At 36.9% G+C, this 117,005-nt stretch overlaps 3 protein-coding genes across 3 annotated transcripts; 1 reads left to right on the top strand and 2 right to left on the bottom strand.

Moving 5' to 3' along the window:
* Window positions 1–21,702: 21,702 nt before the first annotated feature.
* Window positions 21,703–29,829, bottom strand: Polr1A (RNA polymerase I subunit RpI1). The gene is made up of 20 exons (XM_090177045.1): window positions 29,601–29,829; window positions 29,407–29,534; window positions 28,584–29,333; window positions 28,241–28,519; window positions 27,962–28,182; window positions 26,943–27,159; window positions 26,622–26,875; window positions 26,455–26,563; window positions 25,551–25,634; window positions 25,324–25,494; window positions 24,352–25,263; window positions 24,102–24,292; window positions 23,476–24,039; window positions 23,024–23,415; window positions 22,786–22,961; window positions 22,645–22,725; window positions 22,420–22,587; window positions 22,246–22,356; window positions 21,984–22,176; window positions 21,703–21,919 (listed from the first exon to the last, which is right to left on the bottom strand). Exons 1-20 carry the CDS (start codon window positions 29,767–29,769, stop codon window positions 21,789–21,791), a joined length of 5,301 nt encoding a protein of 1,766 aa, XP_090033171.1. The 5' UTR covers window positions 29,770–29,829; the 3' UTR covers window positions 21,703–21,788.
* A 6,159-nt stretch (window positions 29,830–35,988) lies between these two features.
* Window positions 35,989–116,718, bottom strand: LOC149941138 (PDZ domain-containing protein 2-like). Its single transcript, XM_090177337.1, has 10 exons — window positions 116,537–116,718; window positions 56,222–56,432; window positions 53,843–53,949; window positions 53,629–53,712; window positions 41,788–41,920; window positions 41,628–41,706; window positions 39,832–39,862; window positions 39,642–39,761; window positions 39,407–39,573; window positions 35,989–38,373 (listed from the first exon to the last, which is right to left on the bottom strand). The coding sequence occupies exons 2-10, from the start codon at window positions 56,361–56,363 to the stop codon at window positions 38,049–38,051; spliced, it is 1,188 nt and encodes a 395-aa protein (XP_090033463.1). The 5' UTR covers window positions 56,364–56,432; window positions 116,537–116,718; the 3' UTR covers window positions 35,989–38,048.
* On the top strand, window positions 41,923–44,602 carry LOC149941139 (uncharacterized). Its single transcript, XM_090177338.1, has 5 exons — window positions 41,923–42,536; window positions 42,712–42,870; window positions 42,931–43,093; window positions 43,800–43,983; window positions 44,043–44,602. The coding sequence occupies exons 1-5, from the start codon at window positions 42,419–42,421 to the stop codon at window positions 44,520–44,522; spliced, it is 1,104 nt and encodes a 367-aa protein (XP_090033464.1). The 5' UTR covers window positions 41,923–42,418; the 3' UTR covers window positions 44,523–44,602.
* Window positions 116,719–117,005: the final 287 nt, after the last annotated feature.

Genomic DNA, 117,005 nt, shown 5'->3' with positions numbered 1-117,005 from the left:
AAAAATGGCCCGCGCTCCCACGTGGAATTTTCTTTCCGACATTGGGAGCCTAGCGGAGAGCCAATCTCTCCTTTCACTTTCTTTATCCAAAAAAATATCAAAGTCGAGTTCGCATTGGACGATCGAACGTTATTCGATTCGCGAATATTTCCGAGGTAGATTAGGATCCTCGATTCAACGCCGAACTAACATTCCTTCCCACCGCGTTGAGTACCATTAATCACGTCGAAGCTATAATGGATAGCTACGTAAAGGCTTCGACAATTAAGGCGACGACCGCTGTACCAACGTCCAATTTAATTTGCCCAACTTACACGTTTGGTCATCCGTTAAGACGGCTTTCCTGATATCAGGAAATCCGGTTTCGTAATGGAACTGTTAACGTACACGCGAATACCCCGCGTTTATTGACGAGATTTTAGAAGAAATCGCGTACGAAATTTGGAAAAGTTACGAAGGCTCAGATATACTTTCATTCGGGAAAGTTAAAGTTGGGAAAGAATATTCGAATTAGCCAAATGAATAAACTAAATGAAACCGAACTCTACCTTCGGAAAAGGGGTCGACGTGGACGCGACGAGATTAGGTAAGAGTCAGATTTCTTAAAAGTCACGGATTATTGTGTGCGAACTAGCTATAATTCGTCGCGCCTTGTAAACGTTATTGGTATTCTCTCGAATTTCGCCGTCGCCAGCTTTCACCAGCAGAGGGCGGAAAGGGGACACCCGAGTGTAGCCCCCGTCGCGCGCCAGTCGCGGAATACCAATGAGACGGCGATTATGGCCATAACCGAGCAACCGCGGTTCGTCCCATCCACGCGCTATCAAGCGTCCGTTCGCTAACTGCAATCCCGATGGATACGCCGAATAAGAAACTTTTCAAGCTGGCTAAAAGTAAAAAGATGATTTCAACGTGATCTTCTGCCACTATAATAAATCCCTTCGAGAGCTTGTAAACAACGCTTTCCCCATGACGGAAATGTATCACAAATTTAGACAAATTTGTCACTTGTTGGCGAGTCTGCCCTGTGATAAAGTTATCTAATTTTTGCGTTTTGTTACTAATATCAAAAGTAACATAATAAACATAAGTATGACACTTCCTATTCACCTGACACAAATTTTTTAATGAAAGACTGTTTCGCCTATGACAAAGTAAACCATTACGTACCGACGGACTGACAACTGCTCCTAGTATTTGGACGATCCCTTTTTCGCCAAAGCCTATTGAAAATTGAAATGCTTCAAAAGTATAAATAACGCTTACTTTTGAAAAATAATGAGGAATTGTTGAATCGGAAGATAAAAATAACTATTTTTAGTTAGTTATTTTCGAATTTCAAACTTCAACGCGTGTACGCTTTTCTCACCATCTGACTAACCAACTATTTGGCCAACGGAAATAGTAGGAAGGGACGAGTTTCCTGTTTGTAAACTTCCAATTTCGCAATCACTCCACGACAGACTATCATTAGTCGAATTATTTCTGTGCCATACTTATGTTTATTATGTTACTTATGTTTATATGAAAATCAAACGAAGCTTTTTCGAACTATAAATACTAATTAATCGAATAATATCAATCGTCCACCGTCAATATAGAGAAGAAAATAACAAAAATTTAGAAAAATATTTCGTTTAAAAGTAAAACGCATTTTAAATCAAGCCAAATATAAATAGAAAATTCCTTATATACGCAACATCATAGGCTATTTATATGCAGTTCCTTATTTATATCAGGACATTGAGTACAAAGCGGGCCGTGGAATATTTAAAAGTTTCTCGGGAAAATTGCTCCCTCTTTCGTTGTCGGAGAATCTCCGGCAAATAGAATGTAAAAATTCAAATTCAACCGGCGTAGTTTAGTCGGCCAGAAGGACAAGGTTAAAGAGAGCTCCGAGTTTTAACGCGGCTATTCTCCCCGTGGCTCCCTCTTTCGGAATAAAATTTCAGCCTATTCCCCCAACTCGTTGTCATTCGGTTAAATGTCGTAAACGCTCGCTTTCAAAATTGTACAGTTATAACAAAAATAAGGGACTCATTCTCCAAGGACTCGCCTGGCTCTTTGAAACTTTTCGTTTATAATTCAAAGTAGCCTTTTATACAACCAATGAACTTAAACAAATATTAAAATTTGAATTAGAATAATAAATATTGGAATGAAAAGTATCTAAGATGATGTGTGGTCTAGAATAATATACTATTTAAATTTAAATAAAAAATTTAATAAAATGTTTTATTTTTAAACACATGCGTATATATGGAAGACCATTGGTTAGACGTGATTTATTTATTACGTTTAAATTAATTGATTTGTTAATTAAATTTTTTAATAATACTTTTAATTTATAACGTTGAAATTAATTAACGTTTAGATTAATTAATTAACGATTATATTAATTTGATTTTTTTCGTTTAGATTAATTAATTAACGTTTATATTAATTCGATTTTTTTCGTTTAGATTAATTAATTAACGTTTATATTAATTTGATTTTTTTCGTTTAGATTAAATATTTACCGTTTATATTAATTAATTAACGTTTATATTAATTAATTAACGTTTATATTAATTAATTAACGTTTATATTAATTAATTAACGTTTATATTAATTAATTAACGTTTATATTAATTAATTAACGTTTAGATTAATAAATTAACGTTTATATTAATTAATTAACGTTTAGATTAATAAATTAACGTTTATATTAATTAATTAACGTTTTGATTAATTGATTTGTTAATTAACGTTTAGATTAATTGATTTGTTAATTAAAGTTTAGATTAATTGAGTTGTTAATTAACGTTTCGATTAATTAATTAACGATTATATTAATTTGATTTTTTTCGTTTAGATTAATTAATTAACGTTTATATTAATTCGATTTTTTTCGTTTAGATTAATTAATTAACGTTTATATTAATTTGATTTTTTTCGTTTAGATTAATTATTTACCGTTTATATTAATTAATTAACGTTTATATTAATTAATTAACGTTTATATTAATTAATTAACGTTTATATTAATTAATTAACGTTTATATTAATTAATTAACGTTTATATTAATTAATTAACGTTTAGATTAATAAATTAACGTTTATATTAATTAATTAACGTTTAGATTAATAAATTAACGTTTATATTAATTAATTAACGTTTTGATTAATTGATTTGTTAATTAACGTTTAGATTAATTGATTTGTTAATTAAAGTTTAGATTAATTGAGTTGTTAATTAACGTTTCGATTAATTAATTAACGATTATATTAATTTGATTTTTTTCGTTTAGATTAATTAATTAACGTTTATATTAATTCGATTTTTTTCGTTTAGATTAATTAATTAACGTTTATATTAATTTGATTTTTTTCGTTTAGATTAATTATTTACCGTTTATATTAATTAATTAACGTTTATATTAATTAATTAACGTTTATATTAATTAATTAACGTTTATATTAATTAATTAACGTTTAGATTAATAAATTAACGTTTATATTAATTAATTAACGTTTATATTAATTAATTAACGTTTTGATTAATTGATTTGTTAATTAACGTTTAGATTAATTGATTTGTTAATTAAAGTTTAGATTAATTGAGTTGTTAATTAACGTTTAGATTAATTGATTTGTTAATTAACGTTTAGATTAATTGATTTGTTAATTAACGTTTAGATTAATTGATTTGTTAATTAACGTTTAGTTTAATTGATTTGTTAATTAGCGTTTAGATTAATTGATTTGTTAATTAACGTTTAGATTAATTGATTTGTTAATTACCGTTTAGATTAATTGATTTGTTAACTAACGTTTAGATTAATTGATTTGTTAATTAACGTTTTGATTTATTTATCCATCGTGTGGGCTATCGAACGAAGACCCCTTTCAATTGGTCGGACAAGTATCGCCATCTAGTTTTCATAAAGTAAAGGCGATTTCTAAATTCAAAATAATAAAATCCTACGTACAAAAATAACAAATATTGTTTTCGAGTGTGGGCGTCTGAGTTCGCGGATCGAAATGGGGAAAAAAATAAAGTTTGTTTACAGTCTCGCTCGGAAAAACATTTGCATCGACAAACTGAAAAATAAAAGAACGCGATTATGGTCGTAAGCAAAACCCGCCGCGTTATACCGAAGAAATATCAAAAATTCGTACAAGGAGAGAGACTGATTTTGCGGAATAAATCGGAATAAAATTCAAGAGAAACAGCGGAAAACGTCCGTATAAAAAAGGCGCGAGAAGAAAGCGAATGGATCCATGGATAATTCTTCTTCGACGTTAAACTCTATCGGAAGGAAAGAGCGTATAAGAATCACATTGAATATCTTCCCTTTTTATTTGCATAAAGCTGTTTACTCTTTCTCCAAACCATCCCTTCTTTCGGCGAAAAAAAAACGAGTTAAGGATGTAAAGAAAGAGAGAAAAAAAAGCATTCTTGGAGAGATCGTTTCTTACATTTTACGCCCAAATGATACCGAAACTCATCCTCTGGATCTTTCTTTTCGAATTCGCGAATAATTCCACCCCTTCTTTAAAACCCGGGGAAAATCCCTGTTGACAGTACGTCGCGAAACCGTACCGAAGTCGTCTTAAAGATGGCCAGTATAAAATGGGAAATGGCTTCTTCGCTCGCTGCCAACGGCGAAGACCGGTATATATAGGTGACTAGGGCTTAGTACTATTCGATCGTGGATAGATCAAGACCAACTGTACCGTCGTCGTACAGTCGATATAAACGGCAACGTGGGTCTCGCTTATAGTATATCACGTTTTATGGCTAAAGGGAAAAGGCGGGAAAATATTCCGAGGAGTGTAAGAAGGGAAGAAGAGGAAAGATGGAGGCGAAATGAAAAATGGCGGCGAATCGGCAATGGCGCGTGAAACGTGCCTAGTGACGTGTACCGCATTCACACGTCATTAGCTACCGAGAATTCGGCGCTGGCTTTCGTAGTCGGCGCTTAGCAACGGAACACCCACAGTCGGACGGTGCGCGAACGCTCCTGGATGGCGAGCTCTGACGTCGCTGCGCGCTCGAAACGAGTTAACCCCTTCCGCCCCCAACGCGTAGATAGGCAGTTAAGCATAATCGAATGCTTTATATTTTAAGCTAGAAAGTCCGACCTATAGGCTGGGCAATATTGCGCGAAGCTTTATCGTCTAGGAAGAGACGTCACTGAATTATAAGCCCCCCTACACCGACGCTTCAGGTTATCTCGCGGATGTCAATGTCGAATATAACCATGAATTTATAGGTCCAGTCTAGGGTCATTGTCTCTCTCGTTCCTATTCTTTTTTTATCACGACGTTGTTATCCATTTTTTCTCCCACAAAGCTAGTTTCGCAGCGAGCGAGACGCGAGTAGGGGAATTTTTAAAAATAGCGTCGTTAAGTTATATCGAAAAACGGAAAACGCGTGAAATAGGAGCCTGTTTATGTTTCCAGTAAATTTCCTTAGGTATTATCCCGTGGGAATTATAAGCCTCGGTCACAATAACTTCGCGGGACTAAATGGCCCGTTTCGGAAATACATACTCGTCAACGAGCGTTAATTTTAATCACGCGTAAAGACGCTTCGTTAAGTTACAACTTAAGGCTGGTTCACACGGGCAGTGTTTTCCTGATTGTCTCTATTTTCTCGTTTTACCACCTTTTCCCGTTGTTCTGGCGCACGGGAAAACGACTGTACACACGGAAAATATTTAACGGATTTTTCCGCCGTCAACGCTGCCGGTAAACGAGAAAACGGAGTAAAAAATGTTGAAATATCTCTACTTTATTTTCCCGGTTTTTGAAGCTCTTTCAGTTCGACTAATCAGCGAGCGTTTCGCTGTCACGTGATATAAGGAGCGATTTTGAAAGAATTTTTGCGTCTACCACGTGACGACATAAGGCTGGCTGACTGGTCGAGCCCAACGCCCCTCAAAAAAAGGTTATCCGTTTTCTCGTTCCCCGGCAGCGCTCGCTGTGTTAAAATCCGTCAAATTTTGTCCGTGTGTACAGTCGTGTACCTGCGCGCCAGAACCACGGGAAAAGGTGGTAAAACTAGAAAATATAGAAAACCAGGAAAACACTTCCCGTGCGAACCAGGCTTTAGCCCATGAAGGAATAGTAAGGAGGGGAAATTATTGGTCTGAACTGGCTAGGCAGTGTAATTCCTCTTACCTGTGGGCGCCGTTAAAATAAAGAGGGATATCGTGGTAGACTTTTAACACGTGACACGGAAAACTGAATTCATTGTAGCCATCTATCGGACGGTGTTTATTCTGATTCTGAAAACAAGAAAAACGCGGGAGAGCCAGGAGAAAATTAAGACAAGACTTATGTATAAATATTAAATACAAGAAAACGTGAAAAGTTTACAAAGTATAAATAATTTTTTCTAGAAATATGTAAATTGTTATAGCGCCTTAACAAGTGGTTTTTTAATTACAAAAATCTGAAATGGGACGGTACCTTTATCTTTCTTTTTCAGTTGGGTCTTAGTTATTTTCTTATCTTTTGTTTTACAATAAGTGTGATCCATTATCATGAAAGATTCAAACTTACCACGTGATTTCCAACAGTTTTAAATGTATATTCTTATTAATAGAGGACGCGATCTACCAATCGAGTGTAAAAAAGTCTACCACGACCATCCCCCTCATCTTCGATGCCCCCCCCCTCTCGGCAGCGGCGAGTTGTCACTACGGTGTTGGATTGGAATTCCGCTCCCTACTATTCCTTCATGCTTAGCCTTAACGAATTACACCGGATAGGTCTAATTTTGGTCTACTAGCGCCTGTAGAAGTGTTCCAGCCGCGGTACTTCGGCGTATTACGAGTATGAAGAAACCAACTACCAGGGGTTACGATACGTGGGGGGGAAACTTACGCAAACAGTAAAATACAAGAACCCAAATTATCCAGACCATCGCGAACCGCTTTGGTGGCAATAACCGCTAAATCCTAAGTCTCTAATAACTCATCGAGGATACGGGGAGGATAATTAGCTTCCATGGGAATGAAAAAAAACAGAAAAGAGGAAACGGGGAAAGGGAAAGTTAGTTAATAACGTACTAACAGAAGCCGAGGCCCTAATCAACATCTTTCAACGGAAAAACAGGCAAAAACACGAGCTAATCGTTCCGGGATACCGATTAAAAAAGTGTCCTATAAAAAACACGAGAAGGGGAGATATTATTAAAAACTTTTTGCCTTTCGTTTCTGAGACTTAACACGTGGCGTCACCACCTCTGTCAGTTTTAAAGGGCGGGATGAAATTCAGCCTCCCTCGGCTCTCTTCTTTCTTAATACGAGGGCAAGTTAGAAAAGGCCCCCCGCAACACGGAGTCTAATTAAGAATCGCGTCAAACGACCCGGCTCTCCCTCTGCCAGTTAGGCGCGGGCGGGGTGAGGGGTGAGGGGTGGCGGGAGGGTGGCTTTTCATTCCTCTCTTCTTACGAAACGGGGCTGGACCTGCTAAGCGTCAAGCAAAAATGACTAATTAAGGCTCGGGTTCGCTAAGCCTATCCTCCACTATTATAAAAGAACTATACAATCTAAGGAATGGAAGGAGGGATGATTTTACAGGAGGTTGGATGAGATGTTATTAGTCGATTTGTTCGTATACGCGAGCCAAATTAACGTTGACGGAAGCTGATTGCTGGAGTTGTTGTTCAAAGATTCGGATATTAAAATGTCATCCCTATTCTTAAATACGAGATAGTGGCGCCATCTAACGCCCTTTTTATGGGACCATATTTTATTTACACGGTAAAATTTTTTTAAGGAAACATTATGGCGTAGGGACGTGATCCTAAAAGTTGGTTATCATTGGGGTCAAAATGCCACGACGGCAAGTGTCGACGCAAAAATTCCCCTATCCGCTTTTTTAGCTTGGTTTCCACCAGCGCGCGTCATAATGTATTTTTCTTTACGCGCGTCCCAAAGTTCGGTAACGCGCGCTAGTGGAAACCAAGGCTTAAAAATTGGTTTCCACTAGAGCGTGTCATAATGCAAAGAAATTTGGTATTAGGACAAACGTGTATTTTGGGCGTCGACGCAAAAATATTATACTAGGCATAAGCCTAAAACGCGCGCAAAAAAGCGCGTCACTCAACTTTGAGTGATGCACTAGTGGAAACCAAGGCTTCGGCATAATACAAAAATTTAGCGTTTTGGCGATAGTGAAAACAAACCTTAAAGAACGCGTTTTCAAAATAATTTACGACGACTGCGGATTCTATTAAAATTTGGTCAATAATCCCAAAACTGAAGAGCGCCTTTAATTAAAGCGCAAAGTACGTTAATTAGTCCAAACCCACGCACCCTCGATTCAATTTTCTCCAAGTCTGCCATGACATCCTCTCCAACAACGGCAGTCAAGTTAATTAAAATTTACCCGCTGGTTATATACAGTCATGGCAAGTAAAATATGACAATTTATCCTTCCGAAGGTACCTCGTAATTTTAATGAGCTTTTAAGACTGGAAGCTCCAAAGTTTAGTTCACTTACAAACTAACCTAATTTCTCAGGGAAAAAATAATATTAAATTATATTTCTTCATAGCGTATAAACACCCGATCAACGTTAACTTTTCCAGTCAGATAGACTGGCGTTAAAAATATAGGGTGAGCTTTATGCCAGCTAATTAGACTTTTCCGCTCACTCCCGAGTGTGGAGCCTTGGGGATTTTTCGGTCTCAGTTTCCAGACTAAGCGCGGTTGAGACCAGGCTTACGGTTGACAGAGAGACGAGACGCTAAGTCTAGTACTCAAAGTTTACCCGATTCCTACCGTCGACTAAGCAGTCAGGTTACCTCGAAATAGGAAATGGAGGGAAAAAAGCTCCAAGTTGAAATGAGCCAACAGGGGACGAGCGAGAGTGTTTGTGAGAGGTGAAAGAGACGGAGGTGCGTAAAGAGTCGTAAGCCTCGGCCTTCTTTCGTACAAAAGGGAAAATTCAACTCTCCCGAGTTTTATTTGGGAGGAACGAAGCTGACACTCGGCAGCCGCCATCATTATGGAAACGGGGAAGCATTTCGGATTAAACGTAACAAGAACACCTTTCGCCTTTGTTTACCAGTAAATGGGGTGCAGCCATTTCGTGTTTTACCTCCACTTTCTTCCTAATTCGACAAATTGAAAGTACTGGATAATTTCTTCCACTTCCGATTACGAAAGTTTTTAAACTGAATTAGGGAATACAACACTGTACGAATGTATGTCGAAACTAAAGGTTATTCGGACAGGGTTACGTACACGATCTGGAAAAGTTAGGCAATCCAAAACAAAGCCCAAAACGTCATAGAAAGGTCAGGGAATTTGAAAATGGTCAAAGAAATCAGGCAAATAGATTTTGGAAAGACGAAGATGCGCTCGTGGATTATCTTAAGCCTTTTCTTGATGTCGTAACAAACAAATCGCGTAGGCTGGTAGTTCGTCTTCCGTGGTCGTAAGCTCGGGTTAAAGATTATTTCATCTATACGTAACGGAAACGGAGTCAATATACTCTTTGGTTTTCCTCCCGTATAACATAAGTCTATAATATCGTTTCATAAGTTTGTCACTTTGGTGAATATTTTACTGAGAGCTAGTAACGGAGTTACATCATCACAAGAAGAAAATCTCCCCCTAGCGAGGCGCTGTCAAAGGCTACGCGTTAGCAAGCGGACGCAAAACGCCGACGAAGCCCGTAATGCAGTCTGTCTTGTGAATAGCTCTCAGTAAAACTTTTGCATGTGAAGAATAGGAAGTTTCACCCTTATGTTTATGGTATTAAAGATATATATTAAATATTTGTCAAGATCTTACCTCAAACCTTTCATTTATTGTACAAAAATGGTTAGGGAAAAACTGCAAAAGTCAGAGAAATTCATTCCGAGAATTAGTGTAGTATTATTGAAGGTTCACAGAAACGTTTGAAAAATTCTGACCGCTTTTCTTCTTAGTTCCTCCCCTTCCGTCAAGTGACACGGATATATCTTCCCTCTGCGCGCAGCAATTTCAAGTGATTCGGTAGCCCACCCACAAAATTAAAATAATTCTGTGTCCTATGAAAAATATAAATTTTAGATACACTTCCAGCCCATTTCACGTTGACTTAATTCAGATAGACATTTCAAGAATCAAGATTCTGATTATTTATACTTAGGGAACGTCATTGTCCAGTTTTCCCTTATTTTACACGTCCGAAGACGTAAGATTTAGAAAACCAATGAGATAGCGAACCGATTTGATTGACGTTCTAGGGTAGAGGGTAGAAGCCTGTTGGAAACATGGCCGTCCACAGGGGGGGGGGGGGCAAACGGGGCCAACCCCCCCCCCCCTTTTATGAGCTATAAATGCATTAATAAAGGTATGAAGTTCCTTCCCCCTTTAGACTAACAAGGAGAGTACCAGAGGTGTTTATTGTCGACTTTGTTCAAAGTCAGGCGTAATTTAAATCTACATGAGATATGAAATTTCCCAAAAGGAGACTTTGCACAACCCATATAATTTGCCATGGCAATCGAAAATGGTTTTGATCACTTAAAACAAAAATAAGTTGTTTTTTTTCCTTATTTTTACCCAAAAATTTTCCAATTTACCCTAACTTGCTGAAATTTACCTAAATGTGGTTCAAATTACGCATTCCATGATTTTCAAATTTAAAAAAAAAAGTGAAAATCCCATGCATTTTCAAATGGAGATTTGTTGTTTGAAGTGGTCAAAAACATTTTCGGTTGCCATGGCAAATCGAATGGGTAGTGCAACGTCTCCTTTTGGAAAATTTCATATCTCGTATTGGTCTACATTACGCCGGACTTTGAACAAAATCGGCAATAAACACCTCGGGTACTCTCCTTGTAAGTATGAAGATTACCTCCCCTTTGAAAACTTTCTGCGGGCGCCCCTGGTTGGAAAACCGTGTTGGTTGTCGAAAGAAATGCAAAAAATCTTTTCAACATATACACTTCTCTAAGCCAGGTTCACACTTACCCCTAAAATCGTTTCGTTTTAGATAACTATTTTTCAAAACCAACGTGAGAAATCGCTTCGTGTTGGTTCGGGAAGGAACTCGTCCAAGTCGGTTCGCTTAGAATCGCTTTCAAAACGACAAGGCGGGGAAGTCAAATTGATCGTATTTTCAAAAATAATGGGAATAAAATTCGAAATAATGTCCAATATTAATACTGTATGCATAGTAAACATGATTAACTAATTATTTTGAACCTACATCTTATTATTATCAAAATTCTGGTCATAATTTGAAATGACGTTAAGCCTTGGCTATACGCGAACCGGAGTGAAGCGATTCCCACGTGTGAACCAAGAACTATTGTCGGCGGTCAAAACTGGCATTCAAACTGACCTAAACTGGGTTTTAAGCTCTAGTGTGACCGAGGCTTAAGCGCCAATAAATCCATTCTTGGACATATAGAATATTAATATTTTTAAACGGCTATGGTGAAACGTTCGATAAAAAGCGATTAAGGAAAAGGTTAAAATTCCCTTTCGCGACCTCCCCGCCCTCCCCAAAACAAACGATTTCTCTCGGTAAAGATTAGCATTTTCATTAAATCCTCCGCAGTCTTAAAGCTCGTAAAAATTTATTCTAATCCTTTTTCCTTCGTAGCAAAAGAGAACACGTTTTCAAATTAGCCGGCCGTGTTGACTAATTTCTCTAAACCCCTTTTTTTGTTCCCACTTTTATTTCAAGTTAGCGGAGCAGTAAGCCTAGCAATAATCCCGAGCTACTTGGCCAAAATGAGCCGCAAGGCGAAGGTTGTAACATTACGCGACAAAAAAAGTTCCGTCAAAAGACGCGAGGGGAAAAGGGAACCAAGGAGCCGTAAAAAGGGAGAAAACTTTATCATTAAAAATAAGCCTCGGTCATAAGCCATATCCCCCGTTAAAAATTGGGTAGCGGTTCTCGGAGCGAGCCTCTCGTTGTAATCTACGCTTTCCATCGTTAATTTTAGGGCCCGCGCCCGGCTGGAGAGCCGCGGCCTAAGAATCGCCGCGATGAAGAAGCGGAAAAAGAAAAAGACGACTATTTGCCGGGCCTAAAGCGATTTCGAATAATCTCTTTTGTCAGTGGGAAACCAAGCGCCGTTACAGCCTTGGCGATTGTCTCGATTAAGGCCTTCGTTCCGGCCCTTTTACCTACTGTAAAACGACGTCGTCTTTCATAAAGACTCAACGAGGTGAAGCTCTAATCGATGTACTCCGGGACATCATCTTGAGAGAATTACCAATATTAGGTCGATTCTCGAAGGCGAAACTTGACCAACAACGCGCGCTGGAAACTATCTTAGGATTTTATCGCTTTATTTTATTGGGTTTCTTCCTGTTACTGTATGTAAAGGTTGATAAAACTGCCATGAAATCTATATAAAAATATAGATTCATTTTAGCCGACTAATATAAGTGCGAGGAAAGAGAGCGGATAGATTAATTATCTGGAATTTCGGCAGGTCCAGATCGAGAATTACGGGACTATTTCCTCGCGCGGATGGAGGCTGAAGCCATCGTAGTCTCACCGTGTGTATAACCTTTAATTTGGGGTCTTTCGAATGGTTCGAAATAGACAATCTCATCAATCCAGCAACGGTTATTTGATGGGAAATAAAAAAATCCCAATAATTGAAGCATGAATGTATTCATTTCAACCATAAATATCGAACTGCATTAGGTAATTTGGCTTTCAGTGGCGTAGCCAGAAATTTGTCAAGGGGCGGGGGAGGGGGGGTGTCGAAGTATGTTAATGATAAGAGGGGGTCGAGCAGGGCGTGGAAATTTAGTACAGTCAACTATAGCTAGTTTTCACCTTGGATTAATAATTACGTTTTTGCGTGCTACACTACCTTTACATCATGAGGTATAGCAGGCTTATTTACCTGTTTTTAAACCCTAACATGGCGGCGTATTTTCACGCGCAAAATGAATTTTAAGATCCACCAATTATTAATTCAAGCTTTCAGTGCCAAGGCTTAGAAATAAATTTAGTTTCTAAAATTTTGATTGAACAAAAATAGGTAAGAACACTAATAATAATTTCCTTTATTTATGAGAATCAAGTAATTTTGTTAGAGTACAGGTATTTTTCTAAGAATCTTGATACATTTCCTTCGTCGGTTAAATCGCGCAATCCTGGAAACATTTTGTGGATCGAGTCAACGACAAACGCCTGTCTCCTGATTGGCTTAAGTGATTACGTAAAACTTTAAAAGGCACCGCCTATCTTAGCCCCAGACACGGCCAACTCGCGCAATTGAAGTTTCTATGTTAACCTACGAACCAGTGGCGTAGCTGATGGTCCGCAGGGCCCGCGGAGCGAGTGAAGGGGGCGCAAACCATAAAAAAATTAAATAGGGGGGCCCCTCAGATATTTTTGCGCGGGGGGGGGGGGGGGGGGGCTCAGAGTTCTTAGCTACGAACAAAAATTTCTCTCGACCTCGAGCGCCCCTAGCGGAAAATTATTTTTTGAATAGTTTTTGCATTGAAGCCAATATAAAAACGAGCGTGGCGCTGTACGCCGATAGTTTATCAGTAGCGTCGCTAAGGGTGGGCTGAAGTGGGCTTTCGCCCCCCTGCATTTCTGAGAGGGGCCACATATTTATATTAAAAGGGCCACATGTTTATAATTAAGAGGCCACATATTTATAATTAAGAGGCCACATATTTTAATTTAAGAATTTTCTTTATCTCTAGAAATTTGTTTTATTGCCAAGAAACGTTTTTCTGGAAAAAAATCTTTCAAAATCAATTCGTTTACTCAAAAAGATAGTAGGGAGCGGAAATTGAGAGAAAGTTGAAAAGAAAAGGGCTTAAGGGAATTTAAGGAAATATCCCGGGCATGCACGTGTCCCCTCCAGGTCGGATACAAGGTCAGTAGGGGGTCCAGAAAACGCGATGAGAGCCGCAACAATAAAACGACCTTGCTCTTCTCGCTTCCTGGAAAATCTGGGGTTTTTTCGATTTCACCATTTTTGCGAAATATGGTCAATCCAAGGTTACTGGTAAGGGCCACAAAATTCTTAGGGGCCACAATTTCCACAAAATAATTAGCCCACCTGTGAAAAAACCTTAGCGCCGCTACTGTAGTTTATAGCGGGAAAATCCTTGTTCATAGAATTTTGGCGAATGGGTTGGCCGTGTGTTGTCGTCGGATACGATTTTGAAAATTTGTAACGTCACAGCTGTAGTGTTAATAGTGGCCGCCATGACAGTTACCGTTTTTTATCAATAGGCAAATTACAACGGTGACGTCGCAGGTTTTCAGACGACAACACTCTATTGCGCGATAGCCGAAAGGGTAATGATACAGTTCAATATTCATGGTTGAAATGAATACATTCATGATATCAGTTAAAGTTTTGAAAAGATAAGACATCATTTGGGTATGCTAAATTTAGCCAGCTTATAATGTAAGCTTTTAAGTTAATTCCGTAGATTTATTGTCGCGTGCGCTACGCGATCGAAAATATGGCCCCGACCGAGACTCAGCTACTGGAATCCGTACATATGATGACATCTTCGATATAATTCCCCCCGTGACTTCTGGTTGAGACGTAGGGCTAAAGTATATATCCTAAGAAGAGGCGAAGAAACGCCGTTAGCGCTTGGGTGCGCGTTCGGTCGCTCAATTTGTCATCACGATATATAGATTTACGGCAGCTCCCGCAACTTTTCCGGGTCTATTAGTTGCACGTGTTTTCCCCCCATTTGCGAGACGTTCCTGAAGCGGACGTCGCTTAGTGGTCCAAGGAGGCGCTGCCAAAGGGGTCCCGAGGAAGTCCGGACTCCCCGGGACCGACGAAACAGCTGCCTTTTCCCATACTAGCGGATACCCTTAATCTAAGTTTTTGTCTCGCCATCATCAAAAACCAATCAGAAAAGCCGGCAATTAGGAAAACGCGGGAAAAGCCTCTCCTGACGCGGGTCCCGTCGCCGCATCACGTCGCGCGATAAGAAGCGAGTTAACGGCGGGGAAAAAACTAAAATCGCCCCCTCCTCCACCAATCCGACGTCAGACAGAATGTCCCTCGTAATTCTGTAATCCCCCTTTCTGTTCTAGCTAGGATAAGCCTAAAACTCCTTCTTAGATGATGAAATAATTTATAGGAAATAAGATGTCCCGCGAGCAAAAGTTAACATGATCCCTGTTTTAGAAATATCTTACTTATAAAGTTTAAAACGTGAGATTACACTGACCACAATAGTAGCATCGTCCCACTTAATTACCCATAATTACTCACAAGGAGACATCCCGAAGTGTAACCCACCGATTTTGTTCAAACTCGGGGGATTGGTAGACCTTCATGAATCATGAAAAATTCTAAAGGGAATTTATTCAATGGGCCACCGTTTTGCCATGGCAACGAAAAATGTTTATCACAACACAAAATATTAAATTTTCCCATTGAAAATAACATGGGATTTTGACCTCAAATTAATCAACAGTTGATCAATTTTGATGTTTTTTTTTTGTCAATTTTTATCTATTTTTTCTATTTTTGGCATTTTCGAAATTTTGAAATTTGTTCAAATTTTTCACAGGGGGGGGGGGGGTCCTAGAAATCGGTCAGAACGTCTACCAATCCCCCGAGTTTGAACAAAATCGGTGGCCGGTTACACTTCGGGATGTCTCCTTGTCAGTCAGTTAATTTTCATGCGCAGTACTTCTGGAGCCCTGAGACTCTTAAAGGGAAACAGTATCGTTTGAATTTCACTAATTTCCGGCGCTAGCTTCCAGAATTTGATTGGTCAGATCTGCTATCAGGAGTTGAAGTTGCCTTTGTAAGAATAGAGGTAGCTTAAACCTAAAGAAATTTGATCGATTGTCAAAATAAAGAAATGGATTAAAGTGACTCAGAAAAACATTGGATAGAGTATTCAAAGTTAGTAAATCGAGTGCTCTCGATCATAAATCGACGTTTCAAAATATTCACCACTTCTGTCTATAAATAAATCTAATAAATCTACCAAATATTCGACTCCAAGTCAGTCAGAAATGAGTACAAGTTAAAAGGAACCGCCTATGGACTGCATTGCAAATGATGATAAAATTCGCGAATAAGTAGATAGTCCATTATGAAAAGGGATAAAAAAGTTAAACCCTAAATAAATTTAAAGAAATTTAAAAACTTACAAATAGCTCGTACCCATAGGTTTTCGAGCAAACAAAAAGATGCAAAACTCGGACCAAATAGATATAGTGAAAAACTAAATTAAATTAAATTAAATAAAATAGCCAGAAATTCCAACGGTAGACCGGTTTCGTCCTATTTGGGGCTCGTCAGTACCGTGCCAGATTTTCTGTTTAAATTTACTTATTTAAAAACCAATTTTTAGTGACGTAATGAATTTATTTCCCACGTCTTGTAAGTGAATATCATTAGAATAGGTATGTACTTTTCTGTAAGATATATATTATGTATTTCTGATATCAGCTATTTTTGTGTAAACTGAAAAAAAATTACTAAAAGTATATTTGTAAGAATTTTATTGTAATATGTACGTTGGGCATATGAATTTTTAAATACACCGTCTCAAATGTTTTTACAATTCCTTACATACCTGTTCTATTTCATTCTTTGTTTCATCGATTTTACTCTGCAATTCTACCTTCTGAGCCTCTAAATAGGCTCTTTCCATCCCTTCAATGGAATCTACTTTCGCGCGTTGGTCAAGCTGTTGCATTTCTTTAAACATTTTCTTTAGTTCATCATTTTTCTTTGAGCAGAATGTTTTTATCTGTGAATCAGAATTTATGATGCTGTCCTCCTCAATATCCGCAACAGAAGTCATTCCAAGAATCGGACTAGAAATTTCATTATCAGCAATGGAGTCAAAATCTTTGTCATCCGCATCGGTGTCAAAATCTTTGTCATCAGCAGTGGTGTCAAAATCTTGGTCATCATCCGCGTTGTCAAAATCTTTGTCATCAGCAGTGGTGTCAAAATCTTGGTCATCATCCGCGTTGTCAAAATCTTGGTCATCAGCAGCGGTGTCAAAATCTTGAACGGTTCTGGCCGAATCTCTTGACCTTTCAAGGCCTTCAGATGAGAAATCAACGCTGTCCATGCTGAGCTTTGAATCTGAAGCTGTTTTAAGTTGTGCAGTGCGGAACTTGGACTTTTCTGTCTCGGAATTAAGGTTGTCTTCCGAGCCGATTACAGGCAGTTCTACGCTTGTCATTTTGTTCAAAACAACCGCGATTGTAGTGTAGTTATTTTCAATGGCATAGTCATGGGCTGTTTTACCATGATTGTCTTGAAGCGATCGATCAGCTTTTCCAAGCAGTAAAGTGTAAATAACCGCTAAAGCCCCCTTTTGGGCCGCTATCATTAAAGGAGTCATCATGTGGTCATCTTGAGAATCCACAAGAGCTCCTTGTTTAATCATAATATTGGCAACTTTTCGGTTGTTTACCAGAGCTGCAATGTATAATGGAGTACGACCTTCACTATCAGAAATCTCCATGTTTGCCTTTAAGTGTAGCAGTTGTAAAGCCAATGGAGTTTGACCACGAATAATGGCTAAATACAAAGGTGAGCGGCCTTCTTTATCTTCGGTGTTTACGTTATAGCCTTTGAAAGCCAATGGAACAATCATATCGAAATGCCCATCTTTGATAGCTTGAATAATTGGCGAATTTTGATTCTTTTCCGCTTGCTTGACAATTTTCCCAATTCTTTTGCCAGTTTTGTAAATATTTTGAGTAGATACTTGAAGGACTTCCTTTTTAAACTCGTCTTGATCGTGTTCGATGATTTCTATGACATCTTCATTAGCTGGCACTGGTAAATGAACAGTTCTAAGTTTCCGAGGTGGCTTCTCCGGTGGTACCTGGACATGTTGGTCTTCCTTCTTATTTTCGGATGAATTTTCATTTATATCTTTCTTCTTGGAATTTTCATCTACTTCATTATCTGATAGAGATAAAGAAACATTCTTTCTTCTGGGATCGGATTCATCCGTATTGTCCTTGGTAATGGCAGTCTCCATCTTCGAAATTTCGCCATAAATAAAATTTTAAAAATCACGAGCTTTTTGGCGCGTGAATTTCAAACGTTCTAAAACGAGGCACGGCAAACTTAGATGGGTTCAGCAACTCGCGTTTGCGAACGGATGTAAGTTGGCACCCGTTCCCGAATATTTGCTTCGGGCGATTGTTAAATGTGCGCTCTGGCGGTATAGTTAAGAACTAACGGAAAACTAGGGTCAAACGGGAAGGAGGAAAATGGGGGGGGGGTGAACAAGTCATAAACCTAGTCAATGTGACTACCATGTTGTGGCGCGTACAGTTTCGTTTTTCGGATTTAAATTAGCTGGAATTGCCCTTCTTAATTTGAACTAAATAGAAAATGAATTTTTCTTCATTAACTTATGAAACGATGTTCATTTATCCACCTAAAAAAAGGGACAAAGATAATTGGATGTCAATTTTATTTCTACTAAGTGTTTACCAAGGCTTAATAAACAGCCTTTTTATCGCTATCAATTTCCGAATTTATTTATTGTAATATTGGTTTTATTTCGTAGATCATGATGATTTAGGGTTTAGGGAATGGTATAAAACATACTCCACTCATATGCTGTATCTTGAATCACTTTTACACGATTTACACACACAGAGTTTTTCATTTTTCCCAATAAAAATATAATCTAATGCTAAAAAACTATCATAAAACGTATTGTCCCGGCAAAAAAAGACCGTTGTAAAAACCGAGATAGAACCGTCTGCTATATTTTTCAAAATTCAGAAGTGATATTGAAATCTACTAGATGGCGGTAGCCGTTTCCTTTTTGTGACGTTTTGACCCGAGTAAAATTCTGTCGGGGGGGGGGGATAAAAAGAGGAAGAGCATTTAACAAGGGTCTTTCGGAGCTCCCTATAGGAATAACATGGGAACGGGGTGTCCCTGTGTTAATTATAGCGTTTTGCATTGGGAGCCTCCGAGCACTCCCGGAGTGCTCCAAAATCAAAATCGTATTCCATTGGGAAAAAAGGGGCAACTCCGAGAGGGAGGATCGTCTTCCATTGACCAAGTTTCTCCCTCTGGGAGTGCTCGAAGAGTGCTCCCAGCTGCCCCAACTCAAGAGTCGGAGGGAACCAAAAAAGTGCTCCGAAAACGTTTCGTATTTCATTGGGAGTTACCAGGGCGAATCCTCTGAGCGCCTCCTACAGAGAGCAGTGACGTCATTCAACAAATCCGGATCACACTCTGAGGTTTCCAATGGAAAACGTTATTAGTCCATGGTGTAACAGCTGGCGAGCAGAGCATTTTGGGTGCCCCATGGAAAATATTCTTGGTCTTGCAGGGGATGTTGGGGTCTTTGAGGTGATCCAAAAGGTGTTAGAGACTTGGCAGAAGAAGAAAAATTAACTTATTTGACTCCCCTAACTTCTCTGTTTCCCGGTCTACATAGTATTTCCCCCTAAACTATATTACATAACGTTGTATATTACTTTTTCCTGTTAACGTTTTCCTGGTTATTTTTTCCTTTACCTTTTATTTTTATTACTAGTGTATTATTGTATAATTAATGCTGAGCTCCCATTGGAGCCGCCCTGTTACAAAAGGGTGTACTTTGTACGAGCGAATAAAAACCTTTGAACCTTTGAACCTTTGAAATTTATGGATGATAGAAGGATAGCTAAGAAAGTATACACATAAGATTTAAGATTTATTAATAGACCCGTATAAAATACAACTCTTTTGAAACAGAGCGGCTCATCACCATATGTGGGCGCACGGTAAAAAAAAAACAAAGTTTTAGTCGGAAATAAAATTACAGACATACATTCGAGACAATGGCTCTAAAACGGACTGGTCACGAGCAATAGAAAGAAAGGACGGGCAATTATATCTGAGCTCAAAGAGAGACAAGGCGACCTCTTATCAGGAATGGGTAACAACTAACATGTGTGGAGAAAGAGGTACAGGAAGCCGCACTGATATCATGGAAGTCCCAAGTACGTCAGAAAACAAGCCTCCCTCGGCTATTACAAAGGTAAGGAAAAACCGATGAAAGAGGCATGTTATACTGGGTCGTGGGGCAGCGGTTTACTCTTTCAAGCTCGAACGGGTGCCCTACTAACTAGGGAACTTCAAGTGGAATTATTGGGCTCCGAAGCCTTATCCACGCTTTGTAAGCTATGTGGCCAAGTTAATAAGGATGTTTACCATATGTTCTCCTAGAATGCCCAGAAACGGAAACTGACCAAGCGTGTAACAGCTGGCGAGCAGAGCATTTTGGGTGCCCCATGGAAAATATTCTTGGTCTTGCAGGGGAGGATTGACTCTTAAAGGTGATCCTAAAGGTTTTAGAGACTTGGCAGAAGAAGAAAAATTGACTCCCCTAACTTCTCTGTTTTCTGGTCTACATAGTACTTCCCCCTAAAATATATTACATAACGTTGTATATTACTTTTTCCTGATTACGTTTTCCTTTAACCTTTTATTTTTATCACTAGTGTATTATTGTATAATTAATGCTGAGCTCCCATTGGAGCCGCCCTGTTACAAAAGGGTGTACTTTGTAGGAGCGAATAAAAACCTTTGAACACAAAAGGGTGTACTCTAATAACGTTTTTCATTTGACTGCTCTCGAGCGCTCTGATCTACATTCTACGTTCCATTTGCGTGCTCGGATCTGCTCTGATCAAGTTTCACGTTCCATTTCCCGCTCTCGGGTGCTCCGAGATCGCCCGAATCCGATCTGATAATTTCGACAGATCAACGGATCGAGATCGAGATTGGAGCAGATTTTTGCGTGTTCCTTTGGTTTTTTTGGGCAAAAAGGCAGACCAATTCTGCGTTCAGTAACTCTCAACGTCAACGAAGTATCTGAAAAAATTGAACGCTATTTACGCTTGTTGTAAATTTTGTAAAATATCGTCTGTTTCGGCGTCTGCAGCTATAGCGTTACTCCGTGCTGCGACGTCACGTGACCGCTGAGCAACGAAAAAACCTGCTAATACAGCCGATGACTTCGTTGCTCAACGGAATAGCAACATGACGTCAAAACCGGAAGTCAAAAACCCGTTCATTAAAAAACCGTTGACCGTTGAGCTCAGCATAACTTTCATTATTCTATAAATAAAGGAAACCATTATTGTTATAATTATATATTAGGTGGTTTCTTTTCGCTTGTTCCGGGATTTCGGAGTAGGGTAAGGCTATGACGTCATTTTACTCCGATTCTGTGGTGGAGAATAGTGGGAGTCGGAGTCAGTAGAAATAGAATGTCTGGTCGGAGTAAAAACTTTTTTCCAAAATGGCTCCCTGTGGCCTATTTAGCAGATAAATTCTGGCTAGCAGACGACAAAATCCGAATTACTCCTTTGCACCTCCTTTTGAAAAGGAGTAAAAAGAGTAGCCCTAATACCAGGGAGGATAAGGGAGTCGTAAATTACCTAGACTCCGGGGGGGCGGTCAAAGGGGTAAAAATCAAGGAGGACCTAATACGGGACAAGTACGATTTAAGCGCCATCTACACAAATAAAAATTTGAAATGGCTGAATGCTGAGTGCAAGCTGAGAGCGTGAAATTTACGATTCCCTTATCCTCTCTGCTAATACCATGCTAATACTCGCGAATAGTTTATGGTACGGAGAAATTCTCATCCCCGGAACAAACGAATTCAACGTTTTGGGGTAAAAAGAGTACTTATAGTCCGAGAACAAGCGAAAAGACCACCTAGTATTTTAAATAACTTGAGTTACTAATGTTGCAAATTTTTTAATAACACAACTAAATTTCAAACAGCATTTAGTACAAAAATAAATTTTATCTTTTTAAATATCAAGTACTAATTCTTTTCTTTAATCCAAAGACTTTTACCACTACTTTTACTTTTCAATTCAAAACAACCAGTACCTCCTTTAACAACTCTTCCTAAAATCATTCTTGCAGAAGGTGATTTCAACTCTTCACTTGCACCTTAATTTTTATATTTTGTTCAATGGAATGTAAAAGAACGCCAAACTAAGAATAATTAACTCACTTGATAAAATTGCATTCCTCAAAAATGTTAGAGTGGTTTCAAATGTCATTTGCTGAAGAGGGGATGCGTTACTTTCCATAGCCATTCGATTGCAGGCTCTAAAAACACCGTCAAACGTCATGTAATCGGCAACTAAAAGCAAATGACGAGGGTCCACTTCAATTCCATAAGCGGCAAACACATTTGCAACTTCCTAAATTAACAAAAAAAAATTTTAATTTGAGATTTCTTCAACAATATTTTTAAAATATACAAAACTAACCCTAGATACGGCTTTAGCCGCTGCTTCAATTCCATACGTCTTAGCAATTGCGTGTATATCATTGCTATACGCTTTCCTTACATCAATGACATCCTCATATTTAAACATTTCCTTCAAACGAAAAAATATTTTAGTAGGTGTAAACCAAGAATTGAAACAATGAGTTAGTAATACCAAAAAGTTAACCCCTTCAGTTTTAAGCATCTTTCCACAGCCACCTTTGGCTTTGTGGTCTTTAACTAGGAAAGCGCGACTTATTCCTTTCACTTGATGAACCACACTGACTTTAGCTTCATTTTCCAATAGAGAAGTCATGTCAATTTTGCTACCCATCATATCCAACTAAAATAAAAGTTAAAATGTTAATAATTTAAGAGAGACACGCATAGCACTACGTACAGCCAAGTCAATTTGACACCACATATTCTTTTTCGTGTCAAAGTCATATTTTTGTATCATTTGATTTATATTAACGACAGACTGTAAATGAAAAGTATTTACAAATCTGTTCTCCAATATTTACACAATACTGATATATACATTGACTCTAAGAAGCTTTTCTTTTGCTGAAGTCCCTTCTTTTCCCGTTTTCTGTTTTTTTGGTTTTTGGAATGAGTCCCCACTTTGGTCTTCATCAGTTTCTGTCTTTGGACTCATTGCTCGAGGTTCCCCTTCATCATCATCATCATCATCTTCATCATCCAGTTCCTTATTATCTACGATACATTTTAGATTATTATAATAAGATATCACTATACATTAATGAATAACAAAGTACCATCAACTTGGGCAATCAATTCCTCTTCTTCCATTTCAGGATCATCATATTCTGTCTCCTGGTCATGCCTACTTTTAAATTTGGCTGAAGTTGTATCTCCGTCCCCTTCCCCTTCGTCAGAACTTTCCCCTCCATCGCCCGCCACATTTTCGTTAAATTCCTGAAAACGGTCATCATCTTCATTTTCTATATTTTTAGATTTCCTCTCTACTCTAAATGATATTAACGATGACTGAGACATATCCGAAAACCTTTTCTTTATAACAGATAAGAGCTTTTTGATGAAGAAATTTTCAATGAAAGTTAATACTTTCTTGGGTTTGACACAGAACCTGTCTTTGTAGCATTTGTGTGGTAGGAGACAAAATTTTATTTTGTATATCCTCATTCTCCTGATACATATAAAAAAAAAAAATTAGTATTTCTAAAGCTATATACTTGAAAAATCTCACTTTGAATTTGATGTTTCGATGATTTCAGTCACATCTATTTTTTCCAGAACATCCGCAAGGAAGACAGTGTTCAATTTAACTCGCAGTTTTTCGGCTCTCTGTTCTACATCCTCCATATCCGTTAATAGGGGCATATCCATACTGGGAGTTGCGATATTGGCACTTGCTGTCATGAGAATTTCTCTAAGTCGAGGGATACCCAAAGTGACGTTCATTTCACCCCTTCCAGCGAAATGGAAGGTGTTTAGTGTCATTTGAGTGGAGGGTTCACCAATGGACTGAGCGGCGAGTAAACCAACCGCTTCTCCAGGATCGCATAAACTTCTCATCGTCCTGTAGTACATCATGTTTCTAAAGTCTTCAACTGGCAAGAGTTTCTTTTGAGTTCTTAGCTTTATAACCTTAAAGTCATCATCTAAAGCATTCTCTAAAAGATAGTCTGGGTTTGATGATGAGTAGTTCTTGATATCCTCCTCCCATTTATCAGAGACAGCGCCAAAATACAGATCAGATCGCAAGGAAGAAAACACAGGGTCAGGAGGTTTTTCTACCTTTTTCAAATACCTGCAGCACAAAAAAACAACGAAGAATGAGAAAACATCGCGGTTCCCGAAGTAAAGACATACCAGTCTTTTTTAGATTTATCCAAATCCCACCACGCCTTTTGGATTTCCATTTTGCAATCATCGTAATCAGACAACTTTCCAGTAGCTCTATATTTATCAAAGTAATGCGTATTTTCTTGAGAAAAGAAGGTAAAAGGAGACATACGTTCCCTATTGAAAGCATCACCATGTTTTCTTTTCCATTTTTGAAACTTCAATTAAACAGAAAAGTTAAACTAGAAAATGCAGAAGAAAATTTAATATTTTTTACTTTTTTCCTTTCGGATTGAACCTTTTCCATATCAACCTTTCCTTTCATTTTCTGCATGGCACTATCAATATGAAATGCATTGTGATTGCGCACCATCAATGGAATAACCTTCGGATTTAACATTTGTCTTTTAGAAATATCTAAGCCGTCTTCTCCATAGTAGAATTGAATGACACTTCCATCACTGTCACGAACAGTCAAATCATAATTCACAATTAGTCCTTCTAAATGTTTTATCAAACATCTTTGAAGGTAGCCACTGCGACTGGTCTTAACAGCTGTGTCCACTAGGCCTTCCCTACCAGCCATGCAATGGAAAAAGAATTCTTGAGGTCTAATTCCCGTTAAAAACCTTCCATCTATAAAACCACCCGCCCTAGGAGATGTATCGTAAGCTAAAAAAGCAGGTAGTGTTTTCCCACTCATCATCAACGGAACTCGGCGACCCTCCAATTCAATTTGGCCTAAAAGGCAAGATATTTGCATGCAGTTCACTGTAGACCCTTTCGCACCAGACTGTACCATCAGTTGCAAGTTGTTGGAGGGAAAGAGTTTAAACAACCCATTCGGGAAGCAAACTTTGTTAATTTGATTGTTAGTTTCGTCAGTTCTCTTTTTCATTGAATTGTCCAACTGTTTTAGTTCCAAATCCACTTTACTACGATGAGCATCCGCAAATTTGTTTCTTATTTCTTCCTCGTCACTCGGATCTGTCACAACAAGAGCTTCACACACCGTTTCGTTACCAACAAGCCTAGCTTTTTTCATAATGCGCCAGCGTTTTTTGTTGGCTTTTGGAGTAACTAGAATATCCTCAATGCCGAGAGTAAATCCAGAATGAATTTGAAGATAATGGGTGAAGAGTCTAGCTAAGGAAGTAAGTAACAGTACCGACGTTTCTCCTCCATAGATCTAATTCAAAAATATTTTTAATGATAATTTGAGAATGTAATTAAGATATAAAAATCTAACTTCATAACAACAATGAACAAGTCCAAAAGCAGTGGGTCCATAGTGAGCTTTGTCTAAAACACCGCCAAGTAGTTCTCCTTGGTGAATTATAACTTCAGCTTCACTCATGCAGTCTCCTTTTAACGGAGTTCCACCAGCTTTCCATTCTCTCGCTTTTCCTGTTTGCCAAGTCTAGAAAAAAAGATTAAATTAAAAGAATAAAAGATGCGTAGAAAATAATATCTCACTTTATTAGCTATTTTGGACTTTCCTTCTAAAGATGGAGGAGCTTTTCCATCTGGTATGACATTCAAAATAATAGTAGAAAAAATCTAAATCAAAGATTGAAATAAAGAAAGTTTTCTTCTCATTCATTAATAAACAGTATCGGGTGAAGTAAACTACAGCGGCCTTATTGCTTTTTTATTTTTTTTTGGCTTGGGTCTGGTTGACCTTGTCACGTAGATAGAGTGGGAATTTATTTTATTGGCTGCAAACTAAATTAAATCTTTAATTTCATTTAAAATATTTGGGAAGTTTTACGTTTTTGGTTGTAATTCTTTTTGTCATGTGTTCGCTGACACCGCTGTTTTGGTAGCCCACACATGTTTTTGAGTCCCATTTATTTTTTATGTATTTTTGGATTATTTTAGAGGGCACCACAGAAGCTTATATTTATCTTTGGCGAACCCTTTTATGAATAAATAAATAAATAATTAATTAAATAAATGCTTTTGAAATATTTAAGTACAGTTTAATCCTAAAATTGAGATTTATTGAAATCGCATCAATGAATCGCGGGTACTACTACGAATAAAGGCTTTTCTTTACAATTGCACTAGTTACGATGTTAGTAGGTACGATTCCAGATGACGTATCAGTGTAATATAAGTATGGGGCTGGGGTAACGCCATACTCCCCCAGCAGGAGAGTGTAGCGAACTTGCGGCGAATACACAACAAAATGAATTGCAACAAAAAAACTATAAGCTTCCAAAAATTGTCAAAACGTTTAAATTAAATTAAAAAATTAAATCTTCATTTGGAGCCAAAAAAATGACCTCATAATCTCCAAATCAAACTATCATATCAACCGAAAAACATAAGGAAAGAAAAAAAGGCCCTGTACTTTAATTTTGCCAGAATATCATACCTGCTTTCCCGACCATAAACAAATTGGTTTTTGTATAGTAGGTGGTAATGTTTTGATGGCACCCGTTATAAAAGTTAGGGCGCCATAGACTAGACCCTGATAATCTTCCCTGTATAATTAAAATCAATAAATATTATTTTATTCAGTATATGCTGGAATGGCTTTACCTATTGAAAAAACTTCCTCTCATAGAAATCATAACACCGGCAATCATGTGATCCTGAATCAAACCACTAAGAGGAGTTCCATCTTTGGGAACTAGGAACTGGTTTCGGACACTGGCTATATTGTAAGCTTCAGCTCTGGCAGGTTCACTTTGAGGAAAATGAGCATTCATTTCATCTCCGTCAAAATCCGCATTATAGGTTTTACAATTGGCATAATGCAATCTTAAGGTTTTTTCACCAGGCAAAACACGAGCCTAATGAATTATAAAAATTTGGTTAATTAAATTTCACCATTTCATACATTCAATCATTTATAAATACCCTGTGGGCCATGATACTTGGTTTGTGCAAAGTGGGTTGACGATTCAGTAACAAAACATCACCAGTCAGAAGATGTCTGTAAACTTTTTTGCAGCCTCTAATTCCTTTATTAATCTGACTTGGAGTTAGGAGCTGCTTCGCTATCCCTTCTCTTTGGCCTCTATGTTTTGGATTCAGTTTAATAATTGACCCATCCTCATTTTCCACAAGAACAGCACTTTAATGAAGCAAAAAAAGGAGTTTAAATAAATTTTAGCAGGCCCGTTTATGGGGGCGCCAGGGGACGCTCAGTGCTCCCAAATGAATACTTGAGCATCTCCAACGCGATCGAACCAAAAACACAAAATCGATTGTTCAACTACCAAAAGATATGATCTAAAATATTTGTATTCTAATCAAAAAGAAGAGCTACATCACAATTTAATTTCAGTAAATATTTAAAACGTTTTTACTATAGTTTTGAAATATTTGGTTTAAATCTCGCGTTTTACTGCACCAAAAGTTTAAATATTTCAATTGAAGAAATACCGAACTAGCCAATCAAAAGTGTTTCGACGGATATAACATTGCCTTGGTATTTTTGTTCTACACCAGGATACAAGAAAAAGAGAAAAGTGATTGGACAATGGTAAAATGTTCATAAGACTGCAGTTCATGCTTACTAGTTCATCGACGTGTATCCTACTGTATTAAAGAAAACTATTAGCTAATCGTCTTAAAGATTAATAGTTTTAAATTCAATGAAAATAAGCGAATCCTTAAATTATATTAAAAAGTAATATCAATATAACATCAGTTACCTGTATTTTTAGTAAAATATTCTGTTTTCAATTCATAATTTAAAAAATAACAAAAAGACAATTTTGGTATATTTACTAATTTCAGGAGTGGGAGTTGAAAATTACAATTTTTAGTATCAAGGCATTGGGCCCCCTCCCAAAAAAAAAAATTGAGTGCCCAGAGTTTTGGCGGTTGGATATGGGCCTGCATCTTAGAAAGATAATAGCTCATATATTTACCCTGGATGAATATCTGGCCCATTAATGACAGCTTTACGAAGCTGTACCACATTCCACTCAGTGACAGGTTGAGGATACGTTAGTTTTGTAGCAAAAACCATCGGTACTCCAATTTCATCAACCATAATATAAGGATCTGGTGATATTACGGATCTAGCTGCGTAATTAACACGCTTTCCCATCATGTGCTTCCTGAATAGCCCTTCTTTCTTCTCTAACAACTGCGAGAACAAAGATTAAATACATACAAATTCGTAGATTCACAAAAAAGCCGCGAACCTGTTTAATTCCAGGTATTTTCTTTTTTTCAGCCGTTAGTTTATCTAAGTCACTATCCATCACCGCATTGACAGTCATTTGAAGTTCATTCCAAGTATGGTGAAATTTATCAGCATCCGAAGTTCCTGGAATTTTACTGACAATATCTTTGTCATTCTCATCTACTTCTTGATTTTTCATACACCTAAGGAGTTTATTAAAGGTAATTGATGCTGTCAAAACTCTGTTAAGCAATTGAGTTTGCGGGTTTTCAAATTTCTTCCCTCGCATAGAGCAAAGCTGCCAAATAAAATTCACCATATTTCAAAGGAAAATTAAATTATTGGTTTCTAGCTTTTCTTACCGGTCTAAATTTGTTCGATGGAACGATTAGAGCATCAAGAAAAAAAATATCAATGGGGGATTTATTTTCCTTTTCAGCATCTTGGAAGATATGATACATGTGTGACAATAGTGTTTTGTTAGTTTTCCAAACATCCCTTAAATGTTCACGGGCTTTCAGAGGTGTCAAGTATGTTTGGCCTTTCATTGTGTCATCATAAGTTAGATTCAATGCGTCGGTGATATCTGAATTATCTCTTTCTTCAATTTCCTGTTCCTCAGTTTCATCTTCATATGGGTTTCTTACCCTCGATGCTCGGGACTTGTTCTTTGGAGGAACAATTTTTTTGGATTTCTTTCCCATAATAAATCTGGTGTTATGATGGACACTGATGGTGGTTTTTTGAGCACCGCATCTCAAGCATTTTCTTCCTTTGCCATAATGATTTCTTAGGAAATTTTTTAAAATTCTGGTGCGGCATTCTATAACATTTTTCACAGAAATATCTTTTCCCTCAATAAAATTGGGATTTTCATCAATTACTTTGTCCATAATTCCTGACAGGTAATCCTTAATTGCCAGAGTGGTTTCAATTCCACTTCGGCCTCCAGATTCTTTAGAGTCATTTGTAAACTGTGACACTTTGTCTTCGAGGTCCTGAGCTAGTGTTACGAGTCCACGGTCTAGAGCCTTGAGCTGGTATAACGTAACTTGTTCTATTGCAGGTGTAGTTATCAAATTATGACATTCGAAACAAATGCCTTGTAAAATCTGTGTCCAAAAGGAAGAAGTCATTAAATCTCACTAAAACTCTAGTCTGTGGCATATTATTATTATACATTACCTTATGCAAGGTTCTAAAAAAGAAAGGATTGAAAACTGGTAAGGGCAGATTGATGTGACCTAAATGACCAGGGCAATGAATATAGTTAAGGCCACATGTGTCGCATATGTCATCTTTTTCAGAAGCACCTATCAAATTGAAGATGATTTGATTCCCATTCCTCTATAAAACCACACCCTTTAGCATATATTTACCTAGTTTAAGATCATAAAGTCCTCCGGGTGAAGGATGACCCAAAGCATCGAAAGTATTAACATTGGTTACCTCTAAGGCACTTAGTTTTTCAATCTGACTAATACTATAAACTCCAAATTGTACACCTTGAACTTGTTTATACGGGGTTTTGTCCAGCTCTAACTCCATGTCTATTGCTAAATCTTCAACTTCATAAGTATTCCATAAGTAAAAGTAAAAACACTACCCCACTACTCACAAAAACAAGAAGGAGAAAGTTACCAAATAAAAATAAATTCGCCGGTGCTCTTTTAGTTTTAAGTTGTAGAGAAAGGTGGCGCTCGCTTTAGGTACTTAATTTCAGCTTCAAAGCGCCAAATACAAAAAATTTACATCGTGAATTGTCATGATTGACCGATCACGAATTCATGATTTGTTTATTAAAAATGTCGTCTATCTGGTTTCAAATTTTGCTAATTTCCGAATGAAACATTTGGAGCTGAATGGTTGAAATGCTCTATTTTGGCATAAAAAGTAAAAACAGTGGTGTATTGGTTTTAACCATAAGTTTCTTATTATAAACTTATAGTATAACTTAGTTACCAGCGTCAGGGCCGTGCTTAGAGGTCTCGCGGCCCCGGGCGAAATGCATGGGCGAAACTGATTGTAGCGGCCCTCCGGTATATACATCTCTATGGTAAAATTTTAGAGGCCCTGGGCGACCGCCGGCTCGCCACCCCCTAAGCACGGCCCTGACCAGCGTGTATAAGCCAACCAAAATAAAATTCCACGTCCTAAAGGTCCCGGGATCGTTTGAATGTTGATGGTACGTCTACGTAATCACTTATTTTGGTAAGCGTTAAGGTATGCCTAACTCACATAACAGAAAATGAGGAGCTACTTAATACGTTCCGAATGTTTCCAACGATTCTCTGATCCTTTAAAATTTCTCTATCGCATAAAAAACGAGCCTATTTTAACTTTCCCTAGGAATTGAGAATACGTAAGGGGTGTTTTTCTTTACTGTTTGTATGGTGCGAAACAAGAGATCTTTAGTTAGTCTTCATTGTGTATTTTACTCGGTCGTGTTTTATAGTTATATTGTGCATTTTCATTATTATTTTTCTCGCTTTCTCACTGTTTTTTTTTGTGTGTATATATATTTGTATATATTTTCCCTTGGCGCGCTTGGTGTGAAGGCTCTACGCTATATGCACCAATTCCCCACACTATGTTATTCTGCCCCCCCCCCCTCTTTAGTTAGTCGTACGGTTTTATTGCTCCTTTTTGCTCTGGATAAAGATGGGCTTATATGAAAAACGAATAATAGTAAGTTTAATAGTTCTTTTTATAAACTAACTTCGCCTTCTTGTTTAAATGTTGCTCTTACGTCACAGCCTCTTACTTTCACAAGCCTACTAGCAGAAACTCCGCCTGAAAAGCGACCCCCGGAATTTTAAAAATATTCTGAGCGGAGCGACGCCTAACGGCCGGGAGAAAGCGTATTTTTCGAAATCCCAAACAGCGGATTTCAGACGCAAAAATTTATATACGCGTTTTGTCTTAGAAATTATCATCTTGAGGGCTTGTATCAATAAAGAAATATGCCTGGAAGTATTTGTTCTGTAAAATTTTGTAACAGTTCCAAAGAAAAGCAAAGGATCTCCTTGTTTAAGTTTCCAAAAGAGCAAGAACGGTGGGAAAAATTAATTAATAGCTTTTGTTAGGCCTATCTTTAATATGTGGTTTTTCAATAAACTTAGCTTCTTCCGACATTATCAGCCATTTCTCACAGCTATCTTTATTTGAAAGATGCGATACATTTACATCATAATAAAATATGCGCCCTACATTTTGAGGATTCTTGTTTTAGGAATAGTAAAAACCAAAAACAGACTGACATCAAACGCTATTCCAACAATATTTTCAAATGAATTTAAGCCAACAAGTGAAAATTGAGTTTTAAGTATTGTTTATTTATAAGTTAATTTAAATGAAACATATTTCCCAAGGGAATGATAATTTAGCTAGTTGCTCAAACGTAAAGGTTCCGGAGAACCTAGTAGAAAATGATATCAAGGAATATCATAAAACAACTGGTACGATGAAATTTATACATTGGTAATGGGGTCATAAGTTAAAACTCAGTTTTCAAATAGAATCTAGTAAACGGTCTGTGGTGGAAGAGCATAGGAACCAGGGGGGCAATGCCCCTCCCTAGAATTTTACTGGGAGGGGCAACTAATGTTATTGCCCCCTCCAACATTTTGTCAGTTGAAATCTTCGCAAGGCTCAAATTATCATTTTAAAAGCATATTAAGCTTATAGAACCTCAACTGTGTTTAAATTTCAGACTTTTCCCGCCAATGTATATAGTAGAAAAATGTACAAATGCATTTGGAAAAGCTACACTCCATTAAAAATTCAAAACCATTCTCCAGACCCCTTTTGGTTTCACTTTGCTCCCTCCAACTTCTAGAACGTTCCTACGCCCCTGAAGAGCGCAACAATAGACCTACAAAAAGGACCTGTGTTTCAGTTGCAGCAAGTTCCAGCGAAACTTTATTTACAGAACAGGATTGTAAACAGTTTCATTCAAAACAACTCTATTAAATTTTAACATGATTTTCTTTATCTGTGGAAATTCAAGTAACAAAGGTCTAAAATAACATAAAAAATAGTTAATACATGAACTTTCTTAAAATAATTAAATATAATTAATTAAAAACTTACTTTTAATCTTATCTTAATAAATTATATTGAAAATCCTCTAAGCAATCGTATTTCTTTATTAAAGCTGCACATATGATTCATTGAATTTCATTCAAAACGTAAACCTACTACAAATAAGCACGGGAAGAAAAAGATTTCTCCCGGCTGATAGATGGCGCCGACGTTAACGAAAAAAAAAGGGGTCGCAGTGATGTATAGGGAGTTTCATATATCTATATTGTCAGTATCTCTGCTACTAGCGCGCGCTACAGTCGCGAGGAATATAGGTTTTTCTAGCGCGCACGTGCAAATCGCTCGTGCGCCAAATATACTAATAAAGCTGTGTCTTGTGACGTAAGAGCAACATTTTAACAAGCTGGGCAAGACCACTTTTTATTTTATAAAATCAACTATTACTAAATTAGTAAATTTTCAATATGTGCTAGATGGTGGTAAAAAAGTGATAAACCCGTTTAAAAACCGTTTATCATAATAAAAAATTCGGTTCCGGTTTCGGTTATAATTTTTTTTACAAATATCGGATCCGGTTCCGGATCCGGTTATCAAATTTTGATATTAGTGGTTCCGGTTCCTGTAATTTACCCGGTTCCTCTCGGTTACGGTTATCCGTGGCATCCCTAATGCTAATACTCAGCTGCAGCAGGTTAAGAAAGGCAAAATGTCTATAATTTCGAATTTCACCTATTTTCTGTTGAATTCCTAAAGGCTCCGGCGCGTATTATATTAATCCATTTTAAAAATGCCTATTGCGTAAATTTCAAAGTGATCAATAAATATTTAATGTAGATTATTATTTTTAAGCTTCATTACAGCGTAGTTTTAGTATTATGCTCCTAAACAATCAACAAATCGCTAGGGCTGTGCGAGTACTTGATCATCATCGAGTACCCGACATATTTTTGGTCGGGTAACCGAACTCGTAACTCGATTAAGAAAAATGCAATACTCGTCGATTAATTATCGAGTATTGAAAATTTACATATTCGGGTACTCAAATACTCGAATAAGCTGCCTTGCTGAATTCGTTGGGTTATTGCTTTTCCCATCATGTTCGGGTACTCAACTATTCGACGAGTATTTTACTAAATTTTGTGTTTCCGTGCAATAATTTCAACGATACGTTCTGATATTACCATAAGTTTATAATAAAGCTATTGATATTACTATATGGCTTTTCTGCTCCTTGAGTTCGGATGGCGCTTTGGCGGTTACGGCGCCGTTAAGCTTAGGTTACTTAGGTATAAATTTAGTAGTTAAAATGTTTAATAATACGGTTAATCAGTCAACTCATCTATATGAATTGTTAATTTTTAAATCGTTAATTCATTATGAATTATCATAAATCAAGTTTAATTCAACTATGAATAATCACGAATACCGTTATGAATAATTAAAGGAAATTACCCGAAAAAAACTCGATCGAATACCCGAACGTTTTTCTTAACTATTCGACTACTCGAATAAAGAATTTTTTGGCTTAGTCGAGTACTCGATTACCCGACTCGACAAAAATACTATCCGACTCGGTACTCGACGAAATAATTTTCAGATACTCGGTACCCGACTCGATTGCTCGCACAGGCCTTCAAATCGCACGTTCATGTACGTCAACGTGGTAATCTCGGCAACTCATCAAACGGAATTTTAGGTATGCGTCACTTGTACTAAAAATTAATAAGTACAACTGTTTTTAAATCTTATCTATGTTAATTAATTAATTATCACTTCGAAATTCAACCGTAAACACACCAAATTCGAAATTCCCGCCGCCGATTTACCCAATGAGGTAGAATATGAACTAGAGATACAAACAAATCTGGGTTTTGCGGGACACGTTTTATTTGAGTAGAAGAATTGTCGGATTTTGAAATGACGTTTTAGCGCGCGACACATGTCTTGGGCACACAGCCTTCTTTGCGTGCTTTTTTTATCATAACATGTAGAGGTATTTTCACGCGCAAAATGAATTTTAAAAGCCATCAATTAGGCTTAAATTTCAACTTTATCTAATCGTGTTGGCGCCATTGGTTTCTATAAGCAGTCACGTTTGCAAAATATATTAAGGTTTAGTTTTTCAATAACACGATAGATGGCGCCAACACGATTTGATTAAGTTCATTTACTAGGCCTAACTCTCCAACTCAACAAATACTGTCCCGCGAAACGGTAGGTCCTGGAAGGCGGATTTGGATCTCTATTTATTATACCTCATTGGATTTACCTGAAATTCGTGCTAATATTTTTCCTCCAAATATTCAGTGATTTCAGTCTGACGTGACAAAACGTCATCCATGCTTTTTCGCATAGAGAAAAAAAACCGCACAAAATGGTGGCCATAGCCAAAGCTACGAGGTGAAATTACTCTATAATAGAAATTTTTCCTTTCGTAACCTGCAACTGAGTATAGGAATGTTTGGTATTATACGTAACATAATGACTATTAGGCACGATCTGTATAACATTTCCATCAAATAAATTCAATGACACCTTGTTTCACACGGAAAAATGTTTTTTTTTTATTAATCTTGTGCTACAGTAAAAGTTACCACGGAAATAAATTATAGTGATCGCGTTTTCAAAATCCGCTTCACTAACTTTCGTTTCCCTTTCTGTAAAGTTGATGTCGTGAACAAGGTTTCATCTAGGAGAAACAAACTCAGCACCCCGCAGCAGGAGAAGAACGCAACCCGTCAAAAATCGTGGATTTTCTCGCGTACAGTTTTCATTGGTAAAAACCCCGTTTTCAATTACGATAAATTTCAGGCTTTTCACTTTTGCTTTTTTGACGCGCTTTTATTTCAAAATAAACCTGTATCAAATCCATTTAGATATCTGCTTCTCGTGACAAATAAGCCGGTAGAGAAGCTTCTCGCATTTGGTTTTGACGCAAAAGCGTGATTTTTGTCCGGAAAAATCGTGATTGAAAATGGGGTTAGACGCATTAGCGCCTGCAGCCGTCGGAAGGGGAAATTTCGGAAATTGTCTTCCCCTCTTTCCGTAAAACATTCAGCGTAAAGGGTCGTCCAATGAAAGTTGTACACAACACTGCGATAGAGAGTTGCTAGACGTACGATAATTATCGTAGACGTAGATAATTTCTAGATTATTTTTAGGACGTACGATATTTTCGATACTTCAGCTTGCGTGTACGATAATTTTTTATTGGCTGAAAAAAAACTGACTTTTAAATCGGTCACACTTTAAGTGTTATTTAAAAAAACACAGGTTTAACGTCAGTATTTTACAAAAAAAAATTTCGCCAGTTTTCAGGCGAACGACAATTTATTTCTAAAATCGAAAATTTTATGGCTCTGGTACGATAATATGAGTTTCAAGATCTGGCAACGCTGCTGCGTTAGCGTGTTTAAAGGCTAGCTGCGTTCTCTTTGTGTGCGGTGCTGTGTTTGTTGCTCCTAGGTTTTATTAAAGAAATAGCTTTTATTACATATTTATGATGATAGTATGCAAATTTATTTTGTAATGTAATTTAAGGATAAATAAAGTAAAACAATGGTAATATGATCGTTATTTTAATTTTGCGTTTTTTCTGTTTAAAATTAACGGTCCTATATACTATTATTTTACATTATTCATAATGCAATAATAGTTGGTGACTTGTTCTCGTAAGTATAAATAATTAATCAAACATGACAAAATGTTAAAATTTTATTGGGTGAATTTTTAATCTTTATAACAATTTACTTTCGAGGATTAACTCTTCTTTCATAAGGCAACGAGGTTATATTTTTTACAAATTATTTTTATACAGGGGCATTTTGATTACGGGGAATCTGATCATAATACAATTCTAGTTTAATATGAAATATAACAATTCCCGATGATTCTCAGTAGTACACGGTATTAACAGAGATCCTGGCAGTTATAGAGATGCGAAACTCCCTATACCCTAAGCAAACCAGTTTTTTTCAAATTTTTGCCGATCGCAGCGACGCCTGTACGTGGGCAGAGATCCTAGGATTGTTACCGTTGTTTACAATTTTTGCGTCTCTCGGCTTGAAACGGGCGCTTCCTTCCGGCCGAAGGGCGGCGCTGATGCTTGCATTTTTTTGTCAGGTTTTCGGCGGAGTTTCGCATCTCTATAACTGCAAGATCTCTGGTATTAAGTTTAAAAATAAATCCATTTATTCTTTAAAGCTCCGAGTAGTTTTTACCTTAAGCTAAAATGGGTCCCTAGCATCTTGAAGGCCTACTTGTTTACCGGATGCCCAAGTAAACTATGAAACTCTGTGACAATAGGAAGAGATAGAAATGAACAAAATGGTAAGATGTAGCGGAAGAATCAATTACTTTGTTTCATCGCGCGGTTATTAAGGGTCCACAGAATCGTATTAAAAATTCGGGTCGAATTTCATCACGTGACGCGGTCATACTTTTCCGCATCCAAAACGTGTGGTTCTCTAGCCCCACTTCGATTCTGCAACCTTTAAAGGGGAACGGCCAAGCTTTTCCAAATATGACCTTATTTCCGTATCAAAAGGTTAACAAGACGTTCAATATACTAACACGTACTTTTTTTGTCTTGAAAAAATAGCTTTTGGCCCAAAAAGTTGAAACGAAAAATAACGCCAGGTATTTGGGTTTGAATTTTCACCGCCATCTTAGGGGCTGCCGCCAGCGCCCCTAGCCCCGTATGAGCGATTTGCGAACTATCATAACTTTTTAAAATCGCGCAATTTAGGCTTAAGTCTCTTATAACTGGAACGCGCCGCGCGTGCAAAACATATTTTTTTGCTTCTTCAGCAGCGCCCGCTTTAACGTTGTTTTTCTGTCTCACCGACTTCTCACCAGGTGTCGCGGCGGACGCGCGCTTTTCTATTTCCCGAAATTTCTTTATTTTATTAAAAATTAACCACTCAATATTTTTTTATGCGGTTTTCGCCATAAATTTTAGTTTTTAATGGGCTATAGGGCTATCTAACTGGCTTAAGCTTGACCGTTCCCCTTTAACTTAACCCACTATAAGTTTAGCTTGGCATAGTCCCATGTATGGATTAAGAAGACTTAATTTTTACACGTGTTAAAATCCAGCAGATTCTGAAAATGTTATTCATTTAGCTGCAGCCAACATGAGTATTTAAGACTAATTAACGACCTCAACGTTTCGGCTCGTTTAAAAATGAAGAACAGTTATTCCCATCATTCTACCGGCTGAGCGATCATGTCAGTCCTGTCTCAACATTTGGATTATGGATTTTCCCCGATAGAGGGATGGGAATAAGCATTCGCGTACTTACCAGGGTTGGACATAAGGCACTAGTCACGGCATTGGACTACTAAAATAAATGCTCTGACTACTAAAATTAATCGAAATCTAAATATTCCTAAATAATGACGAATATGGCGTATCATAAATTCCTCATTCATCAATCCCATTTCATTTAAAAAAATCACACCATGTAACTCAAGTGATAATTAACTCCTATTTTAATTCTGACGGGTAAAGCAAAATGTTGGCTGTCCTTCTTGTTTTTATACCCCAACTAGTCAGGGACTACTAAAATAAATTAAGATAGGACTAGGAGGCTCACAAGTCAGGCTGACTACTAAAAAAATATCCTTATGTCCAACCCTATGGTACTTACTAGGGAAATTCTGTCTCACCGATACGTCCCAGTCGTTAATTAATCGAAGACGTGTAATTATTAAAAACGCCTTTTCAATATCAATACAGCCCGCTATGTTATTTTACGTGTTATATGTATCTTATCTTTTATTTAGAAACTGGTAACTTTTATACTAGGAAGTAGAGGATTTTCGGAGCCGCAAGTGTTAAAGTCATCCAGGTCTACTTCCAATTCTTCCGCCGTAATATCTACAAAACTGCTGGTCTTCTTTGATATCTTGGCTTCGCTGCTAACCATACAAACTTCGGCCACGATACTAAGTCGAGATCTGCGGATGCTGGAGTTGGGACTGGCGTCCCTGGACGGGAATTTGTGATCGGAGCAAGAGGGGCAAATGGTCGCTGGAGTGCAAGGCGGGAATGTCGTTGTACAAGTAGGAAACGTTAAAGTACTTGTTTCTTTGCTGACGGGTAAACTGTAAATGAGCCCCTATTTTAGAACTTTGATTGGGGTACGTGAGGCCTTGAATCTATTCACATACACGCGTGAGAGTAGATCTGGGAATTCCCTTCGCGCCTGTCAGCCGGTCGCAGGGGCGGAACGCTCCGCCCCAGGGCATTGTCACTATTGCATAACGGTAATTAAACCGCGTGTACGGTAAGAGCGGCTTTCCAGTTAGCCTTAGAATAGTCAATGACGTATCTACACCCATTCCTCACTGGCGGTTCTCAAGTCAATTGAAGAACGGAATTTAGAACGTCATAAAAATTAGGACATCCCGAGTTGTTTCTCCCCGATTTATTTTCCAAACTCTGAGGTTAAGTAGACCTTCATGTACCTTGAAAGCTCCTATAGGGAAAAGTTTCAATGGCCTATCGTTTTGCCATGGCAACCAAAAATGTTTTTAACAACTCAAGTTTAAACTTTCTCTACGTAAAATAGCATTGCAAAATCACGACTTGTATTTAATTTATGAAAGCCAATTTTATAAATATTATCCAATTTTATCTATTTTACCCAATTTTTTTGCCAAAATTTTAATTTTAATTTTTTTTTTTTTGAAAATGGCAAAGGCAAACCGTGATTTTGCCCTGCTATTTTACGTAGAGAACGTTCAAACTTGAGTTGTGAAAAACATTTTTGGTTGCCATGTCAAAACGAATGGCCATTGAAACTTTTCCCTTTAGGAGCTTTCAAGGTACATGAAGGTCTACTTAACCCCCGAGTTTGGGAAAAAATCGGAGAGAAGCACCTCGGGATGTCTCCTTGTTAGGCTAGGCGCCCACTGGCTCTCCGTTTCGTATCCGTCCTGCCTTCCACAAGGCATTGTCTCCGTTACGAAGCAAAGGCTTGTGGAAGCTAGGACGGAGATGTTACGAAGAGCAGTGGGCGCCTGGACTTAGTCTGGCCTCTACGACAGCCACATCGTAGTAAGACGATTTACGCGCGTTCTATATTCACGGGTGTATATGAATATATTCATAGTGGAGCCCGTGAAAGCGTGTTACCTGGGCCTCTGCGCTTGTAATTTTTCTTTGTTGTTGCCGGTGTAGGCCGACCAGGTACTTGTCCGTGTTCGGAGGCATTGTTGAGCTTTGCTTCTTACCCATTCTTGTATGGTTGTCGATAAGGTAGGCTCACGCCCTAGCAAGAGGACTATGGCTCCGTCTAGCTTCTTTTGTAAAATAAATGTGTTTAGAAATAAAATCTTATTTTATATCATTGAAAATTGTATAGATTTACATCGAAGATTTCGGCGACGTCTTTTTGATTACTTTCGCGAACGCTTTGTCCATTAATTTCTAGGATTTGATCTCCTTGTTGAATTCTTCTGCCGTGTCGCGCCGCGATACTGCCGGGCTGCTGAATGTAAAGTTTTACCAGCGTTATTTAAGAGACGCTTCTGGTGAAAGTCGACGAAAACGGTACCTACCACGTACGTCACGAATACGCCACGCCCATTTCTATAAAAGGATAGAAATAACTCTTTTACCTTAAGGAATAGACCGATACACATTTGCCAAGGGAAAAGATGGCGCCAGCATTAAACATAACCAAAAATCGTGTTAATAATAATAATAATAATAATAATAATAATAATAATCAGCTAGGCTAATACCCAAGGCACCACCTTAGGCCTACGTTTATTTTAATACTGAACGTTTTTTGTAGTTTTTAGGTAAATCATCGCTTAAAATAACGTTAGAAGTAGTTTCTTTACTATAAATTGGTAAGTATTTATTCGCTTCTCGGCAAAAAGTTATTAGGGGCGCCATCTAGTAGATATAAAACTATGGAATCGTTCTAAATGTTTGTTTCCCTGTAAGCAATTTGTGAATCGGTCTATAGGTTATGGTAATCTTAGTGGTATCATAAGCCTATCAACCCTAAGTTTGAATCGAAAGGCAGTGTTGGTTCAAGCTAACGACTGTCGAAAGTACAGCGCTAAATCCACCCGGTGGCGGAAAAGAGAAACGTAACGCGTCTCGCAATGCATGATGCCAGCTGCTTTAGTAAGAGAGAGATGCGTAGAGAGAGAAAGGGGGAAGGAAGAAGCTTCAATTTATCTCTACCAGGTGCCGATACTATCGCCTGATTTCTTCTTTTTCGCCCGTCCTGGGGCTCGATTCTGAGGTTATCGTTAAGCTAGCGACAAAAATACTGGCGATAGGCGAAACGACAATTTGTAAGCGACAATTTCTTAACGGGAATGAAATTGGTGTTCTAAGACGTGTCTCGTTACGGCAGTGTTATGAGAGAGACGCTAACGACAGAGCCAATAGCGACGCGTCGTTTTATCAGTTGTTTCGTTCATACTTCATAGCAGCAGACGGTACTAATGGTTTATTCTACAGAGGTTAGGCTTAAGCTGTAAGCCTTGGTTACCACTAGCGCGCGCGACGCGACGACGCATTTCTCGGCTTTGACACTAACATAACTTAAACCAAGCTTTAGACGTAGAAGAAGAAGAACAAGTGTTTATTGTGAATAATAAAAGAATAACTTGAGTTATAAACGTACAAAAAATTACTAGTTGAGTATTTGGTAAATATTTTCATCTTACTTCACCAAAATTCATTGGAACCGGTGCTTTTAAAAACATAATCAATTGGTAAAAGTAACTGTTTGTTGTTATTACACCCGAGGGGAATAATTTATTAGTGTTATAATTTACTTAACTATGGTAATTTTATATATATCAATCTAGTAAGTTAATAATAGTTTTTAATATTAATCACTGGTATTGCCAGTGTATTGGTTTCTGATAAACTAACCAAGCCTATCACAATGAGTATACGTTAGTTCTTTTTTAACGTAAATAAACGCTTAAATCTATACTCATCTTATTCAAATGCTTGAGCTCGATATCGTATTACTTTTTGATGTTATAAATTACGATTATTTTAAATTTCCTGTGCTAAATCTTAAATTTCATGTCTCAAAAATATGGCCATCTTTAAAAAAAATTGTCGCCCGTGGCTCTAACTACAACTTTTTTTGTCGTTAGAATTAACGACAATTTTAGGTTTCTTCTGAAGACAATTTTCTTAACGAGAGCCTTAGAATTACATTTTTTCTCGCTAGCGACAATTTTCAAAGTTAACGAGGATTTTCTCCCGTTAACTTCCTTACCGATAATCTCAGAATCGAGCCCCAGTGGTGGTACAAAGGGCGCTATGCACGTTTCAAACTTAGGGTTGATAAGCTTATGGTGGGATTAGAACATACGGCTTTTGAATGAGACTGATTCCCAGACGGTCTTTGACGCTGGCTTTTCTTAATTCCACAGTTATAAATTTCTTGGGGGCTAATCGCGATAGAAATCGATTCGAAAACGATGAGATTCCGTCATCCCGGTTACTTCAAAACGCAAAGATATATCATTTACCTGTACCTTCGTTAGTGGTAAAAAGCCTGGTTGGGTTTTCTCTTAACACCAAAATGCGTAGCGGCGAAGGGGCTTCTCGCAAAAGTTTGACCCCTTCGGCGAAAGACGCGTCACGCAAGGAATAGTCATTCACCTGCAAATATACAATAGCTTCTTACAAAATTTATTTACATTAATTTGCAATCCCCGAATTGTTTAACGTTAAATATAAATTCCGTCGGGTGAAACTACCTATCTGTCTTGATCATATTGTTATCTACCTTCCGTTTAAGCGCGGAGACCGACGGCGTCGTGCATACGCGCGTTCGTCCGCGGCTCCGCGCGGCCGCTTTTATACGCGACGTAGAGCTAGTTTTCAACTCATTTCAACCGTATTATATCGTATATTTGAGGTTACTCGAATAATTAAGCGTATTTTAATATATTAAATTACTATACTGTAATTTATCGCGATGCCAGAGAATTTCGGAGGGCGATAAGGATTGGACAGCATTCTTTGTTATTGGAAGCGTGGCGACTCTTCGCGCTTTTACGCGCAGACGCCGCCAGAAAACGCGCGAAGGAAATCGATCGATATCCGGCGCCCCTTGTTCCGCTTTCTTGGCACTTTTTATCCTAGAGTCTCTCCGCGATGTCGAAGGTTATACTTCCGAAACCGGAGCACACTTACGTACTCGTCGCGACATCGTCGCTACCAAAAACCAGAGAACAAATGCAAACTGATGAAAAGGCAAAGGAATTGGCTCAAAGTAAATATATATTTTAAATCTTACAGGGAATATTAACTAAATCTAAAAATGGTCCGCAATTACGTGTTACGACTTATTTTTCACATAACTAGCTTTTGTTCAACCTGGTGGGAGTTCTGCAGAAATCTAAAATTCGTTGTAATTGTTAAGGTAATGAATCCCTTTGGTACTTTAGGAGCTTCCAAATTGGATCCCTTTGAAGAGGAAATTCAGTTTATCCAGGAAGTTAAAAAATACCCTGTTTTGTGGTCCGTTCAAAATAGACAAGTTCTTAGAAACCGTCATATGAAGGAGTATATATGGCAAGCAATTGCCAAGGTCATGAGTTGGTCTGGTAAGGTGACTACCCTTTCCTCGATTGTTTCGTTTATTTAAAATATAAATTGAATAAAAGTCGACGAGTGCAAAAGAAGATGGAAAAGTTTGCGGGATCGCTACTCCAGGGAGAGGAGACTGAAAATCACCAACGAGGTCTTGATCCCTGACACCAACGAAGTTGCAGGATGGGCCTTGACTAGTCACCTCAGTTTCCTCTCCGATCACATTAAGCACAGAAAGTTAGATTTGTTTCTAAGCCATATAATGATAACACCAGGAGTGTATTTATTTACACTTAGCTTAGGGGCTATTTTGAGACGATGGTCGAATGTCCCCCTGGCACGTGAGGTGGAAGGACAGGAAAGTTATGTATCATAACAGTAGTGTATATGCTAAAATCATTGTAAAAGACTGTTCAGTGCACTGTCATACCATTTTATTCTAATTTTTAATGAAAAAAAGTTAGCAAGAGCATATCAGAATCTGTTTCTTTTCATTTTACGTGATACATATTTTTTATCACCAATCGAATATCGTTGTTTTTTATTTGTTACTCGTAACCCCACTGTCCAAAAAAAAGGTATGATCTAGCTTCTGAGTCTCGCGTCCGTGGCTCGGTCAATCAAATAATCATTAGTTAGTTAATCGAGAATTTTCTTATTTTTAAACGTTTTTCTTAAAATATTTTTCTAATACCGGTATCGGCCAATATTGGCTTAAGCGAAGCCGATATTGGACGATACCGGTATGCCGATATATCGGTGCATCCCTAATTTTTATAGAAAAGGTCCTCAAGTTCTCTTCGAACACGAGGGCGGATTGGTAGCGAAGTTAAAATTCGTCTCAACATAGTTTTCACCAAAAGTAGAAATACCTAAATACATTCTTGATATATAAATAAACAAATTCTGGATAAAACGTGAACTTTATAAACTTTCTACGCAGTCCGGTTCAAAGTAACGGCAATTTTGGAGAACTTCCGGATCATTGCAACGCTTCCGCTTATGCGCAATCCGAAACGAATCAGATAATCGTGGAAGTCGATGAGGAAATTACGGCGGACATCAACAGTAACGGATCGGATGATCATTCCATTATAGACACGATGTCCAATAGTGGTAACAAAAACGTCAGTGATTGGGAATTTTACGAGAGATTTTAGTATCAATAATATCAATTGTATTTTAGGACGATCTTAACTTTCAAAACGCGCTGAATACGACTATCAAGTTGGAAGTGGTCGATACCGACGTCGAGCAGGAGCGAGAAATGTCCGAACCGGAACCGGAAGCGAAAGAACCGGACCCGGAACCAGTCGCGAAGAAACCGCCGCGTAAACGTACTTATAAAAGCAACAAGGATCCGGACGACGTCGAGGAGGCCATCATGAAAACCTTGACGGATCTCAGGAACGAAAACCGCGTCTACGTCACGGCGCCTCCCAGTAAAATGGCCACCATTATGAAAGGCGCCAGCGGATCCGCGTCCTCCAGCGCGTCTCATCGCACCACCGAATTCATGGACAACGACGAGATGTTTTGCATGAGCATCGCCGCCGAAATGCGTCATCTGACGGAGAAACAGAAGAGCTACGCCAAAATGGTCATACAAAAGACCATGTACGAAGTGAAATTCGGTCACATTAAAGAATTAGAAGGCGAATCTTAAGATTTCTTTCAAAACTTTTATTTCGCATCTTCTTTTAGCATTGTTTATATAAAAAATGGATAAACACTTGTTAAAGTACTCGAACAATAAAAATAATTTTGTTCACAAAGCGCCGTCGTGAATATATTGTTGGGGGATGGCGCCAGCAGGGCTGACGAAATAGTCCTTCAGTGTCTCGCGAATGGCGAAGGATTTTCTCGTGAAGTTATTCGATCCCAATTTAGTCACTTCGGCGAAACAGTCCGACGCCCCCACCCTCCACCGCCCGTCGATTTTATTACCAAAATCGTCCTCGTGGTCCACGTATTTAGGTGGGTTGTACAGAAATTCAGCTTGAGCATCCTGATCTTTGTCTCGCTCCAGGAGAAAGTTGTGCAAGCAGCTGAGCGCTTTAACTAGCCCAACGACTCTGTCTGGTTTCGCGACGATGTTGCAACGGAAAATTCCCCATCTCGACGACAAGATGCCCAAGGTGTTTTGTACAACGCTAATGACACGGTGCAGTCTGTAGTTGAAAACATGAATGGCTTGGTTATTGGTGTTGTCGTTGGTTTTGCTCCTATCGGGATAGGGCCGCATCATGTAGTCCCTCAAGGGGAACCCGAGGTCACCGACGAATAACATAGGCAGGGCTACGTTAGGGTTACCACCGGGCAAAGGTCGCGGGGGCGGGAAGGCTCTCGATTTGTTCTCCAAGAGGGTTCCCAATGTCGACGTCAAGAATACGCCATTCTGTTGCTGGTATTCTCCCACGTCGATGAATGTAAAGCGGTAGTCGGCGTCGCAGGAAGCGATGAATATGACGTTGGTCTCGGGGCTTCCGACTCTAATGGCGCTCGAGGCTTTTATTCCGAGACGAACGGCGTCTAAAGGGCCCAGGCAATTTGGGAAATCCCAAAGCTCGAAGTACTTCTTAGCGATTGCGTTAAGCTCCGTATGACTCAAAGGTTTTAAGTATACGGGCTGAAGAACGCGCCAGATAGCGTTGCAAGTATCCCTGAGGATATGGGACGTCGTAGAGTGGCCCACTCGGAAGCTAAACGAGATGGTTCGCTGTGAATCCCCCGTTGCCAGATACCTACGAGATACGAATTGATACATTTCACGGAGCTTTGGTTCTCATTGGGATTATTCTTACCTTAATGTTATGGCTAATCTTTCTCCCGGTGAAATGGGATCCCTCAAAGTCGTAGTTTCTTTCTGTATAGTAGGGCCTAGAATATTCAGTAGCTGGTCAAATTGTTTGGGTGTCATTCGGTTAAAGTGCACGAAAGTTTCGTGGTCGTTCAGCCGAAGTTCTTGGAATAAACCATTGTATTCGCTTTCGCTATTTCGCGTTTGATTGACATCGTTAACCCACACTTTTCGCCCTAATCTTTTCCGTCGACGACGGTGCAATAATAACAGTAATAAACACTGTATTTGCTGGTTTCTAATTATATCCCTGCGCGTACGCGAATCTACTACAATAGAAGCTATTTCTTCCTCCGATTCCATTTTCACACTGGTGGTACGTTACGCTGCAGCGGAATTAGCGGACGACGACTGAAACTAAGGTAAACATATTACAGGCGATCGATTTTTCTTAGCTCGCTAGTGACATCTATGAAACATCTCGTAAAATTTTATAATTTTATTTTTATTAATAGCATGTCGAAATAAGTATATATTTTCGTTTTTAAATTTTAGTTTTTAGAGTACAACTAGTTGAAATGCTCCGTTGTTGAACAATAGGGTTTTTTATGGGGCTTTTAGATGCTAATAGACGGCGCTGGTATCTATAACCGTTGAACTATTTGAAATCAAAAAGAGGGAAATCTCCTGTTTGGCATGGGAAAATAATTCTGGCTCTGATTGTCAAAATCTTTATTTCTAATATATTTGGTAATTCTTTGAAAGCGTGAACCAAAGAATATAGGAGGAATGAGATGGTTAGGGTTAAATAACGCATTATAGTCCATAGGTGGTTTTCATTAACTTTAACATATATGTTAGGGCTACTCACTTCCATTAATGTTAAAACTACCTTCAGAAACGAAGCAGTGGCGTAGCTGAGAACTCAGAGGCCCCCCGCAAAAATCTCTATGAGGCCCCCCTTTTTAATTTTTTTATGGTTAGCGGCCCCCCCCCCCCCCGAAGATCGAGGCCCCCCTTGAGTCTTGAGGACCCCCGCATCGCGGGCCCCGCGGACCATCAGCTACGCCACTGAAACGAAGTGAGTGTTTATAATAAAGACCTGTAGAGGTTAACGGTAATAGTAAGTGTAGGGAGCTGTTGGCTCACGTGGCATGAAGGGCTTGCCACCACCCATGTCGTGAACAGCGAAATAAAAGACGCGAACTTTTCCGACATAAAAACCGGTAAACCTTTTTCCTCTTATTTCAAAACAGAACTGGCCGTTAATTTATTTTTACACGCGCAAAATAACACCTTTTTTAACAGCAACCAAAAACTCACTTTCACGCGCGCGTGCGCTATATAAACATTTGAAAACGAATATAGGTACATGTACTATACAAAATTACGATGTGTACAACCGAACAACCCACCATAAAAGTCGCTACGTGGTTTGGACCTACAATGGTGTCTTGGGTATTAGCCTAGCTGATTATTATTATCATCATAACTCTATAATATTGTTCCATAAGTTTGACACTTTGGGGAATATTTTACTGAGACGTCATCACAAGAAGAAAATCTCCCCCTAGCGAGGTGCTGTCAAAGGCTACTTGTGACGCATTAGCAAGCGGACGCAAAACGGCAACGAAGCCAGTATAATGCAGTCTGTCTTGTGAATAGCTCTCACAAGGAGACTACCCGAGGTGTAACACACCGATTTTGTTTAAACTCGGGTGTTTGGTAGACCTTCATGTAACCGTTTTGCCATGGCAACCAAAATTGTTTTTGACAACACAAAATGGAAATATTCCCATCTGATAGATTTTAAGGGTAAAAATGTTAAAAAATTTAAAAATTTTGAAAATGCTAAAAACAAAAAAAAATAAATAAAAAATAATTAAAAAGTTCGAAATTGATCAAAATTTTATTAATTTTTATCGATGTGATCAATATGGGTGAAAATGAACGGAAATGGCTTGAAAAACCCCAAAGGGAAATGTCTCCATAGGCAACCGTTTTGCCATGGCAATCAAAAATGTTTTTGACATCACAAAATGGAAATTTTCCCATTGAAAATAACATGGGAATCTAATAGATTTTAAAAATGTTAAAAAAAATTAAAATTTTGAAAATACTAAAAACAAAAGATAAATAAAAAATAATTAAAAAGTTTGAAATTGATAAAAATTTTATTAATTTTTATCGATGTGATCAATATGGGTGAAAATGAACGGAAATGGCTTGAAAAACCCCAAAGGGAAATGTCTCCATAGGCAACCGTTTTGCCATGGCAACCAAAAATGTTTTTGACATCACAAAATGGAAATTTTCCCATTGAAAATAACATGGGAATCTAATAGATTTTAAAAATGTTAAAAAAAATTAAAATTTTGAAAATACTAAAAACAAAAGATAAATAAAAAATAATTAAAAAGTTTGAAATTGATCAAAATTTTATTAATTTTTATCGATGTGATCAATATGGGTGAAAATGAACGGAAATGGCTAAGGTTTCAAAAATGTAAGAGAAAATGAATAAAATTGCAAAAAATGACACAATATCTCTAAATGTGTGAATTTTTTTCAAAAGTAATAAATTTTAATACATTTGACCAATTTTGATCAAAATTATTTATTTTGATTAAACATTTATTAAACTTGATTTACTGTGTGAAATCGGTATAATGTCTAGAAAAAATATTCGATAAAATTTGATTAATTTTGATCAATTATCAACTTGATCAAATTACAAAAAGATGATCAAAATGAACAAAAATTTAAAAATTTAGAGAAAATGTACGAAGATGGCTAAAATTGTCAAAATATCCGAAAAAACGTTAAAAATGAAATTACTTTTTTAAAATTTTATAAAATTTAATAAATTTTATCAATGATGATAGAAATCATTAAATTTCTTTAAAAAATTAATTAGTCTTTATTAATTGTGAAATATTGGTACATTATATTGAAAAATATATTTTATTAAACTTCAATTTTATTAATTTTAGTCAATTATATCAACTTGACCAAATAACAAAAAGATAAACAAAATGAACAACAGTTTTTAGGGCAAATGATAAAGATTATTTAATTTTTATATAACATGTTTTATAGAAAAATCTCTGCTTTTGATCAAAGTTGATAAAATTTAATCAGTTTTATCAAATTTTAAAAAGGAACTATTTAATATTTTTCGAGATATTTTGACAATTTTAGTTATCTTGGTACATTTTCTCTAAAAATTTTAAAATTCTGTTCATTTTGATCATCTTTTTCTTATCTGATCAAATTGATATAATTGATCTATAAGGATATAACATTAATTTTGAATAAAATTTGGTTTTCCTATTTATTTAAAATTTAACATATTTTATCTATTGTGAACCATTTATTGGTTATCTCTCACATATTTTCCATTTTAGCCAATTTGGTCCATATTCATAAGTAGTCTAAATTTTATGAAATATTATAGTTCATAAATTTTTACACGAGTTTACCCCATTTTATTTATTTTAATATCTTCATATTATTGTCTAATTGGATCTCATTAAATGCAAAATGTTCTAAATTTTGATCAAATTTGATCAAATCTTTAATTTAATTATTTACATCGAATTTGAAATAGTTTATCTATTTTGGAAAATTTTCAAGTCATCTCATGTTTTTTTTATTTTTAGCCAGTTTGGTTTATTTTCATACTTTTTGATCAAATTGAACAAAATTAGTGAAAACCTTTACTAAAATTTTACTGAATATATCAAATTTAATAAATTTTTGTTTAATTGGTTCTATTTGGATCCAAAAAATTAAGTTGGTCAAATTTAAGACATTGTATCAATTTTGAAAAAAATATTTTAAAACCAAGATATTATGACAATTTTAGACATAATTTGCCCTAAAAAGTTTAAACGGTTGTTCATTTTGTTTATCTTTTTGTTATTTGGTCAAGTTGATATAATGGACTAAAATTAATAAAATTGAAGTTTAATAAAATATATTTTTCGATATAATGTATAATATTTCACAATTAATATAGACTAAATAATTTTTATAGAAATTTAATGATTTTTATCACAATCCCTGCTTTTGATCAAACTTGATAAAATTTATTAAACTTTATAAAATTTTAAAAAAGTAATTTTATTTTAAACGTATTTTCGGATCATCTTTTTGTAATTTGATCAAGTTGATAATTGATCAAAATTAATCAAATTTTATAGAATATTTTTCTAGACATTACACCGATTTCACACAGTAAATAAAGTTTAATAAATTTTATAAAAAATTATCATTTTTAATCAAAATTAATAATTTTGATCAAAATTGGTCAAATGTATTCAAATTTATTACTTTTGAAAAAAATTAACACATTTAGAGATATTGTGTCATTTTTGCAATTTTATTCATTTTCTCTTACATTTTTGAAACCTTAGCCATTTTCGTTCATTTTCACCCATATTGATCACATCGATCAAAATTAATTAAATTTTGATCAATTTCAAACTTTTTAATTATTTGTTATTTATCTTTTGTTTTTAGTATTTTCAAAATTTTAATTTTTTTTAACATTTTTAAAATCTATTAGATTCCCATGTTATTTTCAATGGGAAAATTTCCATTTTGTGTTGTCAAAATCATTTTTGGTTGCCATGGCAAAACGGTTGCCTATGGAGACATTTCCCTTTGGGGTTTTTCAAGTTACATGAAGGTGTACCACACACCCGAGTTTAAACAAAACCTTTGCATTTGAAGAAGAGGAAGCGTCACACTTATGTAACAATATTATACACTTATGTTATTAATAATAATCAATTTGATTTTAAGATTCAATAATGCGTCATTAAAATTTTTACTTTTGAGAGCGTTTGATGTATCAGTAGTCCTTGATCTCAAACAAAAATTAGCAGAAGGAGATTCCTTGCCGTCGTTTGCGCGAATGTGTGAGCTTCATAACCCCGTTGATAATGTTTCACACGCTTAAAAGTTTATAACCCATTAACATTCATTTAAATCCAGTGCCGTTGGCCTAATATGAGTAAAATTCGTTTGATACTTTAGTCCATCGATAGCCACGGTCACACTAGATCTTAAAACCCAGATTGAGCCGATTAGAATGGTTTGCACGAAAGGTCGTTAGTAATAAAATCGAACGAATGAGGGCTTGTTTTGAAAACATGGAAATTATCTTTCCGAAAATGTCATTGTCGAAACAAATTTCCAAGCCGAAGTGTACTAATTTTGGGTCCAAAACTGACTTTTTTCGCTCACCAAAATCCAGAAATTTTTGCGAATTTTTCTCTTCCGTAGCACGAGTAAATCGAAGCTGTAGTTTTATTCTTCAAGTAGAAGAAACTGAATTGGGGGCATTCTATTTACTTATAGAAGTTTTCATACCAGAGATTTTTAATCATAATTTTTGGCTTATTATCTAAATAAAAAATATCATTTTTCTACTACGTAGCCTTGTGTATGGCTATTTCCATTACTATTGCGTAGAATTTTTCCTGGGTGTTAAATCAACCAGCTTTTAATCCTAGATGTAAAGAAATGTATTACAGACAATTAGCCAATGATACGCTTCGCATTTTCTGACGTCACGGGCGCCGAAAATAATTTTAGAAGTCTGGAAATTCGCCGAAAAACTAGATTTCCACCATTTTGACTTCTTTTTATAATAATTCAAAGACCACTTTCTGTACTTTCTGTAAAATGTTTGCTCTTTGTAATGAATCATTAATTATCTATATGTAGCTAAAATTTCGTGCAACCAACACTTTAAAATAATCTCACCAAGAAAAGTGGTATGAAGGGATAATGTGGCCGTGGCTAGAGCCTGACCGGATTGCGGTTTCCAAAAATTATAATCCATCCCGTGATCCATTCATTACGAATTCGGGCAGTTCTTAACCGATTCTATTTCCAACTGTCCAATTCGTGAGAATTTTAATACGAACCTCCCCATCAAACAATCCAATCTGTCCAATCCGTGAGAATTTTAATCCGAACCTCCCCATCAAACAATCCAATCTGTCCAATCCGTGAGAATTTTAATCCGAACCTCCCCATCAAACAATCCAATCTGTCCAATCCGTGAGAATTTTAATCCGAACGTCCCCATCAAACAATCCAATCTGTCCAATCCGTGAGAATTTTAATCCGAACCTCCCCATCAAACAATCCAATCTGTCCAATCCGTGAGAATTTTAATCCGAACCTCCCCATCAAACAATCCAATCTGTCCAATCCGTGAGAATTTTAATCCGAACCTCCCCATCAAACAATCCAATCTGTCCAATCCGTGAGAATTTTAATACGAACCTCCCCATCAAACAATCCAATCTGTCCAATCCGTGAGAATTTTAATACGAACCTCCCCATCAAACAATCCAATCTGTCCAATCCGTGAGAATTTTAATACGAACCTCCCCATCAAACAATCCAATCTGTCCAATTCGTGAGAATTTTAATACGAACCTCCCCATCAAACAATCCAATCTGTCCAATTCGTGAGAATTTTAATACGAACCTCCCCATCAAACAATCCAATCTTTCCAATCCGTGAGAATTTTAATCCGAACCTCCCCATCAAACAATCCAATCTGTCCAATCCGTGAGAATTTTAATCCGAACCTCCCCATAAAACAATCCAATCTGTCCAATCCGTGAGAATTTTAATCCGAACCTCCCCATCAAACAATCCAATCTGTCCAATCCGTGAGAATTTTAATCCAAACCTCCCCATCAAACAATCCAATCTGTCCAATCCGTGAGAATTTTAATCCGAACCTCCCCATCAAACAATCCAATCTGTCCAATCCGTGAGAATTTTAATCCGAACCTCCCCATCAAACAATCCAATCTGTCCAATCCGTGAGAATTTTAATCCGAACCTCCCCATCAAACAATCCAATCTGTCCAATCCGTGAGAATTTTAATACGAACCTCCCCATCAAACAATCCAATCTGTCCAATCCGTGAGAATTTTAATACGAACCTCCCCATCAAACAATCCAATCTGTCCAATCCGCGAGAATTTTAATCCGAACCTCCCCATCAAACAATCCAATCTGTCCAATCCGTGAGAATTTTAATCCGAACCTCCCCATCAAACAATCCAATCTGTCCAATCCAGGAATCCATACCTCTACTTGGAATGCTCATCGCGGCAGATTTTCGTCTCGATGTGGCAGACAGTTTTTTTGAATTCACTATGTTAACTTAACAAACAACAACGTGAGAGGGGAGCGCGCGCAGAGGGGATTTTTTATCTCTTAGGCGGGGCCAAAGCCGTCAGAGTCATCTTACCATACGCGAAACGGCAGGATAATCATTCCAAGTCCAATCCAGTTCAATTCAATAACTTTGAATGCAAAGTTTACAAAACCTAACATTTAATATTTTAATAAGTGTTTGACTATTTTTTTACCATAAAAGGATTCCCAACAAATTCAATCCGGAGAAAGTACGAAACCGACCAATTTTTCGAATATCTTTAAAGGTAACCGTACTGATTGGTCGGATTAGATCGTTAGGATTTATCGCGGGCTATCCGAAAATTAATCAGGCTACTAACCTTGGCTTATATCATATGTAACATAATCACTCATAAGTATGCCATAAAAGCATTTTCGATAATGAAACCTTGTTCACGGGATATGACGTAAATTACGTCACTTACAACTCCGTGACGAAATACGCGTCATCAACTTTACTGATGGGACACGGAAGTTAGTGAGAATTCCTCGCGCCTTTCTGGCTTTGCTCATGTCAAGTTTAGTTCGTGCCTCGCGATCACATGATTTCATTTCCATGGTAACCTTTTCAATAGCGCCAGGATTATAAGCATTTTTGCATTTTGGGTCCGCTTAATGTATGTTCCGCGTGAAACAAGGTCTCATTGAATTTTTTTCAATGGAAATGTTATATAGAGGCATACTTATGAGTCATTATGTTACATATGCTTATATTAATGATTTACACCGCTTACCGCTAGTAGAACGTCTCCTTTCTTGAGTCTGCCATCTTTGTAAGCGGCTCCGTCTTTGTGAACGGCCGTGACCACCAATTGTTCCTTTAAAATAATCGAAACTACAAACATATAAATAACGAAGAGTCTCTAATCGCGCCTCGCTTCGACTCGCACCCGCCACGATTATTCCAAAAGAGTAACGACATTCAAAAATGGGGGCTTAAAAATTTACAATGTAAGTGTCGGCTCCACCGGTCACGCTGATTCCTAGCTCGTTTTTCTTGTCCTTCCTCAAAACAATGGTCGTTTCCACGAAATCCTGGATATTAGCGAGAGCGACTGTAAAAATTAAAAGCCAAGCAGTTAAGAGTTAATTGACGTAACCTAATACCAGTAGCAAATTGAAATTATCTTAAGTATACATCTGACGGGTCCGGCATTTGAAAATTTTCAAAGTAATTTCAGAAATCAGAACTGATTTTGAGATTTCAGAGCACGATTTTCGTGATGATTTCCGATTTTAGGGTGATTTTGAAGTTAGGAACTGATTTTCGCCTAGATTTCCCGATTTTCAAGTGAAAACAGCGTTGCCAGACCTACGATAATTATCGCACAATGCGATAATCTCATCGAAAGTTTTAGGGCGTACTATAATTTTCATGGCGTACGATATCGTACCATTATTTCGATAACTCTCCCTCAACGTACGATAATGTACGATTATTTTTAGATTTTTTGAAAAACCTACGAACGATTTAAATTTTATTATTCATTTTTATAACTTCTACTTAAATATGAGTGATCTAGATTTTCTGCCGAACGTGCTGCGTAGTCCTGAGTGTGAGTTTAATACTCCTAGCTGTTACCGCTGCTCTCCGTGATTCTCCGGAGTTGACGATGAGAGGTAATATATTAAACATATTAAGTTCAGTTAATAATGATAATAGGCATTTAGTTAATTTCCCTTAAATAAAACTCCCGTAGTGCTTTCATAAAAATCATCTTAATTCAACGCATTTATGGATGAATTCCAATTTAGCGCCAAAAAGAAATGCGTGATAAATTTCCAGGAACAACGATAATTTCAGATTTTCGATCTGGCAACGCTGAGAAGGAGAGTACCCGAGGTGTTTATGGCCGATTTTTTTCAAAGTCGGGCGTAATATAGACTTATATGAGATATGAAATTTCACAAAAGGAGACGTTGCACTACCCACTCAGTTTGCCATGGCAACCGAAAATGTTTTTGACCACTTAAAACAAAAATAAGATTTTTTCCTTATTTTACCTCAAAAATGTTCCAATTTACCAAACTCGATGAAATTTACCTAAATGTGATCCAAATTACCCATTTCGTGATTTTAATTTTTTTTTTAATTTTCGTAGGAATTAAGGACCCTGTGAAACCGAGAAAATCCCATGCATTTTTAAATGGAGATTTTTTTGTTTTAAGTGGTCAAAACCATTTTCGGTAGCCATGGCAAATCGAATGGGTAGTGCAACGTCTCCTTTTGGGAAATTTCATATCTTATATAGGTCTACATTACGACTTTGAACAAAATCGGCAATAAACACCTCGGGTACTCTCCTTGTGAGTGAAAGTCAAAAATTCGAAAATCATTTTCGCATCTGTCTATACTGCTATCTTTATCGCTACACGGAACCTCACTGCTTTTCGGAAGTAAAAATAGTTCCGATCGAAATACGTTATATAGTATTATGTGACGGAATCAATCAACATTAATTTGATAACCTATAAATTTTTGACGGTCATAAATCGTCGTCCATTTATCATCGCTGTATTAGGAGTGATGGATGAATAAATATGGCCGAGAATATAAGAAAATCATTAATAATAATAATAGTATTAGTGGGGTAACAAATTGGTTTCGAAGGAAGCGTGATATCTGGATGATCCGTCATAAGATTAGAAATGTATATGAAAAGGCAAAGGAGGAGACGCGAGCGAGGGGCAGGTCACTTCCATTTTGGGTGCGTCTTAATCAGAATAAAATGATAAAATCAGGGTAATCGTGATTAAATCAGGGTAATCAAGATTAAAAAATCTAATCAAGATTAGAAAACCTAATCACGTTTTAAACGAGATTTAATCATTCTAATCATGATCTAATTTTTTTTAATCAGGATTTAATCATTTAAACAGATTTAATCATTTAAACAGATTTAATCATTTAAACAGATTTAATCATTTAAACAGATTTAATCATTTAAACAGATTTAATCATTTAAACAGATTTAATCATTTAAACAGATTTAATCATTTAAACAGATTTAATCATTTAAACAGATTTAATCATTTAAACAGATTTAATCATTTAAACAGATTTAATCATTTAAACAGATTTAATCATTTAAACAGATTTAATCATTTAAACAGATTTAATCATTTAAACAGATTTAATCATTTAAACAGATTTAATCATTTAAACAGATTTAATCATTTAAACAGATTTATATATTAATCAACTTAATCGTGATTAAATTGAATTTAATCAAATTAATCACAATTAAATCGGATTTAATTTTTTGAGTGGTGCGTCGTTAATCAAGGAAGTGGCCTGCCCCTCGGACGCGAGACGGAGGAACTTACGTTTGGGAGAAGGGGGTAGAATGGCGTGGCAGGGAGAGAGACGGTCCGGCTCTGGGGGGAAGTAGCCGCAGTTTTCCGGCAAAAGGACGATTTCGTAGAGATCTTCGGAATCGTCGGCGAAGTCCAGACTCCGCGTGTCCATCTCTGCTCCTCCTCCTTCTCTTGGCGTCGCCCTTTCAAGCCATATCCTCCTCGTCCGAACCAGGACAATCTGTCAATATAAAACGCCATCATTCAGCTTAGGCCCAAAAGTCACTCTGGCCGACACTGATAACAACATCCGACTTCTATTCGGTTTGCGCTATTCGGATCTCCTTAACGTGTCTAGCTCACCCTCCATTAGCGTTTGATTCGCGTGCTGAAGGACGGCTAAGTTAAGGAGAGCCTGTGGTGGCGATAGGATTTCCGCTTATAGACATTATACTATTAGTTAATTGACTATTTAAAGGGACAATGGTTTATCTTAGGAGGAAAACGTTCGCCTTTGCAACGGGTTATCTTACCTCAAGTATATTTCCCGATTGAACTTGCTCTATAAGTCAACAGTAAACGACCTCGAAACTTTCCCGATGTCGGTATATAGATTTATACGTCTCATAACCCACGGTTATTCCGCGCAGAGAACAGTATAAGGTTTTAGCTTGATTTCATTTTTTGGAAAAGTACCTGAAGATATAGTAAGGTCTATAAAAAATGCGCTGTTTGTGACATGTTTTTTATGTTTCGGCTCTGTTCGCTATAAAGGTAAATCACTAAAGGTCTATTCACACCTGCCGACTTTTTGCCCAACTTGAGTTCGTAAAACACGAAACGTTTTTGAGATTTCACGCGTCAACCGGGAAAAAAAATTACTCCTAATTCTAAAACCAAAAATTCTACTACTACAAAATATGTCGATTTACATTAATAAAAGTATCTAATACTAATGTTATCTTTTAGTTTTGCTTAATTAAAAATCTGTGTACGAAAATTATTCAATTTATATATTGTAGCTAAGCCTCGGCCATAAAAAAAACAGTCGTTCTTCAAAACGCGACGAACAAAAGATTTTGCGTGACCGCCACGTTGTGAAACCTTTTTCTCCAATCACACGGAGCAATGTTGGTCTTGACTAGTGTGAATAGACTTTTAGCTATGTTATATCTAGATAAAGCGCCCTTTTTTGGATTAGGTAGAGTACAAATGTCCAAAGGGCACTTTCGATAAAGTAGTGAAAACGTGGCTCGGGAAATAACCTTTTAGATGAAGATGGGTTTTGTTTCATGTAAGGTTAAAGGCTGGTTTTCTCTATGATAAAAACCTCGGGACGCAAAAATAATTCGTTAAGCCTAATACATTTTTTCACGTCGACGCTTGCTGTCGTGACGTTTTCTTTCCTTAAACGCTTGTTTTCACTAGAGTAAGAACGCCACGACGGTGATCGTCGACGCAAAAAATTGTATTAGGGCTTACGGGGATTTTTAGCGTCGACCCGAGCCAACGTAACATTTTGGCCCCAGTGAAAACCAACCCTAACACTAACTACTTTTTTTTTATTTTTTAGTATTACCCGGTTAGAAATTAACTGTGACAGTATAGTCCGTGACAGTACCATTTTATTTATCTTCTCCATCAATAAAACATTGATGAGTGCTTTACCGTTTCCAGTATACATTTTTACTGGTTATATATGTATCCCATACCTTAAAAGTTTAAATAGTAAAGAATGTCGACATTTATTTTAAGAATGTTGAATTGAATTTATCGCTATTATGGTTAGGATGGTACTGTTTTCACTATTAAGTTTGGGGAAGTTAAATTTCCCCCAGCAAAGTTCAGTAGTAGATTTTCCACCATAAAGTTGGCGTAGTTTGGTTTTCACTATCAAAAGTTGGGATAGTAGTGTTTTCATTAGCAAATGTTTGGATAGTAGTGTTTTCACTAGCAAAAGTTGGGATAGTAGTGTTTTCACTAACAAAAGTTTGGATAGTAGTGTTTTCACTAGCAAAAGTTGGGATAGTATTGTTTTCACTAGCAAAAGTTGGGATAGTAGTGTTTTCACTATCAAAAGTTGGGATAGTAGTGTTTTCATTAGCAAATGTTTGGATAGTAGTGTTTTCACTAACAAAAGTTTGGATAGTAGTGTTTTCACTAGCAAAAGTTGGGATAGTAGTGTTTTCACTATCAAAAGTTGGGATAGTTGTGTTTTCACTAGCAAATGTTTGGATAGTAGTGTTTTCACTATCAAAAGTTTGGATAGTAGTGTTTCCACCAGCAAAAGTTTGGATAGTAGTGTTTTCACTAGAAAAAGTTGGGATAATGTTTTCACTCTAAAGTTGGGATAATGTTTTCACTCTAAAGTTGGGATAATGTTTTTACTCTAAAGTTGGGGTAGTAATATTGTCACTCTAAAGTTGGGGTAGTAATGTTTTCACTCTAAAGTTGGGGTAGTAATGTTGTAACTCTAAAGTTTGGGTAGTAATGTTTTCACTCTAAAGTTGGGGTAGTAATGTTTTCACTCTAAAGTTGGGGTAGTAATGTTTTCACTCTAAAGTTGGGGTAGTAATGTTTTCACTCTAAAGTTGGGGTAGTAATATTTTCACTCTAAAGTTGGGGTAGTAATGTTTTCACTCTTAAGATGGGGTAGTAATGTTTTCACTCTAGAGTTGGGGTAGTAATGTTTTCACTCTAAAGTTGGGGTAGTAATGTTTTCACTCTAAAGTTGGGGTAGTAATGTTTTCACTCTAAAGTTGGGGTAGTAATGTTTTCACTCTAAAGTTGGGGTAGTAATGTTTTCACTCTAAAGTTGGGGTAGTAATGTTTTCACTCTAAAGTTGGGGTAGTAATATTTTCACTCTAAAGTTGGGGTAGTAATATTTTCACTCTAAAGTTGGGGTAGTAATGTTTTCACTCTTAAGATGGGGTAGTAATGTTTTCACTCTAAAGTTGGGGTAGTAATGTTCTCACTTTTAATTTGGGGTATTAATGTTTTCACTCTTAAGTTGGGGTAGCAATGTTTTCACTCTAAAGTTGGGGTAGTAATGTTTTCACTCTGAAGTTGGGGTAGTAATTTTTTCAATATAAGCATTGGACAGTAGATTTCATCTCTTAAAGTTGCGGTGGCAGATTCTCATGATTATAGTTGGGGTAGCGTCAAGTGACCGAAATTCCATGTCTCTTTTAATATCTGAGACTATCTGTCCCTTTTCAGTCGTACAATTTAATTGGTTTTTTTTTATAATCTAGATACGAATTTCAATTTAGAGAAACGGTAATAATAGAGTTCCACGTTGCGGAATGCCTCTCCCGCTATTAAACGTTCATCTCCAAGTTCCCCAGGGTAATGATTCCACTTTTAAAAAGTGCTTTTTGACAAACAAAATCACCGAGTTCCAACTGCCGCTTATTTAGCCTCTAGGGTGGGGAGTCTGTGAAGGGAAAAGCGAGCATTATACATTATGGTAATTCGCCGTGGACTCTTATTTTATTAGAATTTGAATGAGGAAGGGCTGGCCGACATGTCGCCCGTTTTCCGTTGACGTGCAAAGTCAACTTAAAAACTATATATATCCCGACTACTAAAGTCTCCCCCTCGAAGGATGAAACGGTCGGCTTTTTTCAGTTTTTCTTTTGCACGGAGATTTTTCTGTTTTCTAAATGGGATGTTTTTGCTTCAAAATACTTTCTCCGGGCGAGAACGTGTGTATAGGAGAGTTCGCGCTGTTTTGCGTATATATTAATATATTTTATCCGCCGAGAAGCCCATACCGGACGACTCCCCGGAGTCTTTTTCACAGATTTCATACTGCTGTCCGGAATTGAAATATCTGACTTTTAGCATTAGACTTTTTGGAAAACACATTTGAACATTTTTGCCTTTGCAATTTTATATTTTAATTTAAAAATGTATCTTTTTTCTTTACTAAGACACAGTGGCGTAGCCAGAAATCCTTCAACTCTTCAAGGAAGGGGTTCAATCTATATAAAATACCGGAGAGGGGTCGAGTAGGGGGTGCAATTTTAGTACAGCCAAAGGTAGGCCCAAAGGGGGGTCTGTACCCGGAAACCCTCCCCTTGTCTACGACACTGCTAAGACACGCCCTTAATATTTATCTTTAACATTTTATTTATTTATTTGAATGTATTCGGGTTAACACAGAATTAATGAGCGACACCCTGGTCACCTCGTGATTATTAGAAGAACCCCCCCCCCCCCCTGGATACTTAAAAGAAAATTTTAGTTTTAACCCACCCCTTGTGTCTCAAAAGAAAGTTTTCGTTTTACTCCACCCCTTGTGACTCAAAAGAAAATTTTAGTTTTAACCCATCCCCTTGAGACTTAAAAGAACATTTTAGTTTTAACCCACCCCTTGTGACTTAAAATAAAAATTTCGTTTTAAACCACCCCTTGTGACTCAAAAGAAAATTTTCGTTTTACTCCACCCCTTGTGACTCAAAAGAAAATTTTAGTTTTAACCCACCCTTTGTGACTCAAAAGAAAATTTTAGTTATAACCGGCCACCCCTTGAGACTTAAAAGAAAATTTTAGTTTTAACCCACCCCTTGTGACTTAAAAAAAATCGTTTTAATCTACCCCTTGAGACTTAAAATAAAATTTTAGTATTAACCCACCCCCTTGTGACTCAAAAGAAAATTTTAGATTTAATCCACCCCCTTAAATACGTCCTTGCTTCCAGCTTTCCTCGTGTAGGTGGAACTTGTAGATGTGTAGATTGTACACAGCAAAACTACGTCTACACATACTAGTTATCTTTACGCATTTTCTAAGGCTGACTTAACTTTTCGGTAACGGAATTATTGCAATTAGACTGCAAACTAAAGTCTACAAAGTTTCGAAATTTCTAGAGTCACGCGATTGAAACTTTCTAACTGAGATAAGTCCACTCTCCCTGCAGACGAAAAGATAGCGAATATAAGGATACGGATAAATAAAAGATTTGGCGCTTCTACTTTTGGCCCAATTAGAGGACCCGAAAATACGTAATCTGTTGCGCGCAATAAACGATAAATTAAGAAGAGAAAAGGTCGGAGCGTCGTTAGGGAGCGAATCCTAGCTCAAAGCCAGTTTGGATTTTATTGATTAATTACGGTATACGAGAGCGATCCCGGATTTCCGCACCAATTATTAGTCCTAAAGCTGAACCGTGATGGCAAAGAGAATTAAGTTGCCTCGAAGCGAGCGGGAGTTCCCGAGAATGGCAAAATTGAGGAGGCTATAGCCTCAAGGGGGAGGGGGTGCTGAAAAGAGTTTCCACGGGGCAATCGCGTTAAAAGTCAATATTGGCTCTCCATCCTCCCTTCTAGTCAAATTGACATATCCCATCTTGGACTAAGAATTCAAGGGGACTCGCTGTTCCAGGAATTTTTGGACAGGTAGGCGTGGCTCAAATTGAAAGGCTAGTTGATGTACGTTACACGCTTCAGCTTCCTTCTAGTCGGAAATCGACTGCACCCACGCCCGATTGGACCGAAATGAACTAAAGTTCGAGGCCTTTTCCCTATTCGTAGTATCAAAGTCATAGAGGTGAGTCCTCCCTTCAATTGTTAGTCCACGCGTATCCCATCGATCGAGACACGACGCTCTCCCATCTCTATTAATATCGAACAAGTGGAAACTTGACTCCGAGGAAACCAAAGACCGGCTGGCCATCGTCTCTTCAATCTCGGAACAATTTAAAGGGGAATTGTCACCAAAACCAAAATTTACGAGGTTTTTTTACATAATGATAGAAAATATATTAATGATTATGTCCCTGAAATCTTATAGTTATTGGAAAAGTATTTAAAAAGTTACGCTACTTTTTCCGCAACCTACATCAAACGGCTCCAAAAATTTCAGAAATCGCGGTTGAGCCTACGTTCAGCGCCAAAGGAATGAAGCGGCAAAAATTTGAGAAAGGGTTTTTCCTGACTAATAAAATTATTATTATTTTAAAAACATGATAAACTACAATCTACTAATATTACTCGGTTAAAAAGGCAAGGAGAATGTCTTAGCAGACGACAGTTCCTACCGAAGAACGATAAAACCGGGGAAAATAATATTTCGTTCACGAGGTGGCGCACGCTGCAGGTAGGTTCAACCAAGCCGTTTTGAGACTCTCGAGTCGGGGGGATAAAACACGAAATTTGGTTGCTAATAATAAATCAAATACTGGAAATATTAACATGAAATTTTTTGTATAACCATTTTCGGACGTCCTCTATCCACTTAAATGGTTTTTAACCAATTTTAGTTTTGTGACAATTCCCCTTATTTATTTAGACGATTTACCAGAAATAATTAATAATTTCATTCAATTAGGGTCCGACTTACCATGAGGAGTACTGCCTTTTTGCATTTTTTAATGTATTTTTTAAATGATTGATGATTTTTCATATTAGATGAAAATAGTGTTGTTAATTTTCCGGAAAATAAAACGCGGAAAAATTTCCAGAAAATTTTCCTCAAACCGGAATAATTCAAAATTAAAACTTTTTAAGGGTTTTTAACTCTTTATCGATATAAAATGTCTAATATCAGTAAACATACTACAAAACATTAATAGTGTTACATTGTTAATCAGTTTAAACTAGTCTGGAGGTTTAGTTTTACTTTTGGATTCGAAAAAAATTAGGCGAAAATGCCGCTTTATTTAAATTTGAAAACAATATATTACACTAATCATGGAATGAAAACTTTTTTTATTTTTTTCGGAAAAATACGGAAAATTTTCCGGAAAAGGCCTCGGTCATTTTGCGGAAAATTTTCCGACTTACAACCCTAGATCAAAAGGATCTATCGTAGTAACCGCCGCTCAAAATATTTCAATTTTATCGACCAACAAGTTTAAAGTAGTGTGCATTTTTACCTCTCCGAGGGGACAAAGTCCCCTAGGAGGGGTTATACAACGACCGTGTCTGTCTGTGGGTCTGTGGGTGGGTCTGTGGGTGGGTCTGTGGGTGGGTCTGTGGGTGGGTCTGTGGGTGGGTCCGTGGGTGGGTCTGTCTGTCTGTCAGGACTGCGAACGCGTTCGCATTTTCGGTGCAAAGTGTAATCACTGCGTACGCAGTTTCTCAAAGGGTTGGCAAAACCACCGTGCGACGGTGAGCGTTAACGGATGCATTTGCGGTTTGGTTTGGATGGTGTTTTTTCGCTCACCGTCGTGACGGTTTGGTGTATTACGTTTTTGTAATGTTTATGCGTAGGTTGTGAGTGTTGAATTTGTTGTGTTTGTGTTCTGATGGTTGTGCATGTTAAGTCTGTTGTGTTTATATGGGCGTTTTCTCTCCAACTTCTTCTTAATGACTTTGGGACGGACCGAGTGCTGAGTGTAATGCTACCTCTCAACGTCCAATGGCAGGGTTTCCACCAGTTGTACACGGTATTCGTCTTAGTATCAATTTGCGATCGCATCGGGCGGGATTTGAACCCGAGACCTCCTGATTGACAGGCGGACGTTCTACCACAGAACCACCGACACTTGTTACGCCTTATTGAAAATTAGACCTTCAGCTTTATCGGAAGCGTATTTAATAGAGTACGAAATTTTGGTTTAATTGAAATTGAAATTATTGCATCGAAGAAATTCTACTTTAGCGTTTCTCTATTGATTAAAAATAAATGCGCCACCCAGGTTTCGAACCCAGACCATTCGGCTTGGCAGTCGAGCGCTCTACCACAGAACCACCGATAGCTCCTTAGATTCACTGAAATTAAGACAGGCATCGTAAGCATAATAGGTAATAAAGTCTTTTTTATTAATGAATTTATGAAGGTCTAATCTGGTATTTTTTAAAGGTTAAATCTTGTTTTAGCGCAGTCAGCCGAGATTAGAGGGTTAAAGGGTAGACCCTGTGGGTGGTCCACTTTTTTAACGACCTATATATAGTTCTGTTAATTCAAAGGAGATAATTTAACGTAAATTGCTTTAAGAGCTGGCGGTTCGTCAAGTGGCTCTCTGTGCTTTGTTGATGGTAAGGTTTTTGCTTCTTGTAAATACATTTGGTGTGGATATTTGGATATCTACGATTTCTAACGCAGTCAATGATTTCTTGGGTGTGCGAGTCATTATATGATATTGGAAATTGGACGGCATTGGTCTTTTTCATGTGGTATGCGTCACAACGTCAACAGGAAGTGAACGAGTCGTCCACTACCAGATATCTACGGTATCTTCATCAAGGGCGAGTGTTGAAATAAAATGAGCGTTAAAGATGCGGCAAGTATTTCGTAAGAGAGTAATTCCAAAAAGCCTCTGTAGATATTTCTTTCATTAAAATTTGCTTCGTATTATATTTAACTGATAAACTTGTTCTGTAAAAGGGTTTAATTCAATTGTGCATTGTTATAGTACGTCTAACTTACTGTTGTAACTACTTAACTTATGATATTCTGAATAAATTAAAATTGGTCGTTTCGTCTCAATTATTTTAATTATAATTAAAATTTTATACCGGGCGGGATAGAAATGGGTTAATATTTTTAACAAATAACTCTAAATTGCGGAGATATATCTTTAAGGGTTATCTCGATAAATTAATACCACTAGGGACAATTCTTCCGAGGAGAGGTATATTTTGGCTTGCCAACTTGTTTTATTTAATTTACGATTTAAAATTTAGCATTAAACCTCGGTAATAACACGCCCAACGTGTCTCTTGAAATGGGACCACGAAACTCGGGAAATCACGACAAAGTTTTGTTCAATTCCACCAAACTTGGTGTCACAGTACTGTCACTGCTTTCGATTTTCGACCACCTCGCGTCGCCGTAATTTAAATGACTTCTTGACTTGCCTTGAAGGAAGCTGAATCCTGTAAAGTACATCAACTAGCCTTTCGATTTAGGCACGCCTACCGTGTCGAATAAGCCCTGGAACAGACAATCCCCTTGGATTCTTGGTCCATGACGGGCTGACGGGATATGTCAGTTTGACCACGGCCAACTTTGATTTCTCGCGCATCTCTCGCTCTACAGCGGCCATCTCATTCGTTGACGTTCCTGTGTTAACCTATGAGCAAAAGATGTGTATGACGTCAGCGCCCCTAGCAGATTATTATTTTTAGTATAGTTTTTACATTGGGGACAATATAACCACCGAGCGTGGCTCTGAACTCCTACACATTATAGTACAGTTTATAGGGGGAAAATCCTTGCTCGCGGAATTTCGACGAATGTGTTGGCCGTAGTAGCGCGAACAGCGCGTGATCAAAGTTGGCCGTGGTTTGACTAAAAGAGAGGTCGGGGAACCAATATTGACTTTTGACGCGGTTGCGTCGTGGAAAAATACTTTTAGCAACCCCTCCCATTGAGGCTATATATCCTCCTCACTTTTGCCATTCTCGGAGTTTTCGGCTCAGCTCGAGTCCTATTAATTGGTGCGGAAATCCGGGATCGCTCTCACACACAGTTATTAATCAATAAATTCCAAACTGGTTCTTTGCTAGGATTCGCTCCCTAACGACGCTCCCACCTTTTCTCTTCCTAATTTAACGTTTATTGCGCGAAACAGATTACGTATTTTCGGGTCCTCTAATTGGGCCAAAAGTAGAATCCCCAAAACCTTTATTTGTCTGTAGTGGAGTTAGTTCTAATATTTGTTATCTTTCGCTTGTCTCTGAAAATTCACAAAGTTTGTAAACTCAGATTTAATGCCGTGGGAATGTCGTAAATTTTATCTGCCAATTTACTTCTTTTTTCCAGTGCTCTTTTGGGAAAATTGGGGAATTTTGAAATTTCTAAGCCTATCGGAATATACAATATCGACTTTTATGGTCAAAATATAACCTTCAAACTATCTACTCGATGCCTTCGTTAATGTACACGGTGCTTTTTTTGTTCGGATAAATTATTTTTATGAGAAAACTAATTAACCATAAAATTTTAAAATTTCTACCTAGAGTAAATTTGGTGAAATTTAATAGTTTTCTTAAAATATTTTCATATTTTTAGGAAAATTATTTGTTCACCAAGTCGTCTTTTTCAATCTAACCCAAGATATTCGTCTGTTTCAGATGATGCTCAACAAATTATCAATTGACAAAATTGATCTAGTAACTCGTGGTGAAAAAAATATATATTTTTTAAAAGTGTGAAAATACTTTCAGAAAATGATGAATTTTCACCAATCAATATCTCCCGGTGTATTTACTTAACCATAAAAATTTAAAATTTCTACCTTAAGTAGTTTTCGTAAAAAATCACTTGTCCGAACAAAAAAAAACAACCTGCGTAAGGCCCGTGCCATTTCTAGACACTAGTATCTCGTATCTGAACCCAGTTGCCTAGGTAACGGCAAGGTTTCAACTTTCAATAGTCAAAACCATTGAATTGGGAATAGTACCTCTAGAATTACAGTTTTAATCTGCCTTCCGCGAAACAAATATTTCACAATTGAGAGCTCTATCATTGGCTGGTGGCGAGATCCGCTGTTAGCGGAGGGAACTATATCCTATACAATTTTTAGTATTGTACTAATGTACTTAGATGGCGCCACCGTATAATGACAGAGTTGACGGCTGAGTGTGCCGACTCGAAATTTCAGAATTGGTTTCGCGAAACCACAACTCACGAACGCGCCTATGTCATTCTAGCGGTAATATTCCCAATTCAATGTGCAAACTGTTGGATTATAACAAATATTGGAACGTTATTTACTTTTTATAGCTTCTTTGAAGACGTTTAATTTCCAGAATTTTGGAAATTAATTACATATTTACTTTTAATATAAATTATTTTGTCTCAATGGAAAAGGTAAAGCCTAACGTTTCGAAAATCATTCATTACGTCCAGATCAGAGAGCCATCTTTGAATCTTTCGTGAATCCGAAGTAAAGAAACAAGTCATAATTTAGTCTCAGGTGTGCCGTTAAAAAATGAGGTAGCTATTAATTCTTTAAAAACCTTTAAATAACTGATAATTTAATAAAGATCTTATATTTTTCGTTTACTCTGTCTTTCACATACCATATCCAATTTGGTATTGTTCCTATCATCTCTAACTAATCTTTCTCGTACTTTTGCACGTAGGCAGACCTGGCAGAATGAGAAATGGTTTATGTCGTTTTGTGTAACGTAAAAAAGGAACCAGCTTGTTCTCTTCCGAAAATTATTTTCTAAGTTTTTTTCCGTTGAATTTCCATAATTTATCAACCCACGTTGTTGCCATGGTGATATTTTTCCATCTTAGATGTTTTGCGTGGCTCGGCAGCCTCTTGGGATATTACCGATGTACACGGTTAGAACAATGGGATGATTAGAAAATAAGAAAATAGTCTCAATCATACGCGTATATAGGGTTCAAAATGTGCGTTAGAACAGGGAGCTTCCAAAAAACGAGATTTAATATTCGTTGGTCGACTTTGAAATTAACTACTTTATGATAATTTTATTTTTTTAACCACCACGTCTATACCTAATATGACGTCATAAAATAAAAAAATAAATCGCTCTTTATATAAAATGCTAGAGGTCACGGGGTTATGTTATATTCATCGTACCGTTAAAGTTAGAGAGCGCGCGCATATTTATATTTTTCAGGGAACTCGTGCAAAAATGCACGAGACTCTGTACTGAAATATTATAAAGCGCGCGCTCTAAGAAATAACGCTTTTATACATGTATTTATTCGTATTATATTATAGAAAATTATATTATAGAAAGAGCTATTGCACTATTCCTTGGCTTATGTCAATGGCGTAGCTTCAGATTTTGGGACCACCAGCAACTAGATTTCATGGGCCCTTTTTTCGAATCGATCGTTTAGAAAAAAGTCTATACGTTTAGACAATGAATTTATTTTAAGAAAGAATGGGCCCCCTAGGGCCCGTGGACCCGTCCGCATTGCAGACTCTGCGGGCTCCTCGCTACGCCACTGGCTTAATTTTAAAGTCTCCCCTGGCTAGCAGTCCAGCCCTTATTTCGAAATGGACTATCGATCTAAATAAAACTTAGCTTCGATGGAAAATGTTCTGTCTCGATCGTGTTTAAAATAACTTTTTTTATTAATTTGATTTTAAAGGCAATTTTCGTTATGGCATTAAATTCATTTGTCGAAACAGTTACTTTTTTTTGACATCCACACATCGGTGTCGACCCAATGCCTTAGACACCAGCACACAATAACTGATTAATCAGGGCGAGATATGTGTAACGGCCACGCCAACGGGGGGATACGTGGGGACAGGGGTGGGGACAGGGGTGGGGACACCCGTGGCGGAAGTATTCCGACCACCCGTTGGGGGATTGGTGGTCGTCCTCACACGGCCATGCACAAACTCTGCCTCCCGGACGCCTGGGATTACAGGAGTGAGCCACTACTCCCGGCTTCGAAACAGTTACTACATTTTCTCTTTTAACGTCTCTTATTTTTGTCTAATGAAAATCGCATTTTCTTAAAATAAAATACATTGTAGTACAATCAATTCTCAATATCTCTACGCGAATTTTATTCGATTTTTTTCGTAGCCTAGTCAAATTCGCTCATTAGGAAAATGATTTTTGCTATCCGAATTCGCATATTCACCAAGTATATCGGCTATTCGGTAAAAAAAAAAAACCTTTTTTTATAATTAAGGGGAGAAAAACTATTTCTCTAGTGTCCCGTTTTCGATTCTCCTTTAACAAAAGAATAAAAGATTGGTTTTCAAATTAGGGAGACCGTTCTTTGCGCGAACGACCAGCTTCAAAAATGAAAAATTCTTCCTTAGTACCGAGTTCGGCATACGTAACGGCTTATACTTCAACCCAACATCATTCAGACTTTACCATTTCTCGCTCCTAGGCTAAGTAGTCGACCGTCTCTGGCTGCGCGGATATAGGTGTGGGGAGGCGAGACTTCGTTCTTTGATCATTAATAGAGACAGGGAAAACTCGCGGCGCCGAGAATCCTTTAATAACTGTCCGAATTTGTTGGGTGGAGAAAAGAGGTAACGTCCGTTCCCGAAAATCCCGTTTGACGCCGTTCCCTAAGAAGTATTCATACAAAAAAAGAGAATGAGGAATTTGGATTGGCTGACCCGGACAGCAGCCTTCGTTAAGCCGGACGTGTCAGTCTCCTAGCTACATAATGAAAAGCGTCGTGCGGCGCCCGTTTCTCATTTGGCCAGCGACCAAGAAGCTTGCCCGTCCTCTTAGTTACTATACAGGGTGTTTCAGAAGGTTATGCAATATTTTAAGGAGTTGTAGGGGGGGAGTTGAGAAGTATGCCTGTTTTTTTCCCATTTTCCTACGATGAGTTAAAAGAACGCCTGAGAGCTTCAAAGTGTGGCCTACTAGCTCCTGGAAGTAGGCTGCAACAAGCGCAAAACCAAGCAGCAGGGAAACGCGAACATTAAAGGCCCATTTTCATGCTCGCTGGTAGCGGATAAAAATAATCAAAATTCGCATCCGCCACTCGCAAGCGTGAAAATAAAGCTAAAATATCTGTTTGAAACAGATCGACGTGGAAAGTGAAAAAGTGTGTAGTGGAAGCGGATTTTGTTGATTTTTACCCGCTACCAGCGAGCATGAAAATGGGGCTTTAGGTTTGGGTTCGTGTGATAGGTTAAAAAGGACCAATCGAGGTAACCAGTGTAAAAAAGTTAACTTAAACAGTATTTAAAGTCCCCGCTGCTATCTATTTATTTTCCTTTTTGGGTACAAATCCGTTTTATATCACGGAGGAAACCATTATACAATGGATTCGCGGGAATTTACATTTTTTAAAGCGAAGTAATAAAAAAATAATAGTTCATCACTTAAAGTCATAAGGTAACCAGAAGCAGTATATATATAATACAATAACATATTTACAAAATTATTTACAAAAAGAGTTAAGGCTCTACATACATCCCAGCATTACATTAGTTTTTCTTTAAACATAAGCCACCCCATCGGCCGAGAATTCGTTTCGTCACCGTAAGATCCTGGCGACCCGCTTTGTTGTGCGCTTGTTGCAGCCTACTTCCAGGGGGTAGTAGGCCGCACTTTGAATCTCTCTGGCGCTCTTTTAACTCATCGTAAGAAAATGGAGGAAAAAATGGCATACTTCTCAACGCATTCCCTACAACCCCTTCATATTTTTGCATAACCTTTTGAAACACCCTGTATAGATACTACCGTAGGTTCGTCGACCCTTAAAATCGGCTTATCTATTATGCAAAGACACGAGGAAATTAGTTTCGATTTTTTTATTCTTTTTCGTCCGGTGTTGGTTTCCTATTCGTACATAGACGAAATATTGTTGCTTTTGTATCGCGTTCAAGGTGTATTACAGTCACATAGGTAACGAAGGATTACTTTTAACAGGAATCCATAGATCTACTTGGAATGCTCATCACGGCATATTTTCGTCTCGATGTGGCTAACCGTTTTTTTAACGTCACTATATTACCTTAACAGAGAACTACGGGGACATGTGGGAAAAACTGGTAAAAACCGGAAGAAAGTGGAAAAACTCTTTTCATGCCAAATTAATCATTGATATATCTTTTAAGTGACTAATCTGGTCATTGCAAATGGGAGAGATGAAAAAGGCCAGAAGAAGAGTGAATAGAATAGAAGAATATACTGCTTTTATTATATATTTTTTATTGAATTTTGCCACTAGATGTGGAAAAAACCATGGAAGTACGATTTTCCACACGGTTTTTAACAGGAAAACCATAGGTGGAAAAAACCACGGAAAAATTTAGTTTTTTCCACCCGGTTTTTCCATAGAAAAAACCGCGGTTTTTTCCACTCTTGGCAAAATTGTGCCAACCCTGGATTTTTCTCTCGTAGGCGGGGCCAAAGCCGTCAGAGTGATCTTGCCATACGCGATACGGCAGGATAAGCATTTCAAGTAGAGGTATGGATTCCTGCTTTTAATAATTGAAAATTTTCAGGTTTAAAGTGAATCAAGACACAGCGTAATTTTGATTTTTGTCGCTTAAATTATTCGCGACTATTTAGGTCAAAGGATACCCGTTGTTCTACGCAAAATTTAACTTTTGAAAGAAGAAATGTCGTTTCCATGGTAACGAACGTCAGAGGCGACTTAAGGGAATTAAGTCAGGCGTGAACGAAATAGGCTTTCAATGTTAATGAGAGGAAAATGCTGGCTTCTCCCGAATGAGCCATATTTGCATTTTAATCAGCACCTCCCTCCACTCGGTTATCCATTATAGAAGAAAAACACTTTCTCGGAGATTTTTTGTAGTTTTTTTCCGATTCTTTTGTTCCGGTGAAAGTAAAAGGTTTTTTGTTTCTCTACCGAACGGAATGGTTCTCATTAGTCAAATTAGAGAGCCTGCTTTGAATTTCAACGCACTTTTCTTTGTTATAAAACCTAGCTGACCCCTTGAAATTTAAAAATGTAAGTGCTCACTGAAGCGGTATGGAAATTCTTTACTTAGGGTGCTACCAGAATCTGTGGTCAGATCGAGGGTCAGATAATGGATTCAAAATGACCGTAGCCGAGCTTTGAACGAAATTCCAACAACCGATTTAGTTCGTAAATTTATTCACAATTAAATAACTTTATATTAAGGAATAGTATCAGAAGTTCAAAATAAACCACTTCCAAAAATTAAAAAAAACTTACGCAATAATTCGTGTTTTTATTTAGTAATTTTATAAAGTTAATTCCACTTTATAAAATTATTAAATAAAAACACGAATTATTGCGTAAGACTTTTTTATTAATATAATTAAAGTATTTATATAATAAAATTGGTCGACTAGTTCCGGCATTGTTAGTGCCATTGTCAAGACTGAACCGGGATGTGTCGCGTTACATCATTTTATAGTTTTATAGGAGTTGTATTACAATCACCGTGTCTGTCGGTGGGTGTGTCTGTGGGTGTGTGTGTCTGTCTGGGCTGCGAACGCGTTCGCGTTTTCGGAGCAACGTGTAATCGCTGCGTACGCAGTTTCTTAGAATTATGGAAAAGGTTTTTCCAAAAGTGCCCTCTTTTTGTCATTGGGTGTATTATAATTTTCTTTTGCGAATGTACGTGAAGAATCTTCGACGTTTGGGACGGACTGAGTGCTGAGGGTTACGGTAAACGTCTCAACGTCCAAATGGCAGGGTTTCCAGTATACGTCATAGTATCATCTTGCGATCGCATCGGGCGGGTTTCGAATGACAGGCGAGTGTTCTACCACAGAACCACCGATACACGTTACGGTTCATTGAAAATTATAAGCTCAGCTAAAGCGGAAGAGTATATTAATAGTTTTTAAAGTCTAAATTTTTTACGTTTGAAATTTTAAAGGTCAAATCTTGTTTTAGCGCAGTCAGCAGAGATAAGAGGGTTAAAGGGTAGAACCCGTGGGTGGTCCACTTAGTTAGTTTTTTGATTATCGGTACTTTTGAACCGTCAAGGGTCATTTATGAATACAATTTCAAGTGGTATCCAACATGGCCGTGTGAGGATGACCACCAATCCCCTAACGGGTGGTCGGAATACTTCCGCCAAGGGTGTCCCCACCCCTGTCCCCACGTATCCCCCCGTTGGCGTGGCCGTTACACATATCTCGCCCTGATTAATCAGTTATTGTGTGTGTGGTGGTGTCTAAGGCCTCGGGTCGACACCGATGTGTGTGTATCTCAAAAAAAAAAAAAAGTGGTATCCAACGCGCTTCTTTCATTTTGCTTACTTTACTCGTAACTCCTTAATTTATTTTACGTGTTTTCTTATGGGCTTTAAATGTGTGATACATTTTCTTTAATGTGGTTACGTTGGTTTTATATTTTGAGATATGCGCTGTTGTTCAGCCTTCACTATTCAGTTAAGGTTTTTTTGTGTGCGTTATAAGCCGGGAATTGTTAACGGTAAGGTGTTTTTGGTTTTTTTCTATTACAATTTCCATTACCGTGGGTATATGGATTGATACTTTCTGGATTTCTAAGTATTTGAATTACCTTGCTGTTTGATTGGGTTATTATTATAATTTTTTATGGAATATTTCTGTTAATACAATGTTTAATACAATGTTTATTACTGTGGGTATTTAGATTGACTTTCTCTTGAATCCTAAGTATTTTAATAAACTTGTTACTTAGTTGGGTTATTATTACATATTTTTCTAGTTGTTATTTCTCTTGTTTGTTGATAATGTAGGGGATAATTCATGTCTACGATTTTTTTTGCATTGATTTTTATCGACTTCGTTGAGTTGTCGTCATGAGCCCACGCAGTTTTTATAAGGGCTTTCACTTATAGTTTTGGTTTTCGCTTTAACTTTTGTTTTTCCATATAAATTTGATTGTTTAAGACCTATAAAACAATTTTCTCTATAAAATAGTTTCTTGCAAGTATATATTACGTATCGTGAGCGTTCTAATAATCTTAAATTTAGTATATTCTATTTCTCATTTTGTTGCTTTGGTAATTTAATAACGTTTTGAATCTAAAGTTTTGTTTTTTTGTTATATTGATATAGGAAATTTGTTTAATGCAATAACATTTGTAATATATATAATTAAATAAAAAATTATCTACTGGTTGGGATAGCACCGGGATAAATTTTTTTGGGGGGTGCTTTGAATATGGCGAAATATCATTGAGTACCGTGTCCAGTAGTTAATACACCCAAGGGCAAATTCTTCCGAGGAGAGTTATATTTTGGCAAGCTTGCCAACTTGTTAAAATTACGTTTAGTATGGCCAATGTAAGTTAAATTACAATTTTACAGGGTATTTCATAAATTCCTTGTTTATTATTTTTATCGATCGATGTGGCCTTTCTCATTGTTTAGTTTATTTATATTTGATTAATAGGTTTAAATGCTATTTTTATATGGCTTTTTTCGAGGCAATTTGCTATTTTCTGTGATACATTAGGAAAATATGTGGAGGAAAAAAATTGCTTTTTATTATTTGTGCTTTTATCAGCTATTAAATTTGTTTTAGGTTTTTCATATTGCTTTTTAATTTTACTAAAGAATCTCTGAAAGATTTGATAGTTAAATCCACGATTAGTAGCAATGTTGTTTAGATAGATTAATTCTACTATAAAGGCAATGTTGTCACTGCAAATTTTAAAAGTATCACAGCACCGTAAAGAAACAAAACACACAATTGATTTTGACAATTCTAAAATAGTAGCCCAACCAAATAAAATTGACCAACGAAACTCACGTGAAGGTATTGAAATATCAAAACGCAATAATCTAATGAATCTAGATGAAGGTCCCTATTTACACAAAGTTTGGAATTTTTTTTAAACAATAAATTTAAAATACAATAACGATAAATAAAAAAACCCATTTTATAGTTTGAATAAAACTATAAAATGATGACAATGGCACTAGCAATGCTGGAACTAGTCGACCAATTTTATTATATATATACTTTAATTATGCAATAAAAAATCTTTTTAAACTTACGCAATAATTTGTGTTTTGATTTAGTAATTTCATAATCTGATAGCGTAATGATAGAACAATTTTAAACTGTTTTAAAATTAATTCCACTTAACTTCGGGATATTTAAAAACACAGTAGTCCCAAAAACTAATAGCTCTCCCAAGTTCATTTTAATCTTCTTCAATTATTCCGGCACAAGGGTAGACCGTTTTTAAGGTCAAGATCGTACTAGTCAGTTCAGTTGATCGTACGATTCTCTGCGAGCTGATGGTATTCCCCCCGATCCCATATCTCTTGTTTCTTGGATCAAGCATATGCAGTCCCGATAAGTTAAACGTTTCGACAAGAGACAGAATTTCACAGAAATACGATACGGACGAACGAATACCAAGAGGTTTTTATAATATAGAACATTAAAATTTATAGTAAAACTACGTTAAATAAATGGTACGTAATTACACTGATATGAAAGGCATTAGTGTTATTTACAAGTCGCAATTAGAATGAGAGATATTCGGAGATCGATAGCATATTTCTAACATTGGTCAAACGTTTAAAAAGTAAACATAAATTCTATATTGATCACATTCAAAGTGAATACCAGACATTGATCTATTTACACAAGACTAAATATAAGTTTTATAGTTATTATACAGTAATATCATAAGTCTATAATATTATTCCATACGTTTGTCACTTTGGGGAATATTTTACTGAGAGCTAGTAACGGAGGGACGTCATCACAAGAAGAAAATCTCCCCATAGTGAGGCGCTGTCAAAGGCTACGCGTTAGCAAGCGGACGCAAAACGCCGACGAAGCCCGTAATGCAGTCTGTCTTGTGAATAGCTCTCATTAAAACTTTTGCATGTGAAGAATAGGAAGTGTCGCACTTGTGTAACAATATGACACACTTATTGTAATATTAATTAATTGTATTTAGAAAAGTGTTGCTATTCACAAACCGTATGAATACGATCAAGGATATATTTAGGTTAGCAGACAATATGTATTTTCCTCGGATATACACTATAAAATCCACAAATAATTTATTCATAATATACACTTGAAATTATATTTAAATAATAATTAATAGTGCCGTACAAATGTGCCCTTTAAATTATCATTATACGTTATGCAATCCCAGAAATGACGAAAGTAACAAGTTGGCAAGCCAAAATATACCTCTCCTCGGAAGAATTGTCCCTAGTGGTATTAATTTCTCGAGATAACCCTTAAAGACATATCTCCGCAATTTAGAGTTATTTGTTAAAAATGTTATCCCAGTTCTATCCAGCCCGGTATAAAATTTTTATTATAATTAAAATAATTGAGACGAAACGACCAATTTTAATTTATTCAGAATATCATAAGTTCAGTAGTTACAACAGTGAGTTAGGCGTACTATAACAATGCACAATTGAATTAAACCCTTTTTACCTCTCCGAGGGGACTTTGTCTGTCTGTCAGGCCTGCGAACGCGTTCGCATTTTCAGGGCAAAGGGTAATCATTGCGTACGCAGTTTCTCGAAATTTCTGCGTTCGCAGTTTCTCAAAGGGCTGGCAAAATCACCGTGTGACGGTGAGCGTTAACGGATTGATTTGCGGTTGGGTTTGGTTTGGTTGGTCTTTTTTTCGTCAACGCTCACCGTCGCGACAGTTTTAATTCAGTTTGATTGGATGTTTCGTTATTGTAATGTTTATGAGTAGGTTGTGAATGTTGAGCTCGTGTTATAACGGTTGTGGGTGTTGAGTTTGTTGTGCTTGTGTTATGATGATTTTGGATGTTGAGTTCGTGTTATGACGGTTGTGGGTGTTGAGTTTGTTGTGTTTGTACGGGCGTTTTCTCTACAACTTGTTCTTAATGACTTTGGGACGGACCGAGTGCTGAGTGTTATGCAACCTCTCAACGTCCAATGGCAGGGTTTCCACCAATTGTACACGGTATTGGTCTCAGTATCCATTTGCGATTTATTGGCGGGTCTGCCTCGTGCAAGAGATTTACTCTAACCACTCAGCCACCAACGCTTGTTAAGTTAAGGTGTTTTTCTAAAAAACAGCTTTGGCGAATGTCCTTTACAAAGTTATAACGTTAGGTACTATAATTTATTCTACATAATTTTAAATATTTGTAAATTATATTAATCTTATATTTAATTAAATATTTCAAAATTATTTTAATCTTATATTTAATTAAATATTTATAAATTATATTAACCTTATATTTAATTAAACATTTATAAATTATATTAATTTTATATTTAATTAAATATTTATAGATTATATTAATCTTATATTTAATTAAATATTTTAGTATTTTAATGTAAAATTTGATCGTGATCAGGAATTGAACTCGGGTCGCATTGTAACAATGAGGATAGTTCACCGCCGAGCCATTGACTTCCTTAGGGAAAATATTAAAGTGAAGGAACCATTATGATAAGGCGGTTTTTTTTAATAAACGGATTAATACAATATCTGTATATATTGTTTATGGAAATTTGTTTTTTAATTTTTGTGAACCTGTTAAAGTCTAAATAGTTTACGTATGAAAATCTAAAGGTCAAATCTTGTTTGAGGTTATTTTTTCCACGAAAATGTCCATTTTTGGAGGAACCTTTACAGTGTGTACGTCGTGTTATTTAGCTTATCCGGTTTCACAATAATAACGTTGAAAATTCCTGTTTGTTAATGGTAAGGTGTCGAACTTCTTGCTATAATGAAATTTTCTATTGTTGGGTTTCTAAATTTTTGAAGGAATTGGTTGCTTGATTGCGTTATATTTTTCTTCCGGTTATTTTTTCTTTGAAGCCTGATCGATGGAGTTAATATTATATATTTTCAATTAAGTATTTTTGTTTTGAAGGCTGATCGATTGGGTAAATATTAAATATTTTTATAGGTTATTTTTGCTCTGAAGCCTGATCGATTGAGTTATTATTATAAATTTTTCAATGAATTATTTTTGCTCTGAAGTCTGATCGAGGGGCTAACCACTCTTAGAAAGTCTGTACACCGGATTACGCTTAGATTAGCACTGCCAAAGGCAGGGACTTCAAAGATTACGCGTAATCCCATAAGTACAGTCAAAGGTACGGCTCTGTACACGGATTACGCGGAGTGATCAGCCCCTCGAGTCTGATTGGGTTATTATTATTTATTTTTCTATTAATTATTTTTGCTCTGAAGCCTGATTGATTGGATTGTTATTATATATTTTTCTATCGGTAATTTTTGCTCTGAAGTCTGATTGATTGGGTTATTATTATAAATTTTTCTATGAATTATTTTTGCTCTGAAGTCTGATTGATTGGGTTATTATTATAAATTTTTAAATGAATTATTTTTTCTCTGAAGTCTGATTGGGTTATTATTATTTATTTTTCTATTAATTATTTTTGCTCTGAAGTCTTGATTGGGTTATTATTATTTATTTTTCTATTAATTATTTTTGCTCTGAAGCCTGATTGATTGGGTTGTTATTATATATTTTTATATCGGTAATTTTTGCTCTGAAGTCTGATTGATTGGGTTATTATTATAAATTTTTCTATGAATTATTTTTGCTCTGAAGTCTGATTGTGTTATTGTTATTTATTTTTCTATTAATTATTTTTGCTCTGAAGCCTGATTGATTGGGTTGTTATTATATATTTTGTTATCGGTAATTTTTGCTCTGAAGTCTGATTGATTGGGTTATTATTATAAATTTTTCTATAAATTATTTTTGCTCTGAAGTCTGATTGGGTTATTATTATTTATTTTTCTATTAATTATTTTTGCTCTGAAGCCTGATTGATTGGGTTGTTATTATATATTTTTCTATCGGTAATTTTTGCTCTGGAGCCTGATTGATTGGGTTATTACTTTAAATTTTTCTATGAATTATTTTTGCTCTGAAGTCTGATTGGGTTATTATTATTTATTTTTCTATTAATTATTTTTGCTCTGAAGCCTGATTGATTGGGTTGTTATTATATATTTTTCTATCGGTAATTTTTGCTCTGAAGTCTGATTGATTGGGTTATTATTATAAATTTTTCTATGAATTATTTTTGCTCTGAAGTCTGATTGGGTTATTATTATTTATTTTTATATTAATTATTTTTGCTCTGAAGCCTGATTGATTGGGTTGTTATTATATATTTTTCTATCGGTAATTTTTGCTCTGGAGCCTGATTGATTGGGTTATTACGTTAAATTTTTCTATGAATTATTTTTGCTCTGAAGTCTGATTGGGTTATTATTATTTATTTTTCTATTAATTATTTTTGCTCTGAAGCCTGATTGATTGGGTTGTTATTATATATTTTTCTATCGCTAATTTTGGCTCTGAAGTCTGATTGATTGGGTTATTATTATAAATTTTTCAATGAATTATTTTTCCTCTGAAGTCTGATTGGGTTATTATTATTTATTTTTCTATTAATTATTTTTGCTCTGAAGCCTGATTGATTGGGTTGTTATTATATATTTTTCTATCGGTAATTTTTGCTCTGAAGTCTGATTGATTGAGTTATTATTATAAATTTTTCAATGAATTATTTTTGCTCTGAAGTCTGATTGGGTTATTATTATTTATTTTTCTATTAATTATTTTTGCTCTGAAGCCTGATTGATTGGGTTGTTATTATATATTTTTCTATCGCTAATTTTTGCTCTGGAGCCTGATTGATTGGGTTATTACAAGTCTGATTGGGTTATTATTATTTATTTTTCTATTAATTATTTTTGCTCTGAAGCCTGATTGATTGGGTTGTTATTATATATTTTTCTATCGGTAATTTTTGCTCTGAAGTCTGATTGATTGGGTTATTATTATAAATTTTTCTATGAATTATTTGGCTCTGAAGTCTGATTGGGTTATTATTATTTATTTTTCTATTAATTATTTTTGTTGGTTATTTTAATTTGTTGATTGTGTTGAGCTTTTGGGCGGTATTCTTAGCATTAAATTATTTTTCTTTGTGTGAAATGGTTTAAAGTAGGTTTTTTTTGTTGTTATTAAGGAATTGTTTTATGCAACGAGGTTGGTTTTATTGAATTTGGTGTAGTGCTTTTAGTTAGTAAATTTTGAATATTAGATGGCAGGAGACGAGGGTTTATCTAAAGAAGAACTAAGAAAGGGTATCGGTTTTACCCAGGTTATCTTCATCATGGGTGAGTGTTGAAATAAAATGAGCGTTAAAGATGCGTCAAGTATTGCGTAAGTGAGAAAACTAATAACAAGTACCCTCTGTAGATATTTCTTTCATTGAAATTGGCTTCGTATTAATTGATAAACTTGTACTGTTAAGGGGGTTAAACTCAATTGTGCATTGTTTTAGTACGTCTAACTCACTGTTGTAACTACTTAGTTTATAATATTCTGAATAAATTACTTTCAGTTGTTTCGTCTCAATTATTTTTATTATAATTAAAATTTTATACCGGGTGGGATCGAACCAGGATTACGTGTTCAGTAAATAACTCTAAATTGCGTTGATATATCATTAAGGGTCATCTCGAAAAATTAATACAACTAGGAACAATTCTTCCGAGGAGAGGTATATTTTGGCTTGCCAACTTATTACAGTACACGTTTATCAGTTGAATATAATACGAAGCAAATTTTAAAGAAAGAAATATCTACAGAGGGTATTATAACGACCGTTCGGTTTTTGGTTTATAATTTTAACGGAATCGGGCTGATTTTAATTAAACGATAGTTTATCGAAATTTTGTTAAAAGAATATTCCCTAAGGCCGCGCGATAAATTTACGATAATAATTTCCCGTCGCCGTTACATCGAAAATTTATTTGATTCGGGATTTCCAGAACTGTAATGTTGTGGGCGAGTGATTAGAAAAAAAAAATGGCAACCAGAATTATACAAAATTATAAATGTTTATTTTTATTCAGAACAGTCTATGGAACGTTCTAGATTTAACTTTTATCAATAACCCAACAATATATATCCCTTCTACGTAATTGTACAGAACTGGTACTCAAGTGTCTAAGACTAGATTTGACTTAGTTCATCGTGATTGAAAAATAAACCAAAACACACTTACACTTAAGTAAATATCATAAATTATACTGAGTAATTTTAAATAAATTCAAACTACCTAACTATAAACTCTGTCTTAATTAACAGCTGAGAGCTGTTCGCTACTAATTACTTCCAATCTACTTAATTAGCCTCACAGGTTGAGTTGATAATTTCAAGGGTATAATTAAGTTATTCCAATTCAAAAAATAATAACAATCAATTTTATCTTACAGTTTTTCTTGACAGCTGACTTGAGTTAGTTCACAATTACTTTAACACTTTCAGTCTTAAACACGCACTGTTCATACACTTAAGTCCATTCACTCACGTTCCAAACGCGAAACACAATTTAACTCTTTTCTTGACCGAAGACCGAATATACTAATTTAAACCGCAAAGTTACCTCATAACTTTTGACCGACACCAGGACCCCGTCCTGTAGTAGTTCGACTGACAGCCAAGAACTAAGAAAGACTATATCTTCTATATTGACGGCAACGGCCTTATGTACGTTTATTTTGTGTTTTTTTTGACCCGTCGAGATTTGACTAAAGTTCGAAAAATTGAAGAGATTATATTTTTTACCCGGTTTGATTGATAGTTCTCCACACGGTGGCGCTATATTATTACTTTGATATAGTTTCCGCGGGAGTTTTGAATAATTATCCTTTTTCTAAGCGTTATTAAAAGGTAACAATGAACTACTTTTTGTGTTTCAACGAAATTTTGTTAAGAATTTAACAAAAATTTAAAACAAAACAAAAACCCGTACCAAAGAATAAACAAACAAAGTTCAATATACAGATATTGTATTAATCCGTTTAGTAAAAAAACCCGCTTTATCATAATGGTCCCTTTACTTTAATATTTTTCCTAAGGAAGTCAATGGCTCGGCGGTGAACTATCCGCATTGTTACAATGCGATCCGAGTTCAATTCCTGATCACGATCAAATTTTACATTAAAATACTAAAATATTTAATTAAATATAAGATTAATATAATTTATAAATATTTAATTAAATATAAGATTAATATAATTTATAAATATTTAATTAAATATAAGATTGATATAATTTATAAATATTTAATTAAATATAAGATTAATATAATTTATAAATATTTAATTAAATATAAGATTAATATAATTTATAAATATTTAATTAAATATAAGATTAATGTAATTTATAAATATTTAATTAAATATAAGATTAATATAATTTATAAATATTTAATTAAATATAAGATTAATGTAATTTATAAATATTTAATTAAATATTAACTAGCAATATACGCTTCCGATAAATCTGAAGGTCTAATTTTCGAATAAGCGAAATAAGTGTCGGTGGTTCTGTGGTAAAACGTCCGCCTCTCATACAGGAGGTCTTGGGTTCAAATCCCGCCTGATGCGATCACAAATTGATACTAAGACGAATACCGTAAACAATTGGTGGAAACCCTGCCATTTGGACGTTGAGACGTTTATCGTAACCCTCAGCACTCGGTCCGTCCCAAAAGTCAATAAGAAGAAGTTGGAGAGCAAAGACGCATATGCAAATTCGACACTCACAACCGCCATAGCACAAACTCAACACTCACAACCGCCATAGCACAAACTCAACACTCACAACCACCATAACAAACAAACTCAACATTCCTACACTACACATAAACATTGAAACAAATTCCCATAACAACTGAGCCGAAACCGACGCGACGGTGAGCGTTAACGAAAAAAAACCAACCAAACCGCACCCTACGCAACCGCAACTTTACCTGTTAACGCTCACCGTCAGACGGTAGTTTTGCCAACCTTTAAACACGATTTCACGACTTTTCACCGGTAACGCGTTTTGGACTTTGCCCCCGGTAACGCGTTCGCAGAATATAGAAACACACACACACAGACAGACAGACACACACACAGACACGGTGATTGTATAACCCCTCCTAGGAGAGGTAAAAAGAATAAAGATAATTTTGGCCGGAAGCCTCACAATTTACTCGAGTTTCAAGGGGTTCGACATTCGTAAAAATTATTTTAGAAATTTTGAAATAATCTTGAAAATCACGAAATCTGGGCGAAACTCAGTTCCTAAATCTAAAAATCAGCCTAAGAACCCAGAAATAAACACGAAAATTGCGCTTTGAAATCTCAAAATCGGTTTCTGATTTCTAAAATCACTTACAATCACGTTCACACTAGAGCCTAAAACCCAGTTTAGGTCGGTTTGTATGCCAGTTTTGACCACCTACGATAATTCTTGGTTCACACGTGCGAAATCGCTTCACCCCGGTTCGCTTATAGCCAAGGCTTAACGCCATTTCAAATTATGACAAGGGGTCGGACATTTACCAAAATCCCGTACACTTTGTCTAAAATCGCAAAATCTTTTTACTCTCTCTATGGTAAATTAACATTAAAATCTCAAAATCACTTCAAAAAGTAAAGATAAAATCGCCAAAATCTGACCGAAATCCCGAAATCCCGCACAAAATAATGGAAAGTGTCCGACCCCTCGAATTATTACTAGAATTTTGAAAATACTAAAATGTATCCCAAAACAATTAGTTAATTATGTTTACTATACATATAGTAATATTATTTGACATTATTTAGAATTTTATCCCCATTATTTTTGAAAATACGAGCAATTTTACTTCCCCCCCAGCCGCCTTGTCGTTTTGAAAGGGATTCTAAGCGAACCGACTTGGACGTGTTGCTTCCCGAACCAACACGAAGCGATTTCTCACGTTGGTTTTAAAAACCAGTTATCTAAACGAAGCGAATTTAGGGGTAAGTGTGAACGTAGCTTTAGAGATTCGAAATCCCGTACGTAAAATTTTCAAATATCGGACCCCTCGAATTTAGTAGCTGCGGATATTTGGAAAAATGGTCGAAAGGTAATATTGGAATTCGCCCCCTATTTTCGTGTCTATCTGAGGGAGGGTTTATTCGCGCACCTTAGTCAGCCCCTTCATTAGATGTCAAATGAAGGTGATTCCCGAGGGTACTGTAAAGATAATGGTTAATGGTGGTCGACTCAGCAGTTTGCCCGTTAAAGTTTGCAATTGCCAGCGGGAAATTTGGCATGACCGCTATAGGTGAATATCGGAGGGGGCCGCGTGAATGCCGCCCCCCTTGCAAAAGTGCGAAAAGGACGTTTTTAAAGATATCTTCGCGCGCGCGCAACAGCTGCCAGTGACACTCCCCCCCCCCCCCCCGGACAAAACCAAATGGCGGATTTACCTTGCCTTTGTTTATTACGAGTGATGATGTAGCCGTGCCCATTAGATCCGTTACTTAATGACGTTGGTTATAGGGATCCATAATCCTCCACTTCTACCTTCTAAAAGTAGCTGATTTAATTAAATCTATAACAACTCGCGATATACAAATATTGCTCCAACTTAACCTTGCCTGGGCTCGTCCTCGATTAGAGTCGTAAACAGCGGGTCGCCGATTCCGCTTGCTCGGATTCGATTAAATTAAATTAAACCAAGCGCGTCGCTAATTTCAAAAGCTCGCCTGATCGACCTTGTATTCGTGAGAGAGATGTTAACCATCACCAAATTTATCATTTTTTCGATTAAATTAGCTTATTTTCATCCAAAGTAAATTAGATTTTGTTTGAAGGTTTAAAAAAGTAATAACGAAATCCTTCGAAAATTTAATCAGAAAATAAAGACATTGTCTTAGAAAATTGAAAAAAGTAACCCGCGTTTTATTTTTGAATCTCGGATTTACATTTCTTAAATAAATCCCTTTAGTACTTGTCTAATAAATGTCTACTTTGCCCAATTGGAGAGCACGCGATAAACACTGAAATACTGGATGGAAAACGATGGGAAATGGATTTTATCCCTTCGAGCTACCGAGGAAATTGACTGGTGTCTGTAATAAGAAAATTCCGTAATTGGATTTTCGCCGAGAAATCGAAAATTTTCTTAAAAGGGGAGAGATTTGATTTTTCCGGGATTCTCTGTCATTAAAAATAAATGATCCCTTTAGTTTCTCTCGAACCACGGCGCTAACTCGATCTGGCCTATACGCGATAATGACGCCTGGCCGACCTTCTAAAACCCGGTCGTCAGCGCCAACGCTTTTACGACCTCGCGAATAGAGTGACCGGCTTTTAGCCGAGGGAGTCGTCTAAGCACCTTGAAACGAGGGTGTCAAGTGATGGACCCGAGTAGCACCCTCTCTGTCCCAGTTGAATGAAGGAGCGGAGAACGGGATAGAGACGCGTCGCTATGGCAACCGCGATGTCAAAAACAAGCTTCACCTCTCTTTCCACACCTAACTTAATTCTTTCTCTCACCCGCTCCGCGATTTTTGGGGGCGTTGGGCCAAAGGAAATAAAGAAATCTAGGAAATGCAACGGGCGATGATTTAGTTGAGGAGGGGACCGTTTTTCCTGGTCCATTTGGCAACGGTTTCTCATTGTTACTGTTAAAGACTAAACGCTTGTTAAATTTTGGCTCGTGTGTATTCGAAGGCGGGTTGGGTTTTATCCAATTTAGCTGACCACAAAAGGTTGCTTCGAAATTTTCACAAATAAAAGGCGGTATCGAGAAACAAATCAATGATTCGCGATAGTTTAACGAATTAATGTTCGGCATAAGCTTCCCAGAAGTAATCTTTGTTCCATTGTACTTGTTTCAAAGTTGCCGCGGCACTCGTTTTAATGAATAGTCTATTGTGCTCGAGAAGTATTATCTAAACCGTTACATATAATCAATAATGGCGACACAGGGTCGGTAACGGTACTTTATCCATTTTCATCCTCGTAACAAAGGCTGACTTTTAATTACTTCTCGCGAGAAAAAGCACTTTTTCTTGGAAGATGGTAATTTAACTTTCGTAAACTCGCCGTATAGATTCCGTCAAAGTTTGCAATGTTCTTGTTGCTGTGGTGGGGGTGTCTCCGCTTCGATTTCTGTTTGTGTGGTTAACCTTACTTACGAGAGCTAGTATACCCCCTTTATTACCAAAGAAATGTTTATTTTGTCTAAAGAAACGAACGTAAAAGTAATCTTAAAAAGAACAAGATGACACGGACATTTAAGTACACACAATCCCCCCAATGTATTAAATATGCTTTGAATATTAAATTTCAATTTGAACAAATTTTCAATCACCTTGTACCAGGGAACTATATAGGTATACACTTGGAATGTCTAAGGAAGATTTTTACGGCCGTGATGAAGCTCGTGGAAATAGGCGTGTCTTAAAGCGGGAAAACTCACGACAAAAACTCTCGCGCCTCGCTACCCTTCGATGAAAACTCGTCATTAAGCCTAGTCATGGTTATTATATTATTAGCTTACCTGATTATCTCTTTTATAAACGTACAAATACCTGAAATTAGGTATCACTACACTTCTTTCGCGAAGAGCGTTATAATTACTTCAAAATATTAAGTACGATAACCAATTTAGGTTTTTAAATCAATTATTTTATAAGCCTTTTTTTGCGCAGGAAGATCGCCTATTTGTTACCATGACGACGCATTCTTTTCACGTCAAACCTCGAGCTAATGAATTTGAAATGTCGTGTTACGTCTTACACTTGACCTTGTTAAGCCCCGCCTTTTTCTCGACGCGCTTTCGTATCACCGTCCCAATGGAACCTTAGACATTCCAAGTGTATACCTGTATAGTTTCCTGCTTATACTATAATCACCCATGATCAATTTTGTCGAAAACGAGAGTTTTCTCAACCACCCTGTATATTAGAAACATATCAATCACCCTGTAGTTTAACATAACTAACCCACTAAGCATTAACAACCAAAGAGTAATTTTAACCCAAAGAAAAACCCATGACCATGCTTTATTTATTACTTTTTAGAACGATATAACCCGGCCACCTGAATTAATGGCTTTAAAAGTCGCTTGATGACTTAGGCCTAAGATGGTGCCTTGAGGATTAGCCTAGCTGATTATTATTATTATTATTATTATTATTATTATTATTATATATCCATCACCCTGTACATCAAATTAATAAGCGCACTATAAGAACCTAAGTGTAAATTTCACCAAAATATCAACCGCCATGTTCAAAAACTCAAGCACCCGGTTCAATAATTAAAACACCCTGTCCAATAACTCAAACTCCTTGTCCTTTATCATAATCAGGACAATAAATTTTAACAACCGAAGAGTTAATTTACCACCAAAATTAATGACAACGCTATATCAATCACCCTGGTCATTAGGAACATTAATTCAATCACCCTGTACATTAACTTGATAAGTGCACTCTAACAACCTAAAAGAGAGAGTTCAAGGTCGAAGATCAACTATTTGTAGACAGATGGCGCTTGTATTCTGAATCATTAATTTGCTATGAAATTTAAATTTCAAAACGAAAATCGACAAAAAGCACTAAAATATGCAAATGACCAACTTCTTAGACTCCAATTTCCATTTGTTTCATAATGGCAGTGAGGGTTTGATATTTTCAGTCGATTGATATATCATTTATCATTTTACTACAAACGGTTCGCGAGTTATGTCCCGAACGGCGGCGGCAACGGCGGCTACGGCGGCTACGAACCAGGTGAAAACAGTACATACAAATCCCGTTGGGATTGTGTGTAGCCAGAGGGTTGCCCTTCTGTTCTTTCTTGGCAATAACGACCGCCGTAAGAAAAAGCGAAAGACGTAGGAGAGCTAGAAGGCAAAGGCGATAGGATCCATCTCCTATTTACCCCTTCGCTTAGTTGCGGATAAAGGATTCTAGTTCTTTGCATTTCAGAAACGCTCCGGGGAATAGAAAGACTCGTGTGACAGTCTGCTCGTATCGATTTTCTTTGTTTAACATAAAACCGTCGATTCAGTGGCTACGAAACCCGGGCCAATGTCGCTTTGGAATTAAATTTCCTCTCAGAACTTAACATCAAAGAAAGGAATATAGATAAAGGAAGCCCTCGTTCTAAACAGCGTATCTTTTTGAAATCGGATTTGTCCTATAAAGTCTTGGTTCGGCCTACGCGTAATGCGTTTTTGATAATCAATTTAATCATGTGTTGTGGGTTATCGGATTTGTAACATTCCAAGTTCTTTTTTGTTATAATCCAAATCGTTTCGAATTTCTTACAATAAAATACTTTAAAGGCCTAGTATTTCTTCTGCCTGTTTTCCTTTAAGTTTTCTTCCCGCCGCGCAAATATCCTGGTGGTAGGCCAACCTCAGAACACGTTGGCCTAGTTTAATAGTTACTAAAAGAATTCTCGGTCGCTGGGGTGGCCTGCGCTTAAAGCGCTCAACTTGTTAGTATGTTCTTCGAATACTGGTTTTTGCATTGTAAATAGTATTTGTTGTAAATATATGTAATTTAAAATTGTGTGCTAGTTTATTGTGTATATCGAGAAGTATATCAGTGTATAACGTATTATTTTTATCTTCATCTCTGCTTGTGAATCCTATTTTAAATTAGATTCCTCCCTGTTATCAAAGGGACTTTGTAAAAGAAGCAAATAAATATTCATTCATTCATTCATTCATTCATTCATACCACCAGGATATTTGCGCGGCGGGAAAAAACTTAAAGGAAAACAGGCAGAAGAAATACTAGGCCTTTAATCCTCGAAGTAGCTGTTGCCTTGATAAAATACATAATTATAATTATTTTTTAACTCAATTTATTGTAATTAAATTTTGTAGTTATGCATTCCGCAGTTTGACATCTTGCTGACACCCGTACGTTTAATGATTTCAAGAGCTAAAAACAGGCGTATTTTCTAGTTAAAGTTCGTATGGAATTTTAAATTAAATTGGCGAATATTCCTGCGTAAGGCTCTAAGGCAAAATCATTTCCATTTTATGTTCAAATTCGGGGAGTAATCGGAAATGTAAATTAAAATGGAACGCCCTTTTATTCCTAGAAGAAATTCAAACTCAATAAATATTCAAATTTTAATATACAGGCATTCGAAGTTATACACGGTGTTTCAAAAGGTTACGCACAAATATTAAGGAGTTTCAGGGGGTGAGTTGAGAAGTATACCTGTTTTCCCCCCATTTTCCTACGATGAGTTAAAAGAGCGCCAGAGAGCTTCAAAGTGTGGCTTACTAGCCAATGGAAGTAGGCTGCGACAAGCGCAAAACCAAGCAGCGGGGAAACGCGAACATTAAGGTTTGGGTTCGTGTGATAGATAAAAAACGACTTGGTAAACAAATCGAGGTAACCAGCGTACAAAGTAAACTTAAGCAGTATTTAAAGTCCCTGCTACTTGGTTTTCCGCTTGTTGCAGCCTACTTCCAGGGGCTAGTAGGCCACACTTTGAAGCTCTCTGGCGCTCTTTTAACTCATCGTAGGAAAATGGGGAAAAAAGAGGTATACTTCTCAACTCACCCCCTGAAACTCCTTAAAATTTTTGCATAATCTTTTGAAACACCCTGTATACTTCCAGAAGATAAATTTTCAACATTTGGATGATTTTAAATGAAACTGTCAAAAACAGTTACAATTTTTTTAACAGTGTGTAGCGTAAAGCGGGTAAATTTTAAATTATCCTTTGACGTTAGTTATACGTTTTCGTTAAATACGGGGAGATCAACATAATAGGCGATTCCGAAAAAGATCGGTGGTCACATGATTTGGTTACATTCTGTTGTATGGTTAAAGTATTTGAGCGCGCGCTTTATTTTTCATTTTCAACGCGCGTGCACAATCGCGCGAGCCACAATCTACTAATACATCAAGAGCGCGCGCCCATAAAATTAACTCTTTTGTACATGTATTTGTCGATATTATATTTCAGAATCAACTATTGTTGTTTAACTTGTAATAGGCGTTTCAGGAGTCAACCTTTTATACTGAAATACGTATGACAGGTAATTTTGTAGAAATTATGTTTAATTCAGAGAAAACGGCATGGTATTAGAAGAGAAAACTTTATTTTAAACAAGACGTTTCGAGCCGAGGCCCTTCTTAAAAATTTTTTAATTTATATTTCTATTTTAATAATTCACACTGACTTGCATCTAGGAGCAACAAACACAAGGAGAGCGCAACCCGTCAAAAGTCGTGGATTTTCTTACGTACATTTTTCATTGGTTAGACGCTTTAGCGCCTGCTGCCGTCGGAAGGGGAAAAATCGGAAATTGTCTACCCCCCCCGCCCGTAAAACGTTCAGCGTAAAGGCTCGTGACGCTCGTCCAATGAAATTTGTACACAACCCTGCGTTAGCGTGTTTAATGGCTAGCTGCGTTTTCCTTGTGTTTGTTGCTCCTAGCTTGCATATACTTTGGATTTATCGGTTACGCACGTAAATTGTTATAATCAGAAAAACGTTTGTATATTATTTAACACGTTGACCTTCTGCTCACGTGATATTCGAACTTGAATATGACGCGTGATGGAATTTTAAATCAAAGTAAAACTAACGAACGACTGAAGAAGGGCCTCGGCTCGAAACGTCTTGTTTAAAATAAAGTTTGCTCTTCTAATACCATGCCGTTTTCTCTCAATTAAACATAATTTCTACTAATATTCACCATGGTAAATAATAAGTTTAATTTATAGGTAATTTTGTTTTACTATAAACAGCGTTGGATATGCTTAAGGGTAACTGCCAAGCTTTTCCAAATATAGCCTTATTTCCGTATCAAAATATTAACAAGACGTTCAATATAAATGAACAAAATGGTAAGATGTAGCGGAAGAATCAATTACTTTGTTTCATCGCGCGGTTATTAAGGGTCCACAGAATCGTATTATAAATTCGGGTCGAATTTCATCACGTGACGCGGTCATACTTTCCCGCATCCAAAACGCGTGGTTCTCTAGCCCCACTTCGATTCTGCAACCTTTAAAGGGGAACGGCCAAGCTTTTCCAAATATGACCTTATTTCCGTATCAAAAGGTTAACAAGACGTTCAATATACTAACAAGTACCTTTTTTGTCTTAAAAAAATAGCTTTTGGCCCAAAAAGTTGAAACGAAAAAAACGCCAGGTGTTTGGGTTTGAATTTTCGCCGCCATCTTAGGGGCTGCCGCCAGCGCCCCTAACCCCGTATGAGCGATTTGCGAACTATCCTAACTTTTAAAATCGCGCAATTTAGGCTTAAGTCTCTTATAACTGGAACTCGCCGCTCGTGCAAAACACATTTTTCGCGTCTTCAGCAGCGCGCGCTTTTACGTTGTTCTTCTGTCTCACCGACTTCTCACCAGGTGTCGCGGCGGACGCGCGATTTTCGATTTCCCGAAATTTCTTTATTTTATTAAAAATTAACCACTCAATATTTTTTGACGCGGTTTTCGCCATAAATGTTAGTTTTTAATGGGCTATAGGGCTATCTAACCGGTTAAAGCTTGACCGTTCCCCTTTAAACTTAGAACCAGTCTCTTAATTTCTTAACAATATGGAATCGCGGTTTAGCTAATCCTACTACATAAAGTGTTATTAACGTGAAAACGTCTAAGGCGAACTTGTAGGAGTGAAGATTGTAGACGATAAAGCTACATCTATACTCTGACACGTTTTCTAGGGGTGCCTTAACCTGTCTATTTATTAATCAGGGCTTCCACATTTGATATCTAAAATTTCCCTCTGGCGATAATTTCATCAAACGAAAAATCCCTTTTTACCCGTTTTTGACTTAGAAATTCCCATTTTTTATCCACCGCTATATTGTGGAGCTTTTAATACTATATTATATATATATTATATATTATATTATATTTAGTTTAATTCTGAAAATACTTCCAAATATAAGGCGTTATTTAAAACAAAGTTACTTACATTGGAATAATTTTGCAAAAATATATTCTCAAAATTCGCAAATGGATATTTAGATAATTTCTAGGAACGTATTAAAATTTTTTTTACATCTATGACTCATAACATATGCATGGACTAAATATACAATTAAAGTAGACTAAAAAATTCAATGATACCCGAAAAGCTAAAAATTATCTTTCTTAACTCGCGAAAGGACGTTTTCCCACTTAAATTACATTATTCCCTTTTAGCTTTTAGGAAGGTTGAAAAATCCAGGAAAAGGGAAAAATTCCTCGCATGTGGAAGCACTGTTATTAGTGGGGTGGCGGAGTGGTTATAAGTGGGGTGGCGGAGTGGTTAGCGCTTTCGCCTCACAGCAAGAGGAGCCGGGTCCGATCCCAGCTTGTGGCACTGGGTTAAAACTCGGAACTACTCCTTCTGCGTTGAGTTTGCAAGTTCTCTTCCCACTGGTTAAAGGGGTTTTTCCCCGAGTTCTTCGATTTCCCCTTCCCATAAAAACTTGTAGAGGTTAACGGTAATAGTTAGCGTAGGGAGCTGTTGGCTCGCGTGGCATGAAGGGCTTGCCACCACCCTCCTACGCGTTGTAACCCGACCACCTGTTTAAAGGCATTATAAGTCGCTAGATGACTTGGGCCTAAGGTGGGGCCTTGGGTATTAGCCTAGCTGATTATTATTTATTTTACTTGTTAATCTTAGCGCGTGTAGCAATCTCCCTCCTACCTACACCACTCATCTTGCCACCACTGGGAACAAGGGCGTATTTAAGGGGGGGGGTTTGGGCGTTCAACCCCCCCCCGAAATGCTGATGACTGGAGGGGGGGGGGTGCCTAACAAAAATCAGTGAAACTTCCGTCAGCACCCCCCCTTTAAATTTTCCATCAAAACCCCCCTGAAATAAAATCCTGGATATGCCCTTGACTGGGAATACCTAATTACAGGCAGCGTTGCCAGATTCCAAATGCTGGATTATCGTATAGAGTTTCGATTTGGATCGTATAGATTAAGAAGGATCGTACGGCTGAAAACAAGTCTTCTTAGCCCAAAAGATATTTAAAGATAAAGTTAAACCTATTATATCATATAATTTAGCTCACTTTTTTGTACGAAAAAACCCGTGAGAAAATATTTCCGATTCGTGTCGACAACTATCACGCGCCCATGAAACCGCAAGAGCGTGTAAAAAATTGAAGTCTGGAATTTGGGAGATAACCTTTGCTGAAGATGCAGTATTTTGAGATATATAAATGTTTCCACTCTAAAGAACAGTTTTTAAACGGATCGTACTTTGGATCATATTTTATAGTAAGATCGTATTTTTGCCGTAGGATCCTTTGGATCGTATATCAGCTAGGCTAATACTCAAGGTACCACCTTAGGCCTATGTCATCAAGCGACTTTTGAAGCCATTATTTCAGGTGGCCGGGTTACAACGCGTAGGAGGGTGGTGGCAAGCCCTACTTCGGGTTCGATTATCGTACAAATACGATCCGGATCGTACATCTGGCAACTCTGTAAAATTACAGGTCGTTCGCCCCAGTAGTGGCGCCATCTAGGTAAAGTACTTACAAAGGGGAAGTATAATAGGTCATAGCGTGTTTTAAGCCTATTTAGTAGAACAGGGTTCGTACAAAATTTCCGGTATTAAATTCCCTGACATTTACAGGTTTTCCCTAAACAAATTGCCAAATATTCCCTGACCATTTTTGTAGAATAAATGCATGTTTTGAGGTAAAAATTTTGAAAAAAACATTTTCTTTAAAAAAATTATTTGCCGGATTTTTTTGGGTCATTTTGAAATTCCCTTACTTTTTGGGACCATTTTCAAATTCCTTGATTTTTCCCTGGCCTTTTGGAAACCTTTTAAAAGTCCCTGACCTTTTGGAAACATTTTCAAATTCCCTGAATTTTCCAGGTTTTCCAGGTCATGTACGAACTAGTGCTCGGAATTGTTTATTCGTTATCCACAAATTTTCCGATTTATTTAAAAAACGTTGGTAAAAAGAATATCATTTTAACTTATTTAATTATGTTTTTTACGCAACCAAGTATTTATTTGAATAAAAGTGGTATTTATTTAAATAATTGTTTGTTTTATTAAAATAATAGGCTTATTCACTTTCGGTTATTTAAACATTTTACAATTTTTATTCAACTATTGGTTATTTAAATAAATATTATTTAAATATCGCCGAGCTTATTTTATTCATGGATAAAATTTAATCGAATGCCGAGCACTAGTACGAACCCTGTAGAAAATAAAAGCTAAATTAACGCTAGGAGCCTAGGACGCTTTTCATTTAGACGAAGCTCTTTGTTTAAGTTGTACGAGATGGTAATGAATATTTTAATTCGAGGTCTTTCGCGCATTAATTTGTTCCTTCCCTTCTTTGAAGAATGTAGTAATTAGTCCTCGATTGCGAGTAAAGGAAGGCCGATGGTTCTTGTCTCTTTGCGAGCAATATCATTGAAGTGGGGCTGCCTCCGACCTTTTCGTTTCCAGGCTAGATCTTTCTTTTAGGGACTCTCTTTCTCGCTGTGAGGCCATTGATGCGCTTGTTGGGCCAAAGAGTATAAAAACTACGTAACCTAGAGATATAATGACGGTCGAAAGCAGTAAAGGAAGTTGTAGCAACCGGGGGGGGGGGGGGTAGTAACTCAGTGAATTTTCACTTCAAATTTCGGTACCGCAGCGCCACTACGGCAGTTTTAAGTGGCAATCATTTTGATTTAGCTCAACATTCTTGAAAGTTCCTTAAGGAATTGGTTACCTTTAGGACTTGGCAACGTTAGAGAACAAACGCCTTATTCTTCACTTTTTGAAAATAAACACCGAAACAACGAATCCACAAATTCTAACTAAAAAAATCAAGAAACAGTAACCAATTACTGTCACTTTTTTGAATTGACAGATATTAGACAATTATATATCCAAAATGCCAAATTTAGTACCTCCGCAACACCGTAACTGCTATTTTTCTCCGGTTTTATTATTTATTGTACTAAATACTGCCGTAGTGGCGCTGCGGTACCGAAATTTGAAGTGCAAATTCACTGAGTGCCTTCCCCCCCCGGTTGCTATAACTTCCTTTACTGCTTTCGACCGTCATTATATCTCTAGGTTACGTAGTTTTTATACTCTTTGGTTGGGCCGACGAGAAATCTTTGGCGGGATAAATTCTAAAAAGCCGCCGTAATTTTCTCAAAGAAAATACGACAGGGATAAAAAACGACTCCGCTTAACCAGCCTCCAACAATTGAAAAGTATTGTTTCGCGGAAATGCAATTTGCTAATGGACGATTTGCTCGAGAACTTCGTGTTTCGTTAATCGTATTGGATTCTGCAAGTGCCATGCCCTTGTTCTTTGCTTGAAAGCACCAAATAATTTTTAGTGACGGGGCCCTAAATTTTCCCTTAAATTTGGTTGCATCAAAGTGCTCATAATAATAATAATAATAACAATAATAATTAACCAGACTAATTGTGTTCAGACGTGGGTGAACTTGTGTGGCTATTATTCCAGACGGCCGGGCTAAAATGCAAAATGTGGGGTGCCACTCGATACAATAGCTGTTTACACTTACTATTACCATAAGTGGACAATAAACATAAGTATGGCACAGAACGAATTCGGTTAATGATAGTCTGTCGTGGAGTGATTGCAAAAAAGTAAGTTTCCAAACAGGAAACTCGTCCCTTCCTACTATTTCCGTTGGCAAAATAGTTGGTTAGTTTGATGGCGAGCAATACGAAAACAATTACTTCTGAAATGGAGCCGGTGTTTATAATAGTTATTTATATCTTCCGATTCAATAATTCATCATTATTTTCCAAAAGTAAGCGTTATTTACACTTTTGAAAGCATTTCAATTTTCAATAGGCCTTGGCTGGTCCGTCGAAAAGGCTGCCGGCGGACCGTCCGCGATTCTCCGGGCATCCTCCAAATACTAGGAGCTGTTCGCGGATCGTTGTCAGTCCGTCGGTACGTAATGGTTTACGTTGTCATTGGCGAAAAATTGCATTGGATGAATAGGAAGTGTCATACAGGGGCGTAGGAACCAGAGGGGGGGGGGCAAGGGGGGCAATTCCCCTCCCTAGAATTTTGCTGGGAGGGGCAACTAATGTTATTGCCCCTTCCAACTTTTTGGTCAGTTGAAATCTTCAAAAGGCTCAAATTCTCATTTTAAAAGCTTATAAAGCTTGTAGAACCTCAACTGTGTTTAATTTTCATTCTTTTCCCGCCAATTTACATAGTAGTAACAAGTGCACATGCATTCGGAGAAGCTACACTCCATTAAAAATTCAAAACCATTCTCCAGACCCCTTTTGGTTTCTCTTTGCCCCCTCCAACTTCTAGAACGTTCCTACGCCCCTGGTGTCATACTTATGTTTATTATCCACTTATGTTAATATCGTTAACCTTAAGTAACACGTTTTTAAAGAAAGGGAACCGAAGAACTAGGATGCGAATCCCTTTAACCAATGGGAAGTGGACTTTCAAACTCGAAGCAAAAGTAATTGTTATTTGAGGGCACTAACCTAAACCCGAGCGTATTTTAACAGGGATGGACCTAAAAATATTGGTACGATTCAATTCCAAGCAGTGGGCGTAAACATTTTTCCCCGAGGTAATTTCCCACAATCCTTTAGAGAACCCGAAGAAATCATTCCATTGAGATACAGGGTGCTAACTAAAAAATTGTGAATATCTCAAAATGTGTTTTAGCTACGATTTTGAAATTTTAGGTTGTTATAGAGCGCTCAGGGGGTCAACCAGCTATGAAAATGTCAATGACCTTGAACCATGTCTTGAAGGTCGTTTGAAAATTAACTTGAGAACCGTAAGAGTTACGAAGTTGGATCCAATTAGAAAGGTGTTCCCAGTCTCATTTTATGGCTAACTAGCTTGGACTCGATCTGATTTGCGAAATAGGAAGTCGAGAAATGTTAGGCCAAAAACGAGAAGGTCGTTAAGTTGATAACGTGTAGAAGACGAGTTTTGGTAGCTGAAATTTTCAAACTAAAGACCCTCAACCACGATGAGGTTGTCTAACAAATTTTAGTACTCTAACAAGAGTACTTTTAAAATTATCAGTTGAACATCGTCTTTAACACGTTATCAAGCCATAAAATGTGACGGGGAACACCTTTCTAATTGGAACCAACTTCTTAGCTCTTACGGTTCTCAAGTTAATTTTCGAACGACCTTGAAGACATGGTTCAAGGTCATTGACATTTTCATAGTTGGTTGACCCCCTGAGCGCTCTATAACAACCTAAAATTTCAAAATCGTAGCTAAAACACATTTTAAGATATTCGCCTTGGTCCATTTTCCAGTTAACACCCTGTATATTTATGAAGTTCGTTCAAGCGCAAAACACGGAGCCCACCATATACATGTAGACGGCTTTCATGTAGGCGTACTCACTCAAGGATAACCTTTATTAGGATTTATCCAATGAGCGGTTCTCATTTCTCTCTCGGATACGTTTAGTTTTATCCTGGAAATATTGAAACGATTGCCTCGATTAACAAAATTTAGGCTCAAGGGAAATTTTTTTATCTTAGTTTTCCTAGAGAGAGAGAGAGAGAGAGAGAGAGAGAGAGAGATTGGTTTCTTAGGAATTAGATTGCGTATCTACTTTTGGTTTCTGCAAATAGAAATCCTTGAACTCTTATAAAATCTGCTATGAGAAGGAAGTTTTTTCTTTTCGATCAGCCTTCAGGTTTTTTTTAACCGTAATAAAAAATGTGGAACTACGAGATAGTAATGTTTTTTTATACGGGTTTATCGGAGATTTAAAGCCTTCTACAAATCCGCATCGAACATTACCCAAAAGCTGGCTCGTTGATTTCGATAAGTTTCCGAATGGCCATTTTTGATGGAAACCCGTCCGCTATCTCCGTTTGATCCCACATCTTCCAAACGACCATTTTGACAAACTAAAAAGTGAATTTATCTCTTACACATTTCGAAGTATCTACCCATTTTTGCTATTTTTTGACGTCATATCAAGAATGTATGGTCTAGTTTTACCCCAGTCACGAGGGGGGGGGGGGGGATTTGTCACCGTGTGTTTCATTCGCGTCGGAAGATTGTGTTTAGGCTAATATACCTGTATTAAACAACTTTAAATGTAAATAATATACGTGTAAAATACATTGATAAATGGAAAACACGCAATCCACCTCGATGTATTGAATATTATCGTTTTTGGTATTCCTCCGCTTTACCTTTACATTTTTCGTGACCTCAATTTGCACTTTCTCACGGGTCAAAGTTTGGAGTACGTTTTGACGCTAGAGCAGCGTTGTCATACGTTCTATAATTATGGTACCATAATTTTGCATCATATTATAAATGGTACTATTATTTTGAGAGCGTACTATTTAGTACCAAAATGTACCATATTTCCAACCTATTATACTAAAATGGTACTATTTTTATATTTACATTATTTCTAGTACTAAAATAATAATAATTTTTTATTAACTATACATAAAGACGTTGCATAAATGCAAAAACCACGTACCTTTATACTTATTAAAAGAATAGTTAAAGTTACGTAGTTTTTGCTTTCAGGCGACGAAATATTAAGCCCACGTTCAAGTGTTGCCAGATCACTCGATAGTCGATACCATAAAAATCGGAATTTCTAATCGGCGCGCGCGGAAAAATTTCCAATTTTAATGGTTCTAGTTGGTTATTTCGATTTCTATGGTCGATACTGAATACATCTACTCCCCATAATAAAACGACACACGAGAACAGTTTTGCAACAAACACTTTAAATTAAAAGTAATTAATACTAGTTTACATTGGTAACATAATTTCTATTGTTGTACTATAATTTTTTACCCTTTGTACAATAATTCGGTCAGAAAAATTTGGCAACGCTGCATGCGATAGAGAGCGAGAACAAGTCAGTTATTAACAAGAACTTGGTCGAGAATGGTTAGATTTTTCAACTCACGAAACAATCTGCTTCTACGTAGCAGATGTTCAATATTTAATGTTTAAGTTCGGTTTGGATTGGAATTTAAGGGGAGGAGCATTCTGGCAGACCAAGACGGGAACGATAAAATCGTGTCAACTTAAACATTATCCCTAAGTAGAATTAAATAAATTCTTTGAAAATACGGTTTTTATTTTATCTCTTCCGCTTGTTTATTTACGTTTTGAAGAAGCAAAGTTAAGCCTCGTCGCCTTTCAATCAGTTCGTTGCCTGAAGGGAATAAGAGATTACATAGAAAATGCTAATTTATAGCATCGCGCTGAATATTCGTTCTCGACTGTTTGTTAGCGTATATGGTCTCTTTATTCGGTAGTCTCTGAAAATCGGGCTGACTAAAGGCGAATTTCCCTGGCCGGATTACGCCGACTAGGCCTTGGCCTAGTGCACCAAGCCTACAAGGGGCACCAAGAGGTTTCGAAAAAATTAAAAGTACAAATATTTTATCATTTACTTTTCACAAAATGTTTTTTACGGAGTAATTTTAGTAAATGCGTCCACATTTTTCGATACCATTTATTAACGTCACTAAAATATCCGAAAATTGTTTTTTTCCATTCATTTGTCAATTATAAATTGCTGGAGCGCCTAGCTCGCTTCGCTAGCCACTGAAAGGAGGCACCAAAAATAGGTTGTGCCTAGAGCCCCACAAGGTCTTAATCCGGCCCTGCAAATTTCATTGAGCTATATTTCAGCCTTGGCTGACGGCTTTCATCAAAAAACCGCTCAACGAAAAGAATCGATGGAGACTCGCACCCAAAAACCGAGAAGAATCGTTAAATTCTTCTTTTAATAATGATCATTTTAATATTTTAGTGGAAATCTTTTATATAACAGACCATTGTGCGGATTCTAATCTTCGAGGCACGAATTCTGAATTTTCTCCTTCTAGAATCGATTCTCTGATAGGAATCTTGAGGTTCCATTCGAGCACGTAATTTGAGGTAATAAAGAAGTAAATCTTCTCCAATTTAAACCGTAGATACGTTTATCACGCGCAATTCTGTCGTTGTACATTAACTCCGCTCAGAAATATTATTTTCCAACCGAACAAAAAGGGCCTGGAAATCCCCCAAAGGGAATTTTCTTCGTTGCATATATTAATATAAAGAAAAGAAACTTATTTACTAAACAAATCCCATGCACTTCCAAATGCAAACAGCACGCTTTGAGTACTTTTATTATCAAGAATATATTTGGCTTATCCGAGAATGTGTAGGCGGCACCGTGCTAGCCTCGTGATTCGCATCAACAAGAGCCACACCCCTTATATTTATCCTGGTGAGGCATAAGGCACATCCGTGCCCTCTTTCCGTGTAGGCGGAGCGTATCTTCCGGAAATCATGAAAACAGAGGCTTCATATTCTCAGTTTCAGTTAGCCTGCGTTTTATATCTAGGTCGTTCCACGGTTCCATTAATTCGTGCGAATTAATCTTAATTATCTTTATACAGGATTCGTACACTACCTGGAAAACCTGGAAAAGGCAAGGAATTTGAAAATGTTTTCAAAAGGTCAGGGAAAAGTCAGGGAATTTTAAAATTATTCCAAAATTTCAGGGAGAAGGCAAGGAATTTGAAAATGGTCCCAAAAAAAATCAGGCAAATAAATTTTTAAAATAAAATATTTTTTAAGATTTTCATCTCAAACCATTCATTTATTCTACAAGAATGGTCAGGGAAAATTTGGCAGTTTGGTCAGTGAAAACTTGGAAATGTCACGGAATTTAATTCCGAAATCTTGTTCGAACCCTCTTATAAAAGGTCCTGCTTCTAGGTCAACGACTTTATAGACAACAAAAAAAAAATTCGCCCACCCGTATGCTACACGATATATCGTTATATTTACTGAACATTTTCCATTAAAATTTAATATTAGTCGTAGCTGTTGATATGAAAACCAAGCCTTTATCTTGCTTCTGCGCTACGAAGATCAATGTTTGGTATACATACAGATGCGGGTTTTGTATCTTTTTTAGGGCGAAAAAAGAAATGAGTTCGAAAGAGAAAAGAGCTCGTTTGGCTGGCTTGCAATCTTCTTTATTTCTGGGCCTTATCAATATCGCGCTTTCCCGCACTAGCTATTTCCTCTTCTCGGAATTGCGGGGTACAGTAACCATCAGGCTCGCTCGAAGGCCGATGATTAAAGTCTCGGAAGAGTGTATTTATCTCGAGAGGCTGAGTGCGGCGGCGGAAACCATCTTTGGATAGAAAGAGAGAGAAGTCGGTGGGGGTTGCTGGGGTAGTTTTGAAGTACACCTTGAGAGAGGAAAAGGTTACGCCCACCGCGGACTTTTTTATTATTATATTTTTATTATTACCATTAAGAAAACCGAGCGGAACGAGTGCGTGAGAAGAAAAGTAAATGACGCGCGTTTGCGGAGTCCAGAAGGAACTTTTATTGCGGCACCGAAACTCTTCAAAAAGAAATAATGGATAGTGGAAAAGAAATGACCCGGTTAAGCTCCGACCGACTCCCTTAATTCCGCGGGATTTGCCCCATTGGAAAATCGTGCCCGTTTTACTTTAGTATAAAAACGATAAAACTTGTAAAATATTATATAAGTTTTGAAAGTTGGGGATGTTTCGTCTAAAACTAGGCTAATACCACACGTCTTCTATTTACTAGGTATGCAAATTTGAAGAAATTTCAATTAATATTTAGCTAATAAGAAGCCTTTGTTATACTTTATAGTAGGCCTTTAATTTGGATAGAGTTTCAAGCTCTCCCCCTATACACTTTTCCACTGACGACACTCCGTTGAGGCTCTTTGTGTTCGAGTGCGCGCTTGTAAAGGAAATCCTTTTCGTTTCCTCCTCTGGTATGACATCCCTTTTGCCGAAAATAAAACGAGCTTCGCGGAACATCTGGTAAATTACCATCAACCGTAACAAAAGACCGAAAACCGCAGGAAGAGATGGTTCGTCCTGTTCGTCTTTCAGGCGCAGTAAGCGGAGCGCTGGAAAGTTCCGAGTGTCATCCTAGAGTGTCATCTTAGAGATGAAGACGCGAAAAGACACTCGCACTTGTCGCGCGCTCTATTGCGTACTAGCAAAAATAACTAGCTTCTCTTAAACATAAGGAACCCGTGGAAGAAGTAGATGGGACGTAAGCGACTCAAACTTCCAAAGCTTTGCCGGCATACGCAATATCGCGTAAAAGCTTCGCCCCGGTAATGTTTCCGCGACGCCCAAATCCGACGAAGACCTAGAATCGCGCTGGACAGAAATGGATGAAGGACGCTCCGTTTCTAAAAATAGGCCTAGGTATATATACCAAAAGTAATCCCGACGGATTTTCATCGAAACTATAAGAAGGATGCGAAGAAAAATCACGTGGACCCGAAGGCAATATATCGTTGACTCGCGCCCTTAGATACCGGAGGCTTTTAATATTGGGGCCGATTCCTATATACATGAAATCGCTTTGACAAAACCGCCCGTATTTATCCCGAGATAGTAATAAATTGTTGCTAGAGGTCTAATCACGTGCAGGCGCTGGCGAGCCGTATGTCAGGATAGTGTGCCGCGAAAATATATAAGTGTACACTAGGAATGTGCAAGGAAGAGTATGGTGGCCCTGATTATTCCCATATAAACGGACGTGGTTTAAAGCCCTGTTTACGTTCAAATCTGCGCCGATTCGATATTAAAGGGGAACGGCCAAGCTTTAACCAGTTAGATAGCCCTATAGACCATTAAAAACTAAAATTTATGGCGAAAACCGCATCAAAAAATATTGAGTAGTTAATTTTTAATAAAATAAAAACTTCGGGAAATTGAAAAGCACGCGTCCGCCGCGACACCTGGTGAGAAGTCGGTGAGAGAATTAAACCACGTAAAAGCGCGCGCTGCTGAAGACGCGAAAAATTGGTTTTGCACGCGCGGCGCGTTCTAGTTGTAAGAGACTTAAGCCTAAATTGCGCGATTTTAAAAGTTAGGATAGTTCGCAAATCGCTCATACGGGGTTAGGGGCGCTGGCGGCAGCCCCTAAGATGGCGGCAAAAATTCAAACCCAAACACCTGGCGTTATTTTTCATTTCAACTTTTTGGGCCAAAAGCTATTTTTTCAAGACAAAAAAAGGTACGCGTTAGTATATTGAACGTCTTGTTAATCTTTTGATACGGCCATATTTGGAAAAGCTTGGCTGTTCCCCTTTAAGTCTTGCCTCGGGTAAGAGCTCGCAATAACCCACTCGATTTTTTTAACCATCTAAGTACGTAAATTTAAAATATGATATACGTGCAAGAACCTATTTTATAGAGAAAAACCAACCCATGGTATTATAGTCTTTAAACAATCAAATTTATATGTAAAAACAAAAGTTAAAGCGAAAACCAAAACTATAAGTGAAAGCACTAATAAAAACTGCTTGGGCTCATGACGACAACCAAACGAAGCGGATAAAAATCAATGCAAATAAAAAATCGTAGACATGCATTATCCCCTACATTAAAATAACCATAAAAATATATAATAACCCAACTAAGTAACAAGTTAATTAAAATACTCAGGAAAAGTTAATCTAAATACCCACAGTAATAAACATTGTATTAGTGTTGTTAATTTTCCGGAAAAATAAAATGCGGAATATTTTCCAGAAAAGTTTCCGTTTTATTTCAATTTGCAAACAATATATTAGACTAATCATGGAATGAAAACTTTTTTTATTTTTTTTCGGAAAAATACGGAAAATGTTCCGGAAAAAAGGCCTAGGTCATTTTCCGGAAAATTTTACGAGTGGGAAATTTTCCGACTTACAACACTGCATTGTATTAATAGAAATATGCAACACAAATATATAATAATAATTAAGGTAATTCAAATACTTAGAAATCCAGAAAATGTCAATCCATATACCCACGGTAATGAAAATTGTAACAGAAAAAACTAAAAACGCCTTACCGTTAACAATTACCGGCTTATAACGCACACAAAAAAACTTAACTGAATAGTGAAGGCTAAACAACAGCGCATATCACAAAATATAAAAGCAACGTAAACACATTGATGAAAATGTATCACACATTTAAAGCCCATATAGTCAGGTTGTGTGTGTAAAAATAATTCAACTACTTTGGAAAATTTGCCAAGTTCGATTTTTCAATTGAAATAGTTCAAACACATGTTAAACTAAATATATGGCCTTGTCTTAAAAAAATCTTTAACTTCTTTCAATTAGTTTTAATCATTTAAAAAATCGCAAAACTTTCGAAAAATGTTGCCGGGTTTTGGTGTTACTTAGCACCAGTAGTCTAATATTTAATATGTTTTATCATTCACAAAGAAAGCCCCATATGTCAACAACATTGTTTTAGATTATTAAAAAAACTTATGATTTAAATATTAATTAATTAAATATCAAACACAAATATGAACATTAAAATAATTAAGAAAATTTAAAAAATATAATTTTAGAAAAAGATAAAAACCACTTTTTAAAGTTTATTTAAACAAATTGAATGAGAGTAGAGGTCTATTGTCCGAAGTATTGGGAAATTCGTAGAAATAGAACACAAAGGTGAAAAAGGTGGGGCTGGTTTGCTATAAGTATAGAAAGCGGTCATTCGTATTTTTAAAGCGTTTTTAATCAGTATAACACTTTTCTTAATTTTTGATCGAAACTTAAATATTAATCGCGATGGCGGAAGCCCAATTTGAAAAAGTTAGATTGTGTGTAATTTGTTATGAACAGCGTGACGATAACTTTTCAAAAGCCACGCTAGTATCCATGGAAACCATTAAAAACCTCTCAAAACGCTGGAATACCGTGGGCAAATATATGGAATCGTTTAGTCGAATACAAGCGATTACTATCACGGAAGAAAATTTAATTTTCTACCACAGAAAGTGCTACAAAACGTTTTGCAACAAGAGCAACATTAATCATTACGAAAAACAGCATCAAGTGTCTATCGAAAAGTTAGCACGGAAGAAAAGAGGTAGACCAAGCAACTGGGATCATACGAAAACTATACTTAATGAAACTCAATATAAACGCGCAAGAGTATCGTTTAATGAAAACCTCTGTGTATTCTGTCAAGATCAAAGCGAACATAGCCCTGAAACCTTTGGTGTCAAATCAGGAGATATGGGTAAGAAGTTTTTATCGATCAAGATTCATAGTAAAAGCGAAAAAGTTCGAGCTAGATTAGCCTTAACCGAGATAAGCTTGGAAAGGAGGCGTTTACAAAATTCATTAAAGAGCGATTTTTGGATGGTCATATTAAATTTTGGGATGTTCTTAAAAGAAATAACTTCAAGTTTTTCAAAGAATCTGGGGCTCAGACTCGCTTAAAAGTGAAAGGTGAGCTAATTACCCTGAAGCAAGAACGCAACCTGATAACGAGGCTTTTAGTTGTAGCAAAGTCAAGGCCAGACTTAGTAGCAAAAGACGCTATAGGTGATTATGAATTCCAAGTCGCACCTCCATCAAACTTCAAGACGGATGGCAGTTTGCACATGCTGACCAGCAAGCATGAGTTTTTACCAGAAGTCTTGAAATTGCCACTTCCGAAAGTGGTACGACAAGTTAAATCAACGAATGATCTTTGTACCGAGAGTACTGCGCTAATAATTGATGCCATGTGCGTTGTACAGACCATGTGCAGTTCGAAAGAAATAACTTCAGCTCTTCTATTTGCTGACATATTTTTGAAGAAAATTGATCTCTTGTCTTCTGGCTACGACGAAGTTAGAGTTCTTTTTGATCAATACATCGAAAATTCTTTCAAAAATGCAACGCGCACAAAAAGAGTAGGTAAAAACATTGCCGTACATTACCATGTCAATGACAATACAAAAATAGTTAACGTCAAAAATTTTCTTTTACACCCAAAAACGAAATCGGAACTAACAACTTATTTATCTAAAAAACTAATGGTTTATTATAAAGAAAGCAGCAAGACATGCGTAGTTTCTTTTCAAAACATTATCTCGTCGAATCGTCCATTGCACGAAGCCTTAAGAACCGAAGAAATGCAACAAGGTCGGCATTCTTTAGAAGAAGCGGACCAACAAATAATTCTACACGCTTTAGATGTCGCAAAAAAAAACAAGCACACTAATTTGGACGTATGTTCTTTGGACACAGATGTGCTCGTCTTATTAACGGGCTTTTATGAACAATTACCCTATAATACAACTATGATAAGAAATAAAGATAAAATAAATATAAAGGATATTTATTTTCGGCTAGGTCCGAATCGATCGAAGGCGTTAATTGGCTGGTACGTCTTTAAAGGATGCGACAGCACTGGATGTTTCGTGACTAAAGGTCTAAAATCAAACTTTCAAGCTTTTCTTGCCAGTGACCAAGACATTTTGAATGCCTTTTCTCTCCTTGGAAATAATACCGGGCCTGTTCCAGAGGACATTCATTGCAAAATGGAAAAATACGTTTGTTTACTTTATAAGAATCGTGATGAAAAATGTGCAGGGTCGTTGAGACATCTTCGTTGGGAAATGTTTGCGAAGTTAGGAAAGGAAGGTAGGCAACTTCCGCCGACAACAGCCACATTAATTCCCCACACAAATCGCGCCCATTTTCACACTTTGGTTTTAAAGAAATCCAAAGAACCATTGCCGGGATTACCACTCGCAACTGACTTTGGATGGGAGTATTTGGAACATGTGTATAGGCCAAAACAATGCAACCTGCCTCCCGCACCAGAAGCTCTTTTAGAGCTTCGAAAATGTAATTGCACAAAGGGATGTAAAAACCGATCGTGTGGGTGTTGCAAAAACAATCTTGAATGCACTGACCTATGTAGTTGTAGGGATAATTGTCAAAACAAAAGAGACATTGAAATGTCGACAGATGATACTATGTAAACTTAGTCGGTTAAACATTAAAAGCGAAATATTGTAAAAAATAAATATCTTAATTATTTCAATGTTCACATTTGTGTTTGATATTTTAATAATTAATAATATTTAAATCATATCAGTTTTATAATAATCTAAAACAATGTTGCGGACGTACAGTGCGTCTTAGCGATTATGATAAAACTTATTAAATATTAGGCTACGGGCTCTAAGTAACACCGAAACTCGGCAACAAATTTCGAAATATTTGCGATATTTTAAATGATTAAAACTAATTGAAAGAGGCCAAAGAATTTTTTAAGACAAGGCCAAATATTTAGTTTAACATGTGTTTAGACTATTTCATTTGAAAAATCGTACTTGGCAAAATTTCCAAAGTACTTAACAGCTGCTACCTGACTAATAAGAAAACCAGTAAAATAAATTAAGGAGTTACGAGTAAAGTAAGCAAAACGAAAAAAGCGCGTTGGATACTACTTGAAATTGTATTCATAAATTACCCTTGACGGTTCAAAAGTACCGATAGACAAAAAACTAACTAAGTGGACCACCCACGGGTTCTACCCTTTAACCCTCTTATCTCTGCTGACTGCGCTAAAACAAGATTTGACCTTTAAAATTTCAAACGTAAAAAAATTTAGACTTTAAAAACTATTAATATACTCTTCCGCTTTAGCTGAGCTTATAATTTTCAATGAACCGTAACGTGTATCGGTGGTTCTGTGGTAGAACACTCGCCTGTCATTCGAAACCCGCCCGATGCGATCGCAAGATGATACTATGACGTATACCGTGAACATTTGGTGGAAACCCTGCTATTTGGACGTTGAGACGTTTACCGTAACCCTCAGCACTCAGTCCGTCCCAAACGTCGAAGATTCTTCACGTACATTCGCAAAAGAAAATTATAATACACCCAATGACAAAAAGAGGGCGCTTTTGGAAAAACCTTTTCGCGTACGCAATGATTACTTTTTCCCCGAAAATGCGAACGCATACAGACATCTACCCACAGACCTACAGACACGGTGATTGTAAAACCCCTCCTAGGTGACATAGTCCCCTCGGAGAGGTAAAAATCAAATATATATTTTATATTTTATCATCTGACAAGTCTCTATGTTTAGGTTTTATTTGATACGTAATTTCGTCTGTTTTGCAAAGTGCCAAAAGTTCCGAAGAAGCCATTTTTTCCGTAAGCTATCGCTAACGAGCCGTGAGCGAACGCAATTTGATAACTTCTCCATCGTGGTCATTACGGGCCTCATAGTTTTACTTTCTTCGCCGGCAGTCGGTGGAAAATTCCATTTGGACCTCTAAGGTGGTCGCTCTCTCGGCGATAAAATGTTGTTATCGGAGCAAAGTGCTAACTGCGGGGAAGAGTCCGCAATTGGAAATAAACGAGTAGAGCGCCTCCAAGTGGCGTTTGAGAGCCGCGAATACGTCAGTTATTGGCCGGGGAATTCTCTCGTCGCTGAAGGTGCGAAAACACATTTATAGCTTGGTTTCCCAGGGATATACGGCGCGATGTTATAGAGTACTTCTTGTCCTTTTTTACCATCCTTCTTATACCAGACAGAGTATTGGACCTTTTTCCTTTTAGGATGACGCGTAAACATAACGAGACACGCTAGGAAATCGACGAACAGTCGTTTCGATCTTCAGTATGAATATACTCGCGACTTCGGATCGTATTTACCGTATTACATAATTCGCAGTGATTATCCGGAAGGAGCGTCTCCTAAGATCTTTCATTGTTCCTCTACACCGTGCATCTCGCGTTTTTGAATCGATATCTCTCGGGCAACAGCCCCGTTCGGACGAGCTATCCTCTTTTATTCATTTTCGGCATCCCACTGCTATTTCCTTATTCCTTTGTCGGGTTCGTTGGAAGCTGTACGCGGATGGAATTAGTGGCCGATATATAGGCCAATTGAAAGGAGATCGTTTTGTTTGTATCCTTTGAAGCGAATCACGAATCCCGAGGAGTGCCTTTTCGTCTGTTGCTGGTATTTCGTAAGAATATCCAATTTAGTTCCAGAGAGCTTTTAGAATGAATAGGGTCCCCGACGGTCGGTCTCAGTTTGCGAACCCGAATAAAAAGCTCAGCGCAGTCCTTTTGTCCGTCACTGGGTGAAGAGGCTGTATATAGACCCAATTACGTTTTAATGATTCTTATTTTTATATGAGACACACTTTTCCAGTTTTGTGTCTTTTTCCACAGTTAAATTTTAATTATTTTGAATTCAACGAAAATAAATTTCTTTAATTCAAATCGCACCATTGGTATACCAAGAATGGTTAACAGAGTATATGTAGCGGCAATTACAGCCTTGTTTTCATGATTCTAGAACGCCTACACAGAGAGAGAAAGAGAACCGAAGTGTCCTTACCTGCGAAAAGGGGAAAGAATACACGAGTATAGCTGTACTTACGAAGTGTTTGTGATTCGTAACATATTGAGTGTTTGTTATTCGTTTCATATTGAGTGTTTGTTATTACTTATTAGTTACATATTGAGTGTTTGTTATTACTTATTAGTTACATATTGAGTGTTTGTTATTACTTATTAGTTACATATTGAGTGTTTGTTATTACTTATTAGTTACATATTGAGTGTTTGTTATTACTTATTAGTTACATATTGAGTGTTTGTTATTACTTATTAGCTACATATTGAGTGTTTGTTATTCGTTGTATATTAAGTGTTTGTTATTCGTTGCATATTGAGTGTTTGTTATTCGTTGCATATTGAGTGTTTGTTATTCGTTGCATATTGAGTGTTTGTTATTCGTTGCATATTGAGTGTTTGTTATTCGTTGCATATTGAGTCTTTGTTATTCGTTGCATATTGAGAATCTTTTCCGAATTCGGAATTCAATTTAAATTGCTATTCCATGTACGTGTTCGGCTCCTTAAAATTTTGTCTTATTAATTATTTATCCAATTAAAGAGTAATGTGTTGAGCGCCTCGAGTGAATTGAATGTTAGGCGGGGCGCAGAATGAAAGAATGTTTAATCTCATATTACACATAGGCTGAGATTCAATCCACTATTCAACGATAAACCTCTCCTTTTAAATCTGTAAAGCACATATTCGTAGAAAAATCCTAGCTTATCGCTCGTACCAAAGCGGAAATTTTGCCGGTTTCCTTTTAAGTACGCGGTGCTCGGAAATGTTTTAACAAGACTACGGTGAAAGCATTAAATTCAAATGAGATAGTTATAGCTATGCTTTGGTATAAAGGGAAACGCTGCTTTTAAATCGTAAATGGCTTATTCCGTAAGTATATTATCGTTTTTAAAAATAAATAGTGTTTTGTACAACTACGATTTAGTTGAAGCTACGATGCAGTAATTTGGCCGATCGAGTGTGTATCATAAAGATCGATCCAATTTATTGGTGTACCAGCGAGATACTAAATGACGAAGATTATTATTTTTAAATATGATAAAATTATATGTTTTGTAAAACACAACATAATTTACAGGCTCCTCTCTACACATAATGTTTTTTTTTAAGTTTAACAAAAAGTACGTTACAGAATTACACCAAAACTATACATATATACATATAAATTAATGTATTGTGAAAATTTCAAACCTTTGTGGAGATATTTTGCATTTAACAGCCACATTTTTTATATGATTACTTTAAAATATAAAGTTTTAAAATTTTGGATATCTGACAAAAGGCTACGCCAGAGTACATTAGAGGAGTAAATTAGTTTAGTCCCAAATATTCAGTTCCCTCACAAATTTCGAGTAGAGGGGAAGACTTCTTAGGTGCAGTCCGTCACTGAGAAAAGTATGAAGAATTACACTTAACCCACTTCTTCACGAAGGAGAATAACGAGGACTTTCCTTTTTGAGAGCCACCGAAATTTTATAGAGCCGCGGGAGTGTCCCTTTCGGCTTATGAATGATGGAGATTATTAGTATGAGATGCCAATACCTGAGATATGGCAAGTTGAAGTTTTGTTGGATTCTCAACATTCTGACCTGCAACCAGACTGCTAAGCAGCATTCTATTATAAGCATGACAGTTTAAAACTCGTTGCAAAAGAGCAACCATGAAGGTACCGACAGAGTTAGTCAAGTGTTCTATGAGCACGTGTGTTGAACACAGAGTTATGCCAAGTTATTTTCACGTGGTCGAGGGTGACACTGCCTTTACGATACCAATGACTTTTGGCTTTGACTCAAGAGCACTGAAGGCTAAGAAGCAGGGCCGGATTAACCAATAGGCCTGGGCCTAGGGCACCAAGCCTACAAGGGGCACCAAGAGGGTTCGAAAAAAAAGTACAAAACTTTAATCATTTGCTTTTCACAAAATATTTTCCGGAGTAATTTTAGTAAATGCGTCCACCCCTATGAACCAAAAACGTTTGATTGTCACATTCTCTGACGGACTGTCGTCTAGCCTCTGGCGACATTTCTCAATTATAAATTGAGGAAGCGCCTAGCTCGCTTCGCTCGCTATTGAAAGGGGGCACCAAAATTAACTTGGGCCTAGGGCCCCATAAAGTCTTAATCCGGCCCTGCTTAGAAGTTGTAGTTTCCATTGGGAACTACAATTATAACACAATTTGTTTAAATCCTTTGGGCTCAGAGTTACATTGGTACGCTTCTACTTCTTAGGATGGGTGTCCGAAGAAAGAGAGAAGACCAGAATTTCTGTCAGAGTAACAGAACTCCTCTTGAGAATTGTCTGATGTATGCCGTGTGGCCAGGATCTGTGCGGATTTTGTCCTTTACGATGTCATTCGTTGTGTATTCAGTATATTACAAAGACTGGCAGACTGAGGGAAGGATAGTGGGTCACTGGGAGGCCATTAGAAATTACGGCATAGGTGTGCTCTCTAGAAAGAGTAAAAGAGGAGAGTCTTCATTGGTAGCATCAGGGACTTTAGCGACAGTATCAGAAAATGTAGCATCTTTTTCAGCACCACCATTAGATATAGGCACTTGCAGGCTGGAAGATTGTAAAGGAACATTATGAGCGGCTGCTTTTGATCCTTCAAGAGGCGCTACACGGCTAGTAAGAGCGGCACAGGGTTTCTCAAGGGTAGAGATGAAATGGAACAGCGAAGAAAATGTTACCGCGTAACGCTCTTAGGTCCAAACAGTGTGCAGATTGGAGTTAGGGTAGATTTTGATAAGATGAAAGAAGATGACGCTTTTTCCTACCTTTACAACCTTTAATTATAGATTGAACAGCGTTTACATGGCAATCAGACGAGTAGAAGTCCCTGAGGTTTTGTCATCTTGTTTATTGGAATGGGCCAACATAGCACGAAGAGATATAACTTGGCCATGGCAAGACGCTTATAGATGCTAAAAAGACGTCTTAGGAACAAAGATAAACTAAACTAATTGGAAGTAGAAATTAGTGGTGCCATCAACAAAAGGAAGATATAGAGAAAGATAAAAACTAGAGAAAAAAACCAAAACTACGCGAGTGAGAAAACACGTTGCTGAATTGAATTGATTCACCAGTGGCGTCGCCTGGGGGAAGATTTCCGTGTCATCCCTACACCCCTTGATCGTAACTTTGACTGTTCAAAATTTTCACACCTTTCGCAGGCCGCCTGCAAAACGTAACAGTCTGACCCCCCAGCGGAGGGATTCTGATTTAATCCGTTTCACGCGACAGCGCTTTAAGCCTTATCCGGTTACTCGATGATTTCCACAGATAGAGGGATAATGACAGCAAATTTTGTAAAAAATTTTTATTAACAACGGGCGCGTATATTCCTTAGTTTAATTAATCCAAGGAATGCCCGCCCTACTAGTAGAGTTATAATTTTTACAGAATTCTATTCATCCAGCCTGAACAACTCTATTATATCCTAAATAATGATGAAAAATGGCTAAAGTTTTCCAAGCGTTTTTAATTAGAACAATTATTGTTCAATTTCAGATGAGAAACCAACAGATGATCGTAGACTGAATTTTTCTGTCAAATGAAGAAAAAGTAGCCAAAGGATGAGCGATGAAAGAACCTTGGATTAATCAATAGCGCACTATTATTTAATCCAAAAAAGATCGACCAACCAGACGAGTGAGCAAACAGACGAGCAACGGAAGAGCAACTAAATGGAATAGCAAACGAAATGGACCAACGACCTAAAAGCGACTAAATGGACTGACCAACCGGATTAATGACATAAAAATGACAAATTTGATATGTGAGGAAAAGGCCTTCGAATTCAGGAGCAACCCAATGTCCAAGTGGCGATACTCTTCTGAGTGCCCAAATATCGCAAAAAGGGGCAGGATTCTACAGCTAGAGTGTCAAAATGTCAACAGAGCGTCGAAATGATTGAGCATCAAACCAGTAATAACAAGGAGTCGGACATTTACCTCCTTTTTTTAAAAAAAAATCAAGGATTTTTTTATTTTGGATTTTTCATACAAAGTCTATAGGAGCGAAATTCTTAGATTTTGGATTTGTGGATTTTTATTCCCAATTTTTATAAGATAGTACTTAACAAAAACAATTAATTTCTTTGTTGGCGAAAAATATAACCACTAGTTATCACTTTGTTGACAGTTTCTATATTTATTATGTTTAATAAATAAAATAAAATAAATAAATAAATAAAATTTACACCTAGGTGCAGTAAACCCCATTCGGGTTTTGTTGGGAGTGCAAAAGGGCTCCTAACCGGAGTTGCGCCTATAGGGCTTTATATGGTAAAAATATACATTTGGACTGTGTGCTTAAAATACAGAGTGTAATCTCGCTAGAATCATATTCTGTTGTTGCGAAATAGATCTACAGAGTAAGAGCTTAAAACTCCAAACGGTACTTTTATTAAAGAATGAGACTAACCTAAGGTAGAAAATAACCGACCACAGCAAACCCTCCAATTTTTTAAGAAATTATGGGAGTAATTTTTATATAAATATAGCAAATTATAGGAGTGATTTTTATATAAATATAGGAAATTATAGGAGTAATTTTTATATAAATATAGGAAATTATGGGAGTAATTTTTATATAAATATAGGAAATTAAAGGAGTAATTTTTATATAAATATATGAAATTATAGTAGTAATTTTTATATAAATATAGGAAATTATAGAAGTAATTTTTATATAAATATAGGAAATTATAGGAGTAATTTTTATAAAATATAGGAAATTGTGGGAGTAATATTTATATAAATATAGGAAATTATGGGAGTAATATTTATATAAATATAGGAAATTTAAATAAATGAGTAATTTTAATAAAGATAAGGAACTTTGGTAGAATTTAAATATTACATTTAATATGAAAACATCACACACCTCGTGACTAGATTCTTGTATTAAAGTGATTTTACATTTTCATTTTGAAACACCAGCCAGCCGTAAAAGCCAATGATATTAGGGTTTTAGTAAAAGGCTGACTGTTTTTGAACGCTTTCTATCGAACTTTAAAACTATATTGAAATCAAAGCGCGAAGTACGAAAAAAGGGAAAATATTGGAAAATTGTCAAATTAAGAAGACCATCGAAATATTGGAAATAATATGAAATATAGAAAGTGTGGTCACCCTGCATTTATAAATTAACCAATGAATGTAGAAAATGAAGTTAATAATCTTGTGGAAGGATCATAACAATAAAATTTGGCCAATCAATTGTCATCTTGTGGATGTCGTTTAAAATTTGTCCAGATGAGACTTTGAAAGGGAAGACAGTTATTTGTTTGAATATTGTTAACAACATAAGGTAGCCAATAAATTGACAGCATTATTGATGACAATAATGAATCAACCATTTGTGAGCTTAAAATTCAAAACAGTTGTTTAGCTAATTAATTAATGTTGTAATCAATAAATTTTGAGTATGATGATAATAATAATAAATCAACCAGGGTAGATTTTAAAATTCAAAACAGCTAGATGATTTTAGCAACCTCGGATAGCTGTTAACAACCTAAGGAAGCTGTTAACAACAAAAGAGTGTAATTATTGTTGCTGAATTTTTCCATAGTTGTATATAGATTAGAAACAGGTTGAAGTTGACCAATTTTAGGTCAACTGTAGCCTTCTCAGGGCAGCTAGAAATCTCACAAGGAGACGACCCGAGGTGATAATCACCGATTTTGTTGAAATCCTTCAATGGGAAAATCCCAAATCATGTTGTCAAAAACGTTTTCGGTTGCCATGGCAAAACGAAAGCCCGTCGCAACTTTTCCCTTGCAGGTTTTTTAAGGTACATGGAGGTGTACACTATACTCGAGTTTGAACAAAATCGGTGATTATCACCTCGGGTCGTCTCCTTGTTAGTACGTTTTCTCTCAAAAAGCATTTTGAAAAAAAAAGCGAGAGCCAGGGAAGGTAATATTTCAAGCGAATAACATCTATAGCTGAATATGGAGATAAATACTTATATTATTAACTTCTGCTAATACTTATCACCGTTCATTAAATGAAACATGAGGTATGCTTGGAATTTACAAAAATCCACAAAACTAATTCAATGCTTCATATTCAAAGCAAAGAAAAATATTCAGCTTGTAGTAATAAGTTAGTCTCATGTAAAAAAAGACCTATACGCTATGTTAGAAATAAAGCTTAATTGCTATATAATATCGAAGGCTTGAACATGTAAATTTGATTTTAATAATATTTTCCTGCGCGACAAAATTGTAAATATCGAACGTGGAAGAACTTATTTCTTAATAAGCCATTTTTAACAACCATATCTTTCCTCTAAACTTAACCCACATTTCGTTTTATTAATTATTTACAAGATAAGCGGTATTAAAATTTGTGAAGGCTATACATTTATTTCCATTGTTTAACATAAACTTATCCTTATTTTTGATATCAGGCTATTCTTGGTTTCCTCTTTGAAAACATTTCGATAAATAATGAGGAGTACAAATACGGGGAATAATAAGACCTTTATATTTACTACAAATCTGATATAGAGAGAACCGAATTCCCTTAGATGCTCATTCCATATTCAACAGTCATTAGATACGGCTTCGACTTCAAAGGAAATAAGCCACTTCAAACATGGTACATGTAGTTTAGAGAATCGACGAAGTAATCGTACGATACAATCATCGTGTACCAATTTATCCCCTCCCTAATTTTAATCTCTTTAGCATTCAGTCAACTGCCAAGTTAAGTTGGCTCTAATTATTCAAACTGGCTTAGTTATTAAAACAGCTAGACCTCTAAGTATATTCATTTTGGCAATTTTCTTTATAATCTCCTTAATCTAGGTTAAAGACGGTACGAGAGAGGCCCATGATAAATCGTTAGTTAGACCCCGGCAATATTTTATATCCAACATTAGGCTAGACTTAACTTAACGGCCCGTGAATAAAGGATAACTTAGGAACTATATGAGGTAGCGTGGAAAGAAAAGAGAGTAAAACCATGGCTAATTATAGAGGGTCCAATCAGGGAGTTCCGAGCGTCCACCGTAATCTTTGGCCCGGCTAAGATTAACGAAGGGGCAAACGGCTCTCGTTCCTTTGACGTCTTAACTCGGGACCCAGCTGCGTCGGAAGAGGGCTTATACGTCTAATAGAGCGGGCAAATTAAACTTTAGAGGCTGGTGTTCGCATCGATCTGAGATGAAGGGTCCAGGCGGCGAGTATGTCATCATCCCGCACCTCATATTTCCAGGATATTAACGATTGTGTTGCAGAGAACCCGGTCTCAAAGCGTTCTCATTTTAGAGACCCGACGTGGATGGCTGATATGGCCCGTTTGGCCCCCCTTACGGTAGACTCACTTTTCTCGGGTCTGTTTATTCGACCTAATGGTGGTGCGGGCTTTAATCTTGGCGTTATTATCAACCTATATCTGGCTGCCTGTTCTTGAGGCGATTACTTAGAATTAACAGCGACATCCGTGAGACTGTTTACAATTAATTAAAACCGTTGTTTTACGTTGTTAGTTTCAATTTTACATTGTTGGTTTCAATTTTACGTTGTTCTAACAACTATACGTTGTTCTAACAATTATACGTTGTTCTAACAATTATACATTGTTGGTTTCAATTTTACATTGTTAGTTCAAATTTTGCGTTGTTAGTTTTAATTTTACTTTGTTTATATTTCAGATTAAGAAAACGTTAATTTAACTTGTTTATTTGAAGGTTTAACTTAATTTTTGGTTTCTGCGCGTACATTCTCAAAGTCGACTTCAAACAATGGTATATTAATTTTTAATGATTTAAAATTATTTCGAGATTATTTTATATTTTCCAAGTGATATTATTTAAAAATGTATAATATCGATATAACTTAATGACTATCGAACGGTAAAAATGATTTTATAGAGGTATAGTGGCTAGCGACAATACCCAAATACCAGTCTCCCAATCCGAAATGAATCTTGGAAATATTGTAAAGTGAACTTACTCTAGCAACGGGGGTTATCCGAGCGGGCAAAGTTGCGAATATCTTTGTAATTTTGGCGAAACTTGTTAGTCGTGAAAAGGTAATAACTTTCCCTCGGAGCCTCTCTCCTCCGTCGAATGTGAGCGGATGGAAAGACGAGCGCACGCCGCTTCTCCCTCTCTTCAAATGGGGATGCAACTGACACACACACACACACAGAGAGAGAGAGAGAGAGAGAGAGAGAGAGAGAGAGAGAGGGAGAAATCTTGAGCGCACACGTCGGAATACCAGGAGGGAGAGCGGGGGCTCCGGAAGGTTTTCAAAAGCGCGAATCGATAGAAATTCGCAGGGCCGCCGGCTGTTTTGTACCAACCATACCTTTTTACTCTCCGTGGCTCTAGGGCTCTGGACCTTTTCCGTGATGGCTTCGATATTATTTATTATTATTATTATTATTATTATTATATTATTATTATTTTTTTATATTATT

The sequence above is a fragment of the Leiobunum rupestre genome, chromosome 6 (assembly GCF_980474605.1).
Source record: "Leiobunum rupestre chromosome 6, qqLeiRupe1.1.hap1, whole genome shotgun sequence".
In the NCBI taxonomy this organism is placed as follows: Eukaryota; Metazoa; Arthropoda; class Arachnida; order Opiliones; family Sclerosomatidae; genus Leiobunum; species Leiobunum rupestre.
This window is presented reverse-complemented; position numbering and strand designations above follow the sequence as displayed.

Bases quoted from the DNA above. Each gene is read 5' to 3' on its own strand.
- Polr1A (XM_090177045.1), bottom strand. From the start codon at position 29,769: ATGGAGTTAGAGCTGGACAAAACCCCGTATAAACAAGTTCAAGGTGTA. The intron at 28,520-28,583 runs GTAAGAAAAGCT...TTTATTTGGCAG, and splicing joins CATCGAACAAATTTAGACCG to CTTTGCTCTATGCGAGGGAA. The intron at 24,293-24,351 runs GTAAAAAATATT...GTTTAATTGAAG, and splicing joins TTCAATCCGAAAGGAAAAAA to TTTCAAAAATGGAAAAGAAA.
- LOC149941139 (XM_090177338.1), top strand. From the start codon at position 42,419: ATGTCGAAGGTTATACTTCCGAAACCGGAGCACACTTACGTACTCGTC. The intron at 42,537-42,711 runs GTAAATATATAT...TTGGTACTTTAG, and splicing joins GGCAAAGGAATTGGCTCAAA to GAGCTTCCAAATTGGATCCC. The intron at 42,871-42,930 runs GTAAGGTGACTA...ATTGAATAAAAG, and splicing joins CAAGGTCATGAGTTGGTCTG to TCGACGAGTGCAAAAGAAGA.
- LOC149941138 (XM_090177337.1), bottom strand. From the start codon at position 56,363: ATGGACACGCGGAGTCTGGACTTCGCCGACGATTCCGAAGATCTCTAC. The intron at 53,713-53,842 runs GTAAATTTTTAA...ATTATTTTAAAG, and splicing joins GTGGAGCCGACACTTACATT to GAACAATTGGTGGTCACGGC. The intron at 38,374-39,406 runs GTAACACGCTTT...GCTCATTTACAG, and splicing joins TTACAAGCGCAGAGGCCCAG to TTTACCCGTCAGCAAAGAAA.